Raw genomic sequence first — 140638 nt, 5'->3', positions numbered from 1 at the left:
TCTGGACATTCCACGGAAAGCACCGGACCCTGGAGAGGACCACGGGGAGCTGACAAGCAGGGCGCTCAGGCACGGGAGGAGTCAACTGTATTGAGGCGGCAGGAGGGAGAGGAGTTTCCGCAGCAGGACAGGCCTGCACGGGGTGCAGCAGCCAAACACCAGGAGGAGAGAATTCCATGGGGCAACTTGGGAAGCCACTGTTAAGACGTCATCAAGGCCAAGCTTTGAGCCCAGGCATTCGTAGCACTCCCACAAACCAGAGGAGCCTGCCCACCGCGCCTGCTCAGAGCCCCACATGTCCCTGCAGCCGCGCAGGCTGCAAAACAAGGCGCGGAGGAGGTGAATCTGACCCTTGGCCCTGGGCGGTGGAGGAAGAAGCACAGCAAATGCAGCCTGTGTGAGTGGGGGTCCCCGGCCCCTGTGCCCTCTATGCATTAGGGATGTGAGGTGGGGCTTCCTGGCCCGTCTCTTCCACGGGCTACCCCAGGACCCTCAGCAGCCGCACCCCTAGAAGATTCCTGAGCGTGTCCGCGGGAACTTCCCTTCTCCCAGGCAGCCTTTCAGCTGCACCTACCACCTCCTTCTCCTCTCAGACTCCCTCATGTGGGCACCATGACACTGAAGACTGGCAGGGCCCCCTCCTTGGCCTTGCTTATGGTTCACTGGGAGAACGTGAGTCTCCTCCTTCTGTTACTGTCCTCCAATGCTCAAAGCTAGCCGCCTTAGGGTGCCAGATGAATGCAGGAACCTGACAGAACGGGGAAAACTCAGTCTCATAATGTCTGTAATAGAAGAGCTTTCTTAGTTCTTGGCCCCAAATGCACCCTCCTTAAAGGCCAGTCCAGACCAGAGGGCAGAGGGGAAGCTGTGCCCTTCCATACCCTCTTTCAACCTCCCTCCCTGCCATACCACCAAAACAAAAACAAGCCCATCATCACCTTCAGCTAAACACAAAAGCACCTTGGACATTCACAAAGTAATAAGTGCTCGGAAAGGCCACCGCACCTTTAATCTGCTCTAGCCAAGTGTGGGATTTCAGCTCAAGCAACCAAGCACCTATACATACATGTAAAGAAATAACACATACACATGGATAACTAAATGGGATAAGTCAGCCTGTGAAAGTACCAAAAGAATAATGCCCTTTGATGATAAATCAACCATCTTCGTGGAATGCCTGTGAGGGAACATGGGAGCTAAACAAGGGCTTAAGGCCAGAGTGGCAGAAGGCTCCATTTACACTTGCACCCCCCCGACCAGAACGCACCTCACACATAATTGTACCTATTTACTTCTTTGACGATAAGGTCCCATGTAGTTTTTGCTCAATATCGTAGCCAGAGGTATTTCAGACATCCTGGTCAATAGTAGGTATATAGCCAATATTGGATGGATGGATGGATGGATGGATGGATGGATGGATGGATGGGTGAATGGGTGGGTGAGTGGAGTAGATGGGTGAGTGGATGGGAGTGTAGGTAGATAGATGGGTGGGTGGGTGCATGGGTGGGTGGATGGATAGGTGGATGGTTAGATTGGTGGAAAGAGTGGGTGGATGGGTAGGTGGGTAGGTGGGTGGATGGATGGGTGAATGGGTGGGTTGATAGGTGGGTTGTGTAGATAGTATGGTTGGGTGGATGAATAGGTGGATAGATGGGTGGGTGGGTGGGTAGATAGATGAAAAGATGGGTGGGTGGATAGACAGATGGGTGGATGGATGGGTAGGTGAGTGAGTGAGTGGCTGAATAGGTGGGTGGATGGGTGGATGAATAGGTGAGTGGATGGTTGGATGGATGGATAGGTGGTTAGGTGACTGGATGGATGTATATGTGGGTGGATGAGGTAGATGGATAGGTGGGTAGATAGGTGGGTCGGTATGTGGATGGATGGATGGAAAGGTGGATGGAAGGATTAGTGGATGATGCGTGTCTACATTTTGGGTTGGATGCATGGTTGGATGGAAGGATGGACATGAGAACTGCACGAGCAAATTTTGTTCATTGTAGGCATCAAGATAGATCGTTGCTCACTTTCCTTGATATTTTTCCAAAACTGCTTATCTATTAAACATTCCTTGGGGAGTATAGATGTAACAAAGTAAACAAAATAGTAATCACTAAAGTTCCTTTTCATTGAGAGCACCACGTAATGAGAAATGCAAATAAGGTAGAAGGGACAGACAGAATAAAAGGCAGCAGCTGGAGGGTCTACATGCCAAGTGATTACATGGGCAAGAATGATGGTAAACAAAGTTATGGACAGATTCAGTCTAGAATTGCTTGGGGACAGTGTGGCATAGGGGAAAGCCCTGGATTAGCGTCTAAGTATCTGGGTTCGAGTCTGCCACTTACTTGCTCTCATACAAAGGGCAACTCACTCAATCTCCTTGGTGCTTTAGTTGCTTCATCTATAAAAGGGCGACAATAATAATAATATTTAGTTAGTCTTCCTGGTGGATAAGACAGCATGAAGATGGAAGCTCTCTGTCAACTGGCAAGCACCTTACAAAGGCTGATACTCATTATCAAACCTTTAGCCAACCTGTGGACACACAAATGTCACAAACAGCATCCTCCTTACCCATTTCCAGATGAAGAGCTGAGACACAGGGCATCAGCTAAGTTACCTTGGGTTGATGCCAGGGAAAGCTGTGAAGGGCTGGCCATCTCCTCGCCCCTGACCATCATACTGTGCCCCAATGCTGCCTGGAGCATCAGTGGAAGGAGGCAGCCAGCTAGGACCTTCAAAGAAAAAAAGGATTTCCCAGCTTTAGCAGACATAGGTAGCCTCGTAAGGGTGCTTTATAAAGTGGAAATTTCACATACAAACACTGCTGCCTTTTGCTATGTCCTTGGCACCTGCCTGTCTGGGTAGGAGATGTGAGGCTGTGTGCCACCTACTCCAGTGTTAATATCTTCAGCCTTTGAGCAGTGCTCATTGGATCTCAGGATTCTCAAAAATAGTTGGATTTTGACCTGAAAGGGACCTTGAAAATTACCTAGTTCAACTGTATCACTATAAAAACAAGAAAACAGTGCAAAAGAAGTGGCGTGATTTATTGAATATTCACAATCTGTTGCCCCTGGGAATTTCGAAGTTGACATTGCATTTAGCACTAAAGAAATAAAAATGAGGCATGAAATTCTAATTTATGGATTCTTTTGCGTACACAGATGGGAGGGAAATGCGGGACTGCTGTTTATCAAACACTGCTGCCCATGGCAGCACAATAGTGTCTCCTGACTGACGAGGACTTTGGGGGAAGTTACACAAGAGTCAGGGCCATGTTCTGCCTTTGGTCTTCAGGCACAATTCTCTGGATTTTGCCACAAGGCCAGATGGCAGGATATGGCTGCAGAAAGATTAAAATGCACTTCTTACTCATGGACAAAGAAATCATGAGCATCTCAAATCTCAAAACCCTCTCCTTAGGCTCTTGTCTCCACCCCCATCATAAGCAACTGCAAAGACCATTTCTGTGTGTCTAACACACTTCCCTGAAGTGCCAGCAAAGCCCTGGGCCATCTGTCTCAGGCATAGCTTCTGACCTTGAGCTAAAGCCCATTGTAGATTGAAATACAATATTTGTAGATTCACTGCCCCCATGAGGCTTTTAAAAATAAAGCTCAGGGAGTAGCACAAAGACTGCTGAAGAGCAAAGGGAGGGTTTGGGGCTGTGCGTGGCCTCTGTGTTAGGTGGAGCCCATGACCAGCCAGGTGGAGTTGGGTGTCACCAGCCACATATTAAACCAATGCTCCCTTGGATTGTTTCAGTAGATAGTGAGGAAATGGAGCAGCAAAAGATTCCATGTGCAAAAATGGAGGGCTCAAAATGTGACATCTGGAGGATTGATCCTCTCCAATCTTTGCCTTTTGCTTTGTGTTAACAACAATATTGTCATCAATATCCTTGTAATTAACATTTTCAACATCAATATCAGCACTGGATTTACCTCTGCCTTACAAGAGAATAGAGTATGTTTCCTTAAGCCCACAAAAATAATAAGTTGAAAAATTTGTGAACTTAAAGAGAAATTACGTTGAATTAAAATCAAAGCACAATTAATTACTCCTATAGTGTGTCACGCATTGTGCTAGATATTGGGTATATGCGGGAGTGTGAAAGCTGTACAGTCTTGAGCAAGTTCCTTGCCATCTTAGTAACTAAGGTATCTTGTGTGCAAGGTGTAGTCAATGGATGCAAATACTTAACCTTGTATAGTTTTAAAGGACAAAATATGGTGAATATGAGGAATTTGGGTTCTCAACGATTAGAAGCTGCTAAGCTGCAGTCCTGCCCTTGAGAACATCACAAGCAGAGCCCCTATTATCTGTGTCCTTGTGCAGCCTCCTTCCTGCATACACTTTGAAGACAAGGGTTTTCACACAGGGTGTCTGAGGGCCACAGGCTATCTAGACCCCCTGAAGGACAGTCGACATCTGCACACAACCCTGATGGAGGAACTGGCCAGCTCTGGTCTGTGCCTGCCGCCTGCCGTTTGACGCTGTGAAGAAGGAAAAATCCTCCAGATATACTTAGCCAGCTGAGCACTGGTTCACAGGTAGCAGATGGAGCTTGCTAAAGCTGTGCAATGACTGGCATGGCAGACCCCCAGTGGTCTACAGACCTGCCAGCCTCATCTGGGTGAGTGGGCCTGTTCATATGATGTAGCTGAACCTTGTTTCAATGTCCCCAGCACTGTAGATTCCAGTTAATTAGTCTGATGTAATTATACATCTTACAACACCACACAGGCAAGAGTTTCATATCCTCTTCCTTCATTGTCTGGACCAGAAAACATTACATTATATATATATATGTGTGTGTGTGTGTGTGTGTGTGTGTGTGTGTGTGTATACATACATATATACATATATATTACATTATATATAAATATATATATTATATATATAAGTGCTGGCCAGCAGCACTTAGGGTAACCAGAGCTGCTGGCCAAAGAACCTTGTCCACCATCAAGGAAGTTCGAAAAACAACACCTGTGATCTGGGGAACCCAGTCATTTATCTTGTTCTCCCTGACCAGAGGGATAAGAGATACACTCTTTAATATATTACATTATATTTTTATATATATATAAAACATTACATTATATATATATAACATTATATTTTATATATATATAACATTACTATAATATATTTTTTCTGGTCCAGACAATGAAGGAAGAGGATATGAAACTCTTGCCTGTGTGGTGTCCTAAGATGTATAATTACATCGGACTAATTAACTGGAATCTACAGTTATTTTATATATATATATATATAAAGGATGAAAGGTTATTGCTAAACTGTCTTAACAGGGCTCTTGCTAAAACTGGATTTTACAAGGAAATGCACATATGGGTCTAGGAGAAGGTTCAGGGGCCTGACTTCAGTTTGGTCAAACAAAAAATCTTTGTCAAAATCTTGGTCACTTATTTATAAACAACTCAATTTAACATCAACCTGGGACACCTCCAAGGCACTGTGTGCTCCAAAGCCTGAACAGTCACAATTGCTATCCCTGAGGCAAACTGCATAGAGCACAAAATAGTTACAGTACAGGTAAGTGTCCTAAAAGAAATACAAAAACAAAACTAGGAAAGACTTTATGCAGGAAGGGGCATTTCAGGAGCATTCTAGACAGGAAAAATGAGCCTGGCCATGGAGACAGGAAGCTCTTCACGCCCAGAAAGAAGAAGGGGCAGCACCTGCCAGGAGTGGGTGCAGCACACCCCTGCCTCGTTCTCTGGGAACTGCCCACCTGCTCATCGGAGGAACCTTCAGTCCCCATATTAGTGCTGACTGTGGCATCTTTGGATGGTCCCGGGATGGACACTTGCTCCCCATCTCTGGAGCATGGGCTGCAGTGGGTCTACATATGGCTCTGCTGTAACCAGGAATCTGCGGAGCCGTGAAGATGCACCCTCCACCATCTGGAAAAGGCAGCACAGGAGAGCGGGTGCTGAGAGAGGAGATGGCAGCCAACATACAGAAGGAGGAGAGATGCAGAGCAAACCATGACGACTGAGGTGCTGCAGATCCCACCAGGGATATTCCAGGCCCCACAGCACTGGCCAGCAGCACTTAGGATAACCAGAGTTGCTGGCCAAAGAACATTGTCCACCATCAAGAAAGTTTGAAAAACAACACCGTGATCTGGGCAACCCAGTCACTTATCTTGTTCTCCCTGACCAGAGGGATAAGAGATACACTCTTTAAGAGAGGTTCCAATCTAGACAAAAAAATGAATATAATTTATTTATTTTATAAAAATAATGTCCTTTTCTTCACTAGTACCCATCTCAGTGGGCTTACACACTTCAGCTAGTGCTATCCTGATCTCTTCTGGTATAAATAGTCCCTTTTCAGTGACCCCGTCTCTTTCAAGCCAATTTCCTCTCCTTTCTGCTGCTCTCCCTCCCTCTATCCTCTGGGAGAGAGGGTTTGGGGAGACAGGTGGCTTGGGAGGAGACTGGCAGGGGTCCTCTTACCCATGCAGTAGTGTCTGAATCCTGCTGACTCTGCAAAGAATGCCTGCTCTAACCACTTTCTGGATTCAGGACCCCTAAGGAGAACTTATCCATCCAGCTTGCTGACAAGTCTTGCCAGCACCCACACCTGGGGTCCAAGCCCAAGTCATTCACCTCCAGCTATAAATAAATACCCTGGTTGCTGCAGATTCCAGACCTTTGTCAATCTCCTTGCCCCTCTGCATCCCTCATCTCTACTCCCTGCAGGCCAAGCCAGGTCTGTAAGAAGTTCACTGTATTAAAGAAAAAATTATTCAATGATACCTTGTTAAGGCACAGTAAGGTAGACTTTATTCAGGACCATCACAATAGGTATAGGGACCACAGCTGTGGGATTTTGCAGTGGGGGAGAGAGATTGGGGTCAACTCTGAATGCATCCTGAGCAAGTAGGAAGGTATAGCCAAGGAGCAGGGGTGTCAGTGAATGGAAAATTACTAAGAGTAAACATCCAGGATAAAGTGGATTCTGGCTACGCTGACCTAACAGAGTCCTTGCTGAAGACAGGGTAGGGTGATCATACATCACCTAGAGGATGGTGGAGGATAGGGAACTGGATCAAATATCAAGAATTATTAGACATCAAGGACAGAAGGTTCTTAAACTGTCTTAACAGGGTTCTTGCTAAAACGAGATTTTACATGGAAGTGCATGCATGGGCCAAGGAGAAGCTTCAGGAGCCTGACTAAAGGTTGGTCAAACAAAAAATCTTTGTCAACTGCCTTGGCTCACCCAACTCTGCACTCCTGCTCTTGGGCCATGTGAGATCTTGGAGCCTCCCTGGAGTCTGCAGTCTCCTTCAAGGTGTGCTGGGTAAATGTACCATATGCCACGGTGATATAAAGTCTCTCCTTACCTCGCTAACTTTGTAATGCAAGTCCAATGCACATTGAAGTGCTGCCTCGGGAGCAAGAGGGACAGGAAAGAGCACACTGTCAACCAACTGTCTTGAGTCTCTTTCATCTCCCTTCTTCTTTTCAGAGTCCATGGGGTGAGAGAGGACAGGCTTTCTTCTTCCTCTTTCTTGCATCATTTCCCTCCAGCCCCCAGAAGGCCCTAATTTAGGTTAAATTTATTCCTAAGTATTTTTATAGTGTTGTAAATGAAATTGTTTTCTCAATTTCTATTCCTGATAGTTTATTGTTATTGTATTAAAATGCTACTAATTTTTGTATGTTGATTTTTATCCCGCAACTTTACTGAATTCGTTTATTGGTTCTAACAGTTTTCTGGTAAAGTCTTTAGGATTTTCCGTAGATAAGATTATGTCATCAGCAAACAGAGATAATTTAACTTCTTCCTTTCCAATTTGGGTCACTTTTGTTTCTTTCTCTTGCCTAATTGCTTTGGTTAGGACTTCCAGTTTGTAGAATAGAAGTGGTGAGAGTAGGTGTGTTTGTCTTGTTTCTGATCTCAGAGGAAAATCTTCCAGCTTTTCCCCATTGACTATGATGGTAGCTATAGGTTTGTTACATATCGTCTTTATTGTGTTCACGTACATTCTTTATATATCTAATTTGCTGAGATCTCTTATCATAAAAGGATAATGAACTTTGACAAATGCATCTCTGCATCCACTGAGATGATCATATGATTTGTATTCTTAACTGTTTTAACTGCTGTATCACGGTTATTGATTTGCATATGTTGAATCATCTTTGCATCCCAGATATAGAGCCCACTTAATAATGGTGAATGACCCTGCTAACGTGCTGCTAGATTCAGTTTGCTAGTATTTTGTTGAGAATTTCTGCATCTAAGTTCATCAGGGATACTGGCCTGTAATGTTTGTTTCTTGCAGTGGGTTTGTCTGGCTTTGGTATCAGTCTAATGTTGGCCTTGTAAATGAGTTTGGAAGTGTTCCCTTCTCTTCAGTTTTTTGAAAGAATTTGAGGATTAGCATTAATTGCCCTTAAGGTCTTGGTAGAATTCACTAGTCCAGCCATCAGGCTCTGGGCTTTTCTATCTTGGGAGATTTTTTTATACCCAATTCAATCTTCTTACTAATTATAGGTCTGTTTAAATTTTCTATTTCCTCTTGATCCAGTCCTGGGAGGTTGTATGTTTCTAGGAATTTATTCATTTATTTTATATTATCCAATTTTTTGTGTATAATTGTTTACAGTAGTCTCATATGATCCTTCATATTTCTCTGGTGTTAGTTGTAATGTCTCTCATTTCTGATTTTATTTATTTGAATCTACTCTTTTTTTCTTAGTCTAGTTAAAGGTTTGTCAATTTTATCTTTCGGCTGGGTGTGGTGGCTCATGCTTGTAATCTCAGCAGTTTGGGAGGCTGAGGCAGCAGATCCCTTGAGCTCAGGAGTTCAAGACCAGCCTGGGCAACAAAACCCCATCTCTACAAAAAAAAAAAAAAAAAGTAATTGGGCATGGTGGTATGCACCTGTAGTTCCAGCTACATGGGAGGCTGAAGTGGGAGGATTGCTTAAGCCTGGGAGGTTGAGGCTGCAGTGAGCCAAGATTGCACCACTGCACTCCAGCCTGGGCAACAAAGCAAGACCCTGTCTCAAAAAAACAACTTTTAGTTACATTAATCTTTTTATTGTTCTTCTAGCTTCTGTTTCTTTTATTTCTGCTCTGATCTCCATTTCCTTCCTTCTGCTAACTTTGGACTTAGTTTGTTCTTTTTCTAGTTCCTTGAGGTATGAAGTTATGTTGTTTATTTGAGATCCTTCCTTTTTCTTAACATAGGTATTTATCACTATCAACTTTCCTCTTAGCACTGCTTTTTCTGCGTCACATAAGTTTTGGTATGTTGTGTTTCCATTTCCATTTGTCTCAAGTTATTTTTTTATTTCTTCTTTGGCTCATTGTTGTTCATGAGCATGTTGTTTAATTTTCACATATTTGTGAATTTTCTAATTTTCTTCATTGATATGGTTTGGCTGTGTCCCCATGCAAATCTCAACTTGAATTGTGTCTCCCAGAATTCCCATGTGTTGTGGGAGGGACCCAGAGGAAGGTAATTGAATCATGGGGGCAGGTCTTTCCCATGCTATTCTCATGATAGTGAATAAGTCTCACGAGATCTGATGTGATTTATCAGGGGTTTCCGCTTTTGCTTCTTCCTCATTTTCTCTTGCTATCGCCATGTAAGAAGTACCTTTTGCCTCCCGCCATGATTCTGAGGCCTCCCCAGCCGTGTGGAATGAAAACAGACTACTACATTCATGTTACTGATTTCTAGTTTTATACTATGTGGTTGGAAAAGATACTTGATATGACTTTAATCCTCTTAAATTTATTAAGACTTGTTTTGTGGCCTAACATATGATCTATCCTGGATAATGTTCCATGTACACTAGGAAAGAATTTGTTCTGATGCTGTTGGATGGAATGTTCTATATAGGTCTGTTAGGCCCATTTGGCTGATAGTGTTATTCAGGTCTACTGTTTCCTTAAACAGTAGAAAAGAAAATTATCTGTCTGAATGATCCATTCATTGTTGAAAGTGGGGTTTTGAAGTCTCCTACTATTTTTGTATTGCTATCTATTTCTCCCTCCAGTACTGTCAATATTTGCTTTTTATTTAGGTGCTCTAAAGTTGGGTGCATATATATTTGCAATGATTATATCCTCTTGATGAATTTATCCCTTTATAATTACATAGTGACTTTCATTGTCTCTTGTGACAGACTTTGACTGAAAGTCTAGTTTATTTAATATAAATATAGCCACTCTTGCTCTCTTTTTGTTACCAATTGCATGGGATATCTTTTTCCATGTCTTCAATTCAGCCTATGTGTGTCCTTAAAACTAAAGTGAGTCTCTTGTAAGCAGCATATTTTTGGATCCTTTTTAAAAATCTGATCAGCCACTCTGTCTTTTGATTGGAGAATCTCTTTACATTTAAAGTAATTCGTGATCATAAGTAAGTACTCATTATTGCCATTTTGTTAATTTTTTTACTGTTTTGTAATTCCTTGGTTTCTTTCTCTCTTGCTATTTTGTCATTGTAAAATTTTTTGACACAATAATTGTACATATTTATGGGATACAATGTGATGTGATTTGTTGATTTTTTTGTAGTGGTATGCTTTGATTCCTTTATTTTTTCTGTCTCTACTAGGGTTTTTTTTTCTTTGTAGTTATCATGATGATTACATAAAACATCTTAGAATTTTCATAGGCTTTTTAAGCTGATAACAGCTTAACTACAATCACATAGAAAGTCTCTATATTTTTACTTACACACACACACAATTTATGTTATTGATATCACACTTTATACCTTTGTAATTGAGTATCCATTAATAATTATAGCTATAGTTGTTTTTAATATTTGTGTCTTTTAACTTTCATAATAGAGTTATAAGTGATTTATGCCCCACATTACAGTATTGGAGAATTCTAAATTTGACTACATATTAGTTTTAACCAGTAAGTTTTATGCTTTCATATGTTTTCATGTTGTTAGCATACACTTTCATTTCAATTTGAAGAACTCTCTTTAGCATTTCCTGTAAGGAAGTTCTAGTGGTAATGAACTTCTTCATCTTTTATTTGTCTGGGAAAGTCTTTATCTCCCCTTTATTTCAGAAGGACAATTTTGCTGGTTTTAGTATTCTTTATTGGCAGGATTTTTTTTCTCTTAATGATTTGAATATATCATTCTACTATGTCCTGCACTGCAAGGTGTCTGCTGAGAAATTCACTATTAAACTTATGGAAGTTCCCTTATATGCAATGAGTCCATTTTCTTTTGCTGTTTTCAAAATTATTTCTTTGTGACTTTTGAGAATTTGTTTAGTGTCTTAGTGAAGTTCTCTTTATGTTTAATATATTTTGGGTTTTTGGAATTTCGTGGATCTGGATGTTCATTTCCTTGTCTAGTTTTGGGACGTTTTCTGTCATTATTTCTTTAAATAAACTTTCTTCCCCATTCTCTTTCTCTGCTCCTTCTGGGACTCTCATAATGTATATATTGGTTCACCTCATGGTGTCACACAAGTCCCCTAGGCTTTCTGCACCCTTTTTCCTTTTTCTCCTTTTTGTTCCTCTGACTGGATAGACTAGTGACCTAGTCTATCAAGCTTGTTGACCTGTCTTCAAGCTTGTTCATTCTTTCTTCTTCTTGATTGAGACTGCTGTTAAAGATCTCTATCAAATTTTTCAGTTTAGTCATTGTGTTCTTCAGCTGCAGACTTTCTGTTTTGTTCTTTTAATCATCTGTATATCTTTGCTGAACTTCTCATTTTGTTCTTGTACTGCTGTTCTGATTTTGTTTAGTTGTCTATCTTTTTCTCTTGTAACTCACTGAGCTCCTTTAAGATGATAATTTTAACTTGTCAGGCAGTTAATAGATCTCAATATGTTTAGGGTCAGTTTCTGGTGCTTTATTTTGTCCTTTTGGTGATGGCATGTTTCCATGATTATTTATGATTCTTGTGGCCATGCATTGGTGTCTATGCACTTGAAGAAGTACACACGTCTTTTGGTCTTTACAAATAGGCCTCAACAGTGAAAGCTCTGCATCAGTTAGCCTGTCCAGAGAGTCTATGCAGGCTGGCTGGTAGGGTGTGCAGATGGGCTGGCCTGGTGCCAAGGTCAGGGGGTGGGCAGCCCTGGTGCCTGTGTCCACATGGGCTGGCCTAGAGCCTAGGGAGATGGGAGCTGGCATGATGCTGGGGTGGGCCTGAAGCCTAGGTTCACAGGGGCCAACCTGAAGCCTGAGTCTATGGGGGTCAACCTGGAGCCTGGGACACAGGGGCCAGAGGGCATTGTGGTAGGCCTGAAATCTGACTCTACAGAGGCTTGCCTGAAGGCTGAGTCCTTGGGAGATACCCTGGTGCTGGGACAGGCCTAGAAACTGGGTTCATGGGTGACAACCTGGAGCATGGGGCTGTGGGAACTGGCCTGGCATCAGGGTTCACTGGGATAAGCCTGGTGCTGGGGTCCACAACAAAGTCAGGTGTTCACCTCACTCTCCTTCTCCCATGTAGAGGGTCTTTTTCTGTGTGCTGCATAAGCTTAGGGGAAAGGTGACACAAGTAATGTGAAATTGTCCCTCCTACTCTCTTCAATATGTGTTTTATTTGCTTCACACAAGTGCAGTAATCTCACACCTAGATTCCTTAACTCTTCTGAAGGTAAGTTTATGTGTTGATTGTGGTTCAAACTTACTTTTCTGCAAGGAGACGAGCATTGGAGACTCCTATTGTACCATCTTGCTGACATCACTTTCCAAATTCTGAAGCTTCATTTCTTTGTAATGTTTTTGTAACGATCTGTCACTATGTGCCTGAGTGACTCACAGAGCACCTGTAAGGTGCCATGCACGCCCTGGGAAGACCAAGATGCATAACAGGATAATGTTCTGGCTTCAAGGAACTCAGTTTCCTGAGAGGGAAGCTGGGAGGGTTTCTGGAAAGCAGGCTTTAATGTTGGGGTAGAAGAGATATAGCCAAGGGCACTGTGACGTGCATGTGAGTGTGTGTGCACCCATGCATGCATGTGAGTTTGTGTGTGCATGCATGTGTGTATGTGTGTGTGCATGTGAGTTTATGTGTGCATTCATGTGAGTGTGTGTGTACATGCGTGTGTGTGTGTGCATGTGCACATGCACATATGTGTGTGTCTTTGGGAAGAGATGGGCCAAGGAGAAAGACAGATAAGGAAAGAAGTTAAGAACTGGACAATTAGAGGTACTGGGGTAGGTTATACCCATGCTGAGTTTTTTCTTGGGACCAGAAAAATAGAAGTTGTTTTAGAAGTTGTTCCCAGATTTTCTTCTGTATTCAGTCCTTCATTCATTAAATCAGCCGCAATTTCTGAGCCATGTGTGCCCACTAACATGTTAGAGCCATGGATATCATTGAAGACAGGATCAGAGAAAGAGAGTTTGGATCTGTACTGTTCATGTGGACATCCCATCTCTGGATAAGGATTACCTGAACGAGTACCTTCTATTGACAGCCCAATACTGCCCTCATCCCCAGATTATAAATTCCCTTTAATTTCTTTTTAGCCCAGAGTTGAAGGCCATGTGGCCACCACAAAACATTTTTTAATTCTGCTCTTTAAAATTTTATCTTGGAAGTATTGGAAGTAAACTCCTAAGCTGTACCAACTTCCTGCAGTGCTGGGCCCCAGGCGGATGAAGCCCCTGCATTGACAAAATCACCAGTTGTGGTTTCAAACCACATTTATACAAACCATCATTTTCCCATCTCCAATTTCTAGGTTCTGTTCTCATACACATGCCAGGCTTATAAAGTTGTGTAAAGCTCAGGAAGTAAATTCCTCTGTAAGAAAGTGATTTATAATATTAGAGTCACAGGCCTAAACGTTGTCAGAATAAATCTGGTTCAATTTTTCGCTCATTTTTTTCATCATTTATCTCTCCCATATTCCCTCTCCCTGCTTTATACAATCCACCCCAACACACACGTGCATGCACATGTGGACGCACACACACTGTGCATGCATGCATGCATGAGGCCAGCAGCCCACTTTGCTTTGTTTTCATGTTGCAGGGAGGTAGTAGGATGTCCCTCTGAGCCTGCATTCCCATTTCTGTGGGCCCACTCCCTGGCTGGCCAGGCACAGGGCTATGACCCAGCTGGAAAGTCTTGCTTGACAAGTCAGCATGGAGTGTGACTCCATGGCAAGAGTCTCTAAATGGACAGGATCCATGCATTGCAGCTTCACCAATGACATCAGCCACATGACATCAGCAGACCCTTTCTGGAAGTCTCTGCTTGTCCCATTGGTGTTGTGCATAATCAAGAAAGGCAGCTAATAAGCACGTGGTGGGTGTTGCTTTCATGTGGCAGAAGCAGGGCTGGGTATCCCCTAGGCAACTGCCGATACCCACTGCCCTTTACATGGTCAAGTGGGACCTGGTTGTGCACCCTAGGAGGTTATTCCTGTGCCTTTAAAATTAGTAAGCAATGGGTCAATGTGAAGAACAGTTATCTGTTCTTAGATTTCCTCCTTCCATGCAATTCTGCCTACCTCTCTTTTAAAAGATGAAAGGAAGGTAAATGATTATTCTCAAGGTGACTTTCCTCCTGTCCTTTTCCTTTGCTGTAGCCTTTACAAAGCATTTGCATGGCTTTCAGAGATGCCCCTAAATTAGATGACCTGGTCCTTGCCAGGGCAACCAAAGACTGGCCCTTAGTTTCTCTGGCGAGACACTGAAGAAGGCTTTGCCCTCAGGGTTGAGATGGCCTACGTTCTGGACCCAAACCAGAAGCTTGCAATGACTGGGTTTTCAGTTCTATCTGTTTGTTAGATGTCTTGGAGGCTGCTGGGATTCTCTGCACAGTGCTGGCCTGGAAGGAGGTACTGGCACACCACTCACCCAAAATGCCCGTCAGCTCAGATGACTTCCTGTCTCTGGCTTCAGATGGCAAAGTCAAAGAAGTGAAATGTATCAAATTCCGGGCTACTTGCTCATTCCCAATTTTTTGATGCTCAACAAATGTTATGAATAGTTAATCATTTGCTCCTAGCAAGTAAAGTCCTCCTCAGGAATGAATTGGCCATGTTGAAGAGGCACTGACTCTTTCAGACTCCTAGTGAACGAGATACCTTGGCAGTCAGGCCTCGTGCCATGCAGTCAGGCTCACTGAGAGATATCAAGGGTGTGTTGAGAGTCAAACCGGGGAGTATCTGAGGTGCAGACAGAGTTGAAATCCCACTGAGCTGATTCAAGGGGCCCTCAGTATTCACCCGGGAGACTGACCTTAATAAATTTTACTTAAACCTGTTGAAAAGAAGGAAAATGCATCCATCTGAAAATGATAAAATCTCATGGCTGGACAAGACTACGGTCACGTGTTTCAAGCTTCTTTCTGACGTGTACACACAGGGTGGTTATGCAGCATCCCCTTCCCGGGGCGCTCACTGCTTCCCCCTTGCAGAGCTGGGACCGTTCATGTGCACAGCAGTCCAGTGCCCCTTTCTCGTATCTGTAGCCTTTCAACTCTCTTAACCAAGACATCCATGCCCTCCCCTGCTTCCCCTGTGTCTCGAGCATGGTCCCGGGTGCCCACAAGGTCCCACTGCTCTCCTGTCAGAGCCCCCCATCTGCTCATGCTCCCTTTAAATAGAGGTGCCCCTCACAGAGCCCAGCCAAGCTCCACGGGTGGTCCCACAGAGCCAGAGCAAGACGATCACTCACTCCCTCTAAACACTGCACTTTTATTAACACGGCCACAGCTCGTATTCTTGGCAGCCACAATACACCAGTGCTGAATATTAACTTTATTCTCAACCAAACTTTAACCCGTTTTACTCCTGCTCCCGCTAAATCTCAGGGCCACACCTCAGACGTCTGCAGTTCGTTTTCTGAACCCAAGAGCTGGGCCTTTTGTTTGCCAGGTATTTTAATTTAAAAGTAGACAGCTGAGCCACAAATCAAACTGAGGCACACTCACCCACATCCTTGTAAAGTTGCCCCAGAACCAACAACAACAACAAAATCCAACAGGAGAACGAGAACTGTCAAGTTGAAATGCAGCCCAGACCACATTTCATTTAGACAAGCACTGCCCTATTAATTTTAGTCAATTATTAATTCCAGCCTTTTGGTATCTGGGCAGCCTGGAAGAACAAAGGCATCTGTTGAAGCGACTGCTTGGGTGACAATGATAACGGGACCATTCTTTTTTCCAGCTCTGTGGAGCACAACGGGGGGGCGGGATAAGTGTAGGGGCCACGGCACACACGGTGGGGGCTCACAGACAGAGGCCAAGTACATCTGTGATCTCCTCACACCACCCAATGCATCTGTAAGCTCCCTGCCAGTGAGGGCACCCCCCACCCCCACCACAGATTCCACCAGCCAAGAGTGTCCGCACCGGCACTGGCTTCTCTCGCCGCAAGAAGTACTGAGCTTCCTTCTTTTCCCTCTTGATTTTGAGAGTCTCTACACCGCCATGGTAGGAAGTGAGAAGGAAACGGGGGAAGGCACGTGAGGAAGACAGGCGCAAATAGAAGGCCTGCACTTCTTTTAAACTATAGACTGGACTGTGACCATTCAGACCTTCTGTAGGAAAGCATGCTTATGAAAGAGCCCATGCCGACGGACCTCCTGGCTTGGGAGAGGGAATCAACTCTCCCCTTCCAACATGCACTGGCGTACGTGGGCTGACCCAGGACATCCAAGACACTGGCCAGGAATCAGACACCCTGAGCACAGTAAGAAAAATAGGAAGCTTGGGACCATGAGCCATCCACAGCTTTCACTAAGGCGAACCAAGCTGCAGCCTTCCCCGAGCGCTGGCAACACTGGTTTCCATTCCCCATTGGGTGAACCTGAGTTTGTGCCTGCTCACTGGGGCTTACGAATTGATCATCAAAGACTGTTCTTCCCAGTCATCCTCACTTCTCTTCCTCTGTTCAAACATCATTCTAAATTGCCAGCCCACAGGTCCTCCTTTGGCCTCCCTTCTTTTGCATGGCTTTCGGTTACAAGAAAAACCGAGCATGGTTAGAAGTGTGGTTTGAGCTTTTTTCCCAAACATTTCCACGACTTTGCTGTTGTTGTGACTCTGATGTGGGGGCTCTGCTGGCCAGAGACACCCCCTCCGCTTACACAGAGCTGGCAGATGGAAACAGTATCAGGACATCTCCATTACACAACAGGCTTTCACAGGGCGATGGTTCACATTTTACTGCAGTTTCCTTTGGAAATGCTCAAAGCAACTACATCCGTTTCCTTTCATTGGGACTTTTATGTTTTTCCAGCCAAAAAAGGAGAGGATAAAGTTCATTAAGTCAGAATAGTAATAATGACGAGGTCCACATAAATTTTGTTGTGTTTGGTGCTTTTAAATATTGAAGGATTCACCACCCTCTTCCACTCCCTCTTTCTTAGTTAGGGAGTGAAGATGATGAGAAGACTGCTAAGCCTCAGGGTGACACCTCAGAGGTCCTGCCAGCTGTAAAGAACTCACCACGGACTTTCCAAGAGGATGGTGACATTCCCAGACTACCACTGGGAGCTGCCAAAAACTCAGCTCAAAAACCCCAGCGACTAGGGCGGTCGTTGTGTGTGTGGCTAGCCAAGTCACACAGAGGAGACTTAGATGGCCCCACATTTTATTTTTTGAGGAAGGTAAAAACCTGCCACAGATGAGCAGGACAGGAGATGGGAGTAGAAGGAGGTAGGGTCCAGGACATGAAGATTCACCTAAGTTAAGAAGTTCAGACTTCATCCCAAATACATAGAATCTATTGGAAATCTTGATCAGGAGGTGACTTATATGTGCATTTTGAAAAGATCGCTCCAGCTTTAGTCTGGATAATGGATTGAAAAAAAATAGTAATTTCAAGACAGAAAGACCTAGGAGCAGGTGTGGCGACTGGATGAGAACTGGCAGTGGCCTGGATGTGGGGATCTCAGTGGGGAAGGGATACGGGGACAGACAGGATGCATTTGGGAGAATTCACAGGACTTCATGATTCATTGGATGGTGTCAAAATGCGGGGTAAGAAATCTGGGAAAGTCAAGGGAGACCCTCCAAGTTCTGGATAGGGCCACTGGGTAGAGAATGGTCCCGTTCACCTCAGACAGAAACAGAAAGGAGCATAGGTGTGAGAAGCTGGAGCCCCACTGTGGACCTGCTGAGTCTGAGGCATCCACGCACATCCAGGGGGAGCCGCAGGTGTGCGGCGCTCAGGGAGACAACCGGTAGGACACTTAGACCTGAGTTGTCAGAGGACATAGCGGGGTTCCAAGCCCTGGGAAGAGATCCCACCGATCACGGGGCAGAGAGGCTGAGAAGGGAAGAGAAGCCGGGACCAAAGAAGCTCCGGCAGAGCCGAAGAAGCCTGGCAAAGGTGATGCAGAGGCACCTCCAGTGGGAGGAGAAACCAGAAAAGGATCCACAGCAGCATCAAGGCTGAGAAAATGTTTCCAGAACAAGGTCAGCAGCGTCACGTGCCGCTAGGAGTCATTGGTCCCAGAGCCACAAGGAGGTCCTCAGTGGCCTTGCTGAGAGCTGTGTTGGGGGTAACAGAATCTGTGAATAAGGGAGAGGAGAGGAGGAGGGGACAAAACGCCACGTGGTGGCCATAAAGAGGAGAGGCGATGTGGAAACACAGGTCAGGGGAATTCTCTTTTTGAACCTATGAAAGACACCTGAGAACGTTTGAATGCGGATGGGAAGGAGCGCATAGAAAGGGCGGAGAGACATAGGCGGAGAAGAAGTAGACTCAGAGCAGTCTCTGTGGAGGCGAGAGGGGAGCGGCCGGGATCGCCAGGAACCTGGGATGAGGAAGAGGCTGGGGAGGAAGGAAGGCAGGCTAGACACGTGAATGCTGGCCCTGAAAGTTCCGAGTTCCCCCCAGTAGGTTCTGCTTTCCCTGTGTGTGTGAGAAGGGAGCAGGGAGAACCAAAGATCTGAGAAGAGTCTAGAAATATCTACATCACTTAAAGGAAGGCATACCTTCCAGTGAAGGAGCTGTCCTCCCATCCTCTGGGAAGCCAGGGACTAGGCGGTGAGGAAGGTAAGACACTATCCAGGGGGCAGACGGGCACTCAGGGAGTGCAACTGGGAGGCCGCCCCGGTCTGGGCGCTGGTTAAACTCACGTACAAACTTGATAGATTTCATTATTTGAATCATTTGTTCTGCAGTTCTGTGTATTTGTGGAGCTCCTACCAGGAAGCATGCCTGTTCAGGGCAGCCCTGGACAGACAATGGCTGGTGGGGAAGGCAGCGCCCCCAGGCTGACCCCCACCAACACCACCCCAAACACTCCCCAGCCATCAGCCTCAGCTTACCCTTCAGCACCTCCAGGGTCCATCCTGCAGGAAGGCACTCAGGAGCTCTTGCTTTTTTAAAGTGCTTATTGGGGCTTTGGACATATATTTCTCCCAACCCATGAGCCTGATGGTATTCCGTATTTGAAGAAACTGAGTGACAACAGGCTGATTGGCTACATGACTTCCTAGGATCTCAGGATGTTTGAGGGATGCACAGCCTACAAACTGAGAAGACATAAAATGAGGCTGGTCTGACCGTGCCCTTCTCACCCACCTTCCCTGGAGATGAATGAGCACTTCAGGAAGGCCCGCGTGCCGCCTCCGAGGAAGAATGAATAAACTTCTGTTCAGATAGGCCGAGTGCCCCTGCAGGGCAGCCCCTCCACGGTGGCAAGGACTCCTCCACGCATTACCCTAGAACCAATTCCATTTTGAAGAAAAAGAGACCACCTGAGGTGAAATTAAACAGCTGACTGAAAGGAGTCCTGAAATGGACAATATAAAAGGAAACACAACCACCCCAGACAGGGAGGAGCAGCTGCAGGAACTTAGGGGGCCAGACACAGTTGACTTATTGGCAGCTTGGCTCAAAACGTCACCATGAAAAGATCTATAATGGCCAATGTCTCATCTCATGCTTGCGTCTGTAAGCAAATTACATAACCTCCCTGTGCCTCAGTTTCCCCATTTGTAAAATTTGGATAAAACAGAATACCTACCCCACAGGGTTGTCATGCAGATTCAATGGGTTACTATCTATAGGAAGTGTTTAGAATCGTGCCTGGCACTTAGTAAATGCTAAATAAATATTATTTCCTGCAAGTTCTCCTTTAAACTGTGCAGACAACTCGGGACCCTCCAACACTTCTGATGGAAAAGCTGAGGTAACAGGCGTGCCCTGGACACTTGGGAAGAGACTGCTGGAAACTCTTCCAGTGTAGAAAGGCAACTTTCTAAACCAAATTGGGGAAGCTTGTTCTAAAGACAATACAGGAAACCTAAATTCCGGGCTCCCCGCCAAGCCCACAGTGCTTGGCCTCCCCAGGGAGGAGCCCCAGCCGCCCCCTTTGCCCCTGGAGTTCAGGTGGGTTCTGTGTCACTCTTTCCAGGGGACAAACTGAAGCTCTCCCCTCGCTCCCCTCAGACCCACCTCACAACAGCACCAGCTTTAAGAGGCCTGTAAACTATTTCAGTGTATTACAAAATCACAAACTCCCATGTAAAAGGCATGCTTCAGGCAGGGCATATGGCTCATGCCTGTAACCCCAGCACTTTGGGAGGCCAAGATGTGAAAATCACTTGAGCCTAAGAGTTCAAAACCAGCCTGGGCAAGATAGAGAGAACTTGTCCCTACAAAAAATTAAAAAATTAGCTGGGTGTGGTGGCATGTGCCTGTGGTCCCAGCTACTCAGGAGGCTGAAGCAACAGGATTGCTTGAGCCCAGGAGTTCAAGGCTGCAGTGAGCTATGATAATGCCATTGCACTCTAGCCTGGGCGACAGAGCAAGACCCTGTCTCCAAAAATAAATAAATATAATAATAAATAATAATAAAAATAAAAGGCATGTTTTGGACCTGGGAGCCAGTGGCTCACAACTGTAATCCAAGCAATTTGGGATGCCACTGCGTCCCAGCCCTGCTGACAGAGTGAGACCGCGACTCAAAAGTAAAAAAGGCATGTTTCGGGAGAAAAGGAAGCCGCCTGCAGATTGGTTTCCAGGGACAATTCCCCTTCCAGTCCTTGTTCCTTCAATCTTTGACTGCAATTTTCTTCCCGAACTCCCTGGGAGGACGGGGCATGGGTTGGGTTTCATGACTTTTCCTCCCAGGGTCAGCGGGAACAATATTGTGATTGATCTTGTGAACCCTGGGACGGAGATAAAGGCAAGCCGTGTGTCCGCACTCTCTGTTCACGTGGTTTAGAAGCCTGTCCTGCATCTCCAGTGCATGTGACCCAGAATGTCAGGCTTAGGCACAGCAGCAAGAGAGCCACACATGAATCCATTTTATATGATTGCACATATCTGGGGTTAGAGCAGACACAGGCAAAGAAGACTTTCATCAGATTAAATAAGCAGCCAGGATTTGAGGCAGGAATAAAGAAAGTGTTGATAGAAGGATGAAGGACTTCCCCGCAATACGAAAGTCAAGCTGGGAGATGAGGATAAGCACATTTTCTGATCGCCTCCTATCTGCTTGTGCGATCGCAAAACTGTTTTACATGAATTTACTTCCTGCTAATTAAAAGGACAAGAGTTCATAAGAAAGAATTTCTTCAAAGTCTTGATGAGCCTTTGACTATTTTCAATAACTTACATGTAGAAGAAAACATATCTAGGTCTGTGTGGGGGAGGAGAAGGAGGAAGCTATTACTGATCTTGGCTGAGCGGGCTCAGAAACTGCACCCATCAAAGCGACCCTGTTGCTGGGAGATGGAGCCTGCTGATGTCTCCCTCACCCCACCTGCGCCGAGGCCCCTGGGCCGCGAGGCAGGGTGTGAAGGTGAGAGGCAAACTGGCCATGGGAGGAGGGCCAAGTCCCCTGGCACACAGGATGGCCCCAGTCAACTTGGCAATTCACGCCACACTCTTCAGCTCTGTGAGGTCAACCTTAGCGAAGCAGCGCTTGGCTAGAACCATGGGGTCAGAACAAAAGGCCTGTGTTTGCCTTCCCTGGTTTTGTTTGCTCAGAAAGCCTGGGTGGAACCTGTGGATTTCTCTCTCCATGCTCCCGTCCAAGGCTCCTGCGCGTTTAATGCCCTGCGGGTTCACAAACAGCTGGTACCTTCTTTGTAAAGATGAGGAGCTGAAGATGAAATCCAGGCTAGTGTTTTCTTCGCTGTGTTTAGGAAACTGTGTGTAAGAAGTCGCAGAAATAACTCTCGCTTAGGACAAAAGCAAGTTTGAATGTAATTAACTGGGTCCAGATAATGATGGTGTTAACAATCTGGACAATTTTAGACAAAAAAAGGAAATGCTCCCACATTGGAGCTCTTTTTATACAAAATATACAATGCAAAGACAGTGCTGGCTCCGTGTGGGAGGAGGGGGTTTGTGTCTCACCCACAGGTGTGCTGGTCAGTGACCAGGGCCTCTGGAATCCATTCCTAGGAGGCAGGATGTCTCTGGCCTGGGTCCCACGTGGCAGTGACCCTGTGCTGAGGCTGTCGGCGGGCCGGGACTCCTCACAGGTCCTCATTATCTAGGAACCAGCTCACAAAACGACTCTTGCCAAAGAAACGAAGCCAAAAGTATGTGGTCATGGCCTGAGATTATGAGGAAAAGAGTCTGTTTCAAATTCTGCTGGCCCCCAAGCTTCATGGTACCTTGGAGCACAGAGATATGCTGGGACCTGGTTTGGTCTTGACTGGGTCGGGGCTAGGGGAGCCCACTCACTTCCACGTGCCTCAGCAGCCTTGTCCGTGAAATAAAGGTAAAACAAAGATAATTTACAGGCACTAAAATCTGCAGCACACTACACAGTATGATTTATTTTTTCTTTTCTACCTGGAGATAAATCCTTACCCATTTTTTAATTTCCAAGTAGAGGTTTCATAAATAAAAGGAGCCAGGGACAAGCCCATGAGTTTGGGGGTCATTAAAATGTGCATTATAATTTTCATAAATAATGATATATCTACTTCTATATAATATACAAATATAATTTTATGAATATAAATTATATTATAAATTATGCAATAGAAATATATACTTATAAATTATTATAAATTGTGCATCATAAATATATACTTACAAATCATTAAATAATATAATCATATATATTAGATATGCATATATATTGCACACACATTTCAGTCCATGTGTTAAATACTTACACTCCCAGCAACCTGTCATTACTCCCATTTTATAAATGAGAAAAACCAAGGGAGAGAGATTCAGGAAGTTGCCCCAAACCATCCAGACGCTCCCTGACCAGCCCTGCAGCGAGAATTGCTCCACAGAGTGCCCTTAGCATCCTCGGCTCCCGCTCCTCCCAGCTCATGGCACGCCCGCCCAACAACAGGTTTGAACGTGGATGAGAACAATGGGGCTTTGCGTGCCACACATCAGGAGGTCCCGTGGCACTGCACACAGCTCGCCACCAGCTCCTCCCTGTCCCCCACATGCTCCAAAGCCCACCCCCTGATGGCCTGAGACCCTCACTGTCCCCAGCTTACACCAACCTGAATCCCACCTTCTTATATTTCCCCGCACCATGACCCGCCCCGGGAATGCCCTCCCTTCTCTCTTCCACATATCTAAACCCCACTGGTCATCTCAGGCTGGGCTCACCTCGCCTCTTCCTCCAGCCCACATGGATCTCTCCTTTCCAGAGCCCCTGCTCTCTTGAGCTCAGCCCTGCACAGCCTGATTTCTCCCATAACTATGCCCTGAGTGTTCACTTCACTGTTCCCAAACAGACTTTCGATTCTTTGAAGGTAGTGACTGTGTCACATACCTTTTCTGTCATCTCAAAGACGCTAAGCCTGGTGCTGAGCACAGTCCCAGCTCCACACATTCTGACAAGTTGATAGAACTGATTGATGGGTTTCAATTAAGCAGTAGTGCCACCGGAAAAAAATGAAAGACAACTGGCGACATTTAGTAACAACGGCAGGAAGACTGGTTATTAGGGACCGCAGAAGTTTCATCAACTTTCAGCATATGCTTCTTTGTACAGAGCAACCTAATGAGTTTTCTCATAAAAGCATCTGGGTGCACATTCTGGATGGCTTGTCAAGGGATCAGTTGGAGACCTAATAAGAGGTGAGTTCATGTCCCATTATTATTTGCCAGTGACAGCAGTGGCCTGAGCCTCCAGGGCAGGAGGTGCATGAAGGATGCAGGCTCACCAACAGGCCCTGCCTGCCCCAGGTCTCCCAGCCCCGGGGCTCTTTCCCCATTCACAGTGGGGCTGGAAGAGAATGCTTTCTTACTTGTGTGTCAGTCATTCAGAATGTCGGAAAGGCGATGATGCTGAAGCTATAACAGCACCTAAGGACGTGCAAACTGTCATGGCCTAACAAGCCACACCATAGAGGGCAGCTCCAGCTTCCAGTGTCTTTGCTCTCTGTTATGTAATTAACTAGAAAAATGCCTCTGTGCTCATTTAAAATGCTAGAACCCCAAAAATGACCTGTGTTACTTCTCTTACCATTTGATGTGTGTGAGCATCCCTACACATTCGACTCTCAAGTGGTTTTACTCTATGAAACCTTGACCATGATATGTACAATACATTTCACTTTTATTCCACTGCAAATAATACCTCAACACCAAACTGAGGCATTAGATGCTGGTAACACAGCCATGCTTGGTCATGGGGCCTTCAAAGCTGATAATCCCTGTGTGGTAGGTGGATTCCAAAGTGGTCCCAATCCTCCACCCTTTCTAATGTGGCTATGCAGTTCCCCCCAGCAAGAAACGGAGTCAGCAGATGTCTTCACATTTGTCCAGATTCTGTTATTCTTTACATGATATATCTTTCTTGTTAAATTTACTCCTAATTACTGTGTAATTTTTACTGCTATTGTGAATACTTCCCATTTCACTGTGTAGGGTACTGCTATTGGGAATATATAGGAGATTTATTAACACATGTGCACACGCACACACAGCAAGTTTATTGACTTTTGTATGTCTATTGTATTCAGTCATCTTACCAAATTGTCACATAAATATTAGTCATTTTTACTAGTGTTTCTTGGATCTTCTGGGTATTTAATTATGTTATCAGAAAACATTTTTTGCCTTTTTTTTTTTAGATGGAGTCTCGCTCTGTCACCCAGGCTGGAGTGCAATGGTGCAATCTCAGCTCAACTGCAACCTCCACTTCCCAGGTTCTAGCAATTCTCTGCCTCGGCCTTCTGAGTAGCTGGGATTACAGGTGCCCACCATCACGCCCAGCTAATTTTTTGTATTTTCAGTAGAGACGGGGTTTCACCATCTTGGCCAGGCTGGTCTTGAACTCCTGACTTCATGTTCCACCTGCCTCGGCCTCCCAAAGTGCTGGGATTACAGGAGTGAACCACCACAATCGGCCTTTTGCCTATATTTATACCAATTGCTTAAATGTCTTAACATATTGCATTAGTTAGACCCTCTAAAATAGTGTCATTAAGTGGTGATAGTGGACAACCCTGCTTGTTCCTGCTTTTAGCTGAATTGGTTTTAGGATTCTATCATTTTGAATTTTATTTATAATAAAGCCTGAGTATACAAAAGTATTCATCAAGAGCAGAGGTCTGCAAATGCTGGTCCACGGGCCAAATCTACCACCTATTTTTGTTAACAAAGTTTCATTGGAACACAGCCATGCTCCTTCATTTATATATTATCTATGGCTGCTTTCTGCTACAATGGAAAAGTGTTGGTAGTTGTGACAGAGACCATATGACTTGTAAAATCTAAAATATCCAGCCCTTTGTAGGAAAAGCTTTCCAACAACCCCTGGTCAAGGGAGGTCATACTGTGGTAACAAACAACTCCAAAATCTCAGTGGCTTTACACATTTATTTCTCACTCCCTCAAAGCCAGCTGTGGTTCCGGACAAACCTCCAGGAAGTGATAGAAAGTAGGCTTTTCCATTCCACGGCACTGCAATCACAACAGAAAGCCTTCTGGGTCACCACGGTAGAGGAAGAGAGCGTATGGCATTCTCATACCCCAACTCCTCTGTGCTTTGGCACAGTAGTGACACAAGTCTTCCATTCCCAGCCCATTAACCAAAACAACTCACAGACTCCACCAAGAAAGCTGCAAGGGGACTGGGAAATATAACTGCCTGAATGCCTGGAAGAAAACAGAAAGCAGATATGGGTAAACATTATTAATATCCACCAAGCAGACCCTAGTACATCTCAGTAATTCTTTTGCATTCCTATTAAAATTTTTTATTTGGTTGTTAAAATTTCAGCATCTATTGATATGTTCCTATGGGTTTTCTTTACCAGAACTGTAAAGTAATAAATTATGTGCATAAATTTTCTGTGAGGGACTCATTCATGTGTTTCTGAAATAGTCTATTTAGTAGAAGTCATTATTTTTGATGACAGGTGAATTCTATATATGGATATTTTATTTTTGCAACTGTATTCATAAGTGAGATTAAGTAATTGAGCTATTATTTTACCTCATTTGTACTATCTTTGTGTTTTATGTTAGGGCAGGTCTCAATCCTGGTACTCATTAAAAGTCATTTGGGAAGCTATCACAAATACTGATGTCCAGGCCCAACTCCAGACCATTTGAGTCAGAATCTTTGGGTATGGAACCTATGCAGCAGTAACTTTTAAAACTATCTGGTGATTCTAACTGTGCAGAATATACTAAGGTTATATTGATTGACTCATATCAATATTACAGGATATGAGGATGTTAGAGGATATGAGCAATCAATATAATCTTAATATATTCTGCACAGAATCACCAGATAGTTTTATAAGAATATGCAACTGGGATCTATTCCAAGATGGCCGAATAGGAACAGCTCCAGTCTGCAGCTCCCAGCATGATCAAGGCAGGAGACGGGTGATTTCTGCATTTCCAGCTGAGGTACCTGGTTCATCTCCTTGGGACTGGTTGGACAGTGGGTGCAGCCCACGGAGGGTGAGCTGAAGCAGGGCGGAGCATTGCCTCACCCAGGAAGCGCAAGGGGTCGGGGTATTTCCCTTTCCTGGCCAAGGGAAGCTGTGACAGACTGTACCTGGAAAAACAGGACACTCTGCCCAAATACTGCACTTTTCCCAAGGTCTTAGCAACTAGCAGGCAAAGAGATGCTCTCCCTTGCCTGGCTTGGGGTTCCCACGCCCACGGAACCTTGCTCACTGCTAGTGCAGCAGTCTCAGATTGAACTATGAGGCAGCAGCCTGGCTGGGGGAGGGGCATCCACCATTGCTGGGGCTTGAGTAGGTAAACAAAGTGGCCGAGAAGCTTGAACTGGGCAGAGCCAATCCACAGCTCAGCAAGGCCTACTGCCTCTAGACTCCAGCTTTGTAGGCAAGGTTTAGCTGAAGAAAAGGCAGCAGACAACTTCTGCAGACTTAAATGTCCCTGTCTCACAGCTCTGAAGAGAGCAGTGATTCTCCCAAAACAGCATTTGAGCTCTGAGAACAGACAGACTGCCTACTCAAGTGGGTCCCTGAACCCCGTGTAGCCTAACTGGGAGACACCTCCCAGTAGGGGCCGACAGACACCTCATATAGGTGGGTGCCTGCCGAGACCAGCTTGGTCAAGGAGACCCTAACCCAGCGGCACTAGAGGAATTAAAGACACACACACCGAAATATAGAGGTGTGAAGTGGGAAATCAGGGGTCTCACAGCCTTCTGAAAGCCCCAAACAGAGATTTACCCATGTATTTATTAACAGCAAACCAGTCATTAGCATTGTTCCTATAGACATTAAATTAACTAAAAGTATCCCTTATGGGAAATGAAGGAATGGGCCGAATTAAAGGAATAAGTTGGGCTAGTTAACTGCAGCAGGAGCATGTCCTTAAGGCACAGATCACTCATGCTATTGTTTGTGGCTTAAGAATGCCTTTAAGCGGTTTTCTGCCCTGGGCAGGCCAGTTGTTCCTTGCTCTCATTCCCGTAAACCCAGAACCTTCCAGCTTGGGCAATAGGGCCATTATGGACATGTTACAGTACTGCAGAGATTTTGTTTATGGGCAGTTTTGGGGCCAGTTTATGGCCAGATTTTGGGGTCCTACTCCCAACAGGTGCCCCTCTGGGACAAAGCTTCCAGAGGAAGGATCAGGCAGCAGTATTTGCTGTTCTGTAATATTTGCTATTCTGCAGCCTCCGCTGGTGATACCCAGGCAAACAGGGTCTGGAGTAGACCTCCAGGAAACTCCAACAGACCTGGAGCTGAGGGACCTGACTGTTAGAAGGAAAACTAACAAACAGAAAGGAATAGCATCACCATCAACAAAAAGGACATCTACACCAAAACCCTATCTGTAGATCACCAACATCAAAGACCAAAGGTAGATAAAACCACAAAGATGGGGATAAACCAGAGAAGAAAAGCTGAAAATTCTAAAAATCAGAGTGCCTCTTCTCCTACAAAGGATTGCAGCTCCTCACCAGCAAAGGAACAAAGCTGGACGGAGAATGACTTTGAAGAGTTGACAGAAGTAGGCTTCAGAAGGTCGGTAATAACAAACTTCTCTGAGCTAAAGGAACATGTTTGAACCCTTTGCAAGGAAGCTAAAAACCTTGAGAAAAGGTTAGATGAATGGCTAACTAGAATAAACAGTGTACAGTAGACCTTAAATGAGCTGATGGAGCTGAAAACCATGGCATGAGAACTTCGTGATGCATGCATAAGCTTCAACGGCCAATTCAATCAAGTGGAAGAAAAGATATCAGTGATTGAAGGTCAAATTAATGAAATAAAGTGAGAAGACAAGGTTAGATTAAAAAAAGAGTAAAAAGAAATGAACAATGCCTCCAAGAAGTAGGGGACTATGTGAAACGACCAAATCTACCTTTTATTGGTGCACCTGAAAGTGATGGGGAGAATGAAACCAAGTTGGAAAACATTCTCCAGGATATTATCCAGAAGAATTTCCCCAACCTAGCAAGGCAGGCCAACATTCAAATTCAGGAAATGCAGAGAACACCACAAATATACTCCTCAAGAAAAGCAACCCCAAGACACATAATTGTCAGACTCACCAAGGTTGAAATGAAGGAAAAAATGTTAAGGGCAGCCAGAGAGAAAGATCAAGTTACCTACAAATGAAAGCCCATCAAACTAACAGTGGATCTCTCAACAGAAACCCTACAAGCCAGAAGAGAGTGGAGGCCAATATTCAACATTTTTAAAGAAAAAACTTTTCAACCCAGAATTTCATATCCAGCCAAACTGAGCTTCATAAGTGAAGAAGAAATAAAATCCTTTACAGGCAAGCAAATGCTGAGAGATTTTGTCACCACCAGGTCTGCCCTAAAAGAGCTCCTGAAGAGAGCACTAAACATGGCAAGAAACAACCAGTATCAGCCACTGCAAAAACATGCCAAATTGTAAAGACCATCGATGCTATGAAGAAACTGCATCAACTGACAGGTAAAATAACCAGCTAACATCATAATGACAGGATCAAATTCACATATAACAATATTAACCTTAAATGTAAATGGGCTAAATGCCCCAATTAAAAGACACAGACTGGCAAATTGGATAAAGAGTAAAGACCCATCAGTGTGTGGTATTCAGGAGACCCATCTCACGTGCAAAGACGCACATTGGCTCAAAATAAAGGGATGGAGGAAGATCTACCAAGCAAATGGAAAACAACAAAAAATCAGGGGTTGCAATCCTAGTGTCTGATAAAACAGACTTTAAATCAACAAAGATCAAAAGAGACAAAGAAGACCATTACATAATGGTAAAGGGATCAATTAAACAAGAAGAGCTAACTATCCTAAATATATATGCACCCAATACAGGAGCACCCAGATTCATAAAGCAAGTCCTTAGAGACCTACAAAGAGACTTAGACTCCCACACAATAATAATAGGAGACTTTAACACCCCACTGTCAATATTAGACAGATCAACGAGATAGAAGGTTAAGAAGGATATCCAGGAGTTGAACTCAGCTCTGCACCAAGCAGACCTAATAGACATCTACAGAACTCTCCACCAAAAATCAACAGAATATACATTCTTCTCAGCACCACATCACACTTATTCTAAAATTGACCACATAATTGGAAGTAAAGCACTCCTCAGCAAATGTAAAAGAATAGAAATCACAACAAACTGTCTCTCAGACCACAGTGCAATCAAATTAGAACTCAGGATTAAGAAACTCACTCAAAACTGCACAATTCCATGGAAATTGAATAACTTACTCCTGAATGACTACTGGGTAAAAAACGAAAGGAAGGCAGAAATAAAGATGTTCTTTGAAAGCAATGAGAACAAAGACACAATGTACCAGAATCTCTGGGACACATTTAAAGCAGTGTATAGAGGGAAACTCATAGCACTAAATGACAACAAGAGAAAGCAGGAAAGACCTAAAATTGACATCCCAACATCACAATTAAAAGAACTAGAGAAGCAAGCGCAAACAAATTCAAAAGCTAGCAGAAGGCAAGAAATAACTAAGATTAGAGCAGAACTGAAAGAGGTAGAGATACAAAAAACCCTTCAAAAAAATCAATGAATCCAGGAGCTGGTTTTTTGAAAAGATCAACAAAATTGATACACTACTAGCAAGACTAATAAAGAAGAAAAGAGAGAAGAATCAAATAGATGCAATAAAAAATGATAAAGGGAATATCACCATGGATCCCACAGAAATACAAGCCACCATCAGAGAATACTATAAACACCTCTACACAAATGAACTAGAAAATCTAGAAGAAATGGATAAATTCCTGGACATGTACACCCTCCCAAGACTAAACCAGGAAGAAGTTGAATCTCTGAATAGACCAATAATAGGCTTTGAAATTGAGGCAATACTTAAAAGCCTACCAACCAAAAAAAGTCCAGGACCAGATGGATTCACAGCTGAATTCTACCAGAGGTACAAAGAGCAGTTGGTATCATTCCTTCTGAAACTATTCCAATCAATAGAAAAAGAGGGAATCTTCCTTAACTCATTTTATGAGGCCAACAATATCCTGATACCAAAGCCTGGCAGAGACACAACAACAAAAAAGAGAATTTTAGACCAATATCCCTGATGAACATCGATGCAAAAATCCTCAATAAAATACTGGCAAACCGAATCCAGCAGCACATCAAAAAGCTTATCCACAATGATCAAGTTGGCTTCATCCCTGGGATGCAAGGCTGGTTCAATATACACAAATCAATAAACATAATCCATCACATAAAGAGAACCAACGACAAAAACCACATGATTATCTCAATAGATGCAGAAAAGGCCTTCAACAAAATTCAACAGCCCTTCATGCTAAAAACTCTCAATAAACTAGGTATTGATGGAACTTATCTCAAAATAATAAGAGCTATTTATGACAGACCCACAGCCAATGTCATACTGAATGGGCAAAAACTGGAAGCATTCCCTTTCAAAACTGGCACAAGACAAGGATGCCCTCTCTCACCACTCCTATTCAACATAGTGTTGAAAGTTCTGGCCAGGGCAATCAGGCAAGAGACAGAAATAAAGGGTATTCAATTAGCAAAAGAGGAAGTCAAATTGTCTCTGTTTGCAGATGACATGATTGTATATTTAGAAAACCCCATCATCTCAGCCCAAAATCTCCTTAAGCTGATAAGCAACTTCAGCAAATCTCAGGATACAAAATCAATGTGCAAAAATCACAAGCATTCTTATACACCATTAACAGACAAACAGAGAGCCAAATCATGAGTGAATTCCCATTCACAATTGCTACAAAGAGAATAAAATACCTAGGAATCCAACTTACAAGGGATGTGAAGGACCTCTTCAAGGAGAACTACAAACCACTGCTCAATGAAATAAAAGAGGACACAAACAAATGGAAGAACATTCCATGCTCATGGATAGGAAGAATCAATATTATGAAAATGGCCATACTGCCCAAGGTAATTTATACATTCAGTGCCATCCCCATCAAGCTACCAATGACTTTCTTCACAGAATTGGAAAAAAACTACTTTAAACTTCATATGGAACCAAAAAAGAGCCTGCATTGCCAAGACAATCCTAAGCCAAAAGAACAAAGCTGGAGGCATCATGCTACCTGACTTCAAACTATACTACAAGGCTACAGTAACCAAAACAGCATGGTACTGGTACCAAAAGAGAGATATAGACCAATGGACCAGAACAGAGCCCTCAGAAATAATACCACACATCTACAACCATCTGATCTTTGACAAACCTGACAAAAACAAGAAATGGGGAAAGGATTCCCTATTTAATAAATGGTGCTGGGAAAACTGGCTAGCCATATGTAGAAAGCTGAAACTGGATCCCTTCCTTACATCTTATACAAAAATTGGATAATTACAAAAATGGATAAAGACTTACATGTTAGACCTAAAACCATAAAAACCCTAGACGAAAACCTAGGCAATACCATTCAGGACATAGGTATGGGCAAGGACTTCATGACTAAAACACCAAAAGCAATGGCAACAAAAGCCAAAATTGACAAATGGGATCTAATTAAACTAAGGAGCTTCTTCACGGCAAAAGAAACTACCATCAGAGTGAACAGGCAACCTACAGAATGGGAGAAGATTTTTGCAATCTACCCATCTGACAAACAGCTAATATCCAGAATCTACAAAGAACTCCAACAAATTTACAAGAAAAAAACAAACAACCCTATCAAAAAGTGGGCAAAGGATATGAACAGACACTTCTCAAAAGAAGACATCTATGCAGCCAAAAGACACATGAAAAAATGCTCATCATCACTGGTCATCAGAGAAATGCAAATCAAAACCACAATGAGATACCATCTCACGCCAGTGAGAATGGCAATCATTAAAAAGTCAGGAAACAACAGATGCTGGAGAGGATGTTGAGAAGTAGGAATGCTTTTACACTGTTGGTGGGAGTGTAAACTAATTCAACCATTGCGGAAGACACTGTGGCGATCCCTGAAGGATCTAGAACTAGAAATTGCAATTGACCCAGCAATCCCTTTACTGGGTATATACCCAAAGGATTATAAATCATGCTACTATAAAGACACATGCCCACATATGTTTATTGCAGCACTATTCACAATAGCAAAGACTTGGAACCAACCCAAATGTCCATCAATGATAGACTGGATTAAGAAAATGTGGCACACATACACCATGGAATACTATGCAGCCATAAAAAAAGGATGAGTTAATGTCCTTTGCACGGACATGGATGAAACTGGAAACCATCATTCTCAGCAAACTATCACAAGGACAGAAAACCAAACACTGCATGTTCTCACTCATAGGTGGGAATTGAACAATGAGATCACTTGGACACAGGGCGGGGAACATCACACACCGGGGCCTGTTAGGGTTGGAGGGGTGGGGGAGGAATAGCATTAGGAGAAAAAGCTAATGTAAATGACGAGTTGATGGGTGCAGCAAACCAACATGGCCTACATATACCTATGTATCAAACCTGCATGTTGTGCACCTGTACCCTAGAACTTAAAGTATAATAAAACAAAAGAATATAAAATCATTATAGGCCTCAAATTACTTCACCATTTTTCATAAACAATGTCTGGCATTAAAATTAAAATAGTGATGCATACTAGAAAATAAGAAAACACCAAGAAAATCAACAAAATGGAAATGGACTCTATGTATTCCAGATAATTGAGATATAAGGCACAGAATTTAAAATAGCTGTCCTCATGTGCAAGTAGATAAAAAATAAAGTTTTAAGTTTTGTCAAGAACTGGAAACTATTTTTGAAAGAAAAGTCTAGAAATAAGAAAATGTAGCAATCAAAATTAAGATCTTACTGTATAGGTTTAACCACAAATTAGACATAGCTGAAGAGAAAAATGGTAAAATAGAAGCCTGACCAGAAGAAAATGTCCAGGAGTGAAGTCAAAAAGACAAATGAAGAATAATACAAAAAAGAGGGTAAGATACATAGGAGACACAATGAGAAGGTCTAATGTGTAAAAAATTGAAGACCCATTAAGGGATAAAATTATTTAGGTAAAAGCTGTATTATAAGAAATAATGGTGGAAATTTTTCCAAAACTAATTAAAAATATCAAGCCTCAAAATCCAGAAGACTTTCCAATCCCAAGCCAAATAAACATAAAAACAAAACAAATCAAAAAAGTCCCACACCTCCTTTGTATTAAAACTGCTGAAAACCAAAGACAAAGAGGCCATCTTTTAAAAGCCTGAGAATAATAGACAAATTCCTTAAAGGAGCAACAAATAAACTGACAGCTGACTATTCATAGAAACAGTGGAGCCCAAAGACAATGGAATGATATCTTTAAAGGGCTGAAAAAAAATAACTGAAAACCTAGAATTGTGTGCCCAACAAAATATCCTTCAAGAATGAAGGTGAAGTAATAACATTTCCAGATAAAATTTCTTTTAAAGAAAAGGCTGTGCCAACCACAGTTTAGGAAGCACAAGACTGCTCAAGGTTTTTCCAAGAACATCCTGTGGTGGGCAATAGGCTCTGCTAGTGGGCAGTCAGGGTTTCCAACTATCCATCCACCTGGAGTTCGAGGTAGAATGAAAACCTTTGGTCATCGTGAGGGGTGGGAGGAGTGACAGAAGAGGCCTCGAGACAGAGAGCCTGGGCTTCCTGCAAACATGGGCATGTGGCAGCTGAAGCATTTTAGTAAGAAAAATACAAGAAGTGTAATTATATTTATATTGGTGAAATGTCAAATATAAATTAGGAGTACTGAAAATTTGATCATGAGTCACTTGAATAAATTAGGGCTATTATTTTTCTCTCATGCCACATGAAATCCAGACAATTAGTATTAGTCCAGCAGCTCAAAAGTGTCAGGGCTGAGAATTCTGTAATTTTCTCAGTCTTTAGTTCACGGTTTTAAGAATAAACTTGAAGACATAAAGCCAATCAAATTCACCTTTCAATCTGGAGAAGAGGAAAGTAACACAAGGAGAAAGTAGTAGATGCCAAAATAGGAAAGTACAACTTCCCAGAAATTTCCAGCAGTCTTTCACTTCTGATTGTTCAGAAGAGTATCACATGACCTTCCCCCAACTACAAAGGATGCCAAGAAATGTAATTTTTTAGTAGGGCACAGTGCTACCCCAAACAAAAGCAGGGTTCCATCCGTGAAGAAGGAAAGAAGAATGGATCTTGGGTAAGGCAAGAGCAGTAGTGCTACCGCTCCAGGAAGGCCTATGACACATGAAATACCCTATTCCAACTTTGCATGTACAAATCCATTGTAATGTCTGCTTGGACTTCCAGAATACCTCTGTGCTGAGCAGTAAAAGTCTTAAAAATCACATTTTACTCTGGAATAAGCTGTATGGTGGTTTTGGTTGGTTTGTTTATTCTTGACAGATGACTCCATACTGAATTTGTGGAACATGGTTTCAACATCACAAGATTGTTTTATTCTTTATAGTCAATAAAAAGTGTTCTCTTAGAAGTCAAATAGCTTCATTAGAAAATGGTATGTTAAGAAATAAACATAAAACTATTTCCCAAAGACATAAAATCAGATTTTTTAATTGAAAGTGCCCTGAGGCCTCATTCCTTCCCACTGGGGAAAGTCCAGGACAACTACCTAATGATGCTAATGAACTCCACCTAGCCCCTCTCTCCCACACACACAACCTAATGAGAAGCAGACATTCCCAATGCTGCACCCCTCCAACTCCACCTCCAAGTTTGTTCTCCCTTCTAATGTAGACAGCTTCTGGCAGAATGAGCCGCTTTTGGAGAATGGTAGTAATTTCCATCTTCCTGGTAGATCATGCCAAAGGGAGACACCGTCCTTCTCCTCCCAGATGCTGGCCTTAGGACCAGATTTCCTTACCTGGAAACTTAACAGCCTCTGTCCACCTGCAGCCTGCCAAGGTGTTGTAGTAGGTGAGAATGTGGGCTTTGAGGACAGAGACCGAGGCTCCAATCCCAGCGCAGCTTCTGCTAAACAGCCATGTACAGCAAACAGGAAAGTATGCATCTTAACAGCCCCCTATAAAACATATGCCTTTTGTGGTCTCCATACTTATGGCCCTGGGACAACAGAGGGAAGGTACTTAGCCCCTTCACAGGACAAGAGGGCTGAAAAACAGGCTTAGATATTGAAACAATTGTAATTTTCTTCAGCTTCTAAAGAACCAAAGTCAGAGACTTTAATTCCATGCCACTCCTCGATGGTCATTATGACTAGAAGAGGAATTAATTAGGGAGGAGAGGGCTATACCACAGACTGCACCAGGGAGCTGGACTGGGAAATGAGGGGACCCAGGGTGACTGGACTCCAGGCAGCAGACCCAGGAGGGGAGAAGTCTATAGAGTTGGGGAAATGGACACCAGGCACGAAGGTCTCCCGATGTCGGTGTAGACTGGGCCTGCCCACAGGAATGCAGGAAGCAGCAGGCACCCCAAAGCCCAGCTCATCATGGCTCCACCCTGTGCAAAACCACTCCCTGAGGCCCCACCCGCTTCAGTCCCATTCTATGCAAAATCCTTCCCTGAGGCCACCCACACACATGAGGGGGTGACAGGGAGCCTCAGAGCTGGATGAGAACCAGAGACCCCCCAATCCCACAGCCACTGAGTCACCTGACACACACACTCCATGAGAACAGAGCAGGTGATTAAGGAGGAAGTTAAAACAATGAACGGTTATTAAAAATAAAAACACAGCATTCCCTGAAGGGATTTTTTTTAATTATTGGATTAAGACTAAATTTCATATCAAACAGAACTAAAAATGATTTTCCTCTCATCCTCTACCTAGCAGGTGAGAAATATCACTTTATCCATGAAACAAAGAAATAACATTTTCTCAGTCATGTGAGCTATGATTTAAGTCTGGAATCACCCCACGCCGCCTGTGTAACCCACAATATAGAGCACCAGTGTGTCAGTTTCCAATTGCTGCCATAACAAATTACCACGAATGTAGTGACTTACACAGCACAAATTCATTCTTGCAAGTCTAGAGGTCAGAAGTCAAATGGGTCTCACTGGTTAAAATCAAGGTGTCAGCAGGGCGGTACGCCTTCTAGAGGCTCTACAAGAGAATCTATTTTATGTCTTTTCCAGCTTCCTGAGGCCACCACATTCCTTGGCTTCTAAGCCCTTATTCAAGCCCTTTCCTCCATCTTCAAAGCCAGCAGCATCTGGCTGAGGCCTTTTCATGCTGCCATCTCTTTGGTTCTCACCTTTCCAGCCATAGAAACTCTTATGATTACATTGGACCCACCAGGATAACCCAGAATAATCTCCCTACCTGAAAGTCATTGGATTAGCAACCTTAATTATATGGGCAACCTTAATTCCCCTTTGCTGTGTAATCTAACGTATTCACAGGTTCCGGGGATTAGGGTGTGGATATCTTTGGGGGCCCCTTGTTCTGCCAACCATACCTGGTAAACCTTTTTCCTCTGTGGAAAGGGGAGATATGGGCCTGTTGGAGGGATTGCAGGAGCCAATGTAAGTAAACTGACAGCCACAGAGTAGGCGTTCATTCGTTTGTGGGTGATTCCCCCCTTGATCAAGCTCTGGGTCTGAGGCCTGCTCTAATCCATGGCCTGGCCCCTTGGTCTAACCCCATGGCTGTCACCTGGCCCAGACCAAGTGACATTTTCACCAAGTGCAATGGAGACACTCAGGAATTATGATTTTTGTCAAAGATAACCATCTTCTTCATCCTTAGCTCTTAGGTAGGGTGGTATGTTGAATGCACAGGCATGGTGTATGTGAATTTAGATCCATTCCAAACAGATGTTTGCAATACCAGAGGAACACGCCTGCCTGCCTGCCTGCCTGAGAGCACACGCGTTAAAGCTAAACTGAGTTCAAAAGCATTCAAGTTAATGAGATGGCCCTCATTAGAGTTCCAAAACAGTAAACTCAAAGACAATTGTGTCTTAACATTTTCAGCAATAAAAAAGTTAGGACTTTTTTGCTTTTTAAATTACTGTTTTTTTAAGCCCTTATTCAAGCTTGCTTTCCCCTCAGTCAGAGCTTCCAGTTGACAATGGGTGGACAAGATAGGCTATTTACATGTTAACATGTTGGGGGTGTGGTAAGAGAGATGTACATAGAACCCAGAATTTAATCATGAAATCAAAAAGTTATTCAACATTTGAGGGAAGGATCAGGTAAAGAAAAACACATAATGCCTTCTGTAATTATAAGACATTATAAAAAATTAATGCTTTCAACAAAGTAAGTCACACAGATGAAAGTTAGTAATGAAATTAAAGGTATTATTCTACTATATATTTTCATCAAAGATACCACAAAAGCTTACCCACATTATCACTGTAATTAGCCTAATTTTCTACTGGAAAAACAAACTCTTATATCTTCTAAGGGAGAGTGGAGAAGTTTTATATCTATCCTTAGAATCAAAAAGAAAGCTTCCTTCAGCCTGCAATTACAGTTTGCACTAAAAACTTAATAGTTTGATTTTGTTTGAGATGTGGGTTTTTGAAAGGAATTGGTTTATACTGTCTGTACTAAATGTCTATCAGTACAGACAGTGTAAACCAACTTGGGTTTTCCATCGTGCAGAAAGCCTCAAGACACAAGACCACACTGCCACCTCGTGGCAGGATCAGATTTTACAACAGTTGAATTTAATGGTTCACCAGCCTTCAAGTTACTATTCAGAATCACCAGCCTTCAAGTTACTATTCAGAATGTGAAAAGCGTGTGTTCTAGGTGGTTATAGTTTAGCACTAAGAAAAACAAGAGTCCGGGGACAGGTTGTTGGAGGTGCTGAATTAAAACAATTTTTTGGAGTGCTAAATCTTCCCATGGCTTCCTAGGAAAGGCGCTAGCCCAATTCCTTCTGCACCATCTAAAATTCAATGAGAAAGGGGCCCCTGGAGTGGAGTGACACCGGTTCCTCCAAGGACCCTCTGTTGTGTACATTAAAATTCAGCAGTGCCATTTAGCAAAAATTAAATCAGTAAGGCTTTGGAGGTTAGGAAACCAAATACACTTATTTACCTAGTTTTAGAAACCAAAAAGAAAAAAGCTCCAAGTATAGGAAATGCTTGAATCTGATGAAATGCTTGGGATCCCCATCCCAAACACGCCACAATTGTTAAAATATTGGGGTTGATGTTACGGAAAATTCCCTAAGAAAAATGATTTAGGACAATAGCCACCAGTTTACAGACAAAAACAGAAGGATGGCAAGCTGCACGTTCAGGGTGATGGGGGAATTAGAGGTGTGGCTCTCCAAGGCTCCTGAAATGTCCACCGTGTGGTCATTCTTGGAGGACGGAAGCTTTGTGATCCTAAAATAATTAAATAAGGTGATTCCTATTTTTAAAGCAACAGAATTTGCATATAACCATAATTGTTGTATAATCTTGACCCAGTTATCCAAATTAAGGCCCCAGATATCTTCCTAATCTGATGATGAAGTAGTCAAGCACCACGTCGCTTTCCCCAGAGCCCCTTCTCTAAATACAAGGACATGGCAGGGTGGCTTCCTCCATCGCCCCCGCTGAGAGAGCAGGACCCGCAAGTGCCTCAGACTCATTCCTGCAGAACCAAGCCCGGCTTGCTGGTCTCTGCGGCGGCACCAGCCCTGCTCCACGTTCTTCCCAAGCGGAGGCCTGAGATATTTCCACCAACTCCTCAGAGGGTGAGAAAGAAGTTTCGAGGGTTTCCCTTCAGGAGAACCACCAGCTTTTCATGATCCACTCTTCAGACCCACACCCGCAACCAAGGCTGGCCATGAACTCTGGTGGCTGAGCTGAGAGGGTGTCACCTGAGGGAAGGATCCTGCATCGTCACCTTTCTCTTGTGCTTGAGAGAGGGCCTGGACACAGACAAGTCCCCTTGAAGCTAAAGGAACCTCCCAGGCTCTGCAACTACCATCTCCCCCCGTGGGAAAACACCAAATTCCACAAAGCCACAGGCCAATCCTCTCCCCTCCCACTCCCTGGGCCCGGGGAGAGGAAGTCCCACCTTTCCCAAGGGTCAAGGCTTGCCTGCTTTCCAAATGGCCACTTCCAGGATGGCTTTCCAGAAAAGTCTCCATGCAGGCACACCTATATGTTTCCAGAAAAGTCTCAACGCAGTCCCTGCAGTCTAAGGCCAGCATCGGCCCATCTCCCAAAGTCAGTGTGGTGTGGCTTAACACACCGGCTCACCCTAAATGTGCACTGAAGGGGCCCTGAACTACAATGAAGGGGACGCCCCGAGCCAGCAAACCCCGAGGGGCTGGGCGTGCCAGGCAGCTGTGGAGCCGGTGGAAGCAGTGAAGTTGGCAGCACTGGCATCGAATGCCAGCCAGGGAACCAAGAAAAGGCCACTCTTAGTAAGAAAGTGGTGACTTCGTGAGTGGAAGAGTTGAGGTAAGAAGTTATGGCCATAGAGGATATTTCTGCAACTCGGATGAAAGGATCGCTGTGATTGGAAAGCAGTTATCTGCAGCCGAGATTTCAGAGATGTTTCTGCCCAGTGGTGACAAAAACTCTCCCTCAGGACAGTGAATGACAGGTGTGTGAAGAAAGTGCCCTGGAAGGGGGAGGTCAACAAACAGCAACCCGCCCAGCGATGACCCCCGAGAGCGTGGCGGGCAGGGGAGGGTGCAGGCTGGAAGAGGGAAGGAGCGAGGTGGGCTGAGGGCGGCGCGAGCTGGAAACAAGCCTGGGCTGTTGCAAGAGGGAGGAAAGAAAACCTCAGAACAGGCGTGAAAACGAGGAAGGAAACCAGCCCCTCCTCCCAGCGTGGAAGGGTCTTCTCCATTCCAGACCACAGCAGGGCCCCCAGGAGACATCTCAGCTTCTGTTGGAGCCTGGCGGCAAAAGGCTGTCCCTAGAAGATGAAGAGCGAGGAGGTTTGTGGATCCCATATGGGAAGTCTGGAGCTCTGCGCAGAAATGAAGATGAGGAGAAGCAGGCGGGGTAGGTTTCAGTTGAGGCAGGGCTTTCAGATTTTTCTTTTAACCACAATCCGTAGTAAGAGCCCATTTTATATGGCTACCCCGTGTGCATGCACAATTGTGCGTTTTCTCTCTCTCCTTTCAAAAAAGACTTACTGAGCACCTAACTGTATGCCAGGCCGTTAACAGGCACTGGGGAGGCAGCAGTGAACAAAACGTCTGAAAGCGCTGCTCTTAGGGAGCTTGCGTTCTGGTGGAGGAGCAGACCGCAAGAGAAATGAAGACAGGTATGGCACATTCCATGGGGGTGAGGGGAGCCCGAGCGAGGGGCCAGAGTGTGAAGGGACGGTGCCATTGTTCAGTTGGAGAGACCCAGGAAGGCCTCACGGAGAAGGTGACCTAAGTGAAGGCTGGGAGAGCTGAGGAGTGAGCCCCGCGGACACACAGAGGACAGCACTGGGGCAGAGGCCACAGCGGGTATAGGCTCCGGGACTGGAATGTGCGAATGCTCCGTGAATATCCAGAGACCAGCGTGACGGCAGAACGACGTGGGGCGAGTGGAGGGAGAAGGAATGGGGCTAGAGGGGGAAGCGGGGTCAGGGCAGGGACGCTGGAGCCCTGCGGGCCAGTGCCAGCTCCCCACTCTTACTCACGGTGAAGGGGGACGGCTTGGAGAGTCTGAGCACAGGAAAACACCCCTCCGACCTGTGTTTAACAGGACCGCTCTGGTTCCTGCTCTAAGACAGGCTGAGGGGACACGGGGGCGCCTGGGAGACCTGCTGAGACTGTCGAGGAAATGAAGGAAATAGAGGGGACAAAACATGGAAGTGGCAAGAAGCAGCTGGGTTCTGGGTGTGTTTTGAAAGTAGAGCCAGCAGCAGCGTTGACAAGACGGGCTGTGCTGTGGCATGGGAAGGAAGGGAATGCTCCAAGCAAGGATGACTCCGAGGTTTGAGTGAAGGAAAGAATGCGGATGGGGGAGGCCTGCATGGAGCAAGCCTGGGTGTGAGGGAGACTGGATTCAGTTCTGGACATATTAAGTCCGAGGTATCGGACACATGGCCAAAGTCGTTGGGGATGTAAGTCTATAATTCGAGGACATATCTGGGCTGGGAGCAGGGAAGAGGGGCGAGGGGACAGATGGAAAGCCGGCGCTCTGTGGTTACGAAGAAAGAGAGCCCGGGAGAGCCGAGAGTCACCCTCACCGATCTGTGATAGGGAAGGGTCACAAGTTCCCACCCGCGACTCAGGAAGTACCCCTGATTTGGGGAGCACCGGCCCTGCCCTAGGGGGAGTGCGATGGTGGGGGTGAGGGGACGCTGGAGCAGGAACAGGATGCGGGCGCTGCGGAGACCCAGAGGACCAGAAGCACCAGTGAAATCCAAATCTTTCAGACAAGCGCAGTGTCGATAACAAACTTTGAACTGAATATGAAAAAGAGCCTGAACTAACCTGAAAGGGGCTGAAGGGGACGATAAGACCAAAGGAAACGGAGATCCGTTGAAAGGCTAAGGTTTCATTGGCTCTGACTGGGTCTCTCCGTGGTCTCTGAAGCACTGGGATGTACTGACTGGCTCGGATACAGACCTTCTACTTTCCCAGTTGCCAGAGACCTGGCCCAGGCTGAAGAGCACCGACTGAGGGAGTGGGGGAAATGATGCCCCGGAACATGTTCACATCCTAACCCCCAGAATCCCTGAATATGTAACCTTCCATGAAGGGACTTTGGCTGTGATTAAGTGAAGGCTCTTGAGATGGAGAGATGGCCCTGGATCAGCCAGGTGGGCCCAGTGTCATCGCAGGGGTACCTGTAACAGGAAGGCAGGAGGGTCACAGAAGGAGAAGAGATGGTGGAAGCAGAGGTTGGTGTCATGTGACCGCAGGAGGGGCCACACAAGCCAAGGAATGTGGGTGGCCCCTCGATGATGGAAAAGGCCAGGAATGGAGTCTGCCCTGGAGCCCAGCTGATATTTTAATTTAGATAAAGGAGAGGGACTTTAGGATAAATTTGTGTTGGTTTTTGTCACTAAATTTGTGGTAACCTTGTACAGTCACAACAGACAACTACAGTAGTCCCCCCGCTTATACTCAGGGGATACATTCCAAGACCCCCAGTGGATGCCTGAAACCAGAGGTACTACCAAACCCTGTATACACATTTTTCCTATTCATACATACTTATGAATAGGAAATTTATACATAAACATAAAGTTTAATGTATAAATTAGGGACAATAAGATCAACAATAACTAATAAAAGAGAACAATTATAACAATATACTGTAATACCAGTTATGTGAAGGTGCATGCTCACACTCTTTCTCAAAATATCTCACTGTACTGTACATATGCTGCTCAACCTACAATGGCTTATGTCCCAATAAACCCATCACACATTAAAATACTGCATATCAAAAATACACTTAATACACCTCATCTACCAAACATCATGGCTTAGCCTGGCCTACCCGAAACGTGCTCAGAACACTTACATTAGCCTACAGTTGAGCAAAGTCCTCTAACACAAAGCCCACTTCATTATGAAGTGTCAAATGTCTCGTGTAATTTACTGAATGCTGTGCTGTAGTGGAAAACAATGTTGAATGGTACTGGAAGTATGGGTTTTCCTGAGTGCAGATCACCTTTGCATCACCTTACAGTCAAATCCCAAGTTAAAGTGTCATAAGCCGCGGTCATCTGCATCAGCCTTCTTCTGGTGAAGATGTGAGAGGAGCAGGCCTACGACAGGAAGTGAGGTGATGCAGCATGAGGCTGCTGTTGACCCTCTGATGACAGATCGGAGGATCACTCACTCCAGGTAATCCTGGATCATCGAGCCATGACGATGCTGATGGTTGGGTGTCAGGAGCAGACCATGTCAACGACTCAGGTGGGGAGCATCCAGCATGATTCCACTGGAGAAAGGAAGGATTCAGGTCCCCAGTGGGACGCAGTGGGAAGGCATGAGATTTCATCATGTTACTCAGAAAGGCATGCAATTTAAAGCTTATAATTTCTGGAATTTTCCACTTAATATTTTCAGATAACAGTTGACCACAGATAACAGAAACCACAGGAAGTGAAACCACAGATAAGGGGGTGGGGGGGGGACTGCTGTAATACCACTGCCCAGAAGGAAATCAGAATATAATACAAAAAAATGAAGTCCAGTTGCAAAAACAAACATCTAGATCCATCTTTTCTTGCTTGGTTCTCCACTTAAGCACAGCTTGCTGTTCTCCTTTTTATTCTGCCCACCCTGACTGTCCTAACCCATTCATGACTTGCTCTAGAGAGGGGAGTCAAGCCAGGCAGGGGAACAGCTGTCCTTGTAGCCTGGTGAGAAAACATTCATAAGCAGGTAGCATTCCTGCAATTCCTTACTACCTCTTGTGGACAGTCACTTACATACCGCTAATACATATTCCTCACATTTTAGAATGGTTTCCACATTGCTGGGGTCTCCCCCTAGCAAATCAATGGAATACAATCCCTGTTAACTCCAAATTGTTTCCCAAAATAAGGCAACTGGCATTGTTAGAAATCTAGATCAGTTGTGTCTGAGCAAATGAGAAGAGTGAAATTAGGCTGCTTTTGACACCATGTTCCTTTTACCTGTTCTAATGTGCAGAAAGGAAGTCTCATCAAAAAATGGAAAAGAAGAAAGGAATATGCAGGTCCCCAGGTGTCACAGTTCTGTGCAAGCACACTTGAAAATCACCTATATAAAAAGAAACTTCAAATTTTATCATAATGCCTGAGAGTCTATTTGAAAATGTAAAAATTAGCACTATTTTTACATTAAAAAGCTCCAAATATCCACAGATGTTCTGATTTATCCAAATAAAATTAATGTTTTGCCTGGTGATAGCTGAACACTACAGGAGTAAATTCTGCTCCATTTCTCCATGGCACAGAGCCACCTCCACAGCATACACTTCTCTAGGCAGACGAGGCGGAGAGCAGCTCCCAACTTACCTCCCAGAGGCTTTCCCACCATAACACAAGAAGACACTCTCCTGGGGTCTTTCTGACCTATCCCATAGAAATTAGGTGTGCTTACAATGGATCTTGCAAAAATCAAATAAAAATATGAACAGGACAGCACAGTATTTAGCTTCATGAGACTTGGTATCCTACCTGTATGAGCTTAAACAACGCACTTGGCATTTCAGCACTTCAGACTATTAATTTTTCAAAAAGAATGGTAATGATTATATTGTAGAGAGAATCAGTGTCAATAATGATGGCTAGCACTCATATGGTGTTAACTTTGTGCCAGTAATTATTTTCAACACTCTAGGTATATTTAATCGAATAACAACCTTATGAGGTGTGTATCAGTACACTTTCTTAAATCCCCTTTTTACAGATGCAGAACCTGAGACAGCAACGTTGAAAGCATGCCCAAGATTACAAGGCAAAGCCAGAATTCAAAGCCAGGCCATCTGATTCAAGTCTTCACCTCAGCGTGAGTCCTCCTCTTTCCCAGCCCTCAGCTGGGTCTTCATTCACAAATGAGGGGCAGGGGAACCTCATGTGCCAGTGGACATGATACCCTGAGGAGGACATGGTGCCACTTCTGTAGCAATCAGGCTAAGAATCTATTACTTGAGTCTACTGAGGAAACATCAAAGAAAGCCCAAAGGAGGAGGCAGGGACTGCATTCTTCAAAACATCAATGTAATAAAAGACAAAGAAAGGCTGAGGAACTATTTCAGATTCAAGGAAACTAAAGAGATTTGACAACTAAATACAACATGTGACCCCAGACCAACCCTTGTACTGGAGGGGGAAATATGCCATAAATGACATTATTTAGTCAATTTGGATACGGACAGTAGATTTGGGGGAAAAAACTGTATCAATGTTCAATTTGCTGAAGTTCACAACTGTACTGTGGTCATGTAAGGGAACCTTACCTTAGGAAATACACACTGACATAGTTAGGGATAATATATGCATGTCTTTGATTGATGGAGACAGGGTGTCATTGTTGCCCGGCTGGAGTGCCGTGGTGCAATCTTAATTCAAACTCCTGGGCTCAGCAATTTTCCCACCTCAGCCTCCCCAGTAGCATGCAATATGATATATGCAACTTACTCTTGGATGGTTTTGAGAAAATGTGGGTATATGTGTGTATAGGTATATATGCACATGTGAATGTGTACATGTGTGTACATGTATACATGTACATGAATGCATGCATATGTATATATGAACATGCATGTATGCACATATAATGTATATGTACTTATAATGTGGAGGGGGCAAGGAGGAAGCATCAACAATAAAGCAGTGAGGCAGAATGGGTGTCTACTATTCTTACACCTTTTCTTACAACAATTTCAAAAATTATTTCCAGGTAAAAAATGAATTTTAATTTTGTTAAATCAATTAACCATGTTGATTTTTATTTATTAGTATAAATTAATATTTATACTAATTGTATACATATATATAAAATCTCTGCTATGCTCCTAGGCATTAAAAAGGCTGTTAAAAAGTTATCTCTGGGAAGTGAGATATTGGAACTTTTTTCTACTATATACTTTTCTATCATTTCCAAACCTCTATAATCCACTAGTGTTACCTTCATACGCAGAAAAAAAGAACCAACAAAGAAATGCATCATTCTTAACACTCACAGGTTGCTCACCTACAAGAATGCCTCCACCCTTACAGTATTTTTACATTTTCTAACTCAAGAGTATTCATTACCATTAAGCTTTAAAATTTACCATTAAATTTAAAAAATTTTAATTATCCCAATATCATGTTCAATATGATTGAAGAACAGAGTAAAAACGTAATTTTTAAAATATCTTGCAGTCTTCACCACAACCTTACAAAGTTACAAAAGAGGAGTGTAAAAATCAGACGGTGTCCTTGATGAGGAGGCTACGCCTCAAAGAGGTTCCATAGTTGTTCCAGGGTTCGTCTCTAGCCAATGGCAGAGTTGAGATCCAAATTCAAGTCTGTCTATCCTCCAAAACCCACACTGTTTGTCCTGCTGCCCCTCTACCAGCATTCAATAAAAGGCTGTTGCCTAACACAGATAATGCCTGCAGCTGCGGACCTGGTTAATGACTTCAAAAATAAAACTTCAAGCCAAATACCCATTGTCCAGATATATTAATTTTTAACCCAAATAATCAGACAGCTTCCCAATTTTCCACTTCATATGGACATATACGATAACTGCTACCATTTCTTGAGCATCTGCTTTGTGCCAAGTTCTGATCTAAGAGCTGTACTTCTTTAATCCCCTCCACATCCAATGAACAGGCATAGTTATTACCCTGTTTACAGAGGAAGCTGGGACAAGAGAGAAATAAAACTGCCCAAGGTCACAACTAGTAAACTGACAGAGCCGGAATTATAACCCACAATCCCATTTCAGCATCCAGACTCATACCACTTTGAAATGCTTTCCTGCCAAGGTTCTCTCATGCTTAATATTTGGAACTATAACGCTAAAGGCCATTGACGTAGCTAAAAATCTAGGTTAACTTGCTGACAGGTGGGCTATGAAGAGCCTGAATTTCAAAAAGCTTGTATTCTGAAACCATATTGCAGCCACATGCCAACTTCTAGCCACTAGTACGGTGTATTAGGTAATTAAGTTTTAGGCATATTATTCTTTGATGTTGAGATTTTCAAAACCAGAAAAAAAAAATTATTTTATACTCTCAAAAGTGACTGAGACCAAAGTAAGTTCTCGTTTTTATTGAATTAAACATCATTAGATCAATTTCACCGTCATTCCCACCCCCTTTTTTCCCTAAAGGCAGCATGGTATGATGAAGGGCCCAGACTTGTCCAAGACCGTTAAGTTTGGACAGTGAATTTCTCCAAGTGCTTCTCATCTGTGTTTTTCAAAAGTCTGAAAGGTGGCCGGGCGCGGTGGCTCATGCCTGTAATTCCAGCACTTTGGGAGGCAGAGGCAGGAGGTTCATGAGGTCAGGAGATAGAGACCGTCCTGGCTAACATGGTGAAATCCCGTCTCTAGTAAAAATACAAAAAATTAGCCAGGCGTGGTGGCGGGCGCCTGTAATCCCAGATACTCGGGAGGCTGAGGAAGGAGAATGGCGTGAACCCGGGAGGCGGAGCTTGCAGTGAGCGGAGATGGCGCCACTGCACTCTAGCCTGGGCGACAGAGCGAGACTCCGTCTTAAAAATAAATAAATAATAAATCTGAAAGGTTATTCTGAGAATAAAATATATGTAAAGTACTTGACATATAATAGGTACTCTACAGTTACTGCTCTTCAAACTTTAGCCTATTTCAGTTTACAATGTTTTGGACATTCTGGGCCCAATTATCTGTTGACCAGGTACAAGTGCTTAACTAGTTTTGCCTCCTGACAACAGGATCCAGCCCATATCCCAATATTTCAATCTGGTATAATCTTACCCTACACCCCCCACTCCAACCTGTACCCAATATAGAAGTACTCAGTATTTATAATACATGATTAGTGTCTAAATCAGGGGTCACAAATTCAGCTGAATACACTGATCATGCAGGTAACAAGTAAAACGGAGTATAAAACAAGTGATGGGAATTACAGGGGAAACTGCTACTTGGCTCCAGAAAATTGTTGCCATGTGGTAATGCAAGACCTTTGTTCCAAATCTTGAATTTTCAAAAAAAATGCCAGACTTTGTGCCATTTCTCCATTTACACACACACACACACACACACACACACACTCTGCAGCGCATGCAGAAACAGTGTGGATGTGCAAGCAGCCTGAAGATTCCACATATGTGCTTAAAGCACCTCATCTCTCTTCCCCTAGACTCGTTTTCCTTCTAAAATTATGTGTTACTATGTACAGTCACATGTAGCAAGTGGCTTTTAGGGCAACATTTGTCTCAACAACTGTCTTCTGGCCAGACTTGATGTCTGAGTCCTAGAACAAACCACAAGAGATTCAGGAAAGAGCTGAGATTTTCAGTGATGTCAACTACATCTGTGCCAGACCGATCAACAGACTCTGTGCTAACATCAGGCAGTGGCAGCATTGCTGCAATCATCAATAGGCTTCAGCAGCCTTTGCTAGAGACTGGTGTGCTAATTTCAGTTCTAGCCCTGGCAGCAACGGAAAGTCACTACAATGGGTCCAAGCTGCTACTCAAAGGAGAAAACAATATATTAGTACATGAAACGCATGAGAAACCCCAAGGGAATTAGGTGGAAGTTTGGGGGTGTAAAAAATGTTAGGTGAAGGTAAAGCTAGACAAATAATCATCTAAGATACACAGCTACGTGGCATTTTAAAACATGCAAAATACACTATAAAACTGATTATATAATTACATACACAGGCAGCAAAACATTGAAACAAAAGAAGGACAAAAATTTCAGGTTCGTGGTTTGACAGACGAAAATGTGGACAGGGAAGGGCATAAAGGTGGCTTTAATCATATCTAGGCTCTAAACCAAATACGGAAAAATAATGTGTCAAAGCTGGGGAAACTTCGTAAGGAAAAAAATCAAAGCAAAGGGAAAAGGAAACACTATTCTAAAGCCACCTCATCTCCATACTACTGTGGTATGGGAAACACGTTATGAAAATGTAAAACTTCATTTGCTATTGGTATCTCCAAAGTACTGTCTTGGAGTTAGACATCAAAGTATTGGATGGAAATAACTATTTACATATTTAAGCAGTTTAAACATTATTTGCTGAAAACATTTGCACTACTTCCTCAAATGCATAGATGTGACAGGCTTGTTAACTACTCAATGCAAATACTATTGTAGCTGTTATCTCCCCCCATCACCTTGTGATGCAAATGTTATAACAATGAACACAAATTTCTACCACCTTAAAGTTCACATCGGGAACCTTTAAGTACATATGCCAATATACTCCTCTCCCTGAAATACCCGTTCTACTCACCACCTATCTTAGAAAGGAACCACTTGGTCCAATTCAAAATTAAGGCTCTTAAGGCATTTCCTTCATTGCAGAATGTATAATCTCCATAATTTCTTAAAACATGCATAGGGAAACTCCTCCAGCTGAGGGATTCTATGGGAGTCCCAGTGTACAAGAACATGTCTCCCTTGCAGAGATAATTTACTTGATTAAACATTTAACTTTTAAAAGAAAATCTTAATATCCCAATAACTTCATAAAATTTGCTCAATGGCAAAGTACACAAAAGCACCCAAAGAAATACTTTGCAAAACTTTATTTTGATTCTCGTTTGTATTTGTTTTCATGTGAAATATATCCTTAAATTTAATTCAAAGTAGCTTAATACCCTCATATATTTATCTACATATTATATACAATTAAGGATATACATTTTGAATTAAAACAGCACAAAAAAGAAAGTTTGCTCCCCACAACTGTAATTCCTAACAAACCTCTATTTGAAACAAGAATAGGAATTCTTATTGCTCGAAAATACAAAAGATTCCAATTCCTTACCATTTCAACCCTCCACATTTTTTTTTTTTTTTTTTTTTTTTTTGGAACAATGTCAGTAACTCACTCTCTCTCTCACACACACACATTGTATTATTTTTCCTCAGGGTTCTTAAGTGCCTATAGTACATAACAATTTTTGTTCTTTGTAGAATTATAAACAGTATCAAGAATTTAGACCACAAAGTCAATTATAAAAAACTCTTGCTTTAATCATTAAATCTTAAAGGACCATTAGAAAAGGCCAGTCACATTCTGTTCTCCAGTCTTGTAGGTTACATAAGCCATTTCCATAAATTCTATAGCCTTCTTCTTAGAGTAACACACACTCTTGTTTAGGAATGTTCATGTTGGTTTTGTTCACGGACTGAGATTGTTAGTGGGCAGGAGTTTACTTCTTCTCAATTTTCTGGGAGATAAAGGGGGAAAGCAGTCTTCAAAAATTTAAGACCAAAAATCTTAAAGACATTTCACAAATAATAGTACTCCATGTAAAGTGGAATCAAAGGCATCACAAAATTGCCATACTTACTGTTTGTGAGGAGTCAATATTTGACTTGGACCAGGACACAAACTATGTCCTTCATATGGTAGATCACTAGGATCAGACCATCTAGATCCCACTTTCTCTGCTACTTCAGCTGTGTAGACTTGAGCTAATTGAACCTGTCTAAACCCGTCTCCCCTATTCCATAGGATGGAGATAAGTATTTCACAAGTTATCAATGATGATGAAATGAGCTGACGTAAAACTAAGTAATAAGCATGTTGAAAACGACATTATACTTGAAAACCACCTTTTGCTTTGAGAAATACATGATGGACAAAATAAATTTCTCAGGTAGGTAGGTACACTGGGTGTCAGCAAAATGGCAATTAATACTGAAGCCCACATTTCTCAAATCGCCTTTTTGCGATGACAGCTCATTTATTCACAAGTCAAAAATCTTTAGTGGTATTCCAGCAATCCTAACTTGACAAGCAAAGCTTTTATGCAATTTTTTTTAAGCAATACCTAACAGTGACTCCTGCAGTTTAAAGAAAAATAAGTATTTTAAGTTCCCCTGTATTGCTGAAGTCAAGTCTTAATTAAATCTACTTCATATCTGCCTTTGGCATTTAAAAACCTACATAAAGCAACTGTCTGGCCGATGATTGGAGCTTGAAAAAAACTACCATGCCAGATCTCCACCCCAGACCAATTAGGTCAGTATCTCTGGGGGTGCTATTCAAGCAACAATTATCTTTTATGTTCCTAAGCTCATCATGAGTTAAGGTACTGCTATAGTTGAATATCACTACTACAAAAGTTATCTGAATAACTTCCTATATACTCTCTTTCAAGATGGGTGTTATACATAGCAACAACTGGAAAACAAGAAACTGAGTTTTAAAACAAGAAATGTGGCAACAGGAGGATATGCATAACTAGAAGGGAATTGTCAAGAGGCCAGGCCAATCAAATGTTACATTATAAAATGTCCATAACCTTAAGAAAGTTAACTATAAAAACAAAGCAAAATGCTTTTAGTCACATTTATACTTGGTTTTCAATAAACCACAGAAATTAAGCTGGAAAAAAATAGGATACAACTTATAATTAGTGATTATGCTTAAAGAACATTAATATTACAGGGAAATGAATGAAATGTTCCTAGCAATTGATGCTGCTGAAAGGCAGAATTTGGAATTTTTTATATTTTCCAAAAATTGCCTGAAGTGCACACACTGTGTCAGAAGGGCAAGACAAACTTTCTTTTTCCTTAGTGATATATGTTTATACTTCTTTGCACCAACCCACGAGCGGCTGGGCATTCATTCCCAAGATGCCACTGCTTACGCGAAGAAGCGTGGTGGTAGTCTACCAAAAGTGGGGCTATGAAACGTGGCATGAAAATCAGCTGTTCTCACTTCCTACTAAAAAATAGTTAACTCCATCTCACTAAGCAAGAGACTATCTGCCATCAGAATTCAAGTCCCAGTGATTAGCTATTAATGCTTAACAGGATATAAATGCACAAACCACACAATCTGTTGAAATTTTTTTTGTATTGTGAAAAGGAAAAGGACACTTCACATTTTTAAAGTTTATTCATGAATGGTTTAATTTCCCTTTAAAGCTAGAAAATAAAGATCATTTACCTTCTGATCTTCGTTTTTCCAAATGGTAATAAGCATTGATCCTTCCCTCGAATAAAGGTGAAATTTTTAAAATCTCAGTGAATAGGAATGTGCAAAGCTCTAAGAAAACTATTACTTGAATGTCTCTAAAGTGGTAGAAGATCACAAGTTGGGAATACCCTCAAAAACTATATTTTTACCCTACTGTTAAAACTTGTTTTCAAAGTGGTGTAATCTGAAAGATTACAGTTCAAAAGTAATTCCCATACCAAATAATATCAACTTTAGGTGAACATCTAAGTATTTAAGAGTATTATTTTTCTTGGCTGGGTGCGGCAGCTCACACCTGTAATCCCAGCACTTTGGGAGGCCGAGGCAGGCGGATTCAGGAGTTTGAGCCCAGCCTGACCAACATGGTGAAACCTTGTCTCTACTAAAAATACAAAAATTAGCCGGGCTTGTTGGCTCACACCTGTAATCCCAGCTACTCAGGCGGCTGAGCCATGAGAATCACTTGAACCCAGGAGGCGGAAGCTGCAGTGAGGTGAGATCACACCACTGCCCTCCAGCCTGGGCAACAAAGCAAGACTCTGTCTCAAAAAAAAAAAGAAAGAATTACTTTTCTTTGATCGGAATTTCTGAATTTCATACATTTTTCTTCCAAGTGTCATTTTTTTTTAAGGGAACATACCACACACTCAGAACATAATGACTTAGCTTCTTGTAAATATAAGAATGGGGGAAGTTAAGGTACATTAGTTATAGAACGAAGGAAGCTAGTGCATTCAGTGTCACATATGAACTCAAGGCCTTAGTTACTTGATTGTAATTTCAGTATTAGCAACAGTGTATTTCCCTCATGCTTACATATACAAGTAAGCAGGCAGACAAAGCAAAAACTTCTAAACATATAAGGAATGAAGACAAACAATTTAATCTCTATATTATCATATTATCAGTCAATTAATACAGTTGGACTTTCAAACTATAACTGTTGGTAGTAAAATAATCTGATCACATTTCATACAGCAATTAAAAATAACAGAAACAGAGTCTCACCTATACAATCAGAGCATCTCCTGATATGAACAACAGTTAAGCCCACATACATTTTAAAGATGCTACCCAGACTACAATCTATCTCAAAAGCAACCATGGCATAATGCATTTTATAAAATGCCTACCTAAAAATACATTGTATTTTGTAATGTTTATTACCAATGTGGGAGGCATTTCTAGCCTAAACACTATAACCAAACTATTCAACAGTAAGCCGGTAGTAGTCTTACAATAAGAAATTTCACATATACTTGTTATTATAAATAGCATTTTATGTTCATTATTTCAGCCATCTCTCAAACTAAGACAATTTTCAACAGTTACCAGAAGACACTGAGCTAGAGTCAACAGACCAGATATCTAGTTCCAGCTCTGCCTCTACCTACCTGTGAGACACGGGGAAAGTTCTCTTAACCTTCGTAAGGCCTCAGATTTCTCAACCATAGAACAAAGGGGCTGAACAAAATGAATTCTAAAGAGCATTCCCATAAAACGGGATTTGGCTAAATTTTCAAGAACTTAATTTCTTTAAAAAAAGATAGCTATGAGATACCAAACTTGGTATTTACCACCAATAATATTGATTATATAAGAGCTTTAAGCCAAGGAATTACTGATTCTGCATTTATGGGGTGAAAATATAAGACTATTTTTAGCATGCTTTTCCAGTTACCAGAAAAGGGGAGAGGGGGATTTTTACAAAGACAGTAAAGCATACAGCAATGGCAGTAAAGCATGCAGCATAGCATGCTAGTAATGGATAGGCATTACTTGTGTTTCCTTTTAGGAACTTTTGCACACAAGCAAGAGGTTTTATAAAAGATACCACAGCGCCCAATAACACAATATATGTGTGATCTGACAAATTCAAAACACAGTTGAAATGAAAAGGCAACCAAAATACTTCAGAGTACTTCATTCTTCTATAAAATGTGTACACAGACCTGGGCCTAAAATACTTCACTGCACCACATCCAGTTCTAAAATCCAATTTCCTTTTCAGGTAGAGCGCATCTTTTAAAAAAAGAGCCAACACACCTATGTTTAAGAATAAAAATTCACTTGTACTAGATTGTATGTAGCTAAACACTGGATCTATTTTCTGATTCCAAAATTTTCTATCCTAGTATGAATAAATGAAGAATAGGACAAACCTAAGTGCAGGAAAGTATCAAACCCTGTAACGCATACTTATACTGAAAATGTGTTTCACATGGTTAACATTTGCAAAGGCTAAAATCATTTTTCATAAAGAAAATTCCACAGGCTTGCTCAGTATTACCAAACTTCCATAATGAACATTATTTTGAGTGCCAAATTGAGCACGAAAAAAACACCTACTTTTAACTATTATGAAATATTATGAAAAGTAGTAAGACTTATTTATTAGGCTGGTTAAAAAGTAATTTAAAACCAAAGAGAGTTAAATCTTCCTTGAGAACATACTCTCAGAACTTAAGAATGGGGTAAATCAGATGGAGCACAGCCATGCTGTACACATCAACTCACTGAAATCACATAACTTCTATTCTCATGGACCTTATTTTCTATTATCTTGAAAACAAACTGATTATAATCTCCCAAAATACCAGTGGTACCTTAAAATTTAATCAACTCCTTTCCTTAACAGAATTAGGACTTTCAATTAAAAATACTGTAATATCCAAGAGGGTTTCAATGCAAGAGAAACCTTTGCATCATAATTTCAAGTGACCATATATAGTGGAGTTCCCTCTAATAACACGACAGACACAAACAAGCTATCGAGCAAGAATCTGTTAACAGTTTTATTTTTTTTTATGTTAAATACCATGGGACAGGATTGTAAGGATGAAAAACTCAGTCAACAACTGCCTCACAAGGGATAAGAAAAATTCTGCCATGATATTAGCAAAGGTAAAGGAGGAAAAATTTACACTGTAAGAGGCACCATTTCCCCAAGGAATACCTCTTGGCATTTCCTGAATGAGTGGGATTAGCAATCTAAATAAATCATATTTCAAGAGGTAACAGCAACAGATAAAATTTAAAGGGATTATTAAAATAACATTTACAAGACTCTGAACAATTCTTGAACTCTTATTAAAACCACAAAGAAAGAACAATTCTTTATTTATGAATTTCATAAAGGACTCAATGTGCAACTGACATCTGCTAGTGATGATCTGGTAATATACAACCTGTCCAGTAGCCGAACAGTTTGTTTTTATTGTGTTTTCTAACCGTAAGAGATCATTAAAGGCAAAGCCTATATGACGCTGTACACACAAAAAAATGGTCACCGTGGGCCATACTACCAATGAAATGGTAGGTAAACAAATCTTTTTCTGGTCAAGAGAAAAAAAAAAAAAGAAACAGCACTCTGCATGCTTCACTCTACAAGATGAATTTCCCTAGAAAGAATCCAATGAAAATGGCTGCAATTACAACAAGAAGTGAAGGAAGAGGACTGGTGACATTATCTCTGAAGGATGCAGTTGAGGTTGATCCAGGTTTATCCGAATGTGCTACCTTTCTGAGCCTTAAACCTTCATCCTAGAAAAAAAACACACACACAAAAGGTTTTTAAAAACAAGCATACTAACGAGACTACTGGAGCTAAAAATCTATAGGGACGGAAAGTAGATTAGTGGTTGCCTATGGCTGGGGACGGAAAAGGGGATTAACTGCTAACCACATAAGGAAACTTTCCGGGGGTGATAGACATTCTAAAACTGAACTATAGTGATGGTTACAAAGTTCTATGTATCAATGAATTGTACACTCACAGTGGGTGTCTCCATGGGATATAAATTATACCTCAATAACACTGATTTTTTAAAACTGGAGCTGAGAAATGTATTCCTAAAAAGCAAAAGTTAGATAGGCTATATTTACCTTTTTTTAAATCCCACTAAAAATATAATTAAAGAAGAGTACTTCCAAGGTGGCCCATGGTATTTAAAATCAGTTACATCCGTCCTAGCCCAATCAGCCAAAAACTACCCAGACCTGTAGTCTGCCATTTGGGTTTACTGACACACTGCAACTAAGGAACCGGAACAGCAGAGGCACAAAAGGGTGTTCTTGCCGTAAACAGAGATATGGTATCACAGAATTTGGGGGAAGGAAACAGTTTAGCGTGAAATTTAAGTAACAGTGTTTTTATATGCTCAAAGCAAAGCAGAGGGCTGTGTGTAAAGTGGTAGCACCAGGTCTCGACTGCAAAGCAGAGAAAGAATACTGTTTCTTCAGAAACTACAAATTTAGATGAGAAATGTACATAGGAAACCCTTATCTGAAGCTCTGCACCTGGACTGGAAAATGAGGGTGCTTCTCTGTGTCAAAATGACTTAGATCCTCCAGTCAAGAGTAGGCTGCTTCATTCTTGCTGATATGGCTTCACACAGCACTATGTCTTTAGAGCAGAAGGTTTCTCAGAAGAAAGCAGAAGTCACTCCAAGCAGGAGGTTGTTATGACACTGTGTGCAATGTGAACCTTGGGAAAAATACTAATACCTGTTAACTACACAGTTGTCTTTATCTCTGTCTGTTAACCAATCTGATAAATGGCAGGACAGTTTTTTACTTTTTTCAGTACAAGGCAATATTTTCTCCCATGATTCCTTTATTGTGCTTATAAATAAACACTAACTAAAAGAGTACACCTAATGGCACAGTTTTATTTGCATTACTGGATTTTCTGGAGTTGGGTTTTTTTGGTCTCATGCTAATTAGTCCTATATAAACAGTAATTCTCAGTTTCAGCTACACATCACAAACATCTACAGAACTTTTAATACTCCTGTGATTGTGACTCATTAGGTCTGGGGCAAGCCTGGTCAACTGTAACTTTTTAAAGCTCACTAGGTGATTCACATGCAGTGTGAATTAAGAACCACAGGGCTAGGGGAATTAAAAGGGATAGTGAACAGACAGGAGCAAGAAAGTGAACCTGGCAAAAAATTATGGTGGGCCTGTGTATAGGGTCTGAAATTCTGTAAGCCAGTGGGTCTTCAAGGGTTTTGTTTTTTTTTTTTTTTTGAGACGATGTTTTGCTCGTCACCCAGGCTGGAGTACAATGGCGTGATCTCGCTCACTGCAACCTCTGCCTCCTGGGTTCAAGTGATTCTCCTGCCTCAGCCTCCCAAGTAGCTGGGATTACAGGCACCCACCACCACACCCGGATAATTTTTGTATTTTTAATAGAGACGGGGTTTCACCACGTTGGCCAGGCTGGTCTGGAACTCCTGACCTCAGGTGATCCACACGCCTCAGCCTCCCAAAGTGCTGGGATTACCGGTGTGAGCCACCCGCCCAGCCCAGCTTTTTTGTTTTACTTTTCCAGCAGCAGAATCATCTCTCAAATAAAATCTCATACAGAACACTAGCATAAAAAGAGTAGAAACCAGGAATAAAGTCTCTCTCACCTACTTCCCTGGTTCACTCTTCCTATTTTCCAGCCCTGCCCCATCTATGTCATTCTCACTGTTTCCACTTCTCCCCTCCCTGCCAGAGGTAAACAGTGGCTTTTGAAAGAAATCTATTGAGCACCCTAAGGAGCACATCTTTATCAAAGAACAGAACTATGGAAGTCATGGCAGATGAAGTAAAAGTAACCAACAACATCCTTTAAAAGATCCATGGCGTGTAGGTGTGAAATAAAGATATTCTTTCCGCTACCCAGACAAGTGCTTGGAAGCAGACGGGTACCCCTCGAGGGGGTACTATGAAACATCAAGCATGAAGAGACACAAAAATTCACTTTAAAAAGCATTTCAGCAAAGGAGTTCACAGATCGACTTAAAACACAGTGCCTTTAATTTAGAGTGTAGTTCCTACATACACCTAACAAAAGGAATAATCAAATAACTCCCATCATTTAGCTTATTTTAGTTACATACATTTTTGTATCATCTACTTTGCTGCAAAGAGCTTCAAACAAAGCCTAGAGAGCAACGTATAGGTATTTAGGTCTTGAAACAAGTAATTACTTGTCAAAGACAAATTATTCATAAATTTCAGACATATTCAAATCAGTCCTCCTTCGCCATCCATTTAATTCAATCAAATACATGAATGACTACCACATGCATGTATGGTGAATGCAGAGATAAATGAAGCACTGCCCTTGCCACCAAGGCAATTACTGCCCACTAGAGGGAGAAAGGCCTCTAACAAGTAAGAGCAGTAGAAGGCGATCAGCATAGTGGAGGCACAAAGCAGACATGACAAATCGATTTTTTTCTTCTTTTGGAGAGGGTCCCAGCAAAGGCTATATGCTGTAGTAGCAAAACGTCAATGTGTGTATGTGCTGTGTCGGGAGGGGCAGGGTTCTGGGCCTTTCCAGTCACAGTGAAGAGCTTACACTAAAGCAAAGAGGGGTGATAAACAGATGCTTCTCCAGCATACTCCAGCCCAATGCTGCCCCACGCAAATACAATGTGAGCTTCAAATGTGAGCCCCGTATGTAAAGTTAAATTTTCCAACAGTACATTTAAAAAGTAAAAAGAAATGGGTAAAATTCATTTTAATAATATATTTGATTCAACCCAATATACCCAAACTACTATTTCAGTATGTAACCATTAAAAAAAAAAGATTTTACCTTTTTCTGTACTAACTCTTCAACATCAGTATTTTACACTCAACAGCACAGCTCAATTTGAACAAATCCCATTTCAGTGCTCAACAGCCCTAGGTGACTAATGGCTATGATGTGGGACAACACAATCCTAGGCAGTTCAGTATGACTAGGGCACAAAATGGGAAGGACATGAGAAACAAGAGCAGAAGCTGGCAATACTGCAGGCCAGATCACAAATAATTAGAATGTGTGCTAAAGTAAGGAACTTGCAGCAATGAGAAACCACGGGAAGACTGTTAAAAGAGGAGTAGGGTGGGGAGCAAAGGCACTGGGGCAAAGAAGAAAGAACTGACCAAGCAAAAATTTAAAAGCTAATTGCTAAAATGGCCTAATAACACTCACATGTCCTATACCTTCATTTCAATCAATTTATTTTCAACCAACAGAACTTACTCTCAGGTGCCGATTTTCTTCTGATAGCTTCATCATTTCTCCCTGAAGTCTTTTACACTCTTCCATTAGTTTCCTTGTTTCGGTATCATTAAGTGAAACACTGTGTGGTTTTGGCATAGGTCCATCTTGCTTAGATGCATTCAGTGGAACAGCTTTGCTAGGTTCCATATCATTCTGCATTACAAAGATATTGGGAATTTTTTAACTAACCAAATCTCCTTACAGGTTTTAAACAAATAACAATATAAATTCTACATCTTTGTTCATGAAAAACTCTTTAAAAGGCCTAAATCAGTACATGTCAGCAGTCAGATTAGTCTAAATAACCAGCCCACTCCCTCTATTCCCATAATCCCTGGCACGTACCTCTACCATAGCACTTTATTATGTATCTTAATAATTATTGTTCAAGTTCTTTCCTGTAATACTTCAAAGGCTGAGAGAGCAAGAGCCATCTCTCTTTGTATTTACCCCTAAAACCAGCACTTTGGTCAAGAGTAGTTATTCAATGAAAGTATGCTGAATGACGTCAACAAAATCCATTGAAGGTCATTTTCCGTGCTCTGGTTGTGCAATTCAAATAAGGTTCTGGGGGGTAGGGGGATATTATCGTAATCATTCCAATAAAATCGGAAACTACCTAAGAAAAAACATGCCCAAGAAAAGCTAACTTCTATTAATTTGTCATCTTTAGTAATGCTGTTTGCTTTAATTCACGTGATTCAACATCACAGGAGCACTTAGCATGCTTTGAAGACTATGAGCCCCAAAATCTTAATCCTCACCAACATTGAACCATTTGAAGCTAGTGAAGGCCTGGAGATAAATATCTATGACAGCACCTATGTATTCTTCAGCCCGTTGTCTAAAGTACCCCAACATCCTTCACTCCAACAGCATTTATGTCACCACACATCGTAGCAGTATTAGTGTAACAAGCTTTTTTCATTTTAATTAAATTCACTTACTTTAAAATAATTTTAGGTAAAATCTGCTTTATTCAGCTATAAACTGCTAAAAAAGACATTTACTAAATCAACTTTATGGCATTCCACAATACTCATTTTATAAGATTTATCAGAGGCTGCACACCTACCACACCATCCCAGCTGCCAATTTTATATTAAGTATAAACAGATTGTTCAAAGGGCAAAACTTGTTATTCTTATGAAGGGGATGTGATTTGATTAGTATGCCTAAATCCATGTAAAATCTATTTAAAAATGAAAATTTATAATGAGGTTCTAATGAACAACAGCATGTATGTGACCTGTCGGCAGACTCTTCCATTCTTCTTCAAGCTTCCCAGTTAAGCAACGTTTTAAAGCAGCCTACTTCAATTCTCTGAGTTTTTCTCTTGCTAGCTTTTTTGTTCTTCACCCCCATTTCTCCCACCCCAACCAATCTAATAATAGCCGCCCCTATTATTAAAAAACTGTTTCAGATATATTTTACCCTGCCAATACTTTTTCCTGTTCTTTTCCTTAATAGTAGTTAGAACTCATTTGTGATTTTCAGTGTGGTCAAATTCTATCCTAGCACAAATCCAACTTCTGATAATGAGGTTGGCACACTGACTTACTCTATAAAGGAGGTGGCAATGGCCACCAATATGGCAATAGAAGAACTTTCAGGTTTTGGTTAAAAATTGGGAAAAAGTATCATACTCATACCAGAAAACTGATAAAAACTTAAAGAGGATGAAGCAGGGCACCATGTCTGATGTCTGTAATCCCAACACTTTGGGAGGCCGAGATGGGTGGCCTGCTTGAGCCCAGGAGTTCAAGAACAGCCTGAGCAACAGAGGGAGACCCTGTCTCTACAAAAAACAATTTTAGAAATTAGCCAGGCATGGTGGTGTGCACCTGTAATCTCAGCTACTCATGAGACTGAGGTGGCTTGAGCCCAGGAAGCGGAGGTTGCAATGAGACGAGATCGTGCCACTGCACTCCAGCCCAGGTGAGAGTGAGACCCTATCTCCAAAAGGGGGAAAAAAAGATATACATGGGGTCAACACCAAAGAGAAAAAAAACTAAAAGAATCATCAAGCTCGACAACTGATTATTTTTAAATTCTTTACATTGCATAAAATTTTAAATTACGGAGGGAAGGGAAAAAGTCATTTCTCACAATCTTGTCAAATCAACAAAACTATTATTTATATTACTATTATTAAATGACATGTCATTAAATATTCTATTCTATGCCTTGCCAAAATTAAACATTTCACTTTTGTTAAGCATTTGATGGGCAGCTTTCCATTCTTTCAAATTTTAAATAACATGTCCATAGGAAGACATTCCATAAAAAGATAACTAGATTGGAATTAGATTTAGATTTTTCTAATTCTAATAGAATTAGACTTGGAATTAGATTAGAATTTATCTAAGCAAATAGAATTAGATTTTTTTGTTGTTGAATTTCTCTTAAAAATGTTATACTGCTTTTGTAACAAAAAGGAGAAGAAATGATAACCAATATGTGGAGCATAAACAGAATAGAATGCAAAGAATACAGTGAAGCCGAAACACATTTCAAAAGTGTGCCCAATAAGTTATATCACATACTACCTAGGCCCCTTACAAACCAGTGAACATACATAACAGGTGCAAGAAAATCTAATTTATTTACATATACATATGCTACATATGTATATGTTATGCTATATATGTATATGTAATGGGGGGAAGTGTGATGGGAGGGTGGGCTTTGAGTCATGCATGGAGTGACAATCTGAAGAGCCTGATGGAAAAAATTAAGCAGGTGTAACTTTAAGTATATGCTTCCATCCAGGACCTCTATTAGTGAGGTTTGGCTCCAATAAAACAGCTTGTTTCTTGAGAGTTGCTTCAAACTGGTCCAGAAAGAAAAGACTGGTTGTTCTGAGAACCATGAAACAAGCACACCAGAGAGATTCAACATGCTGTGACTCTTAGTAAATTGATGAATGGTAACCTTACATTTAACACTGCAATTCAGAATAAGCTGGAAGGTCAAGGTGTGTATCAACTAAAACAATAAACCAATCTTGTCCAGTTTCCACTATATTATTTAGCCTATCTGCAGTAATCCTCCATCTGAGTTGTCCAGTCATGTTCTGTATAATGATGTTTTGGTCAACAATGATTCATACATATGATAGTGTTCCCATACAATAATAATGGCACTGAAAAATTCCTATTACCTAGTGAGGTCTTATCACAATACATTATTCACGTTTGTGGTGATGCTGGTGTAAATATACATACTGTACTCCAGTCATATAAAAGTATTGCACATATGATTTATGTACAATACAGAATACTTGGTAATAAATGACTATGTTACAGGTTTATGTATTTACTGTTATGCTTTTTATCATTTATTTTAGAGTGTACTCCTTCTACTTACGAAAACAAAAAGGACACTCTAAGTCAGACTCCAGCAGGTCCTTCAGGAGGTATTCCAGAAGACACTGTTAACATAGGAGATGTCAGCTCCATGAGTGTTACTGTCCCTGAAGACATTACAGTGAGACAGGATGTGGAGGTGGAAGGCAGTGATACTGATGATCCCGCCCCTGTGCAGGCCTAGACTAATGTGTGTGCTATGTCTTAGTCTTAAGAAAAGAAGTTTTTTTAAAAATCTTATTTAAAAAATAGAAAAAGGCAGCGAATAAGGACATTAAAAAGATATTTTTATTTATCTATACACTGTGCTTGTGCTTTATGTCAAAAATTTTAATTTTACAGTTTATGAAGTTACGGACAGCTAAGATTAAAGAAAAAAATTTTAATAAATGTAGCCTAAGTGTACAGTGTTTATAAAGTCTACAGTGTACAGTAATGTCCTAGGCCTTCCCATTCACTCACCACTCATTCACTGACCCACCCAAAACAACTTCCAGTTCTGCAAGATCCATTCACAGTAAGTGCCCTATGCAAGTATACAATTTTATCTCTTATGCCATATTTTTGCTGCGCCTTTTCTGTGTATAGTCACGGGTGTCCAATCTTCTGGCTTCCCTGGGCCTCACTGGAAGAAAAATTGTCTTGGGCCACACATAAAATACACTAACACTAACACTAACTAATGAGCTATTAAAAAAAAAAAATCACACAAAAAAAAACTCATAGTGTTTTAAGAAAGTTTACGAATTTGAGGTGGGCCGGATTCAAAGCCATCATGGGCCACGTGTGGGCCGCAGGCTGCAGGTTGAATAAGCTCAGTGTAGATTGTTTCGATACACAAATACTTACCATTGTAGTACAGCCACAGGCTATACAAGTCTGTAGCCTAGGAGCAAAAGGCAATACCATATATAGGTTTTTGTAAGTACACTCTATGATGTTTATACAACACATCACCTAACAACACATTTCTCAATATATATCCCCATCCTTAACAGATGCATGACTGTACTTCTGTATTCTTTTTTAACCATCAGAATTTCAGTTCTAATATCCCAAGTATTTTTACTGGGGGTTAATTAGAAAAAGAGGGAACTAGGAATTGGAAATACAAGAAAAAGTTTGCAAAGAAGCCTTGGGAAGAACAAAGGAGATAAAAGACATAAACGTGGGCCTACATTCTTACAACTAACAGGAGTGATGGATAAAAACGCACATAAAGGGAGTTAAAAGGCTAAAGTCAAGAGTACTGTCATAAACCGAGAGAGGCAAAATTAAGGTCTTAACCTATGAATTAAGAGACAGGATTTAAGTAACAAAGTTACCTGAAGTTTTTTTTTCCCACTCTAAACAGCCAATTTACTGTTTCTTTAGGATCATGACTCCCAGAAGTAAATAATTCCCAATCACAAAAACAAAAAATTATTAAACATTTAGATAATTTTTTAAAGCCTTAGTATGCATATCATCTGCAAAACCAAATCAAAGTATAAACAATCTGTTAAAACTGTGGGGTTGCCACATGTGGTGGCTCACGCCTATAATCCCAGGACTTTGGGAGGCCAAGGCAGGTGGATCACCTGAGGTCGGAGTTTAATGAGACCAGCCTGGCCAACATGGTGAAACCCCATCTCTACCAAAAAAATACAAAAATTAGCCAGGCATGGTGGCACGTGCCTGTACTCCCAGCTACTCAGGAGGCTGAGGTGGGAGAATCCCTTGAACCGGGGAGGCAGAGGTTGCAGTGAGCTGAAATTGTGCCATGCACTCCAGCCTGGGTGACAGAGCGAGACTCCATCTCAAAAAAAAAAAAAAAAAAAAAAAAAAAAGAGTATATTCCCCAAATCTCAAAGAAAAAAATTACAGCAACTTCATAATGTTCACACTTATACTGTCCTGCTCACTATATAGATTTTAGTTAAGTTCAGAAGTTTTTTAGAACAGAATAGTTTGTATGCATGATTTTTAAGTGCTTTGTAGTTTTATTGTAATTTTAGGCATAGTTCAATTCTATCTACTTCATACAACATACTCACAATACCACTTATCTGCTAGGTATCTACATTAACTTAACCATTGACACTAGTAGACTCCTAAGTCTGTTAACTCCCTATAACAAACCTTCTGTTTCTCCTGTTTCAACACACTGAGTCCCCTGGGGTCATCCTTCGTGTGATAACTGGCAGGTGTTGCAACTGTGTTGTTGATGCTGCTCATTGAAGTGACAGTCGGAGCATTCCCTGGTGGAGTTATACCCTGAGATGGCATGGGAAACATATTCTCAGATTCTCACCGAACTCTGATTTCTTCTGCATGATATTGGGAATGACTGACACAGAAAGCATTAGGCTCTAAACATTAACACTTTATAAAAATGCATTAATGCATAAGAAACAATACTAATAATAGCTATGTTAAAGCAAAAGTAGTTTCTGAACTCGCTTTTTGTATTTCCCAAACAAAATTAGTTATAATCTACTTGCATTACATGCACCTATTAAATGTACATACTTTATTAAAATTTATGCCAGCCTTACATTGTTTTAAAATGAATACCATCTAATTCTTTGTGGCTTTTAATGTTTACTAATTAATAATTGTCAATAATCTGAAAAACAAGCACTTGTATGTCTTCTTATCTTTGATAACACTCAATCTGAACAATTTCATAAACCTCTCTTGTACTTAAAGCCTATCCCCCAATACACTCACTCTCTCACACACATCCCAGGCCAATAAACACTTAAAGACTCATATAACCATTAAGTCCATAGTTCTCTTCCTTTCTTTTCAAATTCCTTTAATAGATAAAATACTGTATTATACAAACAGGTGGGAAAGGGATTCCCTAATTATACTTACTGATACCCCATTTGTTCTGTCTCAACAGAAAATAATGTATATTCAACCATTTTATGATAAGACCCCTGAAATCCCTTTATAAGACCCCTGAAATCCCTGTTCTTTACAGCCCCTCAGTCTTCATTTAAAAAAAATCAGTATTTTTTTCTAGAAAATATGTCACCTTCAAGGTCAGGCGCGGTGGCTCACGCTTGTAATCCCAGCACTTTGGGAGGCCAAGGCGGGCGGATCACAAGGTCAGGAGATTGACACCACGGTGAAACCCTGTCTCTACTAAAAATACAAAAAATTAGCCAGGCGTGGTGGCGGGCACCTGTAGTCCCAGCTACTCGGAGAGGCTGAGGCAGGAGAACGGCGTGAACCCGGGAGGCGGCGCTTACAGTGAGCCGAGATCGCGCCACTGCACTCCAGCCTGGGTGACAGAGCGAGACACTGTCTCAAAAAAAAAAAAAAAAAAAAAAAAAAAAAAAAAAAAAGGGAAATATGTCACCTTCAAATGTCAGATGGAGGACATAAATGAAATGCAATACATTTAAGAAATTTAGAAAATGTCAGAGTTAAGGCCTCAAAAATTTTTTAGAAGTGAACACAAAGAACTGAATAGGTCATAAAACTTCAAAAATAATAAAACCACATTTGATCCTTAAAAAATAACCACTACCACTAATTGGACATTACGTATATACAGAGCTGACAATCCAAACAGAGCTAATAATTCAAAGAACCCTATTTTGTACAACAGCGCTTTCGTATCATGTGCCTCCAGCTGTCAACAATACAGGGAACAGGCTCAATGGCTTTCAGTACTAGCACTGACAACAACTCAACTGAAGACACTAGGGGCCATTAACAAAATGAAATGTATTGGCACACACCTGCTGATCCCGAGGACTAGGGTAATGACACATCTTAGTGTGCTTAAGGATGGTATTTGCTTATGCTTGTTATCCAGGAAAAAATATTGAGTCTTTTTGTTCTAAAATGAAAGGGTTCCTAAGTTTCCTGGGGCACTTTATCTATGATCCAAATCAGAAAGCTATTTCCCAAAAAGTAGCCCATACTTTAGTGATGGTTCAAATAAATGAGAATTGTTTTGTCACAAATAAATGATTTTTTAAACTATAAAAATAAAAACATGGACTCAAGCCACTGTGCTTCTAAAGCTGGCTCCATTTTTCACCCTATAAGATGACCACAAACCTTCAATCATTTCCTTACTTATATATCCAGTATCAAGGTCCTAAAAAGTCTAAAGAAATCAACAAAATAACATCATACTCTTTTTTCATGTGTTCCAAACATGTAAACACCCAAGAATTAACAGCATCCATAAAAAGATCAAAATCCTCACACAAGTGGGGTATACGCATACAACATACTTGATATGGTTTGGATCTGTGTCCCCCGGCAAATCCCATGTCAAATTGTAATCTCCAGTGTTGGAGGTGGAACCTGGTGGGAAGCGACTGGATCATGAGGGTGGGTCCTTCATGAATGGTTTAGCACCATCCCCATGACACTGTTCCCATGATAAGAGTTCTCATGAGATCTAGCTGTTAAAAAGAGTGTAGCACTGCCCCTTCGCTCTCTCTTGCTCCTGTTCCCACCACGTGAGGCATCTGCTCCCCCTTTGCCCTCCACCATGACTAGAAGTTTCCTGAGGCCTCCTCAGAAGCAGAAGCCGCCCTGCTTCCTGTACAGCCTGCAGAACTGTAAGCCAATTAAACCTCTTTTCTTTATAAATTACCCAGTCTCAGGTATTTCTTTATAGCAATGTGAGAACAGACTAATACAGTACTTAAATACCAGCGTACTTCTTTCTGCAAAGAGATACAGGAAGGGGGGGCTGGGGAAGTGAGGGAGTGGGGTTAAAACACACTAAAAAAAAATCATAAAGTTCAAGACTTGTTATCTCTACAATATTTGAGGAGAGTGCATCAACAATTATGATAGCTATTGCAGAATCTGCTTTGAACACTAACCAAATTTTTCTAAGTTGACTACCAAAAATGAAATTTTGATCGACTCTTTAAAATAAAGTGACCCATAAAAATGGTGCTTATCTGAGGTGATTGATAGGTTAATTAGCTTGACTGTGGTGATCATTTAATAATGTATGCATATATTAAAACAAAAAATAAAGGTGTAAGGAACCCCTATGAACTTGTCCACTGCTCTAAACACTAAATAAAGCTGAATAAAAAAATACAAATGCCATCCACAGAGTTCTACGTTAAATACTAAGTTGTTACCAGCAACGCAGTTAAAAGCTGAACTGATTTTGCTTAAGTTAACATACTTTTTACAACATACTAATAAACTAAAATAAAGGGTCAAAAGATCTCAAAGAATTCTCTATATCACAATCATAACTATAAGATAAAAAGTATATTTTCTACTCTATACTTTTAAAAAATACATCACCAACAGTTTTCAAACCATTTTTGTTAACCTTGCACATTTAGAAATGTATTTTCTTTGAATAAGGGAGTGTCATTTCAGCAACTGTGTAAGTCAGGATTCAGCATCATACAGCATTTTATCAATTCATCTGAAGTAAATTAACAAACTGTATCTATGCATCACACTATCCAATAATGCCCTAATTTCCAAAGAGCCAAATTTCATGCTAAACAAAGAAAAGGAATATTAACTACTAATTTTATCTACAGATACTAGAAAGAAACCAACATGTCAAAGATACTTTTTTTTTAACCAGTTTTATCAACTTCGTCTATAGAGAATATTGACCTAGAAACAGCAGGATACAATTATCAATAGGGTCTTATTACCACATGAATAAAATATTAAGAGGTGTTTTGTTTATCTTTAGATAGACATAAAAGGTTTTATCCTTAATTGTTAGAAACAAAAACTTCTTATATATTTTGTACTATCATAAGACTTCAGATTTGGTACCTTAAGATTTCATATTTTCTGTAAAAGATGAGATGCAACATTAAACTGATTAACTTGAAAGTCACATAATCAACTAACAACCCAGATGGAGTTGGGTCTGTGCCAGGTTGCACTGAGTTTAAACACATTTCTCAGTAAGTAACATTTCTTGTACAATCTGCAGGGTAGTTAATACTACAACAGTGAGTTTAGGCAGGAATAGTATTTCCCAAAGTATATTTTTTCAGAACATCAGATATTTCCTAAGTTAATTAGGTTATTTTAAATTAAAAAAAAAATACTGGGTTAAATATATTTCTTTACCGTTACGTTTTCTCAGAGCCTTTAATAGGCAAATACGCAATGTGATTCCTCTTGGAGACATTTACAGTATTTTTCCAAGCTCACCTGTCTACAGAACACTTCCAACCTAATACACTGGGAAATACTGCCTTATAAAAACACAATTGTGTTTTAGCCTCTCTTTAACATACACATTAATCAATTAAGGCCACTTCCAGCCTAAATAGTATAGACACAATTTTTGCAAGTTTGAATTACATAAATTTGAAATGGTGATATATTACAATCTTTAAGTCTCATTCTATGTGTAAAACTTGAAATGTAAATTATAAACACTCAAAAACATCCATCAAAAATCATAATGACGAGGCCAGTGAGCCATCAAAGTCATAAGCTGTATTTATGTATTGCTGTAATTGAAACACCACTTCAGCTGGTTCATAGAAGTACCCGCCCATTCTTCTCAGGATCAGTATTGGATTTTGCACATTTTGAATTACCCAACATAATCCAACCATAAAATGCAATCATTACCCCAAGAAATAAAAGGATCCACATCATCCTATATGCTGCTGACACAGTTTTATCATTAAAATTTTACCATTTGAAGAAGCACCTTCAAGTGAAAAATGGGCCTCCACTCTTACCTTGGTCAAAAAAATGAACAGAAAGTTTGATAAAATTAAAAATCAATTTTGTCACAGGTACCCGGTCGATTATAGTTGTGAAATACCATCTCCCACTGAAATGGCCCTGAGCTTCTTTCCAGGTCTGGACCTGGAAAAATCTTGCCACATTAGACAAGAAAATTACCAAAGACTATGAGGGTCAAACAAACTCAAGAACCAATTTAAAAAGTCTCCTTACCAGGCAATTTGAGCATCAACAATAATAATAAACTACCAAGAGTTAAAACTCAAATATGTTTAAATTCATGAGTTTTATCAATATAGAAGCAAGCAGGGAAGAAAGAAAGGATGGAAGGTGGAAGATCAACTGTACATCACGAGGTGGGATGCTTATAAACCAACTCATTTTTTAAAACCTCTAAAGAGAAACTTTGGCATTTGTTCTGCCTTTTTAAACTCTACCACTGAATAACCAAATATTACATAAGCACAAGTTTCTCCTTACACAAGTATTGTAAGTAGTGTATGAAGTAGGAATGACAGAGTATGACCATCAGACAATCTTAAATGTACTAACAGACCTAGGTCATACTGTCTCAATCTCAACTTTACTGACATTTTAAGCCAGATTATTCTTTGTTGTGGAGGCTGTTTTGTGCATCACAGGAAGTTGAAAGGCATCCCTGGCCTCTGCCCACTAAACAGGTTAACTGTAGCACCCTTACCTACCTCTCAGTTGTGAAAACCAAAAATGTTTCCAAGCACGGTCCCCAGAGGAGCAAATCGATTGCCCCTGGATAAGAACCACTCATTTCAAACTTTCGATCACAGGAAATACCAGGGACAGGGAAAAAAGGTTAAATAGCACCACAAGGATGGAATCAGCAAAATCAATTCTGTGGGAAAGTCTATAGGCAAACCTAGTTTAATAATAAAAACATTCAATAATTTGCAAAAAAAAAAAAAAAAGAGAGGAAACGTAACAAACTAAGAGATTTAAGAAACGTATCATCCAATAGAAGTATTTGGACTTGGCCAGGCAGGGTGGCTCACACCTGTAATCCCAGCACTTTGGGAGGCCAAGGCAGGTGGATCACCTGAGGTCAGGAGTTTGAGACCAACCTGGCAAAATCCCGTCTCTACAAAAAATACAAAAATTAGCCAGGCGTGCACCTGTAATCCCAGCTACTAGAGAGGCTGAGGCAGGAGAACTGCTTGAACCCGGGAGGCAGAGGTTGCAGTGAGCCAAGATCGTGCCACTGCACTCCAGCCTGAGCAACAGAGCAAGACTCCGTCTCAAAAAAAAAAAAAAAAGAAGAACTATTTGGACTTTATTTTCATCTAATTCAAACAAACTGCAGAAAAAAAAATTTTAATGACATTTGTGACAAGTTTTAATGCTGTCTGGACAGCTTGATATTAAGGATATACTAAATTTTTAAAGGCATAGTAACAGTATTGTCATTAAAACTCTTTTATCTCTTTTTTTAAAGTACTTTGAAAAATACACATTGAAACAGTTACAGATTAAATTATACCAAGTCTGGGATTTGCCTTAAACAATACCTAAGATGAGAATTAACAGGATTTATATATAATAAGCTTAACCACAAACTAGTCATTGTTAAAGCTGCTCATAAGTTCACAGAGGTTCACTGTACTCCTCCTACCTACTCTTCTAGGTGCTTCTAAGTTTTCAAAATAAATCTTAAAAATTATCTTTAGCAGATATTTCCTACAATTTAATATACAAGTCCAGATAATCCAATTAGTGAAAATACATTCTGCAGCTAGCTAATCAAGGTTCAGACTCAGATATTCTCTAAAGTACTTTGAAGTTACTTAACAGCTTTTAGGTTACTAGTAATACCTGCTCTGAAAAGGTTCCAGGCTCAAACTACTCCTGCTCGAGTTCCACCGCAGGGGATTCTGGGAACTCCATTCAGTATTTGTTCAAGCGCTAAAACAGACCCAAAACTACTTTCTTGGATAACTATGGGCTAGACCAATAGGTAGGCATAACTGCTCTTTTCACCCAAGATGTGTAAATGGCGAGGTTCAACTGTCATTGCCGTATCATTCCCATCAACTTCTGGTTTGGTTTCTAAACCAGTGAGAGCTACTCTTAATCAGCAGTATCAAATACCTGGGGTTCCAATCCTTTTCACACATCTCAAAGTGTGTGCTATCCAGAGCACAGTAGAAGCCCAGATAGAAGATAGATTTACGCTGACCGAATTACTGTAAAAAATGACATAAAACTCTCAGTGAGAAAATATCCAAATTTTTTTTTAAAAAGTCAATCCAGACAACATGCTGTTTTGTTTTCTTGGTTTCAACAGTAAGAGCTGGGCAAGCTATTAGCTTCCCTCCGCCTAAGCAAAAAAGAAAACCTCCAAATGGGAAGCATACACAGGCCATCTAACACTCACTTTCCACAGAGAATACATGTGTTCACAATTTTTTGCTTTTGGCAAATACCTCAAAAATCACTTAAAAGAGGCATTTTAAAAATTCAAAATATAATTTGGTCAACACCTAATTACCAGAGACCTTTTCATTTCTGCTTATCCTGAAAGAGGAACACAATAACTGAGCCCACATATTTAATCTGCATGTTTACTTTTCAATAGAGCAAATGGCCACTAGATTAAGGCAGTAGTCATGTCAGATTGTAACCAAATTGTGCCACACCATTCTATTTATCCATATTATTGTATGTATTAAGTCACATACACACACAGAAAAATTTATCTTTCAAGTCTCTCTCACCATAGGAAAAGATTCAAATTTGCAATCCAGACAGGGAAATGGACAAGGTAAGTGACTACAACCCACTCGGTACATTCACAGACTATTTTTTGTTTGTTTTTGAATAAACAAATACATCCCTCAGTCCCCCAAATTGTATTAGACTTACACTAATGAGTAAGCAACATAATAATTATTTACTAAAGAATACAATCAGATGGATTTGACTAAAAACAAAAGTGAGCAAAATACCTAGGAATAACTAAACCTGGAATAAACTGTCCATGTAAGTGAATTTATCCCCAAACTGCCGGTACATAGTGGCCAAAAAGCAATTTATATGTATTTTTAAATTATGTATACACATCTCATTCTAAAAAAGAACCTGCAGTGGTTTACGTCACAAAAAATCTGGTAGACTTAAATGATTCTTCTCCAGGATGCAGTCTTGACCTAAAAGTGAGTCTTTCTTTCTTCTTGGATAAACAAAATGTTACTTTAAAAAAAAAAAAAAAAAAGGCATACCAAGTTTTTTAAAACTTAACCACTGAGTCTTATGAAGTGTAATAGCCATATCACACATACCTCAAAGGTCAAAAATAAAAGCAAAATTAATCAAAGGAACTGAGAGCTCAACAGCTCCCAATTTTTTTTACATTCTCCTACTTACCAATTTATCATTTTCATTGGGCATTTCAAATACGCATCTCAATTTGGAATCCATTAATTCATCAGGTTTTGCCTCTTTCCACTAAAAATAAACAAAACCAAACATGAGACATAGGAGGTATGATCATGGTAAGTAAGTTTCACCTCACGGGACAGCTAAAAGATGAGTGAAGCTGCCTGGCTTGGCTGAAACACACTGGTGCACTCTTTATTGATCACCCTGCCATTGTTATCGGCTAATGTCACAGAACCTTTATATAATCCTAGTTACTATCACCATCCATTAAAATCACGATGATATTACTAGCAACCATAGGACTTTCTTCTTAGCATTTCTTTCTTTTTTTCCAGTTGGTCTCATTCTGTTTCCCAGGCTGGAGTGCAGTCGCCCCTCCTGGGCTCAAGCAATCAATCCTCCCATGCCTCCTGGGTAGCTGGGACTACAGGCGTCCAACACTATACCCAGCTCATTTTTGTTGTGGTGGTTTTTTTTGTTTTTTGTTTGTTTGTTTGTTTGTTTTTGTAGAGACAGGGTCTTGTCATGTCGCCTGAGCTGGTCTCGAACTCCTGGGCTTGAGATACTCCCATCTTGGCCTCCCAAAGGGCTGGGATTACAGGTGTGAGCCACTGCACCAGGCCAGTAGCAGCATTTCTAAATTGTTTCTAAAAAAAAATACTATTTAAAAATTCTTTCATTCTTTAAGTTAGGATTATCTATAATGAAGAAATTGGCAGTTTTTTAAAAACCTAAATTTAACTTTTAGTTTTTAGAAATTAAGTTTTTCTACTGACTGCTAAACAACACCCACAGTTTAAACTCCACTTCCCAAAACAAATTCTTCTTCTATACTTACCACAGCTTCCATATCTGAAGTGTTTGGTGGAGCAAAAATTGTCTGTACCATAAACTTGTGTTTACTCTTTTCATTCGGATCATAGTCAAAGGGCTGTAGCATTACTAAATAAGAAAAAAAGGATATATTATATTGTCTCCTGCATGTCTGAAAGACATACATTGAAACAGTTACAGATTAAATTATACTAAGTCTGGGATTTGCCTTAAACCGTATCTGGCAATAGTATCATTCCTACTACTTCACAAATATGCAAATTTAAAAAAAACCAAGAAGGGTTCAAGAAACCAAACACTGGAATGTTTAAGAATCAACTTAATGGATCCCAAGTATTTTTAAATTGTCTGTCTTTCTAATTTACTAAGTTTTGCACAACCAACAAAATAAACAATTACAATTAAAAATTAAATATGAATCTATGATTTTGCCCTTTCTAAACTCAGCTTGTGAAAATTTTCAAAACTTTGCCAACGTTAACTATAATGCCTATAAGCTCAGATTAAATATAAGTTATTAAAACTATGAATTTAGGCTTCATTTTAGTGTTTTCTGATTTAAAATTATACAACTGAGATATTTAAAGGAGAAATACTCAGTAACTTAAAACCTCACTACCATCTGTTTTTTGTTTTTTAAAACAGGGTCTCACTCTGTGGCTGAGGCTGCGCTGCAGTGCAGTGGCGCAATCTCAGCTCACTGTAGCCTCAACCTCCCTAGGCTCAGGCAATCCTCCCACTTCAGGCTCCTAAATAGCTAAGACTATAGCCACATGCCACCATGCCCAGCTAATTTTTGTATTTTTTTGTAGAGAAAGGGTTTTCGTCATTTTGCCCAGGCTGGTATAGAATTCCTGGGCTCAAGAGATCCGCCCTCCTCAGCCTCCCGAAGTGCTAGGATTACAGGCGTAAGCCACAGCACCCAGCCCATATATTGTTTTAATATAATTAATTTTTCAAAATTGTATTTTAAATAAACATCTATTTCAGAGTTTATGAATTTATTTAAATCTTCTAAGAAAACAAAAGTACACAAGGAAACCATATAGCCTCTTGAGTTCTAAAATTTATTCTACAGTCTCAATAACATTCAAAATTTTTAAGTTTTTTTTTTTTTTTTTTTGAGACGGAGTCTTGCTCTGTCGCCCAGGCTGGAGTGCAGCGGTACAATCTCGGCTCACTGCAAGCTCTGCCTCCCAGGTTCACGCCATTCTCCTGCCTCAGCCTCCCGAGTAGCTGGGACTACAGGCGCCTGCCACCATGCCCGGCTAATTTTTTTGTATTTTTAGTAGAGACGGGGTTTCACCGTGTTATCCAGGATGGTCTCGATCTCCTGACCTCAAGATCCGCCCGTCTCAGCCTCCCAAAGTGCTGGGATTACAGGCGTGAGCAATTTTTAAGCATTTATAATTTCTCGTCTTTTAAGTTTTCTAAGGTTCCATGTGGTTGTAAGTCATGCTAAATTTATGTAACATGAGTCCAATATAACAGACTATACAAAGAATCAATCAACAGTTACACAAAATATGTACATGGCATTATAGAAATTATTTCCCTAACTTTAGATTATTTCTAAGATATATCTCTACACTTTCAAAAAGATAAACACGGGTAAATAAATGTAAGAAATAATTATGTAATAAAGTCTTATTCATAAGGTGTGTCTGAGAAGTCCATTAACTGCTATCAAGGTTAAGACAACTTTTTCAAGGGGCCAAATACACAGCAGCAGGAAATGTACTGGATAAAATGCCTCAGAATACAGCTTAAGCTAAATAAAATTCCATTAGCAACCTTCACTGAGTTAATGATTATAAGCTAATCACTATGAACCAAAAATTTGTGAATAAAACGAAAACTTACAACATGGTTAAGTTTATAGGAGTTATACTCTAATTTAGGTTGCAGACCACATAACAAGACAAAGACGATCTTGAAAACATATATAAAAATGTGCACAAATTGAAGCAAATTCAAAAAACAAAGCGTCAAAAGGACACAGGGAAAAAGAGAAATGAGCATGTAGTACAGAGAATTAACCAGAGAAGGTTGTTGGAAGAAGCATAGCTTTGAGTGACTGTAAATGGAAATACACTACACTAAAAACTGGAAAAGCCAAATTCTAATTAAGTAGAACAATCCAAGGGCATGTTTGCGTAATCAGTAACCAGTTTGTCTGAAGGTTTTAATAAGTCAGGTTTCTGTGGGAGAAAGTGTTTTGATACGTTGTTTTCTCAAGAAATATTAATACACAGAAACCAGCAATCTAGGCCCCTCAAAGAAAAAGTCATTCTGCATAGTTGTATGGATTCCTAGGGATATAACTGTTTGTACCAATAAACTATTTTTAGCCATGTGGATTGAAATAATTATATCTTCTGGCCAGGCGCAGTGGCTCACGCCTGTAATCCCAGCATTTGGGGAGGCTAAGGTAGATGGATCACTTGAGGTCAGGAGTTCGAGACCAGCCTGGCCAACATGGTGAAACCCTGCCTCTACTAAAAATACAAAAATGAGCCAGGCATGTTGGCACACGCCCGTAATCCTAGCTACTCAAGTGGCTGAGGCAGGAAAATCACTTGAATCCAGGAGGCGGAAGTTGCAGTCACCTGAGATCACACCACTGCTCTCCTACCTGGGCAACAAAGCAAGACACTGTCTCAAAAAAGAAAGAATTCTCTCTTCTTCCAATTGTGCTAAAGGCTTAAAGATGTAGTAGAAAGCAGCAACATGCAGAGTGCATGCATTCCTTCATCTTTATTTCCCATCTCTCTTTCCCAGGAACTGATGAATTAGACTTAGCAAAGAAACATGAAAAGCACTCCTCCCAGGCCTCCTTACCGCAAGACTCACTAAAACATCTTTTTCCTAGCTCTTGAGGTTTTTGGCTATACCTGCTGAGGGAAGATTTAGTGTCACCAAGAACTCTATGGTCTGTCCTTCATGGCCTTTGTAGTCAGGCTCCACCTCTAAATACTCTCTCAATGAGCCTACCCTGGGTTCTCTCTCTCTGTACCCAATTCTGCTGTGGACTTGAAAACTGATACAGAATTATTATAATATCTTAGGATTACTTATCAAGATCACCCAGGCTTTTTTTTTTTTTAAGGTACACTTTTTTTGTTTGTTTGTTTTGAGACGGAGTCTTACTCGTGCAGTCTCCGCTCACTGCAACCTCCACTTCCTGGTTTTAAGCAATTCTCTGCCTCAGCCTCCCAAGTAGCTGGGACTACAGGCGCCCACCACCACACCCGACTAATTTTTTGTATTTTTAGTAGAGATGGGGTTTCACCATCTTGGCCAGGCTGGTCTTGAACTCCTGACGTCGTGATCCACCCGCCTCGGCCTCCCAAAGTGCTGGGATTACAGGCATAAGCCACCGCGCCCGGCCTAAATGTAACATTTCTAAGTCATGCTCCTAGAGATTCCAATCTGGGAGAGATGAATCCATGTGTGTTCCTGCTCCCTGTGTTATTACAGCATATAGTGGGAGTTGAGAAGTACTGCTGTAAAGAAAGAGTAAATGCAGCCTGAGAGGTTCTCCCCTAAGTAAAATACATGGAACCATAAAAGTTCTCATATTTACTTCCTATTTCCTATTTCTCAGCTATATTAGTGAAGTCAGAGGGACTGAGAAAGAAAGAAACAGTTTATAGGGGGCATTAGATATGGTACCAGTATCAACTCCACAGCAGGAGTAAGTAATCCATATATGGCAAGCATACTTCTTTGACAAGTAAACACATAAGAGAGTAGTAAAATAAAAATAAAGTTTTCACACACAGGACACTGTTGACATTTACAATGAAAGGCATAAAGACTCATCTGATTTGACACAGTAGGCAAAAAAGTGGCATTGCACCTTTTTAAGCAAAAGAATTATGACACTTCTATAGCTGCATGCAATGTGTAATATGATCATGATCTGAAGGAGAATGACCCATCAGAAAAATGATATAATTTTTCAAAGATAAAATAACAAAGGCAGAGAAGGTAGTGGTTAGCTGTAGAAATAAAGACTAAAGTTTGTAATTGACAATAATTTCTTATAAACTGACCACACTCCCTACACAGAAGATGAGTGAGAAATTTTCTGAAACAGCTTGCAGAGTACTGTAACAAGACATCTTTAAAGGCAAAACCAGAATAATATAAGAATTATTTCCCTCCCTCCAGATGAAACCTTATTAAACAAAAACATAATCATAAAAGGTCAAAATTCAAATGTACATAAATTCAGAACATGATTTGCTACCTGAAACAGTCACAGTTGACCCTGGGTCAATAATTCCACTGTTGGGCCTCACACAGTACCGGCGAGGTGCTGTAGTCTTCACTTTGAAACACACTTTTCTATCCGATGGATTTCGCAATTTAAGATTTGTAGTGACTACATCTGTGAAGGGGCCTGTAAAGTTTAAAAATTAAAGAGAAAACAAAATTTAATTGGATTCTCAACAACGAAGGATTCAAAACTGAAAATATATAACCTCAATTTTAATTAAGTGCTGACATTTGTAGGCATAAATATCCCAAATGGCTACTAACACTGCCTTTCTCGAGGTGGCAGACTTAAAAACAAGTCATATTTTCTTCTTCATTCCCTGTATTTCACAAAATTTCTACCATAAACATGTATGATTTCTATCAAAAAAGTACTATGAAACTTTGGATCTATGAACTTTACAACTGTATTTTTACAGTATGTTGTTAATACGTTGCTGAAAATAACAGAATTTCCCAGTTGTCTGCAAACCAGTGTCAATCTTCAAGTTCATTTTACTAGGCCAACTGCAAAAATCTCTACATCTGAAGACCCTACACCCTATGACATCAGTGCTTTTGCTTCACCTCAATTTTGTTTGTTCATTCATTCAATCCATTCATTCATTCACATATTTGTTAAGTGTTTATTATGCCATATGCTCTAGATACAAAGTTTTTAAGCTTTGGTTCTGCACCCAAACAACATAAAATTACAAAACAAAGAACCCAAAAGGCTGATCCATTTTGCTGAAGAAAAGCCTGAAGAAAAATTATGCAGATTAATTTAGACAACAAAATAAATACCTGTTAATTTGGAGGAAGAACATAAAAACATGTTCCAGTTGGGAACAATAACCACAGTTCTAAGTATTCCAAAAGTAATTTTAAATCGTTCTAAAAACAATTCGTTTAAAGTTATGTATTTTTTAAAAAAGCTAGAAGGCTGGAATCAAAGACAACTATTATAAAGGCTCTCTTTTCTTTATTTCAATCTTAAGAATAAGCATGTCTTTTAAAATTTTACAAAGTCATTAAAAGACACTTATTTCAAGCCCTAAGAAGCAAAATGATTTTATGCTATGCTTAAAGTTTGTTAGTAGTAAAATATTTTCTAATAAATAAAAATTTGGAACTAGGATGAGAGGAAGGAGATAAAAATGAGTGAAAATTAGAAGCAAGCATAGAAAGGCAGAGAACCAGTTATAGAAAAGAAAGCATTTTAATATAACTAACAGGTCTGCATTTTTTTTTTAAAAAAAAAGCATACATATGACAAAGTATGATCTTCTGAACTGCTTGTTTCATTATATGGTCAAACTAATCATTCCATTTACAACATACAACCCTTGCTGCTTCTTCAACCCCAAGAGCTTCCATTATCTTTTTGAAAAGCATCTGATTAAAAACTCCACCATAAAACTAGTATGAGAGTAAAGACGAAAACTCCAATGTGTCCATTTCACTACATGAATCCACAAAATGGCTGGCTGGAGATACGTTTTGAACTGATAAAACTAGAAGTCTTAAAGGCAAATTCCATTTCTTAACATTCTCAAACCCATAATTACTACAAACGCTTAAAAATGTAAAATGTTATAGGACTATTTTGACTAGGACTTTAACATTAGTAGCAATCACAGATTAAAATAAAGATCCAATTTCTTAGTAACATGACAAAAAGACATGTCACAAAATTTTAATTTTGAACAATCCTAATCCATAGTGAATGCCTAATTATTTTAATTACATATTTATGTATTTTCATAACATAATTATGTAAGTTTTTAGAATTAAATGTTTTATTAATTTAATTCTCCCCAATTTTAAAAAGTACCAATTATCCAAACTAAGGTAAAATAATTTTTTAAACTGATTTTTAAAATGACTGTGGGTCAGTTTTCATCAACAAACTCTACAAGAGTTGTACGAATTCTGAAATAGTATTTACATTTCACGATACTGCCCACCAGGGATTATAAATTGTCAATACAGATAGTGGGCTTTCTAGACATAAAAATATAAATTATCTAAAGATGATGATAATATATCAAAAGAAATACACCTCACCCATTCAAAACTAAATTCTTAACAGGACATGTTAACTTGCGAGTAAAACGTAGAATTATCTATAATAAACCCACTTAACTACTGAATTTGAGATTTTCTGCTCCATTGTATCCCTCTAGCCTCTCAATGAGGGTTGCTCCCAGCAGATAGCTAAGAGTTTGAGCCCCTTTCCTAGTTTAAAATAGAAAATTATCAAGTACTGATGACCATTAGCAAAGGAATAACCAGATTTAATAGCTTAAAAAAGTCACGGAAAGAAATATCTGGTCCACTTTTGTGAGTCACAGAATCCTTTAAGAACCTGACGAAAGCCATATCCCACCTCATAAAAACATACATAGGTAAATATTCAAAAACATTTTACATTGACTTTTATGGAAGGTAAAATGAGTTGGAGAGCTGAGTTCAGGGATGGAGGGGTTGTATCATGTACCCCCACCCCGCCAGGAGCTGCTGATTAAAAGGCCTGATGAAGAAATCTACCTTAAGATCTTCAAAAAAGAGAAGTTATATTCTTTACTGAAAGTGCTACAAACATAACCCTTTAGGTGGTAACTGCTCCTTTCATTAGGAGCAGGGGGTGGGGGCAGGAAACAGGACGGTAGACATTCTGCAATGCAGACCCACACAATGAAGTACTATGTTCCCATTGCACCGAATTTTCAAATACTCCTCCAGAAATTCATATTGGTGAAAAACCTCTTTTCCAAGTATTCATCTATTACGTGAACAGGAAAAATGTGTACTCTTTTCTTCAAAATGTTAAAAGGTGAGTTCACTATTACTGAAGACTATTCTAACAATAGCAATGCCACTCATCATACCTGAATCACCAATACAACACATCTGAATTAGTCAGCAGGCATCTGTAGGTAACACATTCACATGAATCTACCTATATTCACATGAATCTACCTATATGCCCTAAAACGGCATATTCTTATTTTGCCCTTTTAACAATGTTAAGAAAACTGTCAGTACTACTCGGATAACTCTTATTTCTCTTAAATCCAAACTTACTCACCTTAAGTAGATACAAACATCTGACTACTGTACCTACAAACTTAAGTAGGGTACAAGTATCTGACTACTTCATTATGTCTTCTAGTGTAGTCACGCCCAAACATTTACACTTAAAATGAGCATTCCATTATAAAATTACTTCCTTTTTTTCCCCTTATGTTATAGCTAGGGCAAATATATTTTAACATTTTTAATTACATATGTTGGTCATTTTATATATGCATTTCATTTCAGGATAGCAATAGCATTACAAAATATAAAAATGAGTTATGAAGTTAGAGTTAAGAACCCCTGAATTAAACCAATAATCTGCTTCACTAATTGAAAATGTATCCTTTGTAAGCCTTAGGTGATTAAACCATCAAGAGAAACAAGTGGCCACCATAAAAGTCAGGATAATGGTTAATCCTGCAGTGGAAGTAACTGGGAGAGGGTAAAAGGAGCACTTTGCCGAATGCTAGCCAAGTTCTATTTCTAACCCTGGAGGTGATTATATGAGTATTTAACTTTTGATAATTCCTTGAACTGTATATATCTTTTATTTACGAAAAACAATAAAAATGTTTTTTCAGAAAAACTGATCCTTGAAATAACCTTGAAAAATTGAAAAAACAGTGAAAAGCAGTTTTGATGACAAAGTGAACATCTGATGCAATTTATGTAATAAATAGGTTTAGAGGATTTCTAAAACTTAATCCCTATAAATCAGGGAAATCCTATCATTTGCCCAATATGAATGCTTAGTTTAACATTTAGGAAACAATTTTTTAACTAGTCCATTTTAATCAAAAGTATTGATAGAAACTTATATTAGAGATATGTCACTGTTTATAATGAACTATCCCATATGAAAAAAGAAAACTGCATACGTTACATTTATTTGCACTCTTATATTGAAAAAAATCTACAATTAAAATACTTCTACCTTTCAATTATGTGGCTGTTGTTCTTTGGAAGCCCTACCATTTCCTGCCACTAAGTATTCTGTCCCAACTCCTCTACAGCTGTCACTGCCATTAAGCCAAAATCCTACTCCTAGTCCCAAATTTTTACAATCAAACAGAAATGTAACACATACATAAATGTGGCCTTTGAGTAAAAAAGTCTGAACATAAGTTTTAAAAAAACTTAGAGCCTGACATGTCAAAAATATTAGAAAATTTTAAGGCAGCTCACCCAAAAGTCAGTCAAGTGAGACTGGCCTGCCTCCTTTGCCTAAAAACATTTTTCCAGCAGGAAATACCCTTTTTAGTCAGTCCATATGTGTAAAATTCAACCATTCAGAACAATGACTTCCTTTTAAATAGCGGGACCTTTATTCTCCAAACCACCCAGTCTTAAAAGGAATCCCACTAAGCTAAGAAGAGCTATCAAAAAAAAAAAAAAAGAACCACTGTAACAGTTCTTAAAAACTGTTATCATTCATCCATATTTTGATGTGAACTACTGATGACAAAGTTACCTTGAAAGGCTGAGTTGAGTTCAGCTGCAAAGAGAATCAATTGTGGAGGAGGGGAACAGCTAGCTTTTCCCCCAACATTTTATTATGAAAAATTTGACAAAGAAGTTGAGATAATTATATAAACACTCATACACTCATCACTCACATTCTACGATGAACATTTTGCTGTATTTACTTTGCAGCATATCTATCTGCCCTGTCCAGACATCCACTTAATTTTTGATGCACATCAAACTAAGCTGAAGACACCAATATAGTCACTCCTGAACATCTCAGTATGCATATCAACTTTAGTATTTGTTTTCTGTTAAGAGAATAAAATTTTAATATGGGATAAGCAGTAGTATATCACACAGAGCATTTCAGAAAACAGAAAACACTTCTAAAATGTAACTTAAGAATAAACAGACAATGCACATGAACATTAATTTATGAACTCTGTGACCCCCATTTAGGCTAGTTACTCAGAGGTGTGTTTAGGAGACAATTCTCCATGGGCCTCTAGCATTTCTGCACATCTTGCAAGAAGTAGTCCTGGGGGTTTTTACCCAGGCTATCTTTTCAAGAATGTATTAAATAGTGAACTGTCTTAGAAGACAACACCTCCCTTCTGAGGAGAGGGGCAGGTTTGTTCACTGACCAATATAATCAAGATAAGGTCTTCTACTGGAACAAAGGTCAGGTAGGTTTCTGTGCAGCCCACTATGAAAGATTCCGGTTCTCTAAGCTCAGGGTTTCTAGTTATGATGCAAACTCACTATGTGAGTAGCATCTACCCGAACACCTCTGTCACCTCCATGGAACTTGAGGAGGGCAAGGAAAACAACACAAATATAAAGCCCATTCCACTTGCAGTGCCATGAACAATGATGTCCACTGTCTAACTCAGGAAATCTCATGTCTTCTACCAACATCTACAAAACTGCAGCAGGCTAAATTTTCAGTCCCTTCACAGTTCTTGACAAGGTCTTTGTAAATTCTTAGCTATGCAGTGCAGACTAATGAGGAAGGCTGGGTGCTCTGCTCAAATACACAAACAATGTAGCCACAGCAATGCAGGTGATGACTACCTTCAATGTTTCTAACAGGTTTTAGCTAATTAAGTTGTATCACTGATTAAACTGTTTCCCAGTTACACAAGGGTTATGCTGCTGAGTATCTGTGGCATCATGTTAAGGTAATCATATATACAAAACATATATTAATACTATATAGTACACAGAATATCTACTAACGGAACAGCTAGCGTTTATTGGGCACTCATGTATCAATAACTTTGTATGAACTATGTTATTTAACCCTCACAAGTCCATGAAGTAGATACTTTCATTACATTTTAATATACCAAGTTTACAAATGATTCAACTTAGAAGGTAAACAGTAGTCCAAGGTCATATAACTCAAAGCAATGAAAGTGGGAAGTCAAACCAGGTCTGACTCTAGGGCCTGAACTCTCATAAATTTTGTACGTATAACCAAACGGTATTTATTTTCTAATTCATAAGTATTCCAGGTAGACTTCTGCCACAATAAAGCATGAAAGTGCAGTCAAATTAGCAATATATGAAAAAGATTTTTAAATTGATATTGTATTTCTCTTGGTCACACAGGTCAACACTGAACACTTCCTGAAATAAGTATCAAGCACTCAAAAAATATTTTACATTTTTACATCCAAGAAAGCCCTAAAACATTCTTATTACAAATTTTTTAAATGATGTCACTTGAATTTACCCTTACTGTATGTTTTTTTCAAACACATTTAAATATCAGACTTGATGTAAGCTCCATGAATAGGTCTTTGTTTCGTTAGCTGCTGTATCCCCAGCAACTAACACAATGCCTGGTGTAGTAGGTACTGAAGAAATATTTTTGTATAAATATTTTTGTACAAATAGAGTAATACTTTCTGGGAAAAAAAATGAGTCTTAGTTCTATTTTTAAAAACTTAGTCATTGAAGCACTAAAACATATCTCTTCATAAGATTTCACTAACATCATAAAAGTATGGATCCTGAGATTAATGGAAAAGCAAGACTGCACTATTTTATTTAAGCCTCTAAGGGCTTTAATTACTGAAATTGCCTCACTGTCCATATTATACAATCATATTATACAATTATACAAACATATTATACAATCATATTATACAATCAGTTTATCCATACTATACAATCAACAGTTTCAGAATGTATCATGAAAACTCTCCAAAATCCACTTAATATGGTCATGTAATCATTTTTTATAAACCAGTATTCCCATTCTGGGAGCCTAAAATTACAGTATGAAAAAGTTACCAACCGGAAGGGACCATGTCTTTTACTTCTTTTACACCATTTTCATACAGTGTAGTATTGTTCTGGTCGTATAAATACTCATCCATCACCTTTACATAAACACGTACCTAAATAAAAAATGAAAACACTTCTTTCCATTCTTTTGGCAGCCTTCTGGGGCAAGGGAGATGCTCATTTTTGTTACTGATGTTATACTATGACTTTAAAAAAAAAAAAAGCATAATGTAGTATGTTCAATCTGAGGCTTAACAGCTAAAACCATTACCTAGCTGATGGACCTTGGGTAAATCACTTCCCCTCTCTATCCCAGTCTAACCTGCTTCATTTTAGAATTTGTAGGCAAAATGATCTCTAAGGCTTCTCTCATGTCATGTGACATTGTGATTAACTTTACTTACCACCTTAAAGAACGTCTTCTACCCGGTGGTAAAGATGGGAGATAATTCAATCTTAAACCCATCACAGCTTTATTGACATTTCATCTTAAAAAACTACCTTAAACGTTTTAGGAGTGCTTTTTAAGGTATTCTGATGCATACACTGCTCAGTCTGACCTAAACAATCCTGGTGACATAATCTTGAAAACAAGGCAGAGAAAATAAACAATAGTCTTAACACAGAAGTGGAACACTTTGATTTGCAACATTTCATACCAATTTTATGTCCCTCCACTCTAAACTTCCAAAGAACAATAAGATGTACACATACGTAAATTATTTGTAAAAGAACAATGTTAGTGTTCAAGAATGAACGTGAAATTAGTGCATGCTACTTACTAATAATTTAACATCTTGATTAAAATAGAAACGAGCGGTCCACATCTAAAGTTTAAGTTTTTGGATTCTAGACAGGTAGGATGTAAAGAAATAGAAAAGAAGGTACATTTTCAGAGAACCTGAAACAAACTTTTTTTTTTATTATTTAGATCTAAAGTTTTTGCTAGGGGAAAATATAACATGAAAAAATGATCACAATAATCTTAACTAAAAACATACAAAATACAAATATATAATTATACACAGCATAGCTATAAAAAGTTTATCAAAATGTTAACAGAGGTTATTTTGTGAGATTGAGTAATTTTTATTGGCTTTATAATATCTCCCATCCAAGTACTAACCAGACCCTGCTAGCTTCCGAGATCAGACGAGATGGGGCGCGTTCAGGGTGGTATGGCCATAGACAGCTTTATAATATCTATACTTTTTCCATTTTCTAATTTAGCACTGATTTTATATAACAAGGGACTTTTAAACATGTACCCATAGTAGCTTAATTTGCTTATAAATCCTCTTACTTGTAAAATCCTGGAAGAAAAAACTGAAAAAATTCAGAACCACAGATTTTTTGGGGATCTGTTGTTAGTGAGGTTTTTCTCAGTGGGAACAGTACTCAGAAAACAAGACCAAGAGATTCTGGCCCTACAGGCTTTAAAAAGTAAAATTTTTTCACAGGAAAAACTAAACAGGAAACACTGTATGATTTAAAGGCACCCTATGTCTTTAAAGTATGACAGTCACTCCATGTCATATTATTCAAGAATTAAAATTATATACATATTCATATACACTTCACACATATACACACATACATGAAACATACAGCTACAAAAGAGCTGTCAAAACATAGGCCCATGAGAAATTTGTCAAGTTATACTATAAACATACGTTTAAAAGTCCTCTCATAGCAACAATTCTTTTTTAATTAACATCCCTACTTTTTAACGGTAATTCAATCTAATCATTTCCTTAAAATGCTAAAAGTTTAAAAGTCCTCTCATAGCAACAATTCTTTTTTAATTAACATCCCTACTTTTTAACGGTAATTCAATCTAATCATTTCCTTAAAAAGCTAAAAGATACGTAACTAAACTTCTCACTCCTTTAAATCTGAATTTTCAGAACAGTATCAAACATTAGTGATAACTAGTTATAAAGAACATCCAAACACCAGAGAAAAGCAGCTAAGCATGCTATGGTATATTAATGATGCATAAGTCAGCAAAAATGATACGGAGGTTTCTTTTATAAGCATTGAAGACACTAGTTTAGACTTTTTATAAAGTGAAATATGTGTTACAGAATAACAATTACAAAGTGAAATATGTATAACAGATTACAGAATTTATTTTTTATAAAGTGAAATGTTAAAGAATAATGTGTTACAAATATGGCTTCAGAAAATATCAAATTCAATCTCATTTAAGCAAAGAATATTTTATTATTAAAAAAACCCATACTGAAGAGTTCATCATAAAGATGTAAGCAATTCAATGGCACAGGAAATGAAGTATAACTGGCATCACAGGAAGAGGCTGTATTCAAGAGAAACTAATTCCTGGGATCAAAAGACCTCTCTGCCTACGTTTCTCTGCCTTTTTTCTCTCAATTAGTTGCTTCTGCTTGCCACTGGTCCAAATTAGCCACTGTTTTGTCTCCCAGTCCATATGACCTTGAAGGTCTGAAACCTATAACCATCTATTTATAGTTGTGTTTCAAGGTGAGCCATCAAAATTTTGACTGGTCAGTCACCAGCATATATATTGGCTGGCCTTGAATCTAGATTATAAACAGCCTCTTCCTGTGAGACCAGGTATACCTGATTTCCTATGCCATTGAGATTGCTCATTAATAAACTCTTAAGTGTGATTTTGTTCTTTGTAATAGACTAAATATTAGAGGATATCAAAGAATTACTGTTAATGTTATTACGTGTTAACAGTATCATGATTATGCAAAGAAAATGTCCTTTTTTGGTTATAAATGCAAACTCAAGTATCTAGGGATGAAATGTTATGCTATCATTCAGGATTTGTTTTAAAAATACTGAGGCAGGCCAGGTATGGTAGCTCATGCCTGTAATTCCAGCACTTTGGGAGGCTGAGGCAGGAGGATCGCTTGAGGCCAGGAGTTCAAGATCTGGCTGGGCAAAATAGCAAGACTGTCTCTACAAAAAATAAAACATATAATAATTAGCTGGGCACAGTGGCATGCACCTGTAGTCCTAGTTACTCAGAAGGATCGCTTGGGCCCTGGAGTTCAAGGCTGCAGTGAGCTATAACAGCACCACTGCACTTCAGTCTGGTGTCAGAGTGAGACCGCTGCAAAAAAATACAAACATGGAGGCAAACAAAAATATATAAATAAACACGTATGATTATAGTAAAATGTCAATTATTAAATTTATATTTAAATTTAATTTACTAAATTAACGCATACTGAGGTTCATATTATAAGGTGCTCATGTTTGAAAGTTTTCAAACGTTTAAAACTTACTAATTTAAAACTAATTTGAGTCACATTTCAGTTATAAAATGAATTAAACCAGTAAACAAGCATTTGCAAGTTAACAGTCCTCTCGCACATTTAATTTTTTTCCAAAACTAACTTTATGATCAAAAGAGAGCAAGATCCATCCTGTATCAACTTCCACCTCTGAAAGGCAAATAAGATTTCACTAAATGGTCAGTAAAGGTAAGATAAAAAGAAACTATGTTGAGATGATGCATATGTCAATTTGCTTCACTATAGTAACCATTTTACTATCTATATGTATCCCATAACATCATGTTATATGTATACCTCAAATATACACAATGAAATCTTTTTAAAGGATTAAAAGTATAGTTTTCCCTATTCTTTATATGCATTTTTCTGCTTCACAGAAAAATAGCATTTTCTTTTTGTACTCAATTGTCATATATTCACACAAACTTTTAAAGACAGAACACCCAAGAAATCACCTAGTCCTAACCTCTTACTTTACAAATGAAAAAAACACAAACATCAAACAACCTACCTTTAGGGTTAGTCAGCTCTTTACAAAATAGCCTACCACCCCTTTTCTGGAAGTACAAAATTTTGAAAGCACTATTACCTGCAAAAGCAGGTGAAAACTCCAACTGAGTCAAGATCCAAGACCAAAAAATAAAAATTACTGGAGAAATCATCTGAGTCTTATTAATTCAATCAACACTTACTGGGCAATCATTTTATGATGCCAGAACTTGTTACTACAAACATTAACAGGTATATACTCAGAGTTCATAGTATAGTTTGGGAGGGGAGAATATGTAAGCCTAACTACTATCTAATGTGAAAGTACTGTTATTACAGGTAAGCACAAGCTTCAACAGTGGCATGAAGGCTCTGACCAACTTGGACTGGTAGAGTATCAACGACTTCTCAAGAGGAAGTGATTCTTGAAATAAGAGGCTGCCTGACAGACGTGAGGGAGGACAATATTCTAAGCAGAGCCTGTGCAAAGCATTGCAGTGGCCTGGAGTGTTTGGGAAAATGGTTTCATATAGCCAAAGTTATGGACAGAAGAAAAAGAATAGACACTGAGGCTGGAGAGTTAGGCAGTGGATTTTGGATTTTTCAAGTACATAGTAAGAAAACATTTAGAGTTCTTCAATCAAGGGACTAACAGTAACAGCCTCCTTTTTCCAAAGCGTAGTTCCAGCAGCAGTGTGGAGGACAGGGTAAAGAGCTGACAATAAAGGAGGCTGGGCACAGTGGCTCACGCCTGTCATCCCAACACTTTGGGAGGCAGAGGCAGGTGGATCACTTGAGGTCAGGGAGACCAGCCTGGCCCACAGGGCAAAACCCCGTCTCTACTAAAAATACAAAAATTAGCCAGGCATGGTGGTGCACGCCTGTAATCCCAGCTACTTGGGAGGCTGAGGCAGGAGCATCGCTTGAACTCGGGAGGCAGAGGTTGCAGTGAGCCGAGATAGCGCCACTGCACACCACCATGGGTGACAAAGCGAGACTCCATCTCAAGAAAAAAATGAAAGAAAGAAAGAAAAGAAAAGGAGATGTCTGCTGACTAGTAAATATAAAAGGACCTGAAGTAAGGAAATTATCCAAAGCCCAGACCTTTTCTTAAGTAACACACCCATTTAACCAAATCCACCTTCATGTTAATATCCTGAAAGACCTAAACATATCTACCATACGTCCTCCTCCTCCATCTCTCTCACACACCCCCAAATAAGATGCATTTCGTCCTCATCCAGACATCCACCGTTTCTCAAATAGCACCACCATTTCCCCAGTTATATAAGCAGAAATCTCAGACATTCATACCCTTTTCTCTCAGTGCACATAGAGACCACCAAGTCTCACAGATTCAACCTAACTTTTCATCACCTCCAATACCATGACCTCAGTCCAAGGGGTCACCACTTGCCAGTACTGCTGCAGCCGCCTAATTCATCTCTTTCTCCCCTCTAGTATAATTTTACATTGCTACCAGAATTATTTTTAAATGCAAATGTGATGTTATTCGATTCCCTCCATCTTTACTGCTCCTCCCCTCACTTAAAAACCCTAGTGGCTCAGGATAAAAACAAAACTCCTAACTTGACCTACTAAACCAGCACTACATTCATCTTGACTATTTTCACCACTGCCACGCCGACCTCTTTCAGTATGGTAAATGTTTCACAGTCCCTCCTGCTACCGGATATTTGAACATGCATTTTCCTTTCTTCTTCACCAGGATAACTTTTACTCATTGTTGGAATCTTAGTTCAACTGTGACAGCCTGATCGAAGACCCTTATTTTACATTCTCGTAGCACTATATAGCTCTTCAGGGGTACACTTTATTCTTCTGATTATTTTATTAGTATCTATCTCTCTTGTTAGAACTGCCCCATGAAAACATGGCTTGTGTTTCACTCACAACTGTAGTTCCAATATTTATTCATCATACCTGACATGTAGCAGATACTCAAATCTAATCAAATTAGATCCATAATTGAATGAATTTTAAAAATAAATGAATTTGGAAGTAGAAACACATTGAAGTGGACAAAGGGATTATGTCAAAAATAGAAACACAGATTTTAATTATTAGATATGCATATTGTTTCTGGTGTGAGTAATCATGATGCCACTAAAAAATAAAAATAAAGCCAAGTGCAATGGCTCAGGCCTGTAATCCCAGCACTTTAGGAGGCCAAGGCAGGAGGATCACGCAAGGTCAGGAGTTCGAGATCAGCCTGGGCAACACAGCGGCACCCCCATATGTACGTAAAAAATTAGCTGGGCATGGTAGCATGCACCTATAGTCCTAGCTATTCAGGAGGATCACTTGAGCCCAGGAGGTCACGGCTGCAGTGAGCCAAGAACGTGCATGCCACTGCACTCCAGGTTGAGCAACTGAGCAAGACCCCATCTCAAAAATAAAAATAAAAAATATGGGAAGAAGAGTAGGCATGGGTAGTAAAAATTTTGAGATATTTTGAGTTTAGAATATCATATCTGTGCAATATTCAAATCTAAATAGTGAATAAGTTGTTTGAGTATGTGCTCTTGACTGACGGTAAAATGTGAATTAAAACAGACTTGGGGGTGTAGCAATACCTGCAGAGAGCAAGGAAGATAAAGAGAAAACCTCAAAACAATGAAATGAACAAAGAAAGTTCACAGAGTGAGATAAATGAAACCAAATCAGAATCTCAGAAACATGAGCATTTGAGGAAAATGCCACAAATAAGACAATAAATGGAGCAAATAAGAAAATTAGAAGACAATGCTGTTATAGAAGCCAGAAGAATTGAGGGTTTTTTTTAGAGAAACTGTCGGTACTGTCAAGAGCCAGGGGGAGGTCAAGTAAGATAAAAACTGGAAATGATTAAGTTAGCAATAAGTAGTGAGAGGATAAAAGTACCGTGGACTAAGGAGAGAATAAAAGGTGAGTAACTGGAAAAACAGTGAATATGGACTATTTTTCCAAAAAGTCTGAATGCAAAGGAAATGAAGGACAGGGAGAGACACATACTAGAAAGAGTTATGGTCAAAGAAGTACATGTCTGCTCATTTGTTTTTAAAATCAAAGACTCTGGTGTATTTATATGTTAAAACAATGCAGCCAGTGATTGAAAACCAGCAGGAAAACATCTCATGGAACATGGTCTGAGTCATAAGGAATTTTACCTTAGCCAGCAAAAATAGAGGAACAAAGAACCTTGGGTATGAGCAGGGTTTTTCTTTCTCAGGGAAGAAAGTATGGATGTGTACAGACTAACAGGTGTTACAAGAGGAAGGCACATCATGGAAGAGATGGTATGTCTTACTGAAAAAAAAAAATCTGACTTTTATTCTGTGAGCAATTGAGAGTTACCTAAAAACTAAGGAATGGAGTAATATATGATTAAAGATTACATTCATGTCTTTAGAGCCCCAGGCGTTTTGTATAGCCACTGGGAAACATGAAGAGCCGACTGGAAACACCTAAAAATGTGCTAAATATCCATCCAGAGGAGTATTCTCTAATTTCCCCCCCGCCCCGTGCTGCTTCTATGCAGATGCACTAGCTGATGTTAACACCATACGTCCCTCGATCCCTCAGAGAGCTTAATTTTCTTTGTTGATTTATTGTTATCGGCCACTCTCAACATAAGGATTTTGGTTTATTTTCGTCTCTCTCTGATCATTAAGAATATATTTGAAATTTATTTTAGCATTTTATAAACTTTCTTCTTCAAACTTTTCTACAAAACTGCTAATAGGGGTCAGGTGCGGTGGCTCACGCCTGTAATCCCAGCACTTTGGGAGGCCAAGGCAGGCGGATCACCTGAGGTCAGAAGTTCGAGGCCAGCCTGGCAAAATCCCGTCTCTACAAAAAATTCAAAATTAGCTGGGCATGGTAGTGCATGCCTGTAGTTCCAGCTACTCTGGAGACTGAGGCAGGAGAATTGCTTGAACCCGGGAGGCAGAGACTGCAATGAGCCGAGATCGAGCCACTGCAACAGAGCAAGACTCCGTCTCAAAAAATAAAAAAATTTAAAAAAACTGCTAATAGGTAGAAAAATAAAATGTGTAATACATTATAAATGGAATTTTATCATGTAAAAAATTTTAAAGACAAAAAAAATCTTTCACATAAAATACCAAGTTTCAAATCTGAAATCTAGGTAAAATTACTTCCAAGGTTTAAACAGAATTTGAAGTAAAGCAGCGTCTACTTCTTTTTCTTTACTAACACAAGTGATCTACTTCAGAATTCATTACATCGTAAATGCACTTTTATATGTTAACGACTGTATAAAACAAACTTTTTTTTAAATACTGAGGTATACAGAAAAATGTACTGAAATAGTTGGTGTCTGCTTTTGCAAAATTGTGCAACATACTGTTAATTCATCTTCAAGATGCTTGTTAGGTGTATAAAAGAAAAACCATCCAATCTCAGAATGATTACCTGAGTCACTCCTGGAGAAACCATCTCAAACTCAGAATCAATAACTAAAATAAACCTACTAGAAGATGACAAAGAATTTTGCAAAACTGTCTTCTAAAAGTCCTTCACTTAGAAAGTTTTGAATGACTTAGGGTAAGTCAGTTAAATGATTTTTTTCTATCATAAACTAAGCCCAAGTAGACTGTACATTCTAAATGAATCTCCTCAGTGTTGAACTGTGCATTTAAATACACAAAGGTTTCCATCAAAGCCAACAATTTACCTTTGACTAAAACGATAATATTAAGGAATCAAACACCAAATGTCACCTCCCAATCCTCCCCATCATCTCCATCTTTAAACTGAAACACACAACAAACTATTGGGCATTTAAGTACCAGGCATTCTCTCACAGCAGTGTGTTTACTCAACCACTCTCTTGGCCTAAACCTCCCCTGAAATGAAAAACAAGCCTTTTCCTTAAATGCTTCCTAAGGGAGGGATGGGGCACATAGAGAAAGGGCTTCTTTCCTCAGACACGGTTGTGTCTCTGTTATACCATCTACACACCTTTTCTGCTTCCCTGGCTAGTCTTATTTTTACTGGCAACACAAAAACAATGAGTTCTATAATCATAGCTGTAATTCTCCAACACCCCCAAAAAAGGAAATATATGAGTAAGTCACTGTGTAGGGCTTTTGCTTGTTTTTTAAACTTGCTTCTCCACTATTATTACTCCCTTACTATAGCAACATAACAACTTCCCTAAGGAGAAAACTTCAAACTCTGTGGACATTTCCTGGCCTAAAACTGGTTGTAAAGGCTTATAAATCCCTAATGGCAATTTACACATAGTTATCCAGTAGAGGAAATGTTCACTGTAAACACAGCCAATCAAAAGATAAAAACGAAATATTAAAAAAAAACACACCATACAGATTTACATTAAATTATCTCAAGATAATGGCTGAGTCAGGACTCTTCATAATTCCTCAAAGGTTTTCCCCCAGCTACAACTACGTAAAAATCACACAACTTACATAAACTTGCAATAAAATACATTCACTGCACCTTAAAACCAAATCCTTACCCAACAAGTAGCTCACTTACACTTCTATTCAAAGAAATTTGTAAACGCACTAAAAAGCTTGCAATGTAGTTATGCAATATTAATCTCATAATTCCAGAATATATTTTAAATTCCTAAACCTGAAGTTTTTCCTATGGAAAACAATGTAGTTGGCTTTCTCTTGGACTCAGCCTTACACAACAATAAAGGATTTAATTTTTTCTTTTAGCACTAGAATTGCTATACACCTCACAAAAATTGTTCTCATTCAACAATTGAAATACAAGACATAGACTTCCAAAACGGGACTCACTTTACACTTAACTAAAGATAGGAAGGAACCTACTTTCTATTAGATGTTCACACTCTTTCAGTATTCCTTAAAAACAAAGAAAAAAAATAAAAATCTGTACATTTTAACTCTCTTTCCTAAAGTACACTACATATTGACAAGGAAACCGACCAAAAGCCCCTGGGATTCTTCCAGGATCACCAAGTCAGACTAAAAAACTTATCACAGGCAGTACTACAAAAACCTACAAAGTTCCAGAGCTGGGTGACACCTTATCAGCCTTCTCAGGATCTGTCGGAAACCGCAAACGTAAAAGCAAAAAAGTCACACGCACTGAAGGTTTCTCAGCAGAGGAGCTCAACTAAAGGGCTAAATAAAAGCACGCGGGTGGCACACTGAAATGTCGTAGAAGGCAGGAAGCCCCGCTACTATGAACCTACAACTCTCCGTTTGCGGCTGACGCATCGCTCCTGCCCGCACGCACCTGGGTCCGTGCCAACAGCACCGGGCAGCCCTCGCCAGGCACCTCCAAGGACTCTCCACCTCCCCGGCGCGTCCTACACCTGACGGCCGAGTTCTAAACCTGGCGGAAAGGTGACAAGCGACGCCCTCCGCGGAACCCGAGGGCCGGCTGCAGCGAGCTCTCCCCGGGCCGGGGCAGGGGTCGGGGGGCGGCTCTCACTCCCAAGGGGTCCCGCGCCGTGCCCTAGCCTCCCCGCGCCGCTGACAGCCGGGAGCGGGCGACAGACGCAGCTTGCGCCACCTCCAGAGCCCACTCCCCGCCGCAGCCCAGAGCGCACGCCCTCGGGTGCCCAGCCGCCCACGCCCCGCCGAAGCACGCCGTCGGCCTCTGGGGCCAAGGACGCGGGCCCAGGCGGACCGCGGCGCGGGCGGGACCGGACGCCCAGGAGGCGCCCCCGCGGGACCGCAAGATGGCGGCGGCGGCGGCGCCAGGGCCGGGCTCCCCTCCGCCTCGCCCCGGCCGGCGCGCGCACCGCAGCGAGGGCGGGCGGGAGGGGATGAAGCGGGCCGGAGCAAGGGGCAGGCCGGCCGAGGTGGCGGCAAGAAAGCAGCCGGGAAAGGGAAGGCGCCGGGGCGTGGGGGAGGGGGCGCTCCCTCGGGCCAGGGCCGCGGACGTGCCCTCCGCGCCCCCCCGCCGACAGCCAGCGGTCCGCGCGCCCCACCCCACCCGGGGGTGTCCCCGTTCTGCCTACCTTTGAATTTGAGGTCTGTGGGCGGATCGAGGACCAGGATCTGCTCGTGCTTCGCCATGGCCCCTGAGGCGGACGCCATCGGAGAGACAGCGCAGAGCGGGGGCGCGCCCGCGGCGGCGGTTTGCTGACTGGGGGCGGGGGACGACGGCGGCGACGGCTCGGCCGAGCTCTAGGACGAGGCCAGGCTCGCGGCTCCCGAGCCCTAACGCCTGCCGCTGTGTCACCGGTTCGGTGGGCCACCCGCTGGGTCAGCAGCTCCGGGTCCCACAACTGACTCAACCCCACACCAGCCGCCACGGCCACGCGCACTTGCGAGCCTCGGCGACCCACGTGACGGCCTCTGCGTGCCTACGTGCGCGCCCCCGGCCGGGAGCTTCTAGCGCTTGTCCCGCCCTCCAGGCCGGCCTAGCGCGGCGCGGGGCTGCTGCGCCTGCGCGCTCGCGGCTTGCCGCGGCCCGGAGCGCAGCCCAGCTGTCAAGGGAACGGGTGTGGAAGGAGGCGGGGCAAAGGTCCGCGGGACCGACGCGATGCGCAGCGCAGGGCTGGAAGCGCAGTCCTCTGTCACCTTGAGCTCCGAGTACGGAACTAGAGAAACTGCTCTGGCAGCGCATCACACTCTTCCAAGTGGGAATGCCCAGTGGAAGGGACAAGTAGTAGTAGGGAAGCGCCCACTCACTACAACTCCCGGCATGCCCCCTGCGGGGCGGGGCCTTCGCCGAGGGCCTGGCCCTTTGCGGCCCTGCGCGGTGCTTGCTGGGAACTGTAGTAACGGCTGTTTGAGGGTGGAAAGGAGAGCTAGGTCTGTTGGAGGCAATGGGGTGGGGTTCGCGGACGCTAATTTTGGCTCTCAGAGCGCGTCTAGTTTGCGCTAAAAAAGAAAAAACTTGAAGACTGAAACGAGGCCCCAATGTTAGAAATATATTAATAAAATCTGCCCTGTGGAGAACAGGCGTGGGGGGATGTGTCCGTTTGCTCTAATTCTATCCAGTCCTCTGTTGGCAGGGCTGCATTCCCCGTGGTATCCAATTCAGCCTCTCCTGCTTCCTGAGTTCTCTCCAGTGATGCAAAATCAGATAAGGAAACACACCTCGTCTAGGAAGCAAGGGGAAATATGACAAAGCACACAGAAACTAGAAATAAAAGTCAAAAATCTACACCATCGAACCCAAATAATCTTCTTCAGTTTTAATGATGGACCCAAACCAAAACAGTTCTCACGTTCACATGTTAGAAACTAACTCCATCTGCATCACTTACGATAGGCTGTAGTAAACTGAACCAAATAAGAAAAATCCCAGCAGCAAACTTGCTGACAAAACTTTAGCCGATTGCCAGGGTAGTCCGGTACAGGAACGTCAAATGAAACCAATGTGCTGTAAATAAACCTTTATTGTATTTTGTGATACGGTTTGAATTTAAATCCCTAGGTAGCGCCACGAAACAAAAGACATATTGATGCTACTGCCATGGAGCAGCACAGTTTGTCTAGAAAATAAACGAGACGAAACAGCAGTCTAGAAGTAGGCACCAAATCCAAGTTTTCATGTGCGATCCAGGTATTAGGGTCCATCCAGGAACAGCCTGCTGGAATTGCTAGCCTGGCATTCACAGAAGATTGTGCCACCCACGAGGAATGTGTTTTCAGCCCTGAAATTCCTGGGAGTGAGAGGTGAAGCCAGCTGGATTTCTGGGTTGGGTGGGGACTTGGAGAACTTTTCTTACAAGAGGATTGTAAAATGCACCAATCAGCACTCTGTAGCTAGCTAGAGTTTTGTAAAATGCACCAATCAGTGCTCTGTAAAAACGCACCTATCAGCACTCTGTAGGTAGCTAGAGGTTTGTAAAATGGACCAATCAGCACTCTGTAAAATGGACCAATCAGCAGGGCATGGGCAGGGACAAATAAGCCAATAAAAACTGGCCACCCCAGCCTGCAGGGGCAGCCTGCTTGGGTCCTTTTCCACATTGTGGAAGCTTTGTTCTTTTGCTCTTCACAATAAATCTTGCTGCTGCTCAGTCTTTGGGTTTGTGCCATCATTTCTTTCTTTCTTTTTTTTTTTTTTTTTTTTTGAGAGGGAGTCTCGCTCTGTCCCCCAGGCTAGAGTGCAGTGGCGTGATCTCAGCTCACTGCAAGCTCCGCCTCCCAGGTTCACGCCATTCTCCTGCCTCAGCCACCTGAGTAGCTGGGACTACAGGCGCCTGTCTCCATGCCCAGCTAATTTTTTTATATTTTTAGTAGAGGTGGGGTTTCACCGTGTTAACCAGGATGGTCTCGATCTCCTGACCTCATGATTCACCCGCCTTGGCCTCCCAAAGTGCTGGGATTACAGGACTGACCTAGTGATCCACCCGCCTTGGCCTCCCAAAGTGTTGGGATTACAGGCATGAGCCACCACGCCTGGCCTGGGTTTGTGCCATCTTTAAGAGCTGTAACATTCACCGTGAAGGTCCGGGGCTTCATTTTTGAAGTCAGCAAGACCAGGAACCCACTGGAAGGAATCAACTCCGGATGCAGGAGGATAGAGTGCTTAAGTAGTTTGAAGCATATTCTAAATTTACCTTTACTGTGATTTCTTCCTATTCACAAAATTTATTTTGAGATGTCAATTATCATTAAGGTAGAATACAAAAAAAATTGTTTATTAAAATGGGGGTTCAAGTTTTGTTTTTGTTTAAGAAAAAAAAAAAGCTAAAAGTGACAATCAGTCCAAAGGATAGTGTCCCACATAGGTTTAGTTGTGAATTGACAACCCTAAAGGCCCTCACAAACTCCAGTTTTTTGCCGGCCTAAGAACTCTCTTCCATGGGCCAGCTAGCCTAGGCTGATCCAGTCCCTCCATAGCAGGAAGCACACTTCTCTTACCGGAAACCATTTGGGAAGCCCCCATGTGCAAATAGTCAACTAGCAGAATAGCATGCGGAGGAAATTCCCAGTAACTCCCCTATGGGAGGATGAATGATCGCCCATTCACTATAGATTTAATGGGAAGCCTGAATTGGATGTATTCTAGTTTCCCAGTCTATATTATTAAGAAATCTCTGCCCATTTGAGTCATCTGTCGTTGGAATCAACTGTTTTTTCACTTCTCAATATTGCTTCAAAAATCATGTAGGTATAGTCTTAAAACATATAAGAATTTAAAATTCTAATATTCTAAGAATATGTGAAACATCTTGGGATTAATCCCCTATTCGTATTTTAGAGCATTAGATTAATAATCACTGAGTCATTTTGAATCTTCTACTTCACATCGAATTGTGCACTATTTAAGTGGTTTGTGCTTTGGTATTTATTAGTACTTTTCTTCCAGCACTACAAACTTTACAAACATCATCACACCCTACTCAGAACAACTTCATGACAGTTGGCAAGTGCCGCTTTTGTTGTTAAATGTGGAAATGAAAACACAGATGACAGCATCTCATCTTAGTAATAGAGCTCAGCTATGGGCAGGGGACATTGCCCAATGTTCTATTCTGTGCATTTTTGCTCTTCCCAAAGCCGCAATAAAATGACAACCCACAATTTAAAATGTCATTGACTTCTCTATTGTTTAACATTTAAGCTAGGAATAATGAACCATGTGACCTATGTTCATTTTGTTTGCTCTTTTTAGATTGGCTAATGCAGCACAGAAAGGCCTTAAAGTATTAGCAAATATATACACTCCAGCATATCAAGCAACCAAATTTTCATGAGTCTAAGAAGTACAAAGGCTTTGAATATTATTTCAACCTATTTGAATCACTAATAGTATTCACCTTTGGACAAGTTCTCTCTTATGGACTTGGCAAAGATTTTTTTTTGTTTTCAGTACGGATAGTATCAAAGTACTTATACCCCTCTACTTCTCCATAGTTAAACATGTTAAACTTTACAGTAGAGGTGCTCTATAATTATGAATTTGTTTATGAGCAATTCTCTGAGTTATTGACTTCAGTGAACATTTAAACAGGCATGCTTTCCATAAATATTGAGGCAGTAAAGTAAAATACAGGCTTTGAATCTAGACTGCTAGGTTCAAGTTCCATTTTCCACTGTGTGATCTTTGCAGCTCACTCCACCTCTCTGTGCCTGTTTTACATCTGTAAAATGAGAAGAAGAAGAATACCTACATTCTGGGTTTGTTACCAGGATTCAATGAGTTCCTACACATGAAGAGCTTATAATAGTGCCTGATTCCAGCACTGTTACCTTATTAATATTAAATGTTAAATTACTGCTGTGTGCCCAGCACTGTGGCAGGTACTGGTGATTAGTCATGAGCTGATAGACATGGTCCCTACCCTTATAGGCTTACATTCAAGAGTGAGAGACAAAAGTGAAATAACTATACAATTATTTCATTTGAATTGTGGTAAACACTAGGAACGAGAGGTCTAGGGTACTGGGAGAGTAACCTGTGGGAACTGAGTTGAGGGTTTGGAGATTATCTCCTTCAGGGAGTAATAAGAAGTATCTCCTGAAGGATATCTGGATACCCAGGAAAGGAGAACAGAATATGCAAAGGCCAGACTGACATGAGCGTGGCTCATTGCAAATTGTAGAAGAAAGGCTGATGTGTTATGGTAAATAAAGTGGGTAGTGAGTAGCAGGAGATGAGGCTGAAAAGCCAGATTATGCAGATTGTTTCAGGCCATATTAAGGATTTGAGTCTTTATCATAAGAAAATAGGAAACCATCAAAGGGTTTAAACAATAGAGTCATATGAGCAATTCTTAAAAGTTCTCTTGACTACAATGTGGTGATTGGATTAGGGGGAGTAAGAGGGAATATGGGGAGAACTGTTTAGATTAGTGCTATAATTCAGAAGACAGAGGATGATATTACAGAGGATGGTATTGCAGAGAATGACAGTTTGGGCTAAGGTAGACACAGTGGAGATGGAGCAAATAAATACGAACAGATTTGAGAGATATTTAGGTGGTAGAATCAATAACCAATCAGCTATTGATTAGATACAGGGGTGGTAAGAGAAAGTAAGAGAGTGAGGAATCACTCCCCTTCTTCCGGTGTGTGCAGGTGAATGAATGATGGTACTAGTCACAGAGACAGAGGACCAGATTCTGATGTTGGGGTGCAGGGAAGGAAAGATCACTAAGCCAGTTTGATGTAAGATGCCTTTGAGACATTCATGAGGAAATGTTAAATAAGCAATAGAGTGTTCTGGTGGGAACTCAGGAGCAGCAGCTCTGTGCTGAAAACTGAACCTCCAAGTCTTGAGCATGAATGGTCACGGGCATGTAGGAGGTCACCTAATACAGACAGAGAAATGACCAGAACCTCATACTCCTTCTTGGGAAACTGCAACTTTCAAATATCTCATTAAGTAGAATGAGTTAGCTTGGGTGGAAGAAAAGTGGCCAGAGAGGTAAGTAGGAAAGGAGGCCATGGTTATTACTATGGATGGCTCAGTTGTCCCCATTCGGACTTCCTCCAGGGTTGCCTTACTGTATTGCGGAAGCCACTCCTTTGCATCTAGGCTCTTTTTTGGAATGAGAAAACCCTGGAGACTTAATGTATCCACCTTAGTGGCTCACAACATTGTACTTGACCTTATAGCTGTGATAAAAATTCTTGAACCCTTGGAAAACTCACACATTGCCTACTTTTCTCAGATTCTGTTGATCTCTCCTCAGCTCCCTCTAAATGACTTGTTTGCCAGTGCCAGAGCATGCTGGCAAAAAGAAAAAGCCCAACAAGCATCAGGACTCCAGAGGACTGAACCACCAGGCTTGCCCCTTGCCCAGTTCCCCGCAGGGGAAGGCGATCATACACAAATGGGACAAACAAACTGAGCCCATGGCCACGGCAACTCTCATTGTTCCTATTTGTAATCTGGTCAAAGATCAATAGAATTGTGGATTTTGAAGAATTGTAAAGCTAAATAATGGAAATGAAATCACAATTCAGATACAAGTCATAGATTTAATTAAATGTGTATGGATCGTTCTTGAAGTTTCTAGACTTACATGTAAAGGGCAATTATCAGGTGTGGCTTATCATACATCAATCTTATCAGCATGGTTCAATTTAAGAAAAAATGCATTAAGCTGAAATTAGATTGTGCCCACCAAGAAGACTTAGTAACTGTGTACTTTTGGAAATGAGTATATAAATCCCAGAGCTGTTCAGCAGTGTAGTAAACAATGTCTGGTCCCTGATTCTACATTTTCTTTTGTGACATCATTAAGACAGAAGCCAAGTGTCACCATAAATTATGTAAACCTTCAGTCAGAATAATTCAATCTGTACAGGGTACATTCTCATTGTCTTTATGACAAATGGTGAGTGATTAGCATGCGACCTATGACTTAATGTAAACCCCATGAGAGCAGGGGCCTCATGCCTCATGCTGTTCGCTGGCATATCTCTAGCATCTGCAACAGGGCCTGAGACACGGAAGCCGCTCAACATATATTTATGGTTTTCTAATTTTTGTTTTGAATTACAGTTAATTATTGAAAAATGTGGGTTTGAACTGTGTGGGTCCACTTACAGGGGAATTTTCTCCCATCTCTGCCACCCCTGAGACAGCAAGACCAACTCCTCCCTTATCTTCCTCCTCAGCCCACTCAACGTAAAGACCATGAGGATGAAGACCTTTACGATGATCCACTTCCACTAAATGAATTGGAAATACAGTTTCTCTTCCTTATGATATTCTTAATAACATTTGAGTCTCATCACCTTCCATAAATTTACTGATCTGCTGAATCATAATATGCATATGAAGGAGTCTCATTCTTGCATACCCCTGTGAAAAACAGATAGGAAACTAGAGTACAATATTTGTGTCTAGTTCATTTTGCCTTTTCCTTTACAATATACAATCAAAATACTGTTTTCCAAAGTAACTTTGGCTAGTGCCGCCCCTTCAGTGTGGTTATGTTATTCATTCGTAATACAATTATAGTAAATTCATGTATTACTTTTCGCATTCCATTTTGTCCCATCCCCATTGTTTTAACCACTTATTTTGGGAGTTTGTGAGGCATTAACATGGCTCTAAGAGTAAAAATTAGCATGGTTCTAAGTATGAACATGGCTAGCAAAGTATCTCTCCCTGATTCCTGTGACTCCATTCTCAGCAATACCATTATTTCCCCTCTGTTATCACCCAACACCTGTAGGTAACCAATTTCAGCTCCTAATTTACTGTTTGGCACAAACGAGCAGATGTACGTATATTTTCTTACATAATGCACTTTTGTTTTTGAGACAAGGTCTCACTCTGTTGCCCGGCTGGAGTGCAGACACATGAACACAGCTCACTGCAGCCTCAACCTCCTGAGCTCAAGCGTTCCTCCTGTCTCGGCCCCCCAAGTAGCTGGAACTGCAGGGATGTGCCACCACGCCAGGCTAACTTTTTAATTTTTTTGCAGAGACGGGTCTCCCCATGTTGCCTAAGCTGTATAATGCTCATTTTTAGTTGAAGGGTAGAATATTATGCCATTTTTGTGCTTTGCTTTCTTCACTTAATACACCCTAGACATGGGATATTTGCTAGTTATACTAGTTTCACTCTGTAACAGGTCATAGAGCACTTCCTTGTTCTTACAGCTGCATAGTACTCCACTCAGTGGATGTTATTCAACCACTTTCCCATGCATAGGCGTTTAGGCTGTCTCGAATATCTTGCAATTAACAATCAATGAGCAAGTTGCCCAAACTCTATATCACCCACAGTGGTTACCCCAGCTTCCTACCTCAGGCTCACACCCGTGGCCATATGGAGGGTTCTGTACAACTGGGTGGAAAAAGAGGAAGGAGCCCAAGCTTGGTTTATAGATTGGTCAGTTCAGTAGATGAATGCAAGGTGAAAATATTCCTGTCTCATGCCCACTCCACTGCAAGTCTTTGTGGTGAGCAATAAATAGCCTTGTGCATACGTATTTTCATATGTTGGAGGTATTTCTAAAGAGTAGTTTCCTAGAAATGGGACTTGTAGTTCAAAAGGTAAGAGTGTATGTAGTTTTTGATACTGACAAATTCCCTTCGTTTTTTTGCTTTGCTTTTTCTTCCCCAGAAGCTATGTGTTTCCTAGACTAGCCCTTTAAAACAGTGTATTTTTAATTCTCTTGTCTGTAGTCTGTGCTCTGAACTCCTCAGACACTATTTTACCAGTTTCAGACTTACGATGGACCTGTTCTTTTTGGCGGTGGGTTTAAATCAACCTTAGACCCCATTGCTAGCTCCCTCCAACTCCTTCTCCTGTAGTTTTTCTCATCTGTCTTTGCTCACCACATTCCATGCTAGGAATACAGCTTCGGTCCAGGTGTCCCACTGGGCACTGTGTTTCCTTCTTTGTGGCAGGAGATGCAAGAGCAAGAATGTATCTTTTAATTTGGAGGAAGTATCCGGCATACTTCTGATTATTGGACCCCTGAAAACTTTCCTGAAGTGGCAGGTCTCTGTCCTAACAAGACCTCCCGAATGCTGGCTACCTCTTGTTTGTGCTGCCCAATCAGCATGATGTCACCCATGTAATGGATCACTGCAATGTTCCACAGGATGTCCAGACTGTCTGGGTTTCTTCATACTATATGATGACAGAGGGTAGAAAAGTTCACAACGCCCTGAAGCAAGACAGTAAATTAATGCTGTTGTCCGTTCCACATGAATACAAACTGCTGCTCTTCAGAATAGAAAAGAGCACATTTGCCAAATCAGTGGCCACATAACATGTACCTGAGGTTTTAATAATCTGCTTTAGCAACAATACTGCTCTGTTTGGCAGCTGTAGCAGGGCCGCAGCTTGGTTAGGCTTGTGGTATTCTACGATCAGATCATTGCAATCATCAGACTGGCTGAGCAAATAGAGACATGATAGGAGGGACCACCACCTTGTATCCTTTCAAGCTCTAATAGGCATTAAACCCTGTGATGCAATAGTGCTTTGATTTACTATTTTGGTCCTGGGGTGGGGGCAGCTTTGACTCCCACTTAGCCTTCCCTAATGTGATAGCTCCTACTCCACACACCACGAACTCAAAGGTGTTATTTCAGCAGCCAGGGCCCAAGAAAATGACCACTAAGTAGATGCGTGGCAACCGAGGGGCTGATTGTACACATATAAAACATATTACTTTAGCCAGGGCTCTAAGGTGGGACGGGGAAGGGACACACGCAAGATGACATTTCAGATCTCGAGGTATTCATGTCAACTAAGTCCTCGTGTCCAACAATCTTTGCAAGGTCTGGGTGTTCCCTCCTCCCCAACATATAGTGACCCAAGTAAATGGCCATAGGTCCCTTTGGGACAGTCCTGGGGGAATCATCATGGTTTTTCTTAGCCGTGGTGTTGCTGCCTACTTCTTCCTGGGGACTTGGCCATCTCTTCAGTCCATGAGCTCCAAATGTGAAAAAATTGGCTTAGGTCTGGGAACTCAGCAAGGGAACTCGTAGAAACAGAGGCTGCAGGGAAGGAGAGGGGTAGGGAAAGGGAAGATGTTGACCAAAGTGTACAAAGTTTCGGTTGGACTAGAAAAATACGTTTCAGTGATCTATTGTACTGCATGGTAACCACGGTTAATAACAATGTATTGCATATTTCAAAATTGCTAAAAGAATAGATTTTTAATGTTCTTATGACAAAAAAATGGTAAGTTGTTGAGGTGATGCATGGGTTGATTAGCTTGATTGAATCTTTTTAAAAATGTATACATATATCAAAAAATCACATTGTACCCAATAAATATACACAATTATCATTTGTCAACTAAAAATAATTAAAAGGCCGGGTGTGGCTCAAGCCTGTAATCCCAGCACTTTGGGCGGCCAAGGAAGGCAGATCACTTGAGGTCAGGAGTTTAAGACCAGCTTGGCCAACATGGGGGAACCTCGTCTCTACTAAAAATACAAAAATTAGCTAGGCATGGTGTCACACGCTTGTAATCCCAGCTACTGGAGAAGCTGAGTCAGGAGAATCGCTTGAACCTGGGAGGCAGAAGTTGCAGTGAGCAGAGATCATGCCACTGCACTCCAGCCTGGGCAACAAGAGTGAGAATCTGTCTCTCAAAAAATAATAATAATTAAAAAAGAAAAAAAAAGTTTGATCATTTTTTTTCCACCACAGTTAAAATGACTTGTAGCCACAAAACAAGCAATAACAAATGCTGGTGAAGATGTGGAAAAAATGGAATCATTGTACACTGCTGGTGGGAATGTAAATTTTTTTTCCCTTTTTTTTTTTTTTTTTTTTGTTTTACTTTAAGTTCCGGGGTACATGCACAGAACATGTTGGTTTGTTACATAAGTATACATGTGCCATATGTTTTAAGCCCTGCATGCATTAGCTATTTGTCCTGATGTTCTCCCTTCCCTCGCCTCCACCCCCAACAGGCCCCATGTGTGTTGTTCCCCTCACTGTGTCCATGTGTTCTCATTGTTCAACTCCCACTTACGAGTGAGAACATGCAGTGTTTGGTTTTCTGTTCCTGTGTTAGTTTGCTGAGGATGATGGCTTCCAGCTTCATCCATGTCCCTGAAAAGGACACAATTCCATTCCTTTTTATGGCTGCATAGTATTCCATGGTGTATATGTGCCACATTTTCCTTATCCAGCCTATCATTGATGGGCATTTGGGTTGGTTCTATGTCTTTGCTATTGTAAATAGTGCTGCAATAGACATACATGTGCATGAGTCTTTATAGTAGAATGATTTATAATCCTTTGGGTATATACCACCCAGTAATGGGATTGCTGGGTCAAATGGTATTCCTAGTTCTAGATCCCTGAGGAATCGCCACACTGTCTTCCACAATGGTTGAACTAATTTACATTCCCATTAACAGTGTAAAAACGTTCCTATTTCTCCACAGCCTCACCAGCATCTATTGTTTCTTGACTTTTTAATAATCACCATCCTGACTGGCGTGAAATGGCATCTCACAATTATCATTTGTCAATTAAAAATAATTTTAAAAAAAAGAAGGCTTGATTAAAAAAAAAAGAAAAGAAGAAGAAGAAGAAGAAAACATACTAGAAATGCTTATTCCATACACAGGAACACATTTCCTTTAAGTATATCCTAACGCTGATTCCTCATTGCTATCTTGCATTTAAACACCTTTTGCAAAAATGTTTTATTCACTGGTGCATTCATTTCTTAATGGCTGCCGTAACAAATTATCACAAACTGGGTGGCTTAAAACAACAGGTATTTTCTCACAGCTCTGGAGGCCAGAAGTCCAAAATCAAGGTGTTGACGGAGCTGTGATCCCTTGGGAAGCTCCAGGGGAGAATCTGTTCTTCGCCTCTGGCGGCTGCTGGCAGGGAGCCTTGATTTGTGGCCGCATGGCTCCAGCTGCTGCTTCCGTCTTCACGCTGCCTTCTTCTTCGCGTGTGTTGAATCTCCTACGTCTCTTGTCTATGGACACTTGTGATGGCATTTGGGGATCACCCAGATAATCCAGGATTATCTCCTCATCTCAAGAGCCTTAACTTAATCACATCTGCAAAGGCCCTTTTCCAAATGAAGTAACATTTACAGGTTTATAGTACTAGACCCTGATGTCTTTGGGGCTACCATTCAACCCTCTACAGTTGGTATTAATAATCTTCACATCAGTTTAATGACTTGGTTAAAATTATCTCTGACAAAGAACCTAAGGCACATAAATGTTATTTGTTTATTTATTTATTTATTTATTTATGAGACATGGTCTCACTCTGTTGCCCAGACTGGAGTGCAATGGCTCGATCTCAGCTCACCACAACCTCCCGGGCTGAAACGATTCTCCTGCCTCAGCTTCCTGAGTAGCTGGGATTACAGGCTCGCGCCACAGGCCCAGCTATTTTTGTGTGTGTGTGAGACAGAGTTTTGCTCTTGTTGCCCAGGCTGGAGTGCGATGGCGCAATCTGGGCTCACTGCAACCTCCGCCTCCCTGGTCCAAGCGATTCACCTGCCTTAGTCTCTAGAGTAGCTGGGATTACAGGAGCCTGCCACCACGCCCAGCTTTTGGTATTTTTAGTAGAGATGGGGTTTCACCATGTTGGCCAGGCCGGTCTCGAACTCCTGACCTCAGGTGATTCATCCGCCTCGGCCTCCCAAAGTGCTGGGATTACAGGCATGAGCCACCAAGCCCTGCCTAGGTACTTTTTAAATAACATTTCTGCCATCCGGCCTAGGTACTTTTAAAATAACATTTCTAGCCAGGTTCAGTGGCTCATGCCTGTAATCCCGGCACTTTGGGAAGCCAAGGCGGGCGGATCACCTGAGGTCAGGGGTTCGAGACCAGCCTGGCTAACATGGCAAAAACCCATCTCTACTAAAAATACCAAAAAATTACCTGGGCATGGTGGTGGGTACCTGTAATCCCAGCTACTCGGGAGGCTGAGGCAGGAGAATTGCTTGAACCCGGGAGGGGGAGGTTGCAATGAACCAAGATTGTGCTGCACTCCAGCCTGAGTGACAAGAGCAAAACTCCATCTCACAAAAAAATAAAAAATGAAAAATAAAATTCAAAAAATAGTACCTATGTGATAGAACTACCACTAGTTGAAAACATAAAAAACATTCAGTCAACAGGTTGTTTTATATAAAGTGAAAATTATTTCCTGTTTCTAATTCTCTTATAAAAATGAGACATCGTGAAAAATAATATTCTGCCTAAATTGTGCATAAATTTCCCAATGATTACTGTGCAACTCTAGGTATCTTTTTTTTTTTTTTTTAGAGAGAGACTGGCTCAGCTCTGTCACCCAGGATGGAGTGCAGCGGTGCAATCATAGCTCACTGCAGGCTTGAACTCCTTGGCCTCAAGCCATCCTCCCACTTTGGCCTCCCAGAGAGCTGAAATTACAGACATGAGCCACTGTGCCCAGCCTGCCTCAGTATTTTTAAAACAAATTCTGGATAACATGGTATTTCATCCCTAGATACTTGAGTTCGCATTTCTCCCTTTTTGTAAACAAAGTAATAGGGTAGAAAAGTATCAAAATTTAAGTGCAAAGGATGCCAAAGGCAGGCTCAGATCCAAATGGTCAATATTTTCCCACTCATTAGTAAACTTTGTTTTTGTCTTTTATCAAGCAACAGCAAGACCCATTATGGGATTAAAAAGCCTGTATTTCAGAGGGACTTTTTGCCACCCATCATATTACCTAATTTACAATGATATTGGTAAGCATGATCTAGTGACAGCTATCCAGTTTCTGAAAATTTCATAAGCAATACTACTTTAGATGTGTGGTGAAGTTCAATGATCTACTTAGAAAAGAAATAGCAAGTGTGTTGCTAGGTGACATGCACATGCTCAGATACGGGGAGGAGCAGAACTGGTCCAACGAGGCCCTTGAAGCCAGGATGACCCACCTCTGCACCGCTCCTCAGCACATTCATCTGTGGTGGTCCCAGGTCACACCTCCTCTACTTCCCATATCTTCCCTATGTCATCTCACACCCGCCCATCTCATCTCCACACCCAGCAACCACATTCTGACTCAAACCCACTGATACCCCTATTGTTCTGGCAACTTCTGAAGTCCCCTAATGGTTTCTTGCGCCTCGACCTCACTACTTCATTTTCCGTTTCTTTTGCTTCCTTTGCTGCCTGGGATGAGAGGGACCCCTACTCTCAGCCCCCTGACCTTAAGGAACTCCCCATTCCTTTGCTATTCAGCTCAACCACTGTTCTTTCTGGAGAGGGGAGATTTGGATGTGTTTCCCTTGAATTGTTAAAAAGGAATGTAATCTTCATTCAGGGAGATAAAACTAGGGTTATCAAGACCTCATATTTAAGCAAGTCAATAAAGCACAGAAGAATCCTAAGAATTAGATGATACTTTCTTAGTTTTAATTCAAAATAGAGGAGTTTTCAGTTTTGTATTCACCTGCAAACAGTTTTCCTAGAGCACACCTGGGAACTCTGAATATTCATTGCATTTGAAACCGTTTGTCTATGGGCTGCAAATAGGGCTCATTGCTGTAGCAGTCGATTCCCTGACACACATTGATCTTTCTGTCTTCAATCTGAGTATCAAGAATAAACACGAGTAGCATCTGAACCACACATAATAAATCTTGGTCTTTTATTTTTTAAGCACGTAAGGAAAGAATAAGTGCCATAGGTAGGCCTGAAGAGGATGAATGTTGACCACCGGTATCCAATTTATGTAACTACCAATGTTATTTTAGCATGTTTATGTCTGACATATACAAAAATAGCAACCCAAAATGAAATAGGATTATAATCTGGATTTATAAATACTTTTTTAAAAACCTTCAAATGCCAAAACAAATGGAGATTATTTGAAAGTAAGTATGAGTAATTTTAACCTCACAGTAAAGAAATCAAAGTAATTAGGGGAATGAACATAGGGTGGGAATCATCAATATCCATTACTGGGCTGGGCAAAGTGACTCACACCTGTAATCCCAGCACTTTGGGAGGCTAAGGTGGAGGATCACTTGAACCCAGGAGTTTGAGACTAGCCTCAAAAACATAGTGAGACCTCTTCTTTAAAAAAAAAAAAAAAATAGCTGGGCATACTGGCACACACCTGTAGTCCCAGCTACTTGAGAGGCTGAGGCAAGAGGATCACTTGAGTCTGGGAGGTTGAGGCTGCAATGAGCCATGATCATGCCACTGCACTTCAGCCTGGGCAACAGAGTGAGACCCTGTCTCAAAAAAAAATTCAGACTGGTGTGGTGGCTGATGTTTATAATCCCAGCACTTTGGGAGGCCAGTGCAGGGGGATCATTTTATCTCAAGGGTTCGAGACCAGCCTGAGCAACATAGTGAGACCTCATCTCCACTAAAAATTTTTTAAAATTAGCCATATATGGTGGTGTGCACCTACAGTCCCAGCTACTCTAGAGGCCGAGGTGGGAGGTTCGCTGGAGCCCAGGTGATTGAGGCTGCAGTGAGCTATGATCATGCCACTGCACTCCAGCCTGGGTGACAGAGCAAGACTCTGTCAAAAAAAAAAAAATCCATTAAGGTTGAGTGCTCTCAAATTCCAGTTACGCAGCTGCTTCTGATAGCATGACAATATATTACCGTCTAGCCATGTTAACTGGTATGACTTAAAGGAAGTCTTCCTTAAAGCCTTCTCTGGGAGGTGGCTAGCCTCCTCTGCCCTTTCTAAACTGAGAATCATTAGCTAACTGGTGACTTCCTCGTGTATCTTCCTAAGGTCAGTGAAAGATATTGATCTATGAGTCATTAGAGTTGCATTTAGCTTTGTCTTTTAAACACCAACGTTTTGTGGCTTTCATAGAGCAGGGAGAGAGAAGCAGCATTTTTTTTTTTTTCACCTTTTCTCAAGACCTACCAGAAAGGTGCCTCTCCAGAGATCAGAGAACTTTTAGTTTTCTAAACCAGGAATTCGCGAAAACAGCATTAAGGTCAGCAGAAACGTAATGTACAGGGACAACCTTACTCTTCCCTGTCCTTCCCCATGCCATATCTCCCTCTTACTTGAAACTACCATCTTAACCTAAACAAAGATGACCCTCAACTTGTGTGTGTAAAAGTAATATACACTTCAAATCAATACGTAGTAGAACGATCACATTTTCTTTTCATTTTCACAATCCACATTTCTTCATTTCAACTACTGCCTGTCGTTACTGGCCCTAACTTCTTCCTATCTACCATTTTCTATCATCAACTTCTTCATTTTCATATAAATTATCTTTTTTCCATCCTGGAATCTGAAATTTTTTATTTCCTTAAATCTTTAAGCTACAGCCTTGGGTTTTATCTGACTCTGTGGTGTCTACATCCAAATATTTGTCATTGTTGCACTGGGTGTCTATTTTCATTGTGGGTATTAAAGGATCTCATGGTTCAAGTACCATTATTATTTCAAAACTTGCAGCCTAACTTTTCCTTTTATCTCTTGGTTTGCTTTGTTTTTTAGTTAACTTTTATCTCCATAGAGTGTAGCATTTCACAGTTCCCTTACAAGTTCTGGGAAACTTAAAAATCTGCCAAAAATCAAGATAGAATTCTAAGTAACAACATACCATAACTTTCTAGTATTTGCTGAATATAATTTATTTGAAATACCATTTGAGTCTCAAAAAGACACAAGTGTTGAACACTGAAGGCATAGTCTATGAAGAACCAGATTGTTCATATTTAGAGAAAAACATGTTTCAAAAGCATCGCTTAGAAGAACAGACCCCAGAACTGACTCACCCTGTTTACATCCTTTGCATCTTTCTTTCTTTTCTTCTTTTTTTCTGAGACCAAGTCTCATTGTGTTGCCCAGGCTGGAGTGCAATGGCACAATCTCAGCTCACTGCAACCTCGGCCTCCCAGGTTCAAGCAATTCTCGTGCCTCTACCTCCTGAGTAGCTGGGATTACAGGTGCTGCCCCCACGCCCGGCTAATTTTTGTATTTTTAGTAGAGACAGAGTTTCACCATGTTGGCCAGGCTAGTCTCTTGGCCAAGCTAGTCTCGAACTCCTGACCTCGTGATCTGCCTGCCGCGGCCTCCCAAAGTGCTGGGATTACAGGAGTGAGCCACCGCACCCAGCCATCCTTTGGATCTTTCTAAGCATTCACTCATCAGGTTTCATATTCTCTTTTGATTTATATCCCATATGCCAACGTTAGCAAAAGTTACTATTATAAGATAATTTGTCATTTGAATAAGGCACAGATAGCTATTTAGTTTTAAGGCTGGACAGACAGATTCAAGGAAATCGGATTGAATGTGAAATCAGGATGAAAGTGAAATGAGAAGGTGCGTTTAAAAGGAACTTGATAAAAGTACAACCTCTTCTTATTGGGTTTGATATTTCATGGGGATTTATAAGTGGGATAAGGGTGATTCTGACCATATTCTCCATATTCTTAATGTGGACTCTTAGTCAAATGTTGAGTGCTCAAATGCCATCCCTTGAAATCTATGTGCCTGATTGCAGGCAGCCTTTCCTTCCTCCCACTTTCCACGTTAATCCACTCAGCTCCTAAGGCTTGATGGGCCTGACCCTGCTTTGAGTGTGCACAAGTGACCAAGCCTGACCAATCAGAGTCCTTCAACTCTTCCAAATACGCAGAGTGGTTCAGGGATTGGCACATGATGCAGCCAATCAGAGTCTTTCCTGGAACTTTTGTTGGCGTTATTAGGAAACAGGCTCACCTTTTTATCTGCGATTATGAGCCACGGAAGCAACTGATGATAAAATCAAGATGAACAGCAGAGCTAAGGGTAGAAAACCATGTTCTGATGTTGTCTGAATCCCTGAATCTGCCTAAAGTCATTGATCTCCTTAGAATTTCCATTTTCAAGATCCAATACCCTCTCCCTTTTTGCTGGAGCAGGTTTGAGTTGGCCTTTTGTCAGTTGCACGGAGAAAATGAATGTATCACCTATCCCATAACACCCATGATCACTTAGGTAGTTCATCTCCAAACAGAATAACTTCCGATTTGGTCTGTTCTTGGGCCATTTGTAATCTGAAGCCTGAAAGGCCCAAAATGCACAACTAGAATACAGAACATCTGCATAATGCCAGCATTCGGAGGCTCTGCCAGAACACCCTTGAGCTTGGGCCATTCACCTATTCCCCATTGCTCAGGCTTCCCAGATTTTGTATTTTCTAGTAGTTGTTTGGGTTCCCTGGCAGTATCTAAACAGTTGGAGTCTTCAAAGTATTCAGTTGATTGTTTTTTGTTTTTGTTATATAATTAGGAAAAAACAAAATGAGAATGATGGTAAAAAAAATATCCTCACACAGGCTGGTCGCGGTGACTCACGCCTGTAATCCCAGCACTTTGGGAGGCCGAGGCGGGCGGATCAGGAGGTCAGGAGATCAAGACCATCCTGGCTAACACGGTGAAACCCCGTCTCTACTAAAAGTACAAAAAGTTAGCCGGGCGTGGTGGCACGTGCCTGTAGTCCCAGCTACTCGCGAGGCTGAGGCAGGAGAATGGCGTGAACCCGGAAGGCGGAGCTTGCAGTGAGCCGAGATTGCACCACTGCACTCCAGCCTGGGCAACGAGTGAGACTCCATCTCAAAAAAAAAAAAAAAAAAAAAAAATCCTCACACAGTGATAGCCAATGGCAACACATTGTGCCTTTTGTCCAATTAAAATAAAATAGAGATAATTCTGTTTTCAGTATTTTGACCTGCTTTTTATTTTCTTGTTTTCATTTCTCAGTGAATTTTTTTTTTTTTTAAACACGGAGTCTCTCTCTGTTGCCCAGGCTAGAGTGCAGTGACGCTATCTCAGCTCACTGCAACCTCTGCCTCCCATGTTCAAATGATTTTCCTGCCTTAGCCTCCCGAGTAGCTGGGATTACAGGCATGTGCCACCAGGCCCAGCTAATTTTTGTATTTTTAGTAAAGACAGGGTTTCACCATGTTGGCCAGGCTGGTCTGGAACTCCTGACCTCAGGTGATCCACACACCTTAGCCTCCCAAAGTGCTAGGATTACAGGAGTGACCCACTGCATCCGGCCTTTTCACAGTGAATTTGGAGGAGCTAGCCACTGACAGGAAGGAGGAAGGCGCTCCATACAGCAAATGAAATTCAGAACTCTGGCCAGCCCATCGAGAAGAGGGTAACAGGTAACCCCCATATCTCCCATTTGGGAGGCACCACTCACTAGAATTCAGCAGGCTGGAGGCCTGGAAATGACTCAGCAATGAGTCCATTTTCTTATCCCTGGTAGGCCTGCTGGGACAAGTTGAGAGAAGACGAATGAAGTGAGGACGCTGCACACCATAATCTGAAATAGTCCTAGCGGTGGAAAAGAAGCAGCCTGCAGACGAGGCGGGCAGTGGGAAGGTGCGCCTGCAGGAGGGAGCACCTTATGGGGCTGGGCAACTCACTGAGAAATGATTCTGTCATAGACATGTGTGTATTTCTTCTGATAGTTATGCTCTGGATCATCAGAAAAATACAAAGGCATAGCCACAATTCATACTAGTGGAGAGACCTCAACAGAGATGGACCCACCCAAGCCTAGCTTGGAACTTGGACTCGGATGGAACTTGGACTGCACAGACTGTGTGGCCCCACCCACTGGGGTTGAGGCTTCAATATATGAATTTCAGGGGGACACATTTCAACCCATAACTGCTTAAGATGAGGCTCACAGGCTGGACTGAGGACTCCTCTCAGGGTGCAGCACATAGGAAACCATTTTATTATTATTATTATTATTATTATTATTATTACTACTATTATTATTATTAGAGTCAGAGTCTTGCCTGTCACCCAGGCTGGAGGGCAGTGGCAAGACCATGGCTCACCATTACCTCAAACTCTTGGGCTCAAGTGATCTTCCTACTTCAGTGTCCCAAGTAGCTGGGATTACAGGCGTGAGCCACCGTGACTGGCTGTTTTATTTTCTTTTAGAGAAGAGAATCTCACTATGTTGTCCAGGCCTCAAGTGATCCTCCCACCTCTGCCTCCCAAATTCCTGAGATTACAGGCATCTCAACATTACGCCTGGCTCATGACTTTTCTAATTGAGTAAGCATCAATAAAGTGAACTTGTGGAAAGACGCAAGCCTGTGTAGACCTGGCTATGTCTGATCTTGTGCTGCTGATGACACCTCACAGGAAGTGAAAATGGCCAACACCTTGATCTCAGACTTCTAGGCCCTGGAACTGTGAGAAGTAAATGTCTGCTGTTTAAGCCATCCTTTCTGTGGTATTTTGCTATGGCAGCCTGAGCAGACAAATACACAAGCTAGTTTGCAAAGTTCTGCATCTTTCTACCCCGTAACATACCGCTATGTTCCAGAAGGACTTATAGCAGTCTTAACTCTCAGTGGCAGTACATGAGTAACTGTTTCCCTACATCCCTACTATCAAAATCTCATTGACTTTTGTTTACATTTTCCTATTTATTCCCTATTAGTGAACATTTTTTATTTTTATATTTGAGACAGGAGCTCACTCTGTCACCCAGGCTGGAGTGCAGTGGCATGATCTCAGCTCACTGAAACCTCCGCCTCCTGGGTTCAAGTGATTCTCATGCCTCAGCCTCTGGAGCAGCTGGGATTACAGCCATGCTCCACTACCTCCACTACGCCCAGCTAAGTTTTGTATTTTTAGTAGAGAAGGGGTTTCGCCATGTTGGCCTCGAACTCCTAACCTCAAGTGATCCACCCGCCTCGGCCTCCCAAAGTGCTGGGATTACAGGCCTGAGCTGTTGCCATACCCGGCTTTATTTTTATTTTTATTACAAACTTGTTTTTATTCTAATGTGAACTATGTCTTTTGCCTATTTTTATGAGAATATTCTGTTTTTCTTACTGATTTGTAAGAGTACTTTTATAGTACATGTATTAAATCCAATGTTGTACATTTGGCAAATATTATTTCCTTTTTCTGTTTCCTGTCAATTTTGTTTATATTTTTTATTTAAAAAATTGAATTGTTGGGGTCGGGCATGGTGGCTCACGCCTGTAATCCCAGCACTTTGGGAGGCTGAGGTGGGCGGATCACCTGAGGTCAGGAGTTCAAGACCAGCCTGACTGACATGGTGAAACCCCATGTCTACTAAAAAATACAAAAATTAGCTGGGCATGGTGGTGGGTGCCTGTAATCCCAGCTACTCGGGAGTAGGCAGGAGAAGCACTTGAACCCAGGAGGCAGAGGTTGCAGAGAGCCAAGATCGCGCCATTGCACTCCAGCCTGGGCAACAGAGCAAGACTCCATCTCAAAAAAAAAAATGTTGAATTGTTTTATATGTTCAAATCTACTTCTTTAATTGCAATTGTGTCTAGAAAATCCTTTCTCCATCCATGAATCACATACATGTTTGGCCAGGTGCGGTGGTTCATGCCTGTAATCCCGGTGCTTTGGGAGGCCAAGGTGGGAGAACTGCATGAGGCCAGGAGTTCAAGACCAGCCTGGGCAACAGTGAGACTCCGTCTGTACAAAAAATTTTTTTAAATTAAACATTAACTAGGCATGGTGTTGCAAGCCTGTAGTCCCAGCTACCTGGGAGGCTGAGTTGGGAGGATCACCTGAGCTCAGGAACTCAAGGCTGCAGGGAGCTGTGATCACGCCTCTGCACTCCAGTCTGGGTAACAGAGCGAGACCCCGTCTCGAAAACATTTTTAAAAACTTCAACTGGCTGGGCGTGGTGGCTCACGCCTATAGTCCCAGCACTTTGGGAGGCTGAGGCAGGCGGATCACGAGGTCAGGAGATCAAGGCCATCCTGGCTAACACAGTGAAACCCCGTCTCTATTAAAAATACAAAAAACTAGCCGGGTGTGGTGGTGGGTGCCTGTAGTCCCAGCTACTCTGGAGGCTGAGGCAGGAGAATGGCCTGAACCCAGGAGGCGGAGCTTGCAGTGAGCGGAGATTGCACCACTGCACTCCAGCCTGGGCGACAGAGCAAGACTCTGTCTCAAAAAAACAAAAACAAAAATAAAACAAAACAAAAAAACTTCAGCTAAATTTTCTTCTATTTTTTAATCATTCCATATTTTGTTTTTTATCATTTAATTCAGCTTATATTTATTTTAGTGTCTGGTGTGGGATTGGGATATACATTGATTTTTCCCCTCAAATATTAAAATTTTGCCAATTTTTTGAAAAAAATCCACTCACTGTCCATCAAATTGAAATGTTTCCTTGTCATATATTACTACTTACATGCCAATGTGTGGTTTTGCTTACTATTATGTTTCATTGCTCTCTTTTTCCTTCATTAATATCATTGTTTTATAATTAATGTACCAACTACACATGTAACTCTCTGATAGGGCACATATCTCGTCATTACTTCTCATTTGAGACTTTTCCTGCCTATTCTTGTCTATTATTCTCAGTGAAGTTTTAAATATTTTGTTAAGTTCTATCAAATATCCCATTGAGATATTGGCTGGAATTACAGGGTCTACTAATTAAGTGGAAAGCATCAACATCTTTCAGTCTTTTCTCCAATGAGAAAAATGGACTGTCTCACTTTATTCAAACCTACTTATATACATCTCAGAATGTTTTATTTTACTCTTAATCATCCTTACTTCTCATTAGGACTATTGCTAGACATTTTATTTTGTCGCTATTGTGAATAAGACTTTTTTTTCACAGATTCCCAATTATTTGCCACAGAATCACATGGAAGCTGTTGATTTTTAGATATTACTTCAATTACTGCCACTTTGTTGAGTTTTCTCGTTAATTCTAACAGATTTTCCATTGATTCTTAAGGCTCTGGTTAGATTATCATTGTTCACAGCTCATATGATTATCTGGGATCTTCTCATTAGAACTGCTTCTTATTTGTCCTTCATGTTAAATATTAGAGATGAAAACAATTTCTTGGTTGATTTTTTGTTTTGTTTTTGTTTTTTGTTTTTTGTTTTTTTGAGATGGAGTTTTGCTCTCGTTGCCCAGGCTGGAGTGCAAGTGGCTCGATCTTGGCTCACTGCAACCTCCGCCTCCTGGGTTCAAGCGATTCTCCTGCCTTAGCCTCTTGAATAGCTGGGATTACAGGCACCTGCCACCATGCCCGGCTAATTATTTTGTATTTTTAGTAGAGATGGGGTTTCACCACGTTGGCCAGGCTGCTCTCAAACTCCTGACCTCAGGTGATCCACCCGCCTTGGCTTCCCAAAGTGCTGGGATTACAGGTGTGAGTCACCACTCCCCGCTTGGTTGATTTTTTATTAAGTGCATGCATCTTTCTTACTCAGAAAAAGAAAATGTCCATACTCAAGCCTTCTGCCAGAGAACATAACTTTGACCTGGCTGCTGTTCAACTATTATCCAAACAGTCAAAAGAAGTGGTTCTCACAATGGGTAATTTGAAGGGCATAAATTGATTATCTGCTAGTTTAGATTTTATCCCTGGATCAAACTAGATCATCAGAGAGCCACACCTTTGCGTTGCTTTTTCTTGGCCCTACAGAATGCCTTCATAGAACTTCGCTTTGCCTCCTCCTTTGACTTATGTTAAGAATGCTATTAAATCATCTTAAGAATCTACTATCACAATAATTTTTAAGGATATTTTGAGGTCATTGTCAATGACATTACTTAGTAACCTAAATATAAAAAGGGACCTTTGACAGAAATGTCTTTAATATTATGGTACCAGAAAAAGCAGTTAGTATAAGTCACTGATGTTAGATTTCAGGGGCCCTGGTCCTTAAAATTGCACAGTCTAAAGTGTTGTGGGAGGCTGGGTACAGTGGCTCATGCCTGTAATCTCAGCACTTTGGGAGGTCTGGGTGGGAGGATCTCTTGAGATTAGGAGTCTGAGACCAGCCTGGGCAACATGGCAAGATGCCAACTCTACAAAAAAATATATATTTTTAAATTAACCAAGCGTGGTGGCTTTATCTGTAGTCTCAGCTACTTGGGAGGCTGAGGCAGGAGGATCACTTGAGCCTAAGACCATAGTGAACTATGGTCATGCCACTGCACTCCAGCATGGGCAACAGAGTGAGAATATGTCTCAAAATTAATTTAAAAGTGTTGTGAGGCTCACTAAGTTATCTAAACAGGACTCTGGTAGCACAATGTTTGGGTTAACTGGTTAAAGTCTAGGCCTATATGTCTAGGCTGGTAGAGTCATGTTGAAGCTAACCTTGTTCATTATGGAAAATAAGAACAAATTTGATTGAAAAAGTCAGAAGAAGGTCTCTCTATCAGAGGGAAATAACAGGTGGATATATGCACTGTCACTAAAAGCCCATTTCTATGAAAATGCAGTACACCTGAATCTAGAATCCTCTCGTTGAAAAGCCCTTTGCCATTATGGCTTCAGCTTTTACTGAAGAGTCTTACCAAGAATATCCACATGAAAAACTGTCCTGAATTTATTATAGAAAAATCTTGTCAAGAACTTCGTTTATCATCGAAGTCTCAAATGTAGTGTCCAAGATGAGAAATGTCATTCAGGAATTTAGTTAAGGAAAAGCTTTGACTCTTTTGCAAATTCCTAAGCCTGCTTATTTTGGGTGATGACATCTGGGTATTATTGAATTTATCTCTTCTCTCTCACTTGCCAAGAGTTCAGAACAAAATTTGCTGCTCTAACAGAGCCATGATACGAGCCCACAGAGTTGACACGTTACTCACTTCATGGCTCTGATTCCTCTTTCTGGTTCGTTAGCTTTATCATTAATCCTTTTGTAGGCAATTCCAAATTTTTTTGGAAAAAAGGCCAAGCATATAAGGTATTTCATTTTGTTTGCAGTTGTTAGGCCATTGTTAAGGGTGCAAATGAAGCCTATAACTGAGGTACCACTAAGGAGAGTCACGATAGGCACATGATGGAAGGAGATGGGGCAGTCTTGGTCCTCTTTTTTTTTTTTTTTTTTTTTGAGACACAGTCTCACTCTATCACCTAGGCTGGAGTGCAGGGGCACGATCTCAGCTCACTGCAACCTCTGCCTCCCCGGTTCAAGTGATTCTCCTGCCTCCTCAGCCTCCTGAGTAGCTAGGATTACAGGTACCTGCCACCACACCCGGCTAACTTTTGTATTTTTAGTAGAGACAGGGTTTCACCATGTTGGCCAGGTTGATCTCGAACTCCTGACCTCAGGTGATCCACCCACCTTGGCCTCCCAAAGTGCTGGGATTACAGGTGTGAGCCACCGCGCCCAGTCCCAGTCTTGAACTTAAGATAGGGATTGCAACTCAGCTGGCTAAGTGAAGAAGCCAGCCAGGTTCTGCAGCAGAAGACTGGAGAGAGTGCGCCCTATCAGATGGAGGCAGCTGCCGCTCAGACCCGAAGGTTAGATTGGTTTTCTTGAGGTAAGGCAAGCCTGGATTGCCAGATCTTACAATTTTTCAAGAAAAGCTAGACATCTAGATTTTTTTTTTAAATCCTGATATTTGAAATGTTGGCAACAAATTCAAATTTTTAAAAACACTCTGGACCAGCAAAAAGTAGAATGGTGACTGCCAGAGGGTGGGGGAAGGGGCAACGGGGAGTTGTTCGATGGGTGTTAAATTTCAGCCACACCGATGAGTAAGTTCCACAGATCTGCTGTGCGGCATCATGCCCCTAGTTAACAGTACAGTACTGGGCACTTAAAAATGTGTTAGGAGAGTAGATCTGTTAAGTGCTTTTACCATGATAGTAATAACAATAAAGCACAGTGACACAAGGAAACTTCTGGAGGCAATGAAGGTGTTAATTACTTTGATGGTGGAGATGGCAATCAAGGGCATATGCAACACATCCAAACTCATCCAACTCCCTCCATTAAATATGTGCTGTTCTTTGTATATCAATTATACCTAATGAAGCTGGTTTTATTCATTTTTAAAAACCCACTCTGGACTAAGCCTCTGTCTATGGTTCAGACCTGGGACTTTGGGCTCATAGACATCTGGGGCTCACTAAGTTGTCCAAACAAGACTCTGGTAGCACTGTGATTAGGTTAATTCATTAAAGTCTAGGCCTATATGTCTAAGCTGGTAGAGTCATGTTAAAGGCTGGCTTGTTCAATATTGAAAATAAGAACAAATTTAAGTAAAAAAGTCAGAGGAAGGTCTAGGTATTATGAACTCAATTACCAGGGAGACGAACCAGGAACTCTGCCATCAGGGCACTGATGTCATAAAGGCAGCAAAGATCCAGAGGACTTCAACCTCCGAGAAACCTGAAGTTCCGACCTCTTGTCTGAGATTTTGTGAGCGTAGATTATAGTAGGTAGAGCCCTGGACTTGAAATCTGGAAGCGGCCTTGATCTCATTTCCGTCACCAACAAATCAGATCTTGGAAAACCCACTGAATTTCCCAAGGCCTCCGTAGCACTTCCGGCACAAGAAGGAGGTTAGCTAAGATGTGAATCTTTCAAATTCCTTATTTCCAAACATATCTTATCAGAATCCCCAAAGATGTGTGACATGAGAAAAGAAGTTTCCATTCACCTTTCAGTCATCTACCTCTATAGAAAAATTATCTAAATTTTCAGTCTTGCTGCAAACACTAAATGCGTGAAATTTTCAAAGACAAGTGAAAAATAAATACATATCAAGATTGAAAAATAGGAAACCATGGGACTTAGCAGTCTTCACCATGGGAATTTCTAATTTTATACTCTCCCACTAACAGAAACACAGTCGCAATGTACTTTAATGCTTGGACTGTTTTTTGAAAAGGGTAGAGTTAATATTATCATGTACAAGCAGTGCCATTTGGACATACACTTTTGTTATACCTGATCACTTTGTGTAAATAATAAAAGAGAACTCAAAAGCTATAAACACCTGACTGTCTGCAATGTTTTCAGAATACATGTTTACTTTAATTCTGCAATGACTGCTTCAAGTTTTTCCTTAAGGGCGCCGCAAAGTTCATCCACCTTTTCTTCTTTTTTATAAAACTGAAAGGTTGGGACACACATGATGGCGCACTCTCTCACCACCTCCTCACAGTTGTCAGCGTCCACCTCCAGGAACACCACATCCTCATGCTTCACAGACAGGGCATGGAAGAATGGTCTGATGGTCCTGCAGGGCCCACACCACGTGGCCGAGAAGTCCACAGCCACCAGCCTCTCCCCGGCCTCCTTCAGTGATGCCTCAAAGTCCTCCTTGCTCAGGATCACTTTCACCTTGTCCCCCTCCGGGAACTCCATTGTTTCTTCTTCAGGCTTTAGGATGTCACCCTCCTTGGATGGGGTGGCTTCTTCTAGGGACTTGGGGCTGTCATCCTCCTTGGGCTGGATGGTTTCTTCTGGGGACTTGGGGATGTCAATCTCCTTGGGTGGGATGGCTTCCTCTAGGGACTTGGGAATGTCACCCTCCTTGGGCTGGATGGCTTGTTTTGGAGACTTGGGAATGTCACCCTCCTTGGGCTGGATGGCTTCTTCTGGGGACTTGGGGATGTCACCCTTCTTGGGCTGGATGGTTTCTTCTGGGGACTTGGGGATGTCACCCTCCTTAGGCTGGATGGCTTCCTCTAGGGACTTGGGGATGTCACCCTCCTTGGGCTGGATGGCTTCTTCTGGGGACTTGGGGATGTCACCCTCCTTGGGCTGGATGGCTTCCTCTAGGGACTTGGGGAGGTCACCCTCCTTGGGCTGGATGGCTTCTTCTGGGGACTTGGAGATGTCACCCTCCTTGGGCTGGCTGGGCTTCACTGAGGCCTTGGGAATATTGCCCAGCTTGGGCTGGATGGGCTTTGCTGAGGACTTGGGGATGTCACCCTCCTTGGGCTGGATGGTTTCTTCTGGGGACTTGGGGATATCACTCTCCTTGGGCTGGCTGGGCTTCACTGAGGTCTTGGCAATATTGCCCAGCTTGGGCTGGATGGGTTTTGCTGAGGACTTGGGGATGTCACCCTCTTTGGGCTGGATGGCTTCTTCTGAGGACTTGGGGAGGTCCTCCTTCTTGGATTGGATGGTTTCTTCTGGGGCCTTGGGGATGTCACCCTCCTTGGGCTGGCTGGGCTTCACTGAGGCCTTGGGAATATTGCCCAGCTTGGGCTGGATGGGTTTTGCTGAGGACTTGGGGATGTTACTCTCTTTGGGCTGGATGGCTTTTTCTGAGGACTTGGGGAGGTCCTCCTTCTTGGATTGGATGGTTTCTTCTGGGGCCTTGGGGATGTCACCCTCCTTGGGCTGGATGGTTTCTTCTGAGGACTTGGGGCTGTCATCCTGCTTGGGATGGCTGGTGTTTGCTGAGGACTTGGGTAGGTCATCGCCCTCCTGTGAGGCATCAGACTCCTCTGTGCGCATGTGGAACGTGTGGCTGACCATGGGGAGAAAGGCCTTCTCTTTGGCCTGGGCTATTTCCAAGAACTCTAGGGCCAGGAGAGGCACGTTGCTGGACAGGACTAGTAATGAGCTTTCTGTACCAAAAAACATAAAATAAAATAAAATAAAATAAATCAAATAGAAATGCAAAAGAAGAACCAAAGAAATTCTCTTCATATTCCAAGGAAGACTGATGTCACTCTTCGAGATCACGAATGAAGTCTGATGAATGATGTATTAATCTGAAAAACTCATTCAGCAGAAGGACAAACAGCGTGTGGTTACACGTATCTTCTGTATACATGTTCTTAAGCTACAACTTTCCCTTCTTGGTTCAACACCCTGCCCGCTCCCTAACTGCATAGGTCTTTAAGGCAACCCTCTTTCCTCCCCTACTTACCATTAGCATCACCTTCACTTGTTTCTTCCTGAGTGCCCAGCCTCATTTCTGGTTTTCCAGAGGCTCCAGCTTTAACACTTTCCATTCCTAGTTCCTTGTCTACATCCATTCCTGATCCTTCATAGATGCCTCATAGTAAAGGCCGTACCCTCCAACTTTTTCCAAGCTATCCATCCTAACATCAAAATATGAGTAAAACTTACATTTGGGTGGCACGTTACAGTTGGTTTTCCCTCTCTGTATTCACAACAGTGATATTTGAGAGCTTCAAGGTGGCTCCCCTGTGCTGAGGCTGGGACTACGCATTCACTGGCATCATTTCCTAGAACACAACAAACCACTGAGGTCAGAACCATTATGATGAGTAGTTTACACATGAGAAGCTATGTAGCTCACTTAAGGTCACAAAGCTAGGGTGGGGGCAGGCTCCAAAGCTCATGCTCTGCACTGTGAGGCTGTGCTGGACTGCTCGCCACAAGTCCCGTCCAGCCTGGGTTCTGTGAATCAACCATCTTATCATCTTTCTCCAGGATCCCCCAGCTCCAACATTCTCTTTACGACTCACCCATTGTGACCAGCTCCTAAGTATCTCCTCGAAACCATGTTAGCCTCCTCTGCAAAGTGTCCCACAATGTCAAATGTTCAGCTCCTGCTAGACAGCCTCTTTCCCCACCTCCCCCACCTCCCAGGCGCACCAGCCCAGCCTGTGCCCTCCCCCATGCAGACACATCCAAGTACACGGCTCTTCCAGCCTTTACATACAGGAGAACAACCTCTTTGTGAATAATCCTGGTTCCATAAGCCACATCTACCCCATCCTGTGGAATGGGAAGCCAAATACCTGTCCCCCAGGGAGACTTATTTTATTAGTTCAGGACCACTGGCTCATTTTCCACCCTCACTCTGCACAACACATCCAGTCCAAGGCAGGAAGAATCAGTGTGGAATTTTGCCTTCTCTACATGTACTTTGAACAAATCCTCATATGTTTCAGTTTCACCCCAACAATATAAGTGTTGAAAGTGGTCAGGCATGGTGGCTCACACCGTGATCTCAGTACTTTGGGAGGCCAAGGTGGGAGGATTTCTTGAGCCCAGGAGTTTGAGATCAGCCTAGGCAACATAGCAAGACCCCATCTCTACAAAAAATACAAAACCTAGCCAGGCACAGTGGCACACGCCTGTCCCAGCTACTTGGGAAGCTGAGGTGGGAGGCTTGCTTGAGCCAGTGAGTTCAAGACTGCAGTGAGCCGTGATCACTACATCGTACTCTAGCCTGGGCAACAGAGCAAGGCCCCGTCTCTAAAAACTAAAAATAAAAGTGTTGAAATCTAAATGATAAGACCTCCACATTGTCAATAGAAACCTCGAAACATCTAATGGCAATGGTTCAATTATCTGGATTTTTATACCAAAACACATTTTACTAAGGGGTAGAGAGACTATTGGCCTTAGCAAATCCATAGTTCCTTTTTTTTTTTTCTTTGAGACAGTCTTGCCCTGTCACCGAGGCTGGAGTGCAGTGGCACAATCTCGACTCACTGCAACCTCTATCTCCCAGGTTCAAGCAATTCTCTTGCCTCACCCTCTCGAGTAGCTGGGATTACAGGCATTCACCACCACACCCGGCTAATTTTTGTATTTTTTTTAGTCGAGACAGGGTTTCACCATGTTAGCAAGGCTGGTCTCTAACTCCTGACCTCAAACGATCCACCTGCCTCAGCCTCCCAAATTGCTGGGATTACAGGCGTGAGCCACCATGCCTGGCCCAGCAAATCCGTAGTTCTTGATGATATGAATCCTGTTCCAGGAAGAGCTCATGCTTCCACTCCGTTTCCTCGGTTACTGCCAAAGAAAGCTCTTCCCTCTCTCACTGGGAGACTTTGGGCCTTTCTTATGTGATATTTTAAAGGACGGGAGGTTGTCTTCACTCTCCAATGCCAACGGCTTCCACAGCTGACAGGACTGTTTTTCATGGTGCCCTATTTTAAAGCAGAGGATGAAAATAAACGTCAGGCACTTATCTGGGCAATGTCTTCTTTCTTAGTGTTAGGAGAAAGGAGGTGAAGCGGGGAGGATAGGCATCATTTGCAGAAACCATCATGAGCAGATTTTATTAGCACAAAGTGGGCAGCATCTTTGGCCCTTGCTCATTGGTAAGTTAATTTACTTCCTGGGACCCTATCTTGTACAGGGTCCCTGCTGTTTGGAAGGGAGTGGATGAGGACACAGAGGAACTCCATCGCTGAGAGGCAGAAGTGAAAACATCACTCCTGCCATCCCAGTAGATGTGGAGGCAAGAGGACAGATGCCTGTGTCCCGGCCTCCTTTCTCCAGGTTGATTGCCAGCACAGATACTAATCAGATGTGCTACTCTACTAAAAATGCGATTTTAGATCTCTACTAAAAATACGAAAGTTAGCCGGATGTGGTGACAAATGTCTGTAATCCCAGCTACTCAGGAGGCTGAGGCAGGAGAATCGCTTGAACCTGGGAAGCAGAGGTTGCAGTGAGCGGAGATGGTGCCACTGCACTCTAGCCTGAGCAACAGAGCAAGACTCTCTCAAAAAAAGAAAAAAAAAAAAGATAAAAAAAGACTTGCAGCTGAAAGCAGAGGGGCATCTGCCTCCTGCTCCACTTGGAAGGCCAGGATGAGCCCACGTGGACTTCACATCCAACACAGCACTGTCCTCGTGCAGCGTGGCCCCTAGTAGAGGGTAAGAATGGATGTGTGGACCTGGGGCAGGCCCCACAGCCTGCAGGGAGGAGGTTAAAGATCTAGCAACGATGTACACCTCAGAGAGTGGCTGGGAGTGCTCTGAGACTGGTGAAAGATAGAGGCCTAGAGGAAGAAGACTCAGAGGAGGAGGATCTGTGACCAGAGGCAAGGACTGGAATCACAGACTCCAGCAGTGAGTAACATCACGATGCCCCTGTCCTAAATGGAATCAGTGGGTCCTTCAAGAGATCTCAGGCTGGGGACCAGGCCAGACCAGCCAATTCACATGGGAAACCAGCACGGGACCAGAGCACCCGGCACGTTTATCCGTGTAGCCCTGGGCATCCAGACACTATGGACAAAGTGAGAACTCTGAAAGATTGCACCGCTACACCATGGAAAAGGGTTCTTTGAGCCAAAATTCCACAAACAGGCAAACTTAATTCGGTTTCCCTGCTCCTCACCATCCCACCCCAAAACCCATTGAGATAAGGCTCATGGGAAGGATGAGCCATTCTAGAGAAATGTATAAGTGATATTGTACCTGAATGTCTTAGTAAAAGAGAGGAAATCTGTGATCCTGTTACATTTATACTTGGAGATCTTCGTTGTGTTTTAGGTTTGGCACTTGTTCCTGATATTTTTACTCTTCCTTCTGCAATTCAGATGAATTCCAAGCAACTTGAAATATTAATTCTTCCACTGACTTGTCATAAAATGTATGTTTTCCTTCAGCAGAAGCTCATTCCCAAATAGCTCATGAGCCCTTATGTCACTCAGGTTGTGTCTCAGGAAACAGAAACAACCAGCTATTTTAGGCCTAGGATTATTTGGGCAATTATAAAACTGCTGGCGAGGCTGCCTGTTTAGGCTAGGTATCCCGGAATGATTCCCAGAACACTGAGCAATGATACAGAACAGGCTTGCCAGGATCATTACAACCTCCAGGATATCAGGAAGATAGGGAATTAGAAGACCACCACCCAAACTGTTAGCTTTAATAACCTTCTGCTACAGCCACCATCCAGGGGTGAGTCCGCCCCAGCCCCAACTCCCTCTGAGCCCAGAGATGGAGATGAGTTCTGGTCATCTGTTCCAACCCCCACTGAACCCCCGCAGACTGAGGCAGAGCTGATACTGTGGCCTCCTTCTCAAGAAGGTTCAGCTACTGGTGGATGCTAATTCATACCCAGCGACTCAGCTGCAAGGGAGTCAAGGGAACATGACTTTTTGTTCCCAGAAGGAACAAAGAAGGACACCAGAAGGAAGTTGGAATAAACACTGCATGTAAAGCCATTTCTACCACACCCTTACAAAGACAATATTATGCACAAAAATTTTTGTTTTTTGAGATGGAATTTCACTCTTGTCGCCCAGGCTGGAGTGCAATAGTGCAGTCTCGGCTCACTGCAACCTCTGCCTCCCGGGTTCAAGCAATTCTCCTGCCTCAGCCTCCCCAGTAGCCAGGATAACAGGCGCCCACCACCACGCCAGGCCAATTTTTGTATTTTTAGTAGAGACGGGGTTTCACCACATTGGCCAGGCTGGTCTCGAACTGCAGACTTCAGGTGATCTGCCCACCTCAGCCTCCCAAAGTGCTGGGATTACAGGCCTGAGTCACTGTACCCGGCCTATGTATGAATTTTTTATATCTTTTGCTGGCATACATTTTTGGTTTATAATTACAAAAATAATATGTGTTCATAATATAAAAATTAGAAAACAGATAAGTAAAAAGAGAATAAAAATTACTCGTAGTTCTTCATACCTCAGGAATCATTGCTATAATAGTGTGATGTACATTCTTTGTCTTTTGTCTATTCACATGTAGATATTTTCTTTTTTTTTTTTTAAGAGATAGGGTCTCACTGTGTCACCCAGGCTGGAGTGCAGTGGTGCCATCATTAGTCACTGCAGCCTCAAACTCCTGGGCTCCAGCAATCTTCCTGCCTCAGCCTCCCAAGTACCTGGGACTATAGGTGAGGACCACCATGTCCAGCGAATTGTTTTTTGTTTGTTTGTTTGTTTTGAGATGGAGTCTCACTCTGTTGCCCTGGGCTGGAGGGCAATGGCGCAATTGCAATCTCCGCCTCCCGAGTTCGAGCGATTCTCTTACCTCTGCCTCCCGAGTAGCTGGGATTACAGGCACATGCCACCATTCCTGGCTCATTTTTGTACTTTTAGTAGAGATGGGGTTTCACCATGTTGGCCAGGCTGGTCTTGAACTCCTGACCTCAAGTGATCTGACAGCCTCAGCTTCCCAAAGTGCTGGGATTACAGGCGTGAGCCACCGCGCCCGGCCTGTTTTGTTGTTGTTGCTGTTGTTTTAAAAAATTGTATAGATACAGGGTCTCACTATGTTGCCCAGGGTGGTCTCAAACTCTGGGTTCAAGCAGTCCTCCTGCCTTGGCCTCCCAAACTGCTTAGATTACATGTGTGAGCCACTGCACCTGGCAGATATTTTCAGATGAGATAATTTTCCAGAAAATATACTATTTTGTAATCATTTTCACTTAAGAATGTATTTCCATGTTTCCTCCAGTGAAGGTCACCGGGCGCCTGTAATGCGGGTAGGGCAGGGAATGGGGAGGGCACCTCAGGGCCTTGGGCCTCTCCTCAATTTTTCCTCCCTTGTACCTTGAGTCCCTCGGTCTATGCTTGTGCAGAGAACACAGTGCTTATTTTATTATGAGATGTTATTTCTGAATTTTGGTGAAAATCCTTAGGCTTAACCTATTGGCATCAAAAACACTGGGCAGTTGTGTTATGTGTCTCCCTCCTTATTACTTATTTTAGTCATTGGCCAGGAACTCGTGTTTGGAATTAACATGATGAATCCCTCTCCACTCAACTCCATTCAGGCAATCACAGACTACTAAACTAAAAATCAACAATGGAAGAAATGCCAGGAAGAGGCCATCCCAGCATTAAGAGATACTCTTATCATCAAAGTAAACCAAATGTTCTTTCTTGCAGCCAAATAACTTTTTTTTTTTTTTTTTTTTTTGAGACAGAGTCTCACTGTATCACCCAGGCTGGAGTGCAGGGGCGTGATCTCGACTCACTGCAACCTCCGCCTCCTGGGTTCAAGTGATTCTCCTCCCTCAGCCTCCCAAGCAGCTGGGATTTCAGGCACCCGCCACCACACTCCGTTAATTTTTGTATTTTTAGTAAAGACAGGGTTCCACCATGTTGGCCAGGCTGGTCTCAAATTCCTGACCTCAGGTGATCCACCCGCCTTGGCCTCCCAAAATGTGGGGATTACAAGCATGAGTCACTGCATCTGGCCTCCAAAGAACCTTACAGCAAAAACTGAACTATATGTAGACATGCTAACACCAACCACTTATTTATGTTTTTGACATCATAAGTTTGACCATAATTATTTTGACTATCTCTCTTATTTAGATGGTACTGAGACATAAAGAAAAATAAATTTAGGCCAGGCATGGTGGCTCAGACCTGTAATCCCAGCACTCAAATGTGGGTGGATCATTTGAGGTCAGGAGTTCAAGACCAGCCTGGCCAACATGGTGAAACCCCGTCTCTACTAAAAATACAAAAATTAGCTGGGCATGGTGGCGGGCACCTGTAGTCCCAGCTACTCAGGAGGCTGAGGCAGAAGAATCGCCTGAACCCGGGAGGTGCAGGTTGCAGTAAGCCGAGATCACACCACTGCATTCCAGCCTGGGCAACAGAGTGAGACTCTACCTCAAAGAAAAAAAAAAATTAATTTGAACTCCTCCTAGATTAAGTCTCATTAATATTGTAAATGTTCTCAGATATTAGTTAATAATGAACAGAATAAGTGAAATATTATATTACCATAAAAATAAATGTTTTTGGCCCCGCAGGATAGCACATGCCTGTAGTCTCAGCTATGCTGGAGGCCGAGGCAGGAGGATTGCTTGAGCCCAGGAATTGGAGTCCAGCCTAGGCAACATAGCAAGATCCTGTCTATAAATAAGTAAATAAATAAATGTTCTTTAGGACAGATTTTGAGTATTTTTCATGTCAAAACATGCTCACCTATAGCAGGAGTCAGCAAGTTTTTCCGTAAGGGGCAGATAACTATTTCAGACTTCACAGACCACACTTCTGTCAGAACTACTCAACTCTGCTGTTGAGTATGAACACATGAAACAGTAGCACGAAAGCAGCTATTATGGGTTCAGCGTGCCCCCCCAAAATTCATATGCTGGAGTCTTAATCCCCAGTACCTCAGAATGTGACCTCGTTTTTGGAAATAGGGTGATTGCAGATATAACTAGTTAAGATGAAGTTATATAAGAGTAGAGTGGGGCCCCTCATCCAGTATGACTGATATCCTTATAAAGAGGGGGAAATGTGGACGCAGACATGCACAGTGAGAAGACAATGTGAAGAGGCATGGGGAGAAGACGGCCATCTACAAGCCAAGGAGAGAGGCCTGGAACAGATCCTTCACTCACAGCTCTCAGAACACCTCGATTGGATTTCTAGCCTCCAGAACTGTGAGACAATCCATTTCTGTTGTTGAAGCCACCCCATTTGTGGTGGTTTGTTACAGCGGCCCTAGCAAACTAGCAGCAGATATAGAAGCCACACACAGTACATAAATGTATGGGCACGGCTGTGTCCCAATAAAACTTTATTTACAAAAAAGGGCAGCTGACCAATGGGCCATAGTTTGCCAACCCCTGACCTATATAACCATTTTTAATGGCTGATTAGTGTTCTTTCGAATGGATGAATTATAGTTTATTTAAATAATTTTCTATTGGTGGGTAAAAGTTGGTTTTGATTCTTTACTATTATAAACAATGTAGTAATAAACTTATTTATGAAGAAGTCTTTCCACATACTAATTTTCTTCTTAGAAAAATTATAAAAATGGAATCCCTAGATCAATTAGCAGACATTCCAGAGACTTTTTGATAGATATTGCCAAATGTTCTTAAGAAAAGCTGTTCTATCAGCAAGGTATTAAAGTGCAATTGATGGACAAAAAAGTTGTCATTATTAACAATTTGCATTTCTTGACTGAACATTAGTATGTTATTAGTAACAATTTGCATTTCTTTATTGAAATTTTAAAAATATTTATCATCAATTTCCATTTCTTTCTTTACAAATTGCTATATCATGGCCTTTGCTTAATATTTCTTGAAGGGAAGGCATATCCATATATATTAATTTTCTTAGCATATGTACTTATATATAATTTCCTTTTACCAGTCATTGTCATAGTTTTTTCTCAGTTTCCCTTTTAATTTCATTGATGATATTTTGGGAACAATACATAGATGCTTCCATTTTTGTGTAGTCAAATCTATCATTTTCTCTTTTCCGATTTCTCCTGGTGATATATTTAAATATAAACTTCTGAACTTTTGATTCTGAGACTGCCTCCTTTACAGCCCCAAATCAGTAATAATAGTAATAGCAATAATATTTTTATTGTATAATAATTTTTTTAGTACTATTATTTATAGTACTAAAACTTTGGAGGATTTAATTCAATGAGAATTCTAATACGAGGAAATAGTTTAAAGTGAAGTTAGTCTGCAATTCACTCCTTTTGCTACCTTATTAAAAATTCAACCATCTCAGAGAGTTAAAGAGAGCATGTTTATACATTAAGGGCTTTTTTTTTTTAGTACTACATATACTCCAGTGCCCACCAATTTACTGTGGAATAATAAAAATATGCTCCCTATAAAGATTCAGACTCTTGGTTATTTAGCCTAATGGATAGGCAATGGGGAGGCAGAAATTTAATATGGATCACCACTAATCAACACAGTAAGATGCAAAGTGGGTGCATTTTGTGGAATTTTGTAAGAAAAGAGCCCTGCTAGAAATCATATCTCCAAATTAAGATTTGGAGGTAAAAGAATCTTAACCCTATTATCAAGTAAAAAAGGGTAACGTCTGAGGCACTAGAAGGCAATACTATGAAAAAGCAAAGCTTTTTATTGCAAGTCAACTAGCAAAGAGACCAGCCCAGCTCAAATTTGTCTCCCTGTGCTGGCTTCAAGGCGGTAATCTTATCAGGAAAGGATTAGGGGGTGGATTCCGGGATTAGTAGATAATTGGTGGAAGGAAAGGGGAGGTCTGGAAACTCCTCGGACATGCACAGTTATCTCTTGATAACTGCCACCTCATGAGTTGCGTGTATAAATTTCAGGGGGAGTTAGTATGAAACACATGGTGGAAACATGGGCTGTGACATCAGCAAGCCTGTTCTGTGCAAAATCCAGTTGGCCATTTTGGTTCCAACCGATTTCAGCCAGTTTTGAAATCTCACAAGCTGAGGGAGTGTCAGCATTTCAACAAATGGTTTCTTTTTATCTGCCATCCTGCAAACTCAAGAATTTCTGTTAGTCATTGGTTTCTTACTCTTTGGGGCGTAGTTTCAGTTTAAACTTTGTTTCTTTTCTTATCTGCTATCTTGTAAGCCCAAGAATTTCTGTTAGTCATTGTTTCTTTAACTCTCCGGGGGCAGTTTTAACCCCAAGCTCTCTATCCTAGTTACAGTACTAACTGGGGCACACAGGCGGCTGTCCCTTACCTCTGACATTCCTTCCAATCTTTACTCCAGAGAGAAGCAGCCCTTTGGGCATAATAATGCGTTTTTACATAAACTTTTAATTTTAGAATACATATGTTCATAGAAAAGTTTCAAGGATAGTACAGAGTTCCCATACACCCCACATCCAATTTTCTCCACTGTTAACATCTTAGATTACTATGGTATGCTTGTCACAACTAAGGAGCCAACATTGACATATTACTATTCACTAAAACCCATACTTTATTTGGATTCCATTAGTTTTTCCCCAACATCCTTTTTTTCTTTTTTCCAGGACCCCATCCAGGATACCAAGTTATATTTCATTGTCATGTTTCCTTAGGCTTCTCTCAGCTGTGACAGCTTCTCAGACTTTCCTTTTTTGATTGTCTTGACAGTTTTCAGAAGTACTGGTCAGATATTTTGAAAAATGTCTCTCAAGTGAGGTTTGTCTGGTGCGTTTCTCATGGTTAGACCAGGGTTACATGTTTTTAGAAGGAAGACCACAGAGGGAAAGTGTCATTTTCATCAACTTCATCACAAATTAAACATATCAAGGGTTGATACTATCAAACATTGCTTATCACTGATGATGTTGACCTTGACCACTTGGCTGAGGTGGTGTTTGTCAGGTTTCTCCAGAGTGAATGATTTTACTGTGAATAATTTTACCGTTTCCTTATAGTATGTACCCTTTGGAAGGAAGTCACCATGCACAGCCCATGCCCAAGGGTGGAGATTATGCTCTACTTCTTTGAGGGAGGAGTAGCCACAGAAATGATTTGGAATTCTTCTGTTTGGAATATTTGCCTCCCCCCCAAAATTTATTAATTCGATTATATATTAATATCAGTGTGGATTATGGGTATTTATTTATTTATTTATTTGAGACAGAGTCTCACTCTGTCGCCCAGGCTGGAGTGCAGTGGCACGATCTCAGCTCACTGCAAGCTCCACCTCCTGGGTTCAAGCGATTCTCCTTCCTCAGCCTCCCAAGTAGCTGGGATTACAGGCACCCACCACCACGCCCGGCTAATTTTTTGTACTTTTAGTAGAGACGGGGTTTCACTGTGTTAGCCAGGATGGTCTCGATCTCCTGACCTTGTGATCCACCTGCCTCGGCCTCCCAAAGTGCTGGGATTACAGGCATGAGCCACCGTGCCCGGCCGATTATGGATGTTTATTTTGTACTTTGGGTTATAATCCAATACTATGTTTTTATTTTCGGCTCAAATTGTCAGCTTTGGTCATTGAGAGCTCTTTCCGATGGCTTCTATGTCCTATTTGATATATACCTGCTGATTTGCTTTGTAAGCACTTCCTTACTTTCTGGCTCTGCAGGATACTCCTGGTTCATCCTGTATATTCACTGCCCGAGCCATAGAATCATCCATTTCTAGGTTTTTTAAAACTGGAGAATAGTATTTAGAAACCAAGACCTAGGCTAGGTGTGTTCATTGATGCTGGGTATCATTGTCTCTAGACCCTCCCCGTGAACATGATTAGGAAGTATATACATATATGTATGTGTATATATATGTATATATAGTAACCCTTGCATATACACAAATTATAATTACTTCTATATCTGCCTATCAGTATCTATATTAAGCCAAACATGAGTTCATACCGATGTCCTCAAGTCTAATTCAGTACCACGTGGCTCCTTTCAGCCTTTCTCTCTTGCTTGTCTGTAACCTTCTACTCCAAAAGTGACTTGGTTCCCATCATCCACCAACCATTTACCTATTTGCCCAATCCCAATATGCATGTAGAATGGTTTCAGGATAGTTAACCTGTACCTCCACGGTTAGCAACTTTATCAACTGGAGCACAGTGCTTGTACATATAGTTCCTTTTATCTTTAGTTTTATAGTTTCCCGCATTTCCAAAGTTACTTAACATCAGCATTTCTTTCTCCTGACACCTTCAGTGAAGTTATATCACACATTTGTAATATAGTTAAAGTCATGCACCACATAATGGCATTTGGTCAGTGATGGACTGCACATACAACAGTGGTCCCATAAGATTATAACAGAACTGAAAAATTCCTATTAGCTAGTGGCATCATGGCTGCCCTAATGTCATGGCAAAATTATTTTTAAAATAAATTTAGTGTAGACTAAAGGTACAGTGTTTATAAAGTACACAATAATGTACAGGCATGTCTCAGGCTTTTACATTCACCGCTCACTCACTGACTCACCCAGAGCAACTTCCTATGTACAGAAAGTGCCCTATGAAGATGTACCATTTTAACTTTTTTTGTTTTTGAGATGGAGTTTCGCTCTTGGCATCCAGGCTGGAGTGCAACGGCACGATCTCGGCTCACTGCAACCTTCACCTCCCAGGTTCAAGTGATTCTTCTGCCTCAGCCTCCCAAGTAGCTGGGATTACAGGCACCCACCGTCACACCCAGCTATTTTTGTATTTTTAGTAGAGACGGAGTTTTACCATGTTGGCCAGGCTGGTCTTGAACTCCTGACCTCAGGTGATCTGCCAGCCTCTGCCTCCCAAAGTGCTGGGATTACAGGCGTGAGCCACCACGCCCGGCCATTTCAATCTTTTATAGCATATTTTTACTGCATCTTTTCTATGTTTAGGTATGGATTAGGCACACAAATACCATCAAGTTATAATTGCCTACAGTATTCAGTATGGTAACATGCTCTAGGGGTTTATAGCCTAGGAGCAATAGGCTGTACTATCTACGTTTGTTTAATTTCACTCTATGATGTTCACACTATGATGAAACCACCTAATGACACATTTTTCAGAATGTATCCCTGTCATTAAGTGATGCATGACTGTATATTCTTTTTTGTTTTCTTTTTTTGAGACAGGGTCTCACTTTGTTGCCCAGTCTGGAGTGCAGTGGTGTGAACACAGGCTCACTGTAGCCTCAACCTCCCAAGCTCAAGCAATCCTGCCACCTCAGTCCCCCAAGTAGCTGGGACTACAGTTGTGCACCACAATGCCTGGCTAATTGTTGTATTTTTTTTGTAGAGACAGGGTATCGCTATGCTACCCAGGCTATGACTGTATATTCTTTTGTCACAATCTTCATTTCATCCTAGAACCCTGTTCTGTCGGTCGTTTTTTTCAAATTTGCATATATTATTTTGTGCTGTGGAGTCCTTTGGGTTTTGACAAATGGATGGGTTTTTTTTTGTTTGTTTGTTTTTTGTTTTTTGTGGGTTTTTTTTTTTTTTGACGGAATTTCACTCCTGTTGCCCAGGCTGGAGTACAATGTCACTATCTTGGCTCACTCTAACCTCCGCCTCCTGGGTTCAAGTGATTCTCCTGCCTCAGCCTCTTGAGCAGCTGGGATTACAGGCATCTGCCACCACGCCCAGCTAATTTTTTGTATTTTTAGTAGAGATGGGGTTTCACCATGTTGGCCAGGTTGGTCTCAAACTCCTGACCTCGTGATCCGCCCACCTTGGCCTCCCAAAGTGCTGGGATTACAGGCATGAGCCACTGCTCCCAGCCAATAGATGGTATTATTAACCACCACTACAGTACCATACAGAATAGTTTCATAGCCCTAAAAAAATATGTGCTTCACCTAGTCAGCCCTCATCCTTCTGCAAACCCACAGCAACCACTGATTTGCTCATTGTCTCTATAGTTTTGTCTTTCCAGAATGTCACAAAATGGAATAATATAGTATGCAACCTTCTCAGACTGACTTCTTTCTCTTAGCAATACGCATTTATGGCATTCCCATGTTGTTTTGTTTATTGTTTATTTCATCACTGAATAAAAAATTATAAACTTTAGTTAAACTCTGAAAAGCAGATCCTAAGACAAAAATTTGAGTGCAAGTAGTTTATTTGGGAGATAATCCCAGGAGACACTGGAGGGGGAGTTGGAAGGTGATCAAGTCAGTTGCCACTGTGTACAACTGAAGCTCACACCAAAGGCAAGCTGGGAGGGAGTAATGCCAACTCTCTAGACTTCATTGGAACATTTTGTCTAGGGGCAGTAAGCCTGGCACCTCTGCTTGCCCTAGGCACAGGCCCTGCATGTCCCCACAACCACCCTGAAAGCATCACAGGTGTTTGCAGTGAGCAGTCATCTGAGAATAGAGGCCAGTGCTAAGAAATTGTGCTTGGAGAGGGTACCTGCAATGTCTATTACAAGAGGTGAGCAGTATTAGCAGAAGAAAGATTTCTCTTCTAGATTCCACTCTAAAGAGTCTGAAAATCTAACTGAGGATCCATGGGTACCCTGCCAAGATAGAGCTGTGAGCAGTGGTCCTACTCTGACCACTTCTGACTTTCTAGTGTAATGTTTAAAGCTCTTTGGTGTAAGTATTTACTGAAAAATTCCATGTGGAGCTGCTTCGGTAAGATTCAGGGTAGGTGTAAGTTTGTTGATGTTTTAATACAAATATGCCACTAAAAATATTTATCAAATGCACCATAGTTCATGGTGTAAAGACGTTGCTGTCTGCTTGCTGTTCTTTGAATCTACCAACGCCCACCTTCTAAAGAAGCCAGACAAGTGAGCAGACTACTATAGGCTACATCTGCCTTCAGAACGAATGGAGCCACAGTGGGGTGGAGCAGGTAGAAAGAAGCAAAGCAGCAGGCCCCCAGTAATCATCTTTTAGTGTATTGTAGCTTCGACGTTCAGACAATGTTTAGATGTTCAGACAGATGGTCAATACCTTCCTTCCTGGGAAGGGTCCAAGCTCATTCTCACCGTAAGCAAATGTGGCATTCAGTGGGCCCTTAATGCATGAATGAATAAAGGCATGGATGGATTACAGCTTGTATAATGGAAAACAGTTGAAGAAGGTTTATACTAAAACACTTAATTTAAAAAATATTTTTGCTGAAATGATCTTTATGAACATCTGGCAGACCACCATCTCCACCTTAGCCTCTGAGTAAAGAAAAAGGAGAATCACTATATATTGTATGTATCAAAACATCACTATGTACCCCATAAATCTGTGCAATTATTATGCGTTAATTTTAAGAAATAAAGGAAATTGGAGAGAGGTGAAAGACACTATTCCCATGTTTCCAATACATCCAAAGTTTAAAATCATAATATTGAAAAACAAATGTTTAAACCAAAAAAAGGGTAAAATGTCACAGATTAACACAGTCCCGTCAGCACCATGCATTTCATGAAATGATGTTATATGGTACAAATCTCTCTTTCCCAGTCCAAATATAGGCTTCTTGAGGGTAAGATATGCCTTGGTATCTGCAGTCTTTACAGCGCAGTGTGGAATAACCCAGACACTCAATGAAAACTTGCACGATAGGATCAAAGTGCCCATATCTTGTGAGTTTCTCTTTTTTGACTCACGAAGGTCATCACAATTAACTTCCTGGTCTCCTGCTACAACACTGAGTGTAGAGAAGAAAAATGACATTTTAATACTAGACTCATGATGTTTAGTGCAAAAAATGCACTGTCTCTGGTGAACACGATTTGACCCTAACTTATAGGCTAACCTGCTGCCCCCAATTCTATGGTGACTCTGATTCCTCCTGGGGAGATCCAGGAAAGCCTCCTAAAATTGCTTCCCAGCCTCCGACGCAGGGTGGTATATTGCCAGGCAGAGAGGAGCAAAGATGGATGGCCTTCCAGTTAGGAGAAAGCAACCAGGGTGTGATGTGGGCAGGAGCAGGGACCCTGGGCAGCGATGGGGCCAGGATGGAGGCTGGGCTAAATGAAAGGGGCATTTCACCACAGGTTACAGAGTTGCAATTTTACTTAATTTGCAATAAGAGACTCACAGAAAGTTTTCAGGAAATGATACGATTTGCTGTGTACCTACATCACTCACTGCTAGCATATTCTATGCTAGCTCTGAGAGCCAAAGATAACAATCAAAGAGATCTACTGAGAAACTATCACTATAATCAAGATAGAACATATCAAAAGCCTATGCTAGGACAGTGGAAAGAAGGAAAAAAGGTTTGAGAAACTCAGAAATAGAATTTCCATGGTTTGGTCAGTGCTTGAAAGGAGCTGAAACTGGCTCTCAAATTTGAAGCCTGAGCCTCTGAGAGAATGAATGCAGCGCAGGAATGGCATTGTTAACAAGGTGCAACACTATTTGCATGCAAGAGGGGACTTCAGTACACCCATTCCGCAGCTGGAAATCAAGCTCTGATCTCTGGAAAGCAGTCAGGCTAGACAACAGTGTAGAAGCCAGACACCCAGAGGCAATAGTTGAAGCCATAAAGTTGGATGAAATCAGAAGGAAGGTGTACTGAGGAGAAATAGGAACACACGTTTGCAGGAAGTACCTGCATTTAAGCTCTAAGAAGAGCCAGCAAAGGAAAATGAAAAGGGCAGTAAAAGAAGTGCAGAAACCACAGAACCAGCTTCTGGGCTGGAGAAGGAGGGTCCAGGAGGGAGAGAGGGGCCCACAGCTTCACCTGCCCTCTGAGAGTGGAGAGTGGAAAGAGGGGATAGGCTTTGAAAGTGCAGAGCTGGGGGAGGGACTGAATTCAGGCGAGCAGTGACTAGATGATCAAGTGAGTACATCATGATTCTCATTTAAGAATTTCTTTAGTGAGAAGGGAAGAGAGGGTGGCTTGGAGGAGGAAAAAAAGACAGCTGATCAAAACTAGAGAAGATTTATGCATATAGGTAGGTTGATGGGAGGGGTAAAACAGTGCATGGGTGATTTTAAGATGAAAATAAAAACAAATAAGCAAAAAGCTTGGGGCGTGCCTTAGCAATGAGAGAAAAAGCACGCACACATCCAGAGAGAAGTGAAGTGAAGGAGAACCGAGAAAGCTGCCACCTATGGTCTGCCAGGCCCACCTGGGGACACCAGTTTGGGCACTGGGTTCTCAGAAGCTAATTCAGGGCATCGGGCCCTACAAAGTCAAGATGGCTGGACCTTGATGCATGAGTCATTTCAAAAAAGCCGGTTAAGAACTTCACTGAGGGTTGAGTAATGGTTTCAACATCAAGGTCAGGGACACAGAAAAGATAAATGAAGCTGCCCAAACGGTAGGGTCAAGGAGAGTCACCCCAGCAGTTTTGGATCAGACCTTCCCATCAAAGCAGCAAGTCTCCTTTAATTGGGTGATTCAGCATTTCCAGCCTGAGCTGGTTAACCCTTAACTCCCCTGTCAAAACTTCCTCTTGAGATGCAACAATGGGTTTTGGAATAGGACATAGGACGGACCTCCGCATGAATGCACTTGCCCTCCTTATGTCCCTTAAGCTCTCCATGCTCCTTCTGTAAAAGGAGAACAATTTCACATCTATCTCAGATTTGTTTTGCGGATAAAATGAGATACAGTTTGAAAGTAGCTCCTGGGAAATTTTCATTAATCATGGATCTCCTTTTCTTCATTCTTTTATTATGTGCAGCACTTATAATGAGAGGAAAGAAAGGAGAAAACAGTAGTAGCTGATCTTTGACTTTTGTCTCTCTTGATCAGAAAGTCTTGGGTAATTTACTTAACCTTCTGTGTCTGGGTTTCCTCACTTGTAAAGTGGAGATAATAGTGTCTGCCTCATAAAGGCTGTTGTAAAGATAAAAAGAGATAATATGATGTAAAGCCCCTAGAACTGTGTCTGGCACATAGCAAGCCCCTGTATTCATGTTGGCTGTTACTGTTTTTGAGCGCTTGCTTGGTGCCAGGGCCATAACAATTC

At 41.4% G+C, this 140638-nt stretch overlaps 2 protein-coding genes, 2 long non-coding RNA genes and 2 pseudogenes across 13 annotated transcripts, besides 10 other annotated features; 3 read left to right on the top strand and 3 right to left on the bottom strand.

The window, feature by feature from the left end:
- Positions 49308-49826: an enhancer, noted in NCBI's record as "NANOG hESC enhancer chr18:9960172-9960690 (GRCh37/hg19 assembly coordinates)". NCBI's record gives its function as "activates a minimal SCP1, AML or CMV promoter by ChIP-STARR-seq in primed H9 embryonic stem cells {active_cell/tissue: H9 hESC(primed)}" and the evidence as "EXISTENCE:reporter gene assay evidence [ECO:0000049][PMID:30033119]".
- On the bottom strand, positions 49980-95985 carry VAPA (VAMP associated protein A). 8 transcript variants are annotated; one of them, XM_047437928.1, is made up of 9 exons: positions 85675-85736; positions 84903-85005; positions 82747-82905; positions 78039-78191; positions 73788-73891; positions 72935-73015; positions 64943-65077; positions 59433-59606; positions 49980-55948 (listed from the first exon to the last, which is right to left on the bottom strand). In XM_047437928.1, exons 3-9 carry the CDS (start codon positions 82784-82786, stop codon positions 55790-55792), a joined length of 846 nt encoding a protein of 281 aa, XP_047293884.1. In that variant the 5' UTR covers positions 82787-82905; positions 84903-85005; positions 85675-85736; the 3' UTR covers positions 49980-55789. The 8 variants fall into 8 exon arrangements, with proteins under 8 accessions (XP_047293884.1, XP_047293885.1, XP_047293888.1 ...); XM_047437929.1 differs by lacking the exon at positions 85675-85736 and adding an exon at positions 94936-95397 and having other exon boundaries at positions 82747-85005; XM_047437932.1 differs by lacking the exons at positions 64943-65077; positions 85675-85736 and adding an exon at positions 94936-95397.
- Positions 83195-83489: a silencer, noted in NCBI's record as "tiled region #12110; K562 Repressive DNase matched - State 5:Enh". NCBI's record gives its function as "represses a minimal TATA promoter and a strong SV40 promoter by Sharpr-MPRA in K562 cells {active_cell/tissue: K562}" and the evidence as "EXISTENCE:reporter gene assay evidence [ECO:0000049][PMID:27701403]".
- Positions 85980-86081, bottom strand: RNA5SP450 (RNA, 5S ribosomal pseudogene 450; annotated as a pseudogene).
- Positions 94866-95483: an enhancer, noted in NCBI's record as "H3K27ac hESC enhancer chr18:9914515-9915132 (GRCh37/hg19 assembly coordinates)". NCBI's record gives its function as "activates a minimal SCP1, AML or CMV promoter by ChIP-STARR-seq in naive H9 embryonic stem cells {active_cell/tissue: H9 hESC(naive)}" and the evidence as "EXISTENCE:reporter gene assay evidence [ECO:0000049][PMID:30033119]".
- Positions 94866-95790: a biological region, named in NCBI's record as "H3K27ac hESC enhancer GRCh37_chr18:9914515-9915132".
- Positions 95001-95790: a silencer, noted in NCBI's record as "silent region_9291". NCBI's record gives its function as "represses an Ori minimal core promoter by ATAC-STARR-seq in GM12878 lymphoblastoid cells {active_cell/tissue: GM12878}" and the evidence as "EXISTENCE:reporter gene assay evidence [ECO:0000049][PMID:35858748]".
- Positions 96001-96050: a silencer, noted in NCBI's record as "silent region_9290". NCBI's record gives its function as "represses an Ori minimal core promoter by ATAC-STARR-seq in GM12878 lymphoblastoid cells {active_cell/tissue: GM12878}" and the evidence as "EXISTENCE:reporter gene assay evidence [ECO:0000049][PMID:35858748]".
- Positions 96053-97068, top strand: LOC124904245 (uncharacterized). 2 transcript variants are annotated; one of them, XR_007066283.1, is made up of 2 exons: positions 96053-96242; positions 96668-97068. It is a non-coding gene; the product is annotated as an uncharacterized LOC124904245 (long non-coding RNA). The 2 variants fall into 2 exon arrangements; XR_007066284.1 differs by having other exon boundaries at positions 96053-96289.
- A 16199-nt stretch (positions 97069-113267) lies between these two features.
- On the top strand, positions 113268-114767 carry LOC105371982 (uncharacterized). The gene is made up of 4 exons (XR_007066282.1): positions 113268-113342; positions 114100-114199; positions 114304-114419; positions 114509-114767. It is a non-coding gene; the product is annotated as an uncharacterized LOC105371982 (long non-coding RNA).
- Positions 114135-114429: an enhancer, noted in NCBI's record as "tiled region #4522; HepG2 Activating non-DNase unmatched - State 7:EnhWF, and K562 Activating DNase matched - State 5:Enh". NCBI's record gives its function as "activates a minimal TATA promoter and a strong SV40 promoter by Sharpr-MPRA in HepG2 and K562 cells {active_cell/tissue: HepG2 | K562}" and the evidence as "EXISTENCE:reporter gene assay evidence [ECO:0000049][PMID:27701403]".
- Positions 114768-120725: 5958 nt separating the features above from the next.
- Positions 120726-124028, bottom strand: TXNDC2 (thioredoxin domain containing 2). Of its 2 annotated transcripts, none has more exons than NM_001098529.2 (2): positions 123718-124028; positions 120726-123412 (listed from the first exon to the last, which is right to left on the bottom strand). In NM_001098529.2, exons 1-2 carry the CDS (start codon positions 123824-123826, stop codon positions 121860-121862), a joined length of 1662 nt encoding a protein of 553 aa, NP_001091999.1. In that variant the 5' UTR covers positions 123827-124028; the 3' UTR covers positions 120726-121859. The 2 variants fall into 2 exon arrangements, with proteins under 2 accessions (NP_001091999.1, NP_115619.4); NM_032243.6 differs by having other exon boundaries at positions 123921-124028.
- Positions 129132-129423, top strand: PIGPP4 (phosphatidylinositol glycan anchor biosynthesis class P pseudogene 4; annotated as a pseudogene).
- Positions 132275-133092: a transcriptional cis regulatory region, noted in NCBI's record as "candidate enhancer chr18.300 targeted for multiplex CRISPR interference". NCBI's record gives its function as "positively regulates RAB31 gene expression with high confidence in K562 cells {active_cell/tissue: K562}" and the evidence as "EXISTENCE:mutant phenotype evidence [ECO:0000015][PMID:30612741]".
- Positions 139681-140283: a transcriptional cis regulatory region, noted in NCBI's record as "candidate enhancer chr18.299 targeted for multiplex CRISPR interference". NCBI's record gives its function as "positively regulates RAB31 gene expression with high confidence in K562 cells {active_cell/tissue: K562}" and the evidence as "EXISTENCE:mutant phenotype evidence [ECO:0000015][PMID:30612741]".
- Positions 139815-139974: an enhancer, noted in NCBI's record as "active region_13079". NCBI's record gives its function as "activates an Ori minimal core promoter by ATAC-STARR-seq in GM12878 lymphoblastoid cells {active_cell/tissue: GM12878}" and the evidence as "EXISTENCE:reporter gene assay evidence [ECO:0000049][PMID:35858748]".

The sequence above is a fragment of the Homo sapiens genome, chromosome 18, assembly GCF_000001405.40.
Source record: "Homo sapiens chromosome 18, GRCh38.p14 Primary Assembly".
Classification (NCBI taxonomy): Eukaryota; Metazoa; Chordata; class Mammalia; order Primates; family Hominidae; genus Homo; species Homo sapiens.
Note: the sequence above shows the minus strand (reverse complement) of the source record. Positions and strands in the feature narration are given on the sequence as shown.

Excerpts from the sequence above, each read along its gene's own strand:
- VAPA (NM_003574.6), bottom strand. The coding sequence starts at position 95,744 with ATGGCGTCCGCCTCAGGGGCCATGGCGAAGCACGAGCAGATCCTGGTC. Across the intron at positions 73,892-78,038 it reads GTCAACTGTGACTGTTTCAG|TAATGCTACAGCCCTTTGAC; the intron begins GTAGCAAATCAT and ends TTTCTTATTTAG. Across the intron at positions 59,607-64,942 it reads TGAAACAGGAGAAACAGAAG|AATGATATGGAACCTAGCAA; the intron begins GTTTGTTATAGG and ends TTTGTAATGCAG.
- TXNDC2 (NM_001098529.2), bottom strand. The coding sequence starts at position 123,826 with ATGGATGTAGACAAGGAACTAGGAATGGAAAGTGTTAAAGCTGGAGCC. Across the intron at positions 123,413-123,717 it reads AAGTGAAGGTGATGCTAATG|AAAGCTCATTACTAGTCCTG; the intron begins GTAAGTAGGGGA and ends TTTTTGGTACAG.